At 47.9% G+C, this 144,179-nt stretch overlaps 4 protein-coding genes, 1 long non-coding RNA gene, 1 other non-coding gene and 7 pseudogenes across 6 annotated transcripts; 6 read left to right on the plus strand and 7 right to left on the minus strand.

The window, feature by feature from the left end:
- On the plus strand, nucleotides 14,098–15,024 carry ORNANAV1R-PS3489 (vomeronasal 1 receptor ornAnaV1R-ps3489 pseudogene; annotated as a pseudogene).
- On the plus strand, nucleotides 14,098–15,024 carry ORNANAV1R3155 (vomeronasal 1 receptor ornAnaV1R3155). The gene is given in 1 exon segment (NM_001253547.1): nucleotides 14,098–15,024. A coding segment is annotated over 1 exon segment (927 nt).
- ORNANAV1R-PS3751 (vomeronasal 1 receptor ornAnaV1R-ps3751 pseudogene) lies at nucleotides 30,387–31,270 on the minus strand (annotated as a pseudogene).
- On the minus strand, nucleotides 31,174–31,246 carry TRNAM-CAU. The gene has a single exon. It is a non-coding gene; the product is annotated as a tRNA-Met (tRNA).
- Nucleotides 31,824–32,066, minus strand: ORNANAV1R-PS3831 (vomeronasal 1 receptor ornAnaV1R-ps3831 pseudogene; annotated as a pseudogene).
- LOC103164652 lies at nucleotides 36,072–45,518 on the plus strand. The gene is made up of 3 exons (XR_003756635.2): nucleotides 36,072–36,459; nucleotides 42,015–42,246; nucleotides 43,802–45,518. It is a non-coding gene; the product is annotated as an uncharacterized LOC103164652 (long non-coding RNA).
- A 486-nt stretch (nucleotides 45,519–46,004) lies between these two features.
- LOC100078028 lies at nucleotides 46,005–51,534 on the plus strand (annotated as a pseudogene).
- A 9,943-nt stretch (nucleotides 51,535–61,477) lies between these two features.
- Nucleotides 61,478–71,260, minus strand: LOC114808882 (putative olfactory receptor 14L1). Its single transcript, XM_029057140.1, has 3 exons — nucleotides 71,165–71,260; nucleotides 62,446–62,741; nucleotides 61,478–62,033 (listed from the first exon to the last, which is right to left on the minus strand). The coding sequence occupies exons 1-3, from the start codon at nucleotides 71,258–71,260 to the stop codon at nucleotides 61,478–61,480; spliced, it is 948 nt and encodes a 315-aa protein (XP_028912973.1).
- ORNANAV1R3056 (vomeronasal 1 receptor ornAnaV1R3056) lies at nucleotides 76,919–77,836 on the plus strand. The gene is given in 1 exon segment (NM_001253448.1): nucleotides 76,919–77,836. A coding segment is annotated over 1 exon segment (918 nt).
- On the plus strand, nucleotides 76,919–77,836 carry ORNANAV1R-PS3413 (vomeronasal 1 receptor ornAnaV1R-ps3413 pseudogene; annotated as a pseudogene).
- Nucleotides 83,927–102,488, minus strand: LOC100084406 (annotated as a pseudogene).
- On the minus strand, nucleotides 128,350–129,276 carry ORNANAV1R-PS3639 (vomeronasal 1 receptor ornAnaV1R-ps3639 pseudogene; annotated as a pseudogene).
- Nucleotides 128,350–129,276, minus strand: ORNANAV1R3163 (vomeronasal 1 receptor ornAnaV1R3163). The gene is given in 1 exon segment (NM_001253555.1): nucleotides 128,350–129,276. A coding segment is annotated over 1 exon segment (927 nt).

Below are 144,179 nucleotides of genomic sequence, written 5' to 3' on the forward strand. Positions count from 1 at the left end.
GGGATATTATGAGAGCCTGTACCAATAAGATAGCCGTTTGAATGGAGAGGATAGGGCGGATCTTGGCGATATTATAAAGGTGAGACCAGCAGGCCTTGGTGACGGATTGGATGTGTGGGGTGAATGAGAGAGCTGAATCAGAAGAAATGGGTTCTAATCCTGCCTCCACTTCTCTCCTGTGCAACCTTGGGCAAATCACTTCACATTGTTGTTCCTGTTTCCTCATCTATAAAATGGGAATTCAATACCTGTTCTACCTCCCTTTTAGACTGTTAGTTCCACATGGAAGGAGGACTGAATCTGGCCTGTTTTTCTTGAGAAGCAGGTTGGCCTAGTGAAAAGAGCACGAGCCTGGGACTCAGAGGATCTGGGTTCTAATCTGTCTCCAGTATTTGTCTGTTGTGTCACATTGGGCAAATCACTTCACTTCACTGTACCTATTATCTCATCCGCCAAATGGGAATTCAATACCTGTCCTCCCTCTCCTTCAGAGTGTGAGCTCCTTGAGGAACAGAGACTGAATCCAGCCTGTTTATCATAACTTGATATGCATAACTTGATATGAGAAGCAGAGTGGCTCAGTGGAAAGAGCACGGGCTTTGGAGTCAGAGGTCATGAGTTCGAATCCCAGCTCTGCCACTTGTCAGCTGTGTGACTGTGGGCAAGTCACTTAACTTCTCTGTGCCTCAGTTACCTCATCTGTAAAATGGGGATTAAGACTGTGAGCCCCACGTGGGACAACCTGATTCCCCTGTGTCTACCCCAGCGCTTAGAACAGTGCTCTGCACATAGTAAGCGCTTAACAAATACCAACATTATTAACTTGAGAAGCAGCGAGGCCTAGTGAATAGACCATGGGCTTGGGAGGCAGAGAACCTGGTTCTAATCCCAGCTCTGCCATGTGTCTGCCACGTGAAGGACTTCAACATCCATGTGAATGTTTCTGACAACTTTCCTGCTCCCCGCTTCCTCACACTCCTCAACTCCACCTACTTCCTGCTCCACCCCACTTCACTCACTCACCAACATGGGCACACATTCGATCTCCCCATCCCTCATCACAGTACAGTTTCTGCCTTCACCAACTCTGAGTTGGAGTCTAGAGGACTGTGCTTAGGGTTCACAGTGACCGCAACTGCGACTGGCAGCAGGTAGTTTTTTCAAAGGAGTGGGGGTATTTACTGAATGCTTAGTGTGGGCTATTCATTCATTCGTTCATTCAATCATATTTATTGAGTGCTTACTGTGTGCTAGAGCACTGTACTAAGCACTTGGAAGAGTACAATAAAACAGGTTTGATAGATACACTCCCTGCCCATAAGGAACTTACAGTCTTGAAAGAAAAAATGGGAAAAAGACTTCAGTAACCATTAACCCTTTTATCCACAGTAGAAAATTCATCCTACATCAAATAGAAACTCCTTACCATCGACTTTAAAGCACTCAATCGGCTCGCCCCCTCTTACCTTCCCCCACTGATCTCCTACTACAGTGCAGCCCGCACATTTTGCTCCTCTAGCGCCAGCTTGCTCACTGTGCCCCGATCTCTTCTATCTCACCGCCGACCCCTTTCCCACCTCCTCCTTCTGGTCTGGAACTCCCTCCTCTCCTGTCAGTGCCAGACCACTAATCTCCCCATTTTCAAAGCCATATTAAGATCCAAGGTGGCAGCTATTATTAGGGAAGGAATTCAGCGTGGACCAGGAGTAGGAGAGTACCTGACAGAGATGTTTAGGGCACAGAATGCACCCATCCTTTGAACTGGTATAACTTTCAGAGATCATCTCTTTCCTTCCCTTACCTCTGGACATGAATGAACTGTGCCAGGCAAGTCTGGCGGACAGTACAGTGGATGCCCCTCGTCCACCTGTCCCCCAGACCCAGCCCTCCACTGTCAGTAAGGCCCCAGAGTTCAGAGAACAGCTATTATAGTGCTCTGCACAGAGTAAGCACTCAATAAATATGGTTAGTGAATGAATGAATGAATGAATGAATGAATGAATGAATAAGTGCCTATAAATACGATTGATTGATCGATTGACTGACTCAGCTGCTCACTGTGTTGCAGCGCTATGAAGACACGAGTAGTTTCTCTGCTTCTCCTCACTCTCTATTCCCATCCAGTGGTGTCGGCTTCCTGCAGGTGAAAAGGTAATCACGGCCCCAGAGAGAGAATTGAGTTTATGAAATCCTTCCCTATTAAAAGCTGACACCTTGGATAACTTCTCCTAAGATCATACTCTGCTGCCTGGATCGTTTTTCTACAAAAACGTTCAGACCATGTTTCCCTACTCCTCAAGAAACTCCAATGGTTGTCCATCCACTTCCACATCAAACAAAAACTTCTCACCATTGGCTTTAGAGCACTCGATCACCTTGCCCCCTCCTACTTCACCTCACTACTCTCCTGCTGCAGCCCAGCCTGTACACTTCGCTCCTCTAATGCTAATCTTTTCACTGTGCCTCGACCTTATCTATCTCACCTCCGACCCCTCACCCAGGTCCTCCCTCTGGCCTGGAACACTCTCCCTCTTCAAATCTGACAGACAATGACTCTCCCTCCCTTCAAAACCTTACTGAAGGCACATCTCCTCCAAGAGGTCTTCCCTGACTAATTTCCCCCTTCCTCTTCTCCCACTCCCTTCTGCATCTCCCTGACTTGCTCCCTTTATTCATCCCCCCTCCCAGCCCCATAGCACTTATGGACATATCTGTAATTTATTTATTTGTATTGATGTCTGTCTCCCCCTCTAGACTGTGATCTCATTGTGGGCAGGGAATATGTCTGTTCACTGTTGTATTCTCCCAAGCACTTAGTACAGTGCTCTGCACACAGTAAGTGCTCGATAAATATGATTGAATGAACAAATTAATGGCCTGGACTGTATTAGGTTCCAGGAGCAGTCTGGTGAGTGACGTTTTCTTTCTGACTACGAGTCCGGCTAAGGAGGGGAGAAAGAAGAGAGGAAGCCTCCTCCAGGAGCTGGGGGAGACGAGGTTCTGGGCTGAGGGAATCTGGTGCTTTACATATTCAAAACCTAGGAAGCAAGGGAGGGAGTAATTTTTCCTAGGTCTCTGGAAGCAGCTGTTTTAACCCAGGGTGCTGATCTGATCTGTTTGTCTGTCCTTTTTGGGGAATAATCAAGGAAGCATCATAAAGTAGGGGAAAGAGTCCAGGCCTGGGAGTGAGAGGACCTGGGCTCGAATCCTGGCTGTGCCATTTGTCTGCTGTATGACCTCAGACAAGTTAATTCATTTCTCTGTGCCTCGGTGTCAACTGTCGCCAGGATGGGTTCGTTTGGAATCGGTGCTGTGAATGAGAGACGCCAGGGATGAAAGCTTGAGTTTTGTATAAAATTTATTCTGTCGGGTGAATTTAATTATTTGGTTATTTAGAAGCAATAAATTGACCTTCCCTTTCAGGAGGAATTATGGTGTTAGAGCTTTCCTATTGGGAGGAATATACTTGTATATTAGTCCCGTGTGGCAGAACACCCGGGCCCACCCAGGTGGAACCCACTTATGATTTACCTGTATGTGCTGAGGCGGCTAGCTCCCACCATGTGCGCTCCCACTCAGGAGGAATCCACTTATGCATTAAATCCACTATGCGTTAAACCCACTTATACGTTACTCACTTATGCATTACCCACTTATGCATTACCCACTTATGGCAAGGCGGCTAGCTCCCACCATGTTCACCTCCTACACGGGAGGCACTCACTTAGGCATCAAATCCACTTAAATTTTACATACCCATGGTGAAGCATCTGGCTTCCAACCCCACGAGTGTTCAGCAGGATGGGACACTCACTCATCCCACGGCTCCTCACTTGGTGCAGGCAGAGTGGCCTTCTCAGGCTCTGGACAGAGGCAACCTGCAACCAGCTGCTGCCAGTCTCGTTCCTCTGCGCAGAGGGTTAGAGGCGGCAGGTTTTTATCACCTGTGCTCTTAGGCCATTCCAGCTTCCAGCCTCAGTTTAGCCAATCTCTGACCTCCTCCCCCTCCATTCCTAATTTGATTGGAATGGGGGCGAGGGGCACCTTCTGTATTCCCAGCTTGGGCTGGCAATCTGGCAGTTTTGGTTGTGGGGGCGGTATCCCACCCTCACTTCCGAGTCCGTCTGCTGGCTCAGGAGGTCACGAGATAGCATTTGACCTTGAGATGGTCGCTACCCCAGGGTCACCTTGAGACACACCTAAGACTGTGAGTCCCATGTGGGACAGGGACAGTATACAACCTGATTATCTTGAGTCTATTCCAGTGCTTAGCACAGTGAGCTCTTAACAAATATCACAATCATTATTATTAGTAACCAATATCATAAAACATGGAGCACTGTGGAGGGGCAGAAGGTCTCAGATTGGAAATCAGTCAGACAGGCCATATTTATTTAGCACTTATTGTGGGCAGATGCATAACCTGCCCATAAAGAGCTTGCAGTCTAGGGGGGAATAGAGACATTAATATAAACAAGGCATTAAAATAAAGAAGATAAGACACTGAGAAGATAGAAGAGAGGTGCACAGGAAGATGGATATATTCTGACTGGAGCAGCTTCTGGTTAGAAAAGTGAATCCCACCACCTCATGGGGTGATGGGGTGACCCCCCACCCCACCCCCCAACAGCTGTACAAACTGAACTCCCAACTTGGTTCAGCCTCAGGACTCTGACATGACTTGAGAGCTTCCTATCAGTGGTATGAAGAGCATTATTGGATAATGTCAGAATATGGGGTCTGAAAAACTGCTGGTTTGGACAGGAGGTCAGGAGCAAAAACATGGTCAGCCAGATAGAGGAGGAAATTGGAGGCCGATGACCGTGGCAAATGCCAGGAATCCACCCCATTGTCCCCCACTCCAGGATTATCCAACATAAGAAATCTGCCTGCTCTGTGACCTTAGGCAAGTCACTTAACTTCTCTGGGCCTCAGTTACCTCATCTATAAAATGGAGATTAAGATTGTGAGCACCTTGTGGGACAGTGACCATGTCCAACCCGATTGCCTTGTATCTACCCCAGCGCTTAGAACAATTCCTGGCACATAGTAAGCGCTTAACCAATACCACAATTATTATTATTATTATCACAATTATCCCAATTAATCCCTGAACCCCAAATGGGTGACAGTGGAGAGTTTAGGATGGCAGGGCCCATCTGTCCCTCCATGAAGAGTGGACTCTGATAGCTGCAACCACTGACTGGCTGTGGGGATGGATTGACGGCCCAGTCACCAGCAAAAGGCCAATGGGAAGATTCACCCGGGTGTGACTATGTGGGAGGAAATATATAAATGATCCAAGCAATAAAAGTCCAGATTCACAGGCGTCATGTGCTCAGATCCCAGATAATAATAATAATGTTGGTATTTGTTAAGCGCTTACTATGTGCAGAGCACTGTTCTAAGCACTGGGGTAGATACAGGGTAATCGGGTTGTCCCACGTGAGGCTCACAGTCTTCATCCCCATTTTACAGATGAGGTAACTGAGGCACAGAGAAGTTAAGTGATTTGCCCACTGTCACACAGCTGACAAGTGGCAGAGCCAGGATTCGAACCCATGACCTCTGACTCCCAAGCCCGTGCTCTTTCCACTGAGCCACGCTGCTTCCCGTAGCAGTAGCCATTCTGAAAGGTATCTTTGACCTGGGGATTAATAATCATAATCATAATAATGGTATTTAATGGTATTTGTTAAGTGCTTACTATGTGCCAGGAACTGTACCAAGCGCTCAGGGGAGGGAGGAAATACAAGCTAATCGGGTTGGACACAGTCCCTTTCCCACATCGGGCTCACAATCTCATTCCCGATTCCACAGATGAGGTAACTGAGGCCCAGAGAAGTGAAGTGACTTGCCCAAGATCAGACAGCAGACAGGTGGTAGAGAACCCAGGACCTTCTGACTCCCAGGTCCATGCTCTATCCACTAGGTCATTAGTGCTCTAGGAAAAAGTATGTGTGTGTATGTGAGAGAGAGAGAGAGAGATGATAAAAAAACCCAGTCATTTAAAATAGAGAGGATAAAGAAATGCTGTCAAAAAGTACATCTTCTGGGAGAAAGTCCTCTTAGGGAAAAACAATGGGATGGCATTCCTGACACTGAATCCAAGTACTTTCATTCCACCTCAGCAACTAGCTCGATTCTGTACCTTAAATAGGTATTTTAATTCCTGGCTGTCTCAGTTCTCCCCCTACAAAACTGTTTCCCTGTTCTGTAGAAAAAAAAAATGTTCAATGAACGGGACAGAATAATGACACTCCGGAAAAGAATCTTTGGACCTGTGATCTATCCTCCAAGGACGGAGTGGGACTAAAGGTGCTTGGATAGGAATCAGTCAATCAATCGTATTTATTGAGTGCTTATTGTGTACAGAACACTGTACTAAGCGCTTGGGAGAATACACTATCACAAATGTAGAAGAAAAACTTCCCAAAGAGTATATCAGAGACGAGTTTATTACTACTAGTGCTTCTTCCAGCACTAGTAGGGAAAGGCAGTTGAGCGGCAGAAAGGCCACTGCTAATGGACGCCAGCTGGGTTCTGAGTAAACCCGTGCTTCTTTGTAGACAGTACAGCATCTAATTTCATCAAAGTACAATACAGGATAAATACATGAGGATGGGCAGTAACACCCTTAGGGGCAGTAACACCCTTGCTCTCAAGGTGTTTAAACTCATTCAACCCTACTAAAGGAGTAGCTTCATCTTGTTTTCAGCTACTCCTTTCATAAGATCTAGAGAACAAACTGAAGATGGTGGGTGAACTGGATTGCCTTGGTAACCTGAGTCAGGGCTACAGCTAAAACGGTTCAGACAGAAGGGGACAAATGGACCCCCTCCAATTTGGCTTCCGTCCCCTCCACTCTACCGAGACTGCTCTCTCAAAGGTCACCCTTGACCCCCTTTTTGCCAAATCCAGTGGCTTCTACTCTATCCTAATTCTCCTGGACCTCTCACCTGCCTTTGACACTGTCGACCATCCACTGCTCCTCTACACCATATCTCACCTTGGCTTCATGGACTCCATCCTCTCCTGGTTCTCCTCTTATCTTTCTGGCCATTCATTCTCGGTCTCCTATTCGGGTTCCTCCTCCCCCTCCCATCCTCAAACTGTAGGGGTTCCTCAAGGGTCAGTTCTTGGCCCTCTTCTGTTCTCCATCTACACTAACTCTCTTGGTGAACTCATTCGCTCCCACAACTTCAACTATCATCTCTATGCAGATGACTCCCAAATCTACATCTCTGCCCCTGCTCTCTCCTCCTCTCTTCAGACTCGTATCTCCTCCTGCCTCCAGGACATCTCCACCTGGATGTCAGCCCACCACCTCAAACTCAAAATGTCCAAAACTGAGCTCCTTATCTTCCCTCCCAAATCTTGTCCTCTTCCTGACTTCCCTGTCCCTGTGAACGGCACGACCATCCTTCCCGTCTCTCAAGCCCACAACCTTGATATCATCCTTGACTCAGCTCTCTCATTCACCCCACACATCCAATCCATCACCAAGGCCTGCCGGTCTCACCTTTACAATATTGCCAAGATCCACCCTTTCCTCTCCATCCAAATGGCTATCTTACTGGTACATCTCTCATAATATCCTGGCTGGATTATTGTGTCAGCCTTCTCTCTGATTTCCCTCTTCCTGTCTCTCCCCGCTCCAGTCTATTCTTCATTCCGCTACCTGGATCATCTTCCTGCAGAAATGCTCTGGGCATGTCACTCCCCTCCTTAAAAACCTCCAGTGTTGCCTATCAACCTCCGCACGAAACAAAAACTTCTCACTCTGGGCTTCAAGGCTCTCCATCACCTTGCCCCTTCCTACCTCTCCTCCTTTCTCTCTTTCTACTGCCCTCCCCACATGCTCCACTCCTCTGGCGCCCAGCTCCTCACTGTCCCCCGTTCACGCCTATCCCGCATCGACCTCTGGCCATGTTCTCCCGCTGTCCTGGAATGCCCTCCCTCCTCACCTCCGCCAAACTAACTCTCTTCCCCTCTTCAAAGCCTTACTGAGAGCTCACCTCCTTCAAGAGGCCTTCCCAGACTGAACTTCTCCTTTTCCCTCTGCTCCCTCTGCTCCCTCTCTGCTCCCCCTATGCCCTCTGCTCCCTCCCCCTTCTCCCCTTCACGTCCCCTCAGATAACCCCCCTTTCCCTCTGCTCCTCCCCTTCTCCCTTCCTCTCCCCTCAGCACTGTGCTCATTTGTATATATTTTTTATTACCCTATTCATTTTGTTAATGAGGTGTACATCCCCTTGATTCTATTTATCGTGATTAAGTTTTCTTGTTTTTGTCCATCTGTCTCCCCCAGTTAGACTGTGAGCTCGTCATTGGGCAGGGATTGTCTCTATCTGTTGCTGAATTGTACTTTCTAAGCACTTAGTACAGTGCTCTGCACATAGTAAGTGCTCAATAAATACTATTGAATGAATGAATGAATGCAGGACCTTGACCATTATGTTTCCACACAATAAACAGACACATTCCCTGCCCACAGTGAGCTTACAGTATAGAGGGAGAGACAGACATAAATAGAAATAAATAGATTAGAGATATGTACATAAGCATTGTGGGGCTGGGAGGGGGGATGAATAAAGAGAGCAAGTCAGTGCGACGCAGAAGGGAGTGGTAGAAAAGGAGAACTTAGTCAGGAAAGGCCTCTTGGAGGAATGAGCTGCCTGTGACATTCATTCAATAGTATTTTGGAATGTACAATTCAGCAACAGATAGAGACAATCCCTGCCCATTGACAGGCTTACAGTCTAATTGGGGGAGACAGACAGACAAAAACAAGACAACTTAATCAAGATATGATTTTCATGCTATTCCTCTCTGGAGACTGGTGGCCTGTTTTCTGTGCAGATCTGTGTGTGTGTCTGCTTCTTATGGGCAGTTTTCAAAGCAAATTTCACTTCCAAAATGTAGCCTCTTTATCCTTACTGAGAGACTTAAAAACTAGTATTTGTTAAGCACTTAGTATGTCACAGGCACAGTGCTACGTGCTGGGGTAGATACAAGCAAATCAGGTTGGGCACAGTCCATGTCCCACGTGGAGCTCACAGTCTTAATTCTCATTTTACAGATGAGGCAAGTAGGGCACAGAGAAGTTAAGTGACTTGCCCAGGGTCACGCAGAAAAATGGCAGCAATGTCTCTTACATTTTAAAGCTCCAGGCCCAATGCCTTCGACTCCATCCCTTTGTATCTTATAAAAACATTTGCATTTACTCTTCTTCTCTCTGTGATCATCATCTTTCATTCATTCATTGATTCAATAGTATTTATTGAGCGCTTACTATGTGCAGAGCATTGTACTAAGCACTTGGAATGTACAAATCGGCAACAGATATAGTCCCTGCCCATTGATGGGCTTACAGTCTAATCAGGGAGACAGACAGACAAAAACAGCAATAAATCTTCAACCTCCTCAGTTTTCTGTCAAGTGGGTGCTAAATCAATCAATCAATCAGTGGTATTTATTGAACGCTTGCTGTGTGCAGAGAACTGTACTAAAGCACTTGGGATTATATACCTGTTCTCCCTCCTACTTAGACTGTGAGGCCCCTATGGGTCAGGGACTATGCCTGATTTGAGTGTATTGTATCTATCCAATTACTTACTGTAGTGTTTGGCACATTGTAGGTACTTAACAAATGCCCTGTCCTCTAACCTGAATGGAGCCCACTGCACCTCTAGACTGTAAACTCCCTGTGGGCAGGGAATGGGTCTGCTGACTCAGTTATATCATAATAATAATGATGATAATAATGATGGTATTTGTTAAGTGCTTACTCTGTGCCAAGCACTGTTCTAAGCACTAGGGGGGATACAGGGTAATCAGGTTGTCCCACGTGGGGCTCACAGTTGTAATCCCCATTTGACAGATGAGATAACTATGGCACAGAGAAGTGAAGTGACTTGCTCAAAGACACACAGCAGACAAGTGGCAGAGTCGGGATTAGAACCCATGACCTCTGACTCCCAAGCCCGTGCTTTTTCCATTGAGCCATTGTACTCTCCCAACCACCTAGTACAATGCTCTGCACACAGCAAGTGCTTGATAAATGCCAGTCATTGATTGATTGATAAATTGCTTTTTACCCCTTTATAGACTGTAAACTCATCTCTAGACTGTAAACTGGTTGTGGGCAGGGAACATATCTCCCAACTCATGTTATACTCTTCCAAGCACTGAGTACAGTGCTTTGCACAAAGAAAGCACTCAATAGATATGATTGACTGACTGATTGATAATAATAATAATGTTGGTATTTGTTAAGTGCTTACTATGTGCAGAGCACTGTTCTAAGCACTGGGGTAGATAGAGGGTAATCAGGTTGTCCCACATGAGGCTCACAGACTTAATCCCAGTTTTACAGATGCGAGAACTGAGACACAGAAGTTAAGTGACTTGCCCACCGTCACACAGCTGACAAGTGGCAGAGTCAGAATTCGAATCCATGACCTCTGACTCCCAAGCCCATGCTCTTTCCATTGAGCCACGCTGCTTCTCATTGAGAAATTGCTCTCTACCCTTTGCTAGATTACAAGCTCCTCTCTGTATATTTGTTGTGGGCAGGCAACATATCTACCAACTCTGTTATATTGTAACCTTCCATGTGTTTAGTGCAGTGCTTTCACGTAGTAAGTGCTCGATCGATCCTATTGATTGATTGATTCCTTCCAGCATGGAAGACTCGTGTGACCACACTGCCACAGTCTTTGTGGGCCACATTTTCTTGTCTCTCTGACATCTGACCCAAGAGCTCCCACACACCACTAAAGAAGTGGTACTGACCTAGAGACACTAAGAACTGCGGTATCTATTAAGCACTTACTATGTGCCAAGCACTGTACTAAGTGAAGAGAATCAGTATGGCATAGTGGATAGAGCACGGTCCTGGGAGTCAGAAGTCACTTCACTTCTTTGGGCCTCAGTTGTCTCATCTGTAAAATGGGGATTGAGACTGTGAGTCCCATGAGGGACAGGGACTGGGTCTGACTTGATTTGCTTGTATCCACCCTAGCGCTTAGTACAGTGCCTGGCACACAGTAAGCGCTTAACAAATACCACAATTATTATTATTATTATTACAAAATAATCAATTTGGAAAAAAGCACCTCTCCCACATGGGGCTCCTAATCTAAGTAGGAGGGATGACATTTTACAGCTGAGGAAAATGAGGCACAAAGAAAGGATGTTACTTGCCCAAGGTCACATAGCAGGCAAGTGACGGAGCTGGAATTAGAACACAATTCCTCCGACTCCCAGGTTTGTGCTCTTTCCGCTAAGCCAGGCTGCTCCCTCGGATGGATCAATTACCAGCAGATAATTCTAGGGAGATCCGTGGACTCATCTTGTCCCAGTTTTGAGGACTTCGGGGAGGCAGTTCCAGATATTTCCAGCCGAAGTGTCAGAGTGGATTAAAATTCAGAAGACTTTTTCATACACACGCTAATCACCCCCTGAGGAAGGGAAGAGACAGCAGAAGTGAAGGATATAAATGCTGCCTCAGCCTTGTTCTACCAGACCTTGACTTGCGACTTCTCAGTCACTATGAAGGATGGAGGCAGGTGAGTGAGATAAAACCATCTCTCTGTCCATGCGTTTTCAGGGCTTTCAATCAGAACAATCAATCATTCAATCAATTAATTATATTTATTGATCTCTTACTGTGCGTAGAAAGCTGTACTAAGTGCTTGAAAGAGTACAGTATAACCTTTTTGTGCTCTCAATTAGCTTAAAGCCTAGTGCGGGAGAGGTAGACATGAAAATAAATAAACTGAGGATATGTACATAAGTGCTGTGGGGCTGAGGAAGGGGTGAATAAAAGGTGCAAATCCTAGGGCAACAGGAATGCAGAAGGGAATGGGAGAAGAGGAAATGAGGGTTTAGTAGGAGAAGTCCTCTTGGAGGAGATGGGATTTTTAGAAGGCTTTGAAGGTGAAGAGAGTGATGGTCTGTCATATGTAATAATGATAATAATAATGATGATATTTATTAAGCACTTACTATGTGCCAAACCCTGCTCTAAGTGCTGGGTTAGATACAAGGTAATCAAATTGTCCCACATGAGGCTCACAGTCTTAATCCCCATTTTACAAATGAGGTAAGTGAGACACAGAGAAGTTAAGTGACTTGCCCGAAGTCACAAAACTGATAAGTGGCAATGTGGGATTAGAACCCACGACCTCTGACTCCCAAGCCTGTGCTCTTTCCACTAAGGCACACTGCTTTTCTCAAATGAAGAAATATATATATATATATATATACTTCATATATTTATGAAGAGGTATAATGTTCAAGGACAGAGACAGGATGCGGGCAAGTGGTCGAAGCAGAGATTGACAAGATCAAGTTGCGGTGAGTTGGATGGCATTAAAGGAGTAAAGTGCGTGGGCTGGGTCGTAGTAGGAGAGTAGCGAGGTGAGGTAGAAGGGTACAAGATGATGTTGTACTTTAAAGCTGATGGCGAGGAGTTTCTGTTTGATGCAGAGGTAGACGGACAACTGGGGCTTTTTAGTATAAACTCTTATTTACGGTATCTGTTAAGTGCTTACAATGTGCCAAGAAACTGTGTCCAAGCTGATTGGGTTGGGAAGCAGCAGGCCCCAGTGCATAGAGAACAGACCTAGGACTGAAAAGGATATGGGTTCTAATCCCAGCTCCACCACTTGTCTGCCTTGTGACCTTGGGCAAGTTGCTTAATTTCTCTGTACCTCACTTACATCATCTCTAAAGGGGGATTAAAACTGTGAGCCCCAGGTGGGACAGGAACCGTGTCCAACCTGATTAGCTTACATCTACCCCACCACTTAGAACAGTCCTTAAAACAAAGTAAGTGCTTAACAGATAGCATTATTATTATAATGATTATTATATCTACCCCAGCACTTAGTACAGTGCCTGGCACATAGTAAGCGCTTATTTTAGTAAGCAATTGTGACAGTTGGCAGATATGTTCCCTGCCCATAATGAGCTTTATGCCTAAAGTCCTCCCTTTCCCCTTTCTGCAGCCATGTCTCCTGGGGTCACGGGGCTGCTGTGAAAACAGCCTGGGAAAAGCCCATTTCTGCTCCCACTCAGTCCTCCTTGGCAACACCACAGCCAGAGCAATGACCCACCCTCTTCCAGCGGCCGGGGTCCCCAAGACCCGCTCTCCGAACCAGAAGCTGTAACCAGCAGCTGTAAACCTGTTGTGGACAATGACTTTGTCAGTATATTGCTGTATTGTACTCTCCCAAACACTTAGTACTGAGCTCTGCATGTAGTACGATCTCAGTAAATATGACTGAATGACTGACTGACTGACTGACTGAATGAATGAATGAATGAATGAAGTGTCAAGTGCTGTTCCAAGCGCTGGGGTAGTTACAAGCTTATCAGATTGGAGACAGTTCCTATCCCACATGGGGCTCACTGTCTTAGTCCCCATTTTACAGATGAGGGAACTGAGGCACTGAGAAGTGAATTAATTTGCCCAAGGTCACACAACAGACATGTGGCAGAGGCAGGATTAGAACTCAGGTACCTCTGTCTCCCAGGTCTGTGCTCTTTCCACTAGCCCACACTGTTTTTCCTGTGAGATTGTAAGCCACACTGTTTTTCCAGTGAGATTGTAAGTTCCTGGTGGGAAGGGATCTTGTTACCGTTTCTGTTTAGCTCTTCCAAACAGTTAGTACAGAGCCTGCTCATACTACACATTTGATAAATACTATTGATAGATTAACTACAGTTTGGAGTATAAATGCCAAGTAAAATGCGGTGCCTGTAATAGTTCAAAGAACTCTCTTTCTCTCTCCCCCTCTAAAGAGTGTTCTGCAGGAGGCCACAGACTCTAAGTTCCTGTGTTGTACTGTTCTCTCCCAAGTGTTTAGTTCAGTGCTCTGCTCACAGCAGGTGCTCAATACATCGCAATGATTGATTGATGTCTTTCTTCCCACCTCTAGACTGTAAGCTTGCTGTGGGCAGGGAACGGGTCTACCACCTCTGCTGTATTGTACTCTTCCAAGTGCTCAGTACAGTGCTCTGTCCATAGTAAGAGCTCAATAAATAGCATTGATTGAGACCTTCTTTGAAATTCGAGGACAGTTCAAGACAATGAACACCACTGAGCTCACTTTTGGGATCGTGTTTCTGTTCCAGATGGGCACTGGCCTCTCAGGGAATATTTTCCTTCTCCTGTTCTATGCCCGTATGGCCTTCGCCAGCCCCAAGCTGAGCCCGTCTGACTTGGGCCTTGCCCACCTGGCCTTGGCTAATACCATCATCCTTCTCACCTTTGGAATCCCAGAGACTATGTCTGCTTGGGGGTGGAGAAATTTCCTTGACAATGCTGGGTGCAAATTCATCATGTATCTGTTTCGAGTGGCCCGCAGCCTTGCCATCTGCAGCACCTGCCTCCTCAGCATGTTCCAGGCCATCACCATCAGCCCCGGGACCCCCCGGTGGGCCTGGATCAAAGCCAGGTTACCCAGGTGCGTCGTCCCCTCCTGCCTCCTCTCCTGGGGCCACAGTCTGCTCGTAGACTCTGATGTCCTGGTGAACATGACAGGCCCCCAGAACAGAAGTGTTCAACTCATGCTAGATTTCAAATATTGCTCAAAAATCAGCGCCAGTGCAGAAATCATCCTGCTCATCACGTTTGTGCGTTCCTTCCGTGACGTGTTCTTTGTGGTTCTCATGAGCGCGGCCAGCGGCTACATGGTATTTGTCCTGCACAGACACCATCAGCAGGTCTGACACCTCCACACGCCCGGACGGTCCCCCAGGGTGATGCCTGAGGTCAGGGCAGCCAAAAGGGTTGTTGCCCTGGCGACACTGTACATCCTCCTCTATGGGCGGCAGACCATCATGTTCAGTGTTTTGCTAAACATGAGAGAGAAGTCCTTTCTGTTGGTGACCAGCCACATGGTATTAGGATTCACGTTCTCTGCTGTGAGTCCACTCCTGATGATTCACAGTGACAGGAGAATAAGGAGATTCTGGAAAAAGGAATCTCCTGATGCCAGAGTAAGCCATTCTTAGTTTCTGAAGAAGTCACCGGGGCCCTGTCTCCATTCGCACTGAAATCAGGTGGTCAGACGTTCCTGACATGGGTGGCCCCCAAAATACACAACAGCCTAGTGGAAGTAGCCCGGGTTTGGGAGTGGGCCTGGGACCTGGGTTCTAATCCTGACTCTGGCACTTCCTGCTGTGTTATTTTGGGCAAGTCACTTAACTTCCCTGTGTCTCAGTTACCTCATCTGCAAAAGGGGGATAACGACTGTGAGTCCCATTTGGGACATGAACTGTGTCCAACTTGATTACCTTGTACCTAGTCCAGCACTTAGAACAGTGACTGGTATAGTAAGTGCTTAACTAATACCATAAAAAGAACCTAGCAGAAATAGGCCGGGTCTGGGAGTCATAAAACCTGGGTTCTAATGCTAGCTGCTGTTTGATCTTGGGCAGATCACATCACTTTTCTGTACCTCGTTTACCTCATCTGTGAAATGGATATTAAGACTGTGAGCCCCATGTGGGTCAGGGACTATGTCCGACCTAATTATCTTGTGCTTATCCCAGTGCTTAGTGCTTGGGCCCATAGTAAGTGCTTAACAAATATTAAAAAAAAAAAAAGTTGGGGATTTGATTCTGATCCACATTCTCACAACCTAAGGTGGGACCAATTCTTATCCCGTCTCTGCCACTTGTCTGCTGTGTGACCTTAGGCAAGTCACTTAATTTCTCAATGCCCCAGTTGCCTCATCTGTAAAATGGGGATTAAGACTGGTAGCCCTGTGAGGGACAGGTACTATTTCCACCCTGATTTAGCTTGTATCTACCCCAGTGTTTCCTGCCCACAGTCAGCTTACAGTCTAGTGGGAGAGGCAGACATTAATATAAATGAGTAAATCATGGATGAGGATTTAAGTGCACTGGGGCTGAGGGTGGGTTGAATGCCCAATGCCTGAAGGTAAAAGATCCAAATGCACAGAAGGGAAAGGGAGTCAGGGAAAAGAGGGCTTAACCGGACTGTAAACTTGACACGGGCAGGGAATGTACCTCCTAACTGGATTGTATTGTACTCTCCAAAACTCTTAATCCAGTGCTGTGGACACAGTAAATGCTCAGTAAATACCACTGGTTCATCGACTGATTGATTAATGTCTGTTTCCCCCCTTAGACTGTAAACATATTGTAGGCAGGGAATGTGTCTACCAGAGCTGTTATTTTGTACTCTCCCACACATTTAGTCCAGTGCTCCGCACACAGTAAGTGCTCAGTTAATGCCAGTGATTGATGTCCACCCCACCCTCAGCACTTATGTACACATTCTTATACCCTGCCACTTCCCCATCTGTAATTTGTTTTAATGTATGTCTACCCCTCTAGAGTGTGAACATCTTGTGTATGTATCTACCGACTCTGTTGTATAGTACTCTCCCTCATACAGTGCTCTGCACACATTAAGCACTCAATAAATACCACAGACTATCTCCCGTGTCGCACTTCCCCCCGCCCGGTTCATATCATCCAGGACCTTCCTGAATTGGGGAAGCCTCAGTGACAGGTAGTAAAGCCAAACCACACCTCTGATCACCAAGCTGACCATGAAAAGTTTTTTACTTAGTTTTATCAACATGCAAGGGAGGGACACATACACGTACTCACTCACTCCACTACACCAAGGGTCCAATACAGAGTCTGCTGGTCAAAGGAGCCTGTTCTACTATTGGTTCCTCTTTCTGCTTCCAAGTGCTGCTGCCTTCTACTGCTTTCGAGCGCTGTTCTCCAGCTGTTTCAGTGCTTGTTTCTCTTTTCTGCACGCCTTTTGCGTGCCTCTGTGCTGCTTCTTGCGAGCCTTCCTTGTTGTTGTTCTTGGAATCCCAAACAGTCACTTATAAGGCAGCTTGTTATGGACCCACCACATCTGCAGTAGGGTTTTCATTACAGGAAAATGAAACTTTCATAATGAATAGAAAAAAGAAATGGTATCTGTTACCAGTGCTTCGAAACATCCAGAAGTGTTGGGGTGCTTTGTAACTAGTGAATTCTCATTATTGTACATTAGATGATTTTTCTGGAAAATTCACGTTTAGACTGTGAGTCTCAAGTGGGACAGTGGATTGGGTTCAACCTAATTAACTTGTATCTATCCCAGATCTTAGAAGAGTGCTTGACACATAGTAAGTGCTTAACAAATATGAAAATAATGATGATAATAATGAGCTCATACATGTTCTTAGTCTCCTTTCTGGTTTATATTTGACTTCAATATTTGAATGTTCAGGTTTATATATTTGAATGCCCATTTAATCTTCAAGCAGAAAAATGAAGACCCTCACCACTCCTGTCATTTTTTAACCCCTGCCAAAAGAAAAAAAGGTCAATTTATTCTAGATAAATTTGGGCTTCCTCAAAGATGAAACTGAGCTGCCACATACTACTTCAGATGCCATAACACTGTATGAGCAGACCCGTGAAAGATGAAATAGTAATTCAGTTGATAATGCATAAAGTTTAGAAATAAAATAAAGCTAATGAATTTTACAAGGGGCAGGGGACTCCTCTGTCTCTTCCCCTGGCAGACAGATCTCTCCCAGGCCAGGACGACAGCCAGGCAAGCACCTGCCCCAAGGATCACAGCACCACGTGGAGGCTGCAGCGGCGGCCAGAAGAGCGTCCCTGTGAGCCCAGCGTGGCACTTCCCATGACGCTCTAGGAAGCCAGAGCCTCCTCTGTCTCGGTCGAGTCCCCATTCCACTCCTCTGGCCCCGTCCTTCATCCTCCTCCAGGGGGCCTAGAATGTCCTCGGAAGTGCAGCCCTGGTTGGTTGGACGGGGCTGAGGAGCGGACTGGGGCAGGGCCGGGCTGCGGGTTCATGGCCGTAGTCTGCTCTTCCTGGGGAGAGCATAAGTCCTCGATCACAGGGATGAGCGCTTACTGTGTGTGGGGCACTGTACTACATGCTGGGAAGATAACAATTCAACAAATACTACCACCACTGGAATTATTATCAATCAATCCATTAATTGTATTTACAGAATGATTATTGTGCAGAGAACTGGACTAAGCACTTGGGAGAGTATAATACAAGAAATACCACTCCTACTATTACCACCTTTTCTACTCCCACCTCACCTACTCTCAGTCAATTGATGGAATTTATTGAGCACCTACTGTACACAGAGCACTGTACTAAACCCTTGGGAGAGTACACTCCGACAGAGTTGGTAGACATTTTCCCTGCCCACAACAAGCTTAGAGTCTAGAGGGGGAGACAACCAGTATGAATAACCCTGAATGATTCTTACCACCCCCCCCACAGAAAGCAATCAATCAGTGTTACTTATTGAGTGTTAACTATGTGCAGAACACTTTTCTAAGCACTTGGAAGAGTATAATACACGCGAATTAGTGCCTGGCACAAAGGAAGCGCTTAACAAATACCATAAAAAAAAAACCCAAAAACTTCACAGAGCTGGCTCACGATCTTTCGGTTTATTTCTCCTAAAATCCGAAGGTGCTTTGGGCCAATATTGGAGTAGGGGGTGAGAGGTCTGCACAACTTAGTCAGAGACTAGAGTCTGGCCAGTAGACCTCAGCGTCTTGCTGGGTTCACCGAAGTCCGTGAGCATCTGTGAACCCGGTGACACAGTGTTCACCCTGACCCTACCTGGCCGAGCTCAGCAGCCCAGTGGTTCCTTCAGGAGGGGAGAGGACCTCTGGGGCAGGAGGGTGGGCATTTGTATGACCTAAACCGAAGGGAGCCAATTGGCATCACCATGGAGGGAAGGGAAGGGTGGTGAGCAGTGTAGGAATGTATTTATGGAGGGAAATCGATTATATATTCTTGGTCAAGATGATGCTTGCACCACTCAGCTGGCCCCACTGAATAGCCATCAGCTTCCTTGACTACCTGGTAGGTTCTTCCAACAGGTTTAACAGCCTCTATTTCTCTGCTCCTCTTTGGGATCCTTCCGTTTCCTTGGTCCCCATTGGTAAGTGGCCCTGCCCTCTTGGTAAAGGTCTCTGGGCAGGGCAGGGACTGAGTGGAGCTAGAAACACTTCTTCCCAGGCTGCCCATGCCGCCCTGCCAACCATCAGCTTCTGCTCCCCTCTTCTGGCCGGAGTCAGGTAGGATAGACCAGCCAGCTCTTTCTGGGAATGGGTGAGAATGAAGGATGTCTGTCTGACCATGAAGGGATGTGAATTTGTTTCAGTGGAGGGCAGCCTGCTTGGTGGAGGATCGGGGGAACCTTTTATCTCCAATTAGAGCAGAGAACTGTGGTCCTTGCCCCCTCATTCAGAGCCTTGACCCTGCCTCCTCTTACCTCTTTTTCCTACTTCCTGCCCCCATCCACGGCAGTATGATTGCACTTCTTTTCTCCCATCGTGGCCTGGGTCTTCTTCCTGAAACTGATGTGCTTCACTTCAGAAAATCATCCTTGACAGGAGGGACATGGGTGTGTTCTCTTCCCCCACACCTTTGTCTCTGGCTTCTGAAAGGAGGCTCTGTTCTCTCGACCATGGCTTCAGGGAGACACACTGTCATGATGTGTCACTATCATATATCACTATATGAAGGGCAATGATATATATATATATATAATACATATGATTATGGTATTTGTTAAGTGCTTACTATATGTAGTGATACATATGATTAGTGATATTGGTATACATATATGTATGTATACATATATATATATATATATATATATATATATATATATATATACATACATATATATATATGTACATCTCTTCATATATATATAAATATATGTAATGGTTTTTGTAGTCAAGTAAGACACCAATGACAGGGGTAGATCTAAGTTCAACAGGTTGGACACAAGGGGCTCAGATTCTTAATCCTCATTTGACAGATGAGGTAACTGAAGCACAGAGAAGTGAAGTGGTTTGCCCAGATCACACAGAAGATAAGTGGTGGAGCAGGGATTAGAACCCAGGACATCTGAGAAGCAGATGAGAAGATGAGATGCTGCCAAAAAGCAGCATGGTGTAGTGGATAGCGCATAGGCGTGAGAATCAGAAGGTCATGACTTCAAATCTTAGCTCTGCCACTTGTCTCCTGTGGGACCTTGGGCAAGTCACTTCACTTGTCTGTACCCAGTTACCTCATCTGTAAAATGGGGATTGAGGTGGTGAGCTCCACGTGGGTCTGGGACTGTATCCAACCCGCTGTGCTTGTATCCACCCCAGTGCTTAGTACAGTGCCTGGCACATAGTAAGCACTTAAGAAATGTCATTGTTATTATTATTATTTTCTGACTCTCAGGCCTGTGATCTACCCATTAGGTCACCTGTTTCTCTATGGAGTCATGGGACCTATCAGCCTTGTTGCCAAGGGAAAGAATTTCAGAGCATCCTCTGGGCTTAAACTGGTCAGAAACGCATCTTCTCTCTATGCACCTCAACCTGCTTGCAACCTCAACCCACTTCCTGCTCCTAACTTTGCAGACCCAGAATTCCCAGAAAGGATGAGACAGGGAATGAAAAACATCTGAGCTGGGTGGACATAGGTGCATATCCTGAGGGCAGTGATTCTTCTAGGCCTGGGAGGTTGCTCTGCTCAGGGGAAGGAGCTGGAGCTGAGGGAGGGAGGGAGAGTAGCAGTCAGAAACCAGGGCTGCCCACGTGGCCAGTAACATTGGGGATCCCCGCTGTCAGAGCCAGGGATTATTGCATCAGCACTCAGCAAACTTTTAATTATGCCTTCTAGTAGTTGAACCTTGACCTCTCTCCTCTACCAATCAGGAGCCAAGGAATCCTACAACACTGAATTAACAGTATAGTCAAAAAAAACCCTAGAAACTGTAGCCCTGAGGCCAGTCACTGGAAATGGAAAGTAGCTCCCTGAGCAGATATCATCACCAGTGCCAATTCTCAGATGGATCCTTGCCAAGCTGTGAGAGACAGAAGCAATGTGGTCTAGTGGAAAGTGCAGGGTCCTGGGAGTCAGGAGGACCCCGGTTCTGATTCCAACTCTGTCACTTATCGGCTCTATGATGTTGGGCAGGTCACTTAATTTCTCTGTTCCTCAGTTACTGTGGTGAATGAGAGTGACTGCATTTTGTATTTATTAATTGACCCCGGGAGCAACAAGGCAAAAAGTGACTCCAGCTTGTATTATTTGACTCTGGGAGTAACAACGCCTAAGGACTATTTAGAAGAGAATCTGTATTATCTCTCTTAGGAGTTTTGAGAAGAGGAACTGAAATGTCTTGCTGAGAGTTTAAGGAGGGGCTAAATTGCTCTGCTGGGCAGGGAAAGAACTGCTGAGTCATGCCTGCAGGAGGAATAAGTGGAGGGGGGGGCGGGTTCGTCTTCCTCTCTGGCTTACCTGCTAACAAGGAGGACAGCAGGCAATCCTGAGCAGACCCCTTGCTGCAATCCCCCAAGAACAATAGATAAAAGGGGAAAGAATTGGCCCTTTTTGGCCTGGTTTGCCCAGTTTGCCTGCTTGGCCCTGTTTGTCTGGTTTGCCTGAAGTGGAACCACCTAAGCCGTGCACTGAGACACCTATGGCTGCGTGGAGAATGGTTTTTATGGTTTCTGTGAGTGCTTACTATGTGCCATGTACTGCATTACCCCTTAGGGTAGATAAAAACTAATCAGGTTGGACACAGTCCATGTCCCAAATTGATTTCATAATTTTCATCCCCATTTTGCAGATGAGGTTAACCGAGGCAAAGAGAAGTGAAGTTACTTCCCCAACTTCACAAAGCAGAAAAGTGGCAGAGATGTGTTTACAACCCAGGTCCTCCTGACTCCCAGGCCCAGGGTCTGACCACTAGGCCAGGGTAGAGGTGGGGGGGGGTGCGACAATTGGAAGCTCCAGCCTCCTCTATGTCCTAATGTCTCCTTGGGGTTGAACTCTGCCCTGTTCACAGACTTAGCAATTGGAGAAGCTTCCCTCATTCCCTGTAAATCAATCAATCAATGCTATTAATTGAGCATCTACGGTGTGTGGAGCACTGTACTAAATGCTACGGAGAATACAATACGGCAGAATTGATAGACAGGTTCCAATCATTTGAAAGCAGATTCTCCATCCTTGTGAAACTCCTGGTTGCCCTTCTCTGCCATCCTTCACACCTGTATTGTGAACCTCCATCACCCAGGGAGTGGAAATTTATGCCTTATTCCAGTTGCGGTGGGAAATCCCATTTATTCCTTTCAGAAATGGAGCAATGTATGAAGTGCCCCCAAGATGTATTTCCTAATCCTTAAAGAGATCAGTGTATCCCAAGAGTGGTGCTCTTCCTTTACTATGACGAGTCTTTGGGAATGGTTCTGGTGTCCTTAGCCCTCTGTTTCTCTCTCCTCACCACTCTGGATTTGGGGGTATTTATCCACCACCGGGGCACCCCCATAGTGGAAGCTAACATTTACACCCTCCTCACGGCCCTTCTGCTCTGCTTCCTGTCCTCATTCATTCATTCATTCATTCAATAGTATTTACTGAGTGCTTACTATGTGCAGAGCACTATACTAAGTGCTTGGAATGTACAATTCAGCAACAGATAGAGACAATTCCTGCCCATTGATGGGCTTACAGTCTAATCAAGGGAGACAGACAGACAAACACTAGACAACTTAATCACAATAAATAAAATCAAGGGGATGTACACCTCATTAACAAAATTAATAGGGTAATAAAAATATATACAAATGAGCACAGTGCTGAGGGGAGGGGAAGGGAGAGGGGGAGGAGCAGAGGGAAAGGGGGGAAAGGGTGCTTAGCTGAGGGGAGATGAAGGGGGGGTAGAAAGGGAGCAGAAGGAGCAGAGGGAAAAGGGTAAGCTCAGTCTGGGAAGGCCTCTTGGAGAAGGTGAGCTCTCAGTAGAGCTTTGAAGAGGGGAAGAGAGTTAGCGTGGCAGATGTGAGGAGGGAGGGCATTCCAGGACAGCGGGAGGACGTGGGCCAGGGGTCGACGACAGGAAAGATGTGAATGGGGGAATGTGAGGAGGTGGGCGGTACAGAAGTGAAGCGTGTGGGGTGGGCAGTAGAAAGAGAGAAGGGAGGAGAGGTAGGAGGGGGTAAGGTGATGGAGGGCCTTGAAGCCCAGAGTGAGAAGTTTTTGTTTCGTGTGGAGGTTGATAGGCAACACTGGAGGATTTTAAGGAGGGGAGTGACATGCCCAGAACATTTCTGCAGGAAGATGATCCAGGCAGCAGAATGAAGAATAGACTGGAGTGGGGAGAGACAGGAGGAAGGGAAATCAGAGAGAAGGCTGACACAATAATCCAGCCTGGATATTATGAGAGATGTACCAGTAAGATAGCCATTTGGATGGAGAGGAAAGGGCGGATCTTGGCAATATTGTAAAGGTGAGACCGGCAGGCAATGGTGACAGACTGGATGTGTGGGGTGAATGAAAGAGCTGAGTCAAGGATGACACCAAGGTTGTGGGCTTGAGAGATGGGAAGGATGGTCGTGCCGTCCACAGGGACAGGGAAGTCAGGAAGAGGACAAGGTTTGGGAGGGAAGATAAGGAACTCAGTTTTGGAAGTTTTGAGTGTCAGGTGGTGGGCAAACATCCAGGTGGAGATGTCCTGGAGGTAGGAGGAGATACGAGCCTGAAGGGAGGGGGAGAGAGCAGGGACGGAGATGTAGATTTGGGTGTTATCTGCATAGAGATGATAGTTTTGAAGCTGTGGGAGCGAATGAGTTCACCAAGGGAGTGAGTGTAGATGGAGAACAGAAGAGCACCAAGAACTGACCCTTGAGGAACCCCTACAGTTAGAGGATGGGAGGGGGAGGAGGAGCCCGCGAAGGAGACCAAGAATGAATGGCCAGAAAGATAAGAGGAGTACCAGGAGAGGACCTTGACCTTCATTGGTTGCCCCAGCCTGGCCACATGCCCCCTACGACAGATGACCTTTGGAGTTGTCTTCTCTGTGGTCATTTCTTCTTTGTTGGTCAAGACGGTCAGCATGGTCCTGGCTTTCAGGCCACCGGGCCAGGGAGCAGAATGAGGACATCGCTGGGGCCCAGGACGCCTTCCTCCATCATCTGCATCTGCTCCCTTGTCTGTCTGGTTGGGGACCTCCAAAGGACAAGGTAATCATCATCCAGTGCAACGAGGTCTCCACCACTGCCTTCTACTGCGTCCTGGGCTATATGGGGCTCCTGGCCCTGGTCAGCCTCATGGTGGCCTTCCAGTCCTGGAAGCTGCGGGGCAGCTTCAGCAAGGCCAAGTTCATCACATTCAGCATGTTGGTGTTCTGCAGCGTCTAGGTCTCCTTCCTGTTCACCTATCTGAGCACCAGAGCCAAGGCCACAGTGTCGTGGAGGTCTTCTCCATCCTGGCTTCTGGCACCGGGCTCCTTAGCTGTATCTTCGGGCCCAAGGGCTATGTGATTCTGCTGAGGCTGGACAGGAACAGCAGAGGGTGGCTCCTGATGTGGCAGGGAAATCCTTAAATGGGGCAGCATCAGGCGAAACCCCCGAGGCCGTTCCCGGGGAGGTGGACCCTCAAAGACATGAGTTCGAATACAGCCATGCCCCACTGACATGTGACTACATGGGTGTCCCCTAGAGGGAAATGTTTCATTTGAGGTGATTTCCCACTTTGGCTCCTAAATCCTCCATGTTCCTTCCTTCCCTTCAGCCCCCGACCTCCAATCCACGGTCGGTCCCAATGGCCTGAGCTCTGTTGAGCGGAAAGTCAGTCTCTGTCCCCAGGAGGGTAGCTTCTCTAACAGGCAGAGGCACCAGAGAGAGAGACAGAAAGGCAGATCCCTCCAGGTCCACCCTGGGTCTCCAGGACAGCCCTAGTTGGGTGGAATGGGGCACATCAGTCCTGAATTAGTCCCCTCTCTGGGCCTCTCCCTTCCAGACCTTCTCTCTTCCCAATTTCCTCATTCAACCAATCAGTCTACCACATTGATTGAGCACTTACGGTGTGCAGAGCACTTTACTAAGATGCTGAAGGAGTATGATATAACGATATAATGGACACATTCCCTGCCCACAACGAGCTTATAGTCTAGAGGGGGAGGCAGAACCCGTTATTAGGCAGGGATTGTCTCTATCTGTTGCCAAATTGTACATTCCAAGCGCTTAGTACAGTACTCTGCACATAGTAAGGGCTCAATAAATACTATTGAATGAATGAATTTAAATAAATCATGACTATGGACATAAGTGCTGTATGTATCTCTTCTTTGTACCCTCTCCACCCACTACTGCAGCCTGCAGTCCACTCCTCTCTGCTTCTTTCCTCGGTTCCCCACTTCCCTCAGGCCCTGTCCTGATCCATTAATGAATCAGTCATAAAGACTGAGCACTTGCTATGTTCAGAGCACTGTACTAAGTGCTTGGAAGTGGAGCTTCCTGTCCCAGTCTTCCCTTTCTCACAACTCCCAGCCAGAACTCAGAGGTCTTAAGGCAGAGTTCCATCAATGTAGGCAGTGGACTTTGGACTCAGAACCCTGGGGAAGGAGCTAGGGACCTAATTTCCCCCTCACTTCCCACTGTGGGAGCCCACGCCATGAAGAGCAGTGTGACCTAATCAGAAGCAGTGTGTTTCCAGTGGAAATTGCATGGGCCTGGGAGCCACAAGACCTGGGCTCTAATCCTGGCTCCACTCTTGCCCATAATGTGAACTTGGGCAAGCCACTTCACTTCTCTGGGTCTCAGTTTCCTCATCTGTATTATGGGGATTAAGACTGTGAGCCCTAGGTGGGACAGGTTCCATTGATGATCTTGTATGAACTTCAGCCCTTAGAACAGTTTCTGAGACAGAGTAAGCACCTAAGAGATACCAAAACAAAATAAAGAGAGCCAGGGACCGGAGAGGCATGGTTCCCTCTGCCCCATGGGTGCCCCCTGGCCTCAGTCTTCCCGCCCTTCCCAACCCTGGCCACCAGGACCAGACTACATATCTGCTGCCTCCATCCCTGGCTGCCTATTCTGCAGTTTCTGTGCCTGTGTGGAGCCCAGGTTTGTTGTGGTCCTGGTCCCCAGGCCGTGTGCCTCTGAGACTCCCGATCTACCACCCGACTACCTTCCCTAGGTGAGCAAAGTCTGCCCCAAACCCCCCCAACCAGGAACAGGGAAAATAGGAGGGTAGAAGGGCAGAGGGGAACAATACCATAGCTCTCCAGAGCTTAAAAAAAGTCAGAAAGTAAGTCACATCATTTATTAGCTTTTAGTTTGGTGGGGAAATCAGGGAGTGATTGTCCTTGGAGTGTGGGGAAGTGGAGGTTCCCTGTTAAAGAAATTGAAACTCAAGGTCCTCTAGACACTAAACTCGTTCTGGCCAGGAAATGTGTCTACTGACTCTGTGGACTGTACTCTCCCAAGCATTGAATACAGTGTTCTGCACAAAGTAAGTGCTCAATGAATATGATGGATTGAGTTTAGTCAAAGAAAAACTTGGCACTGAAGCAGAGAGAGGACAATTATTATTACATTATTTCTCAAGTGCTTACTTTGGCTCAAGAACTGTTTTAAGCACTGGGGAAGATGCAGGTTCATCAGGTCCAATACAGTCCTTTATCACAGTCTACGTAGGAGGGAAAACAGGCTGTGAATCCCCATTTTACAGATGAAGAAACTGAGGCACAAAGAAGTGAAGTGACTTGCCCAAGGTCACAAGGCAGGCACCTGGAATAGATGGGATCAGAACCCAGGTCCTCCAAGTCCCAGGCTCCTGATTTTTCAACTAGATTATCCTGCTCCTCAGATCAGATCAGATTCAGTGGCATTTAATGAGTGTTGACCATGTCCAGAGCACTGAACTAAGCACTTGGGAAAGTGTAATACAGTAATTTTGGGCAATCTGGGTCAAAGATCACATCTACTTTCTCTACCGTATTGTATTTTTCCAAGCTGTGAAGGATTTTAGCCATTAATGTCCTAAATTGAGAGGATGTATCAATCAGTAGTATTTATTGAGCACTTACCATGTACAGAATACTGTACTGACCTCTGGGGAAAGTACAATACAACAGAATTAGCAGATACATTCTCTCCCCGTAAAGGGGTTATAGTCCAGAGGCAGAGATAGACATTAATGTGAATAAATGTCTAATGCCTAATTTAAAGATATGTTCATAAATGCTATGGGTAGGAGGGGTGGGGTGCATATCAAATGCTCGAAGTGTCAGATTGGCAAAACACACCTATAACAAGCATGTTTAAGCAGATAATGTCCAGGGGTCAGAAGATCTGTTGGAGTATAGAACCGGTCTATATACCAACAACAACAGCGTCTAAGCCATCAGTGGTCAGGGATCAAACAACTTGTCAGAGTGCAGATCTGGCCTATACTCCAATGATAAAGGTGTCTAAGCTGATAATGTTCAGGAATCAGAGGACATATCAGAGTGTAGGACTGGTTTCTATACTGATAACGAGAGTATCTAAGCTGATAATGTCCGGGGATCAGCAGAGGTACTGGGGTGGAGGACTGGTCTCTTCATAAACCCTTAATCTAATCCCTGTTCTGCCACTTTTCTGCGGTGTGACCTTGGGTGGGTTACTTCACTGCTCTGTGCCTCAGTTACCTCATCTGTAAAATGGGAATTCAGTACTTGCTGTTCCTCCCCTCATAGACTGGGAGGCCCATGTGGGATATGGACCCTGTCCAACCTGATTAGTTTGTCTGCTTGATAAAGTGCCTGATGCGTAGTAAGTGTTTAACAGATACCTTTAAAAAAAAAAATCACTGTGATAAATCTCAGACAGAAAGGGAGCAGTGAGAATGGGATTGGAACTGAAAACTTGAATTCATAGATAAGGCATTCAATTCATTGAGGAGAACAATGAGTTCAGGAAGTAGGAACTTTCTCAACCTGGTCTCAGGGAGCTGGTACTAGAGGCCCAAATAGAGAGAGTGGTGTGGCCTGGTGGCTACAGCATGGGCCTGGCAGTCAGAGGATTTAGGGTCTAATCCAGGCTCTGCCACACCTGTTGTGTGACTTTGGGCAAGTCACTTCAATGTTCTGTGCCTCAGTCTGTAAAATGGAGATTCAGTGCCTTTTCTCCCTCTTAGTTAGAATGTGATCCCCAAGTAGGATGGGGACTTGTCTGACCCAATTAACTTTTTCTGCTTGAGGATTAAATGCACATTCAAATATATAAACCAGAAAGCAGGCTAAGCACATGTGTGGGTCCATTAGTGAGTCATGGGTAAATGGAAAAGGTACCAATCATTAAATATCCACTAGGGAGCATGAACGTTATAACCCACTCCAAACACTTCTGCACGTCTTGAGGCACCGGTAACAAATGCTACTTTCTTCCTTTCTTTATTCATTTTTTTAAAGCTTCATTTTCTTGTAATGAAAATCCTACTCTGGAGTTAGTTTAATGTTTTCAGCTTACTGAAATTCCTAATTATGTGTTAGTGGGAGAAGCCTAAATCTAGATGATCCAGGAAGTGCATTCTACAAAGCTACTTCCCACTCTGGTCAGTGAGCGGACGGACTTCGAGTTCACCAGTTGTCAGCAAGGCATTATGGGATGGAGGTGACAGGCCTCCCTTCTGCCAGATGAAATCTTTAGGCTCCAGGGGAGGGATCTCAGGTTGGTCCCCACTGATAAGAATGAGTAGAAAAAGGATGGATCATTAAATCAATAGTATTGATTGAACACCAACTGTGTGAAGAACTCTATACTAAGCACTTGGAGTCCAAAACAGCAGAATCGGTGGACATCTTCCCTGCCCAAAAGGTATTGACAGTCTAGAGGTGATTGCTGAGGAAGTTAGTCTCCATTGCCCCTGTGTGACCCTATCAGTCAATCAATAGTATTTATTGAGCACTTACTGTGTGTAAAGATACTAATGATATTCAGGTTCCTACTGGAGGCAGAAATGAGGTCGAGAGCGAGTAGGATGCCTATTCTTGCAGTAATCGCTGTCTTGGAACTTCATTTCCTGTAAGCCAGAAGCCTGTATTTCCCAGAAACATCTGAAAATAAGAACCGATCATCAAGCCAAATGGAACCACCTTGCCTGACTCTCTCTGTGGGCCTTCTGGGACACATGTAGAGAGTCTTTCTGAATGTCTTGTCCTGTGTGGTAATAATAATGACAATGATAACAATAGTAATAATATTTGTTAAGCACTTACAATGTTCCAAGCACTGCACTAAGCATTAGACAAGAGACAATCAAGTCCCACATGGGACTCAAAGTCTAAGTAGGAGGTAGAGCAGGTATTGACTCCCCATTTGCAGATGAAAAAACAGTGGCACAGAGAAGTTAAGTGACATGCCCAAGGTTACACAACAGACAAGTGGAGGAACTGGGATTAATCAGCCAGTCAATCATATTTATTGAGCGCTTACTGTGTGCAAAACACTGAACCAAGAACTTGAGAGAGTACAATATAATAGACATTCCCTGCCCACAAGGAGCTCACAGTTCAGAGGGGGAGACAGACATTAATATGCATACATAAATTACAGATAAGTACAGATAAGTGCTTTGGGGCTGGAAGGGGCAATAAATAAAGGAATCAAGTCAGGTCTATGCAGAAGGGAGTGGGAGAAAAGGAAAGGAGGGCTTAGTCAGGGAAGGCCTTTGGAGGAGATTTGACTTCAGTAAGGCTTTGAAGCCGGGAGAGCAATTGTCAGAAATGAGGAGGGAGGGTGTGACTCCTGGCCCTAAGCTCTTTTCACTAGGCCATGCTACTTCTAGTTCTCCCTCCACCTTAGACTCTGAGCCCCAGAGACAGGATGTGGGTGAGGGGTCGGCTCGGCCATGAGACAGATGAGACCGGGTCACATTGAGAAGGTTAGCATTAGTGGAGCTAAGTGTGTGGGCTGAGTTGTAGTTGGTAGAGTAGTGAGGTGAGGTAGGAAGTGGCAAGGTGATTGAGTGCTTTAAAACCAATGGTGAGGAGTTTCTGTTTGATGCAGAGGTCGCTGGGCAAACCCTGGAGGTTCTTGAGGAGAAGGAAAACATGGCCTGAAGTTTTTGTAGAAAAATTACCCAGACAGCAGAGTGAAATATGGACTGGAGTTGGGAGAGACAGGAAGCTGGGAGGTCAGTAAGGAGGCTCATATAGTAATCAATGCAGGATAGGATAAATTATTGGATTAAAGAAGTAGCAGATTAGATGGAGAGGAAAGGGCAGAATTTAGCAATGTTGTGAAGGTCGAACCGACAGGATTAGAACCCAAGTCCTGACTCCCAGGCACATGCTCTTTCCACTAGGGCACACTGTTTCTTGTGCTAATATGTTTTGGAGTGCACAAGTTCAGAACTTTTGGGGAAACCAAGTAAACTGTTTATGTTCAAAACAATTTCTTGGCTTTATCGAAGCCTGGACCCGAGTAAGTACTTGGGTCTTTTTAGCTTTCCATTTTTCTCTCTTCATGCATTACACTAAACTTCTGTGCCTAAATTTTAAGTGCTGATTGAAATTTTGTTTCCCAATTGAAATAATCAGGAAAAGATTCACTGCTGAGAAGTTGAATCCCAATGTGGTGTGGTTGTTCACCAGAAGAGGAGAATTCTCATTCATGTTCATAATAACACTGAGCATGATCTCCTGCTGCCCGTAGAGGAGAATGTGGAGGGTGACCAGAGTAACGACCCTCTTGGCTGCCCTCACCTCAGGCATCGTCCTGTGGGACCGTCCGGGCGTGTGGAGGTGTCGGACCTGCCTGTGGTGTCTGTGAAGGATGAACACCATGTAGCTGCTGGCTGCGTGCATGAGTCCCACAAAGATGAGGTCACGCAAGGAGAACATGACAGTGAAGAGCAGGGTTATTTCCTCATTGTCACTAACTTTAGTGCAATATTTGAGGTCCAATATAATGCGAACATAACTGCTGTTTTGAGGGAATGTTATCGCTCATCAGAGTATTCCCTCAGTATATTGAGGACCTAGGACAGGAGGCAGGAGTGGACAACGCACCTGAGTAACCTGGCTTTGATCCAGGCCCACCTGGGGGTCCTGGGGCTGATGGTGCTGGACTGGAACATGCTCAGGAGGGAGGTGCTGCAGATAGTGAGGCCCCGGACCAACCGGGTTCGAACTCAGGACCTGCAGATTATGGGAACATAATAAATACTGCCAGTCAGAGATTGAATTTTTGAGACTGAAAAATTATGTTCAGGGGGCACGGAATGAAAAGACACTAAAGACATTGAGTTTCTGAGGCTGAAAAATGATGTTCAGCGGGCACAGAATGAAAAGATCCTGCCCCCTCTGAGGTTCAAACTCAGGACCTTCAGATTATGAGACTGACGTGCTGCCTACTGCACGAAGGAGGCTGCTGAAATTAAATAATACCTTGGGCCTTCCCATCCCCCTGTCGACCTCTGGCCCACGTCCTACCGCTGTCCTGGAATGCCCTGCCTCCTCACCTCCACCAAACTAACTCTCCTCCCCTCTTCAAAGCCCTACTGAGAGCTCATCTCCTCCAAGAGGTCTTCCCAGACTGAGTTACCCCTTTTCCCTCTGCTCCCTCTGCTCTCCCTGAGCTCCCCCTTCGCCCTCTGCTCCTCCCCCTTCCCCCTTCACCTCCCCTCAGCTAAGTCCCCTTTCCCTCTGCTCCTCCCCTTCACCCTTCCCCTCTCCTCAGCACTGTGCTTTGTATATATTTTTTATTACCCTATTTATTTTGTTAATGTACCTCCCCTTGATTCTATTTATCATGATTATGATGTCCTGTTCTTGTTTCGTTCTGTTTTGCTCTGTCGTCTGTCTCCCCCGATTAGACTGTGAGCCCATCACTGGGCAGAGATTGTCTCTATCTGTTGCTGAATTGTACATTCCAAGTGCTTAGTACAGTGTTCTGCACATAGTAAGCACTCAATAAATATTATTGAATGAATGAATGAATGAATGAATGAATGAATGAATGAACATGAGGATTTTGCATCCAACATCATCCAGGAATTTTCTCAGGCCCCAAGATGACAGGGTCTCTGTGATCCCAAAGGTGAGGAGGATGATAGTGTTGGCTAAAACCAGCGGGGAAAGGACTATAGTGAATGGGCTCAGTTTGTGAGTGGTAGAGACCACGTGGGTATAAAATAGGAGGAGAAATACATTTATCAAGACATCAATGCTGATCTGGGTCAGAATCATGAACCCAAAGGAAAGTCAGATACCATTCATTACCTTGAAATGGGAATTAGAATCAGAAAAGACTTCCTCCTGAGGAGCATCCTGGGAAGGAAGAAGAGAGAGAGAGAGAGACAGAGCAAAAGGAGAAAGAAATAGGAGGTGGGAGCACACTTTGCAATTTTCAATTATTAAGCTCTTATAATCATAATGATTATGGTATTTGTTATGCTCTTAACTATGTGCCAGGTACTCTTGCATCACTTCCGGAAAACTTTTTTTTTAATGGCATTTGTTAAACGCTTACTGTGTGTCAAACACTGGCCTAAACCAATGAGTTTGCCATGAAAGTTAATGAAGAAAATGATTTTGTTAACAAGTTAGGGTCCAGAGTCTAGTGAACCCATCAGTCAATCGGAGATATTTATTCATTTATTTATTTCAATGGTATTTGTTGTGTTTATTAAATTCTAAGCCCTGGAGTAGAATCAAATCAATGAGGTAAGGTAAAGCCCCCATCCCACATGGGGCTCAAAGTATAAGTTGGAGGGAGAACTAGAAGCAGCATGGCCTAGTGAAAAGAGCTTGGGGCCAGGAGTCAGAGGACCTGGGTTCTAATTCTGGAGCCACCATTTATCTGCTGTGTGACCTCGGGCAAGTCATTTCACTTCTCTGATCCTGTTACCTCATCTGTAAAGTGGGGATTATTATTATTAGTAATAATAATTATTACGGTACTTGTTCAATAGTACTTTAATAGTATTTATTTATTGAACGCTTAGCTTACTGTGTGCCAAGCACTGTTCTACGCACTGGGGTGGATAAAAGCAAATCTGGTTGGACACAGTCTCTATCCCATGTGGGCTCACAGTCTCAATCCCCATTTTACAAATGAGGTAACTGAGGCACAGAGAAATTAAGTGATTTGCCCAAGGTCACACAGCAGAGCCGGAATTAGAACCCATGACCTTCTGACTCCCAGGCCCTTGCTCTATCCACTACATCATGCTGCTTCTCTGTGAGCCCCATGTGGGATAGGGACTGTGTCCAATATTATTAGCTGCTTTTATCCCAGCTCTTAGTACAGTGTCTGGCATATAGAAAGCACTTAACAAATGCCACAGTCATTATTGTTATCATTATTAGTCCAGGGTCTCTCAATTCCCAGGGGCAAGTTCTTTCCCCCAGACTGACAGCAGGCTTTTACTGAAACCACCCTAAGCACTTAATAGATACCTTAAAAAAAAAGGTAACGAGTACTTAGTGGGTGCAGCACACTGTGTTAAACACTTGGGAGAATACAATAGGCTGCAAGACAATAGCATGTAAGAACAATAGATTATAAACTCCTTGTGGGCAGGAAATGTGTCTATTAATTCTGTCATATTCCCCCAAATACTTAGTACACTCCTCTGCACATAGTAAGCACTCCATAAAAGCTATTGATTGATTGATTGATTTACAGTTTAGAAAACTCAGATGGAAAATGATGCAGTCTGCTCTGAAGGACAGAGGAAGAGGGAGATGGATGATGGAGAATGGTTCTGAGTTCCAATTAAAGTCAGAAATTCCCTCTGAGCAGAGTAACTCTGAACCCTGGAATCCAATCTATGGATAGATGGCTCAATCCTACTTACCCATCTCTGACATTCCAGGCGTTGATAAGGGAGCTTATCGGCAGCCACTCTTGGGGAAAACAAGGCTGAGGTAGCCTTTCTCAGTGGCCTCCCTCCTTTCTCCCCTCCCTCACGTGGTGATTAAGATGTGTGTAGCTGAGTGGATCACTTAACATTTATTGCCTCTGACACTACCTGGGAAATCTCTGGCTCCCTTCTCTGATCTCCAAATCCTGGGACTAGAATGAGCCTAGGAGTCTCCCCTCTGAGATAGCCCTGGAGAGATCTACCCATGTTAATGTCAAGTCAATGCCATGTTAATGCAGGTTTAAGGGGGATTCCAATTTCATTCCAATACCTAGTTCTGTCAGGAGGCAAGCCTGTGCCTTTAATGCATGTTTGACACACACACTCTCTCTCTCGCTCTCTCTTATGGCGTTTGTTAAGTGCTTACTAGATGCCAGGTACTATACTAAATGCTGGGTTACATGCAAGCTAATCCAATTGGACACAGTCCCTGTCCCACATGGGCCTCACAGTCTTAATCCCCATTATACAGATGAGGGAACTGACGTACAGAGAATGATAATAATAATAATAATGATAATAGTAATGTTGGCATTTGTTTAGGGCTTACTACGTGCCGAGCACTGTTCTAAGCGCTGGGGTAGTACAGTACATTGAGATGCAGCGTGGCTCAGTGGAAAGAGCACGAGCTTTGGAGTCAGGGCTCATGAGTTCGAATCCCAGCTCTGCCACTTGTTGGCTGTGTGACTGTGGGCAAGTCACTTCACTTCTCTGTGCCTCAGTTCCCTCAACTGTAAAATGGGGATGAAGACTGTGAGCCCCACGTGGGACAACCTGATTCCCCTATGTCTACCCCAGCGCTTAGAACAGTGCTCAGCACATAGTAAGCGCTTAACAAATACCAACATTATTATTATTATTATTACAGGGTAACCAGGTTGTCCCACGTGAGGCTCACAGTTAATCCCCATTTTACAGATGAGGTAACTGAGGCACAGAGAAGTTAAGTGACTTGCCCAATGTCACACAACAGAAAGAGGTTGAGCTGGGGTTAGAATCACTAAGCTACACTGAGCTTTAGGCAATGAACATCCTTCTTGTAGTTTGTATATTAAGCCACATTCCATGTCCAGTCCAAGTCACCTCTTGAGGGTAGAGCTATGGACAAGTCTTCCCTTTTGTGGCTTCTATGTTGGGCCATTTTACATGTCCAGTTGAGGTCACCTCTTGAGCATGGAGCTATAGCCTACAGTCCTTGCTTTATGTGTCTAGTAGGAAGTCACTTCTTGATGATGGAGCTATGAGAGACCTTTGTCCTATTTCCTCTACTGCATTTGGTCTCACTCTCACAACAACCCCTAAATATGCTTTTGTTAGCTATTTATTTCTACCTCCAGACATACTTTTACAGTTTCCCATCCTAATCAATTTGGGCATGGGGGTCCTTGAACCTGAAGACTCAGCAACCTTGCCATCCATCTTTTTCTGTGGGAGTATCCAGTCTTCGCCAGTCACTCCCATGTGACCGATCCTAAGGGGTTGGACCCAGCATTCATTCATTCATTCAATTGTATTTATTGAGTGCTTACTGTGTGCAGAGCACTGTACTAAGTGCTTGGAAAGTATAATTCAGCAACAGAGACAATCCCTACCGAACAACGGGCTCCATTCCCTGGGCTAGAAGGGCCCGTGACCTTATGGAGAAGAAGTTATGTGGCCATTTTAGAGGCATTTCCCTGCTATCATTCTCCTCAGGGTGGCCTTCATGGCTCCATTTCTCAGGCTACAGATGAGGGAGTTTAGGGTGGGGGGCACCAGGGTGTAGTACATGGACACCATCCTGTCCAGGGTCGAGGGGGAATCAGAGACAGGCTTGAGATGAGCAAGGCACCATTCACTATAAATGAAGTCACAATGGTGAAGTGGGGCAGGCAGGTGGAGAAGGCTTTGGCCCTGCCCTCAGTGGATTGCATCCTCAGCATGCCCAGAAGATAATAGTGTTGGTATTTGTTAAGCGCTTACTATGTGCCGAGCACTGTTCTAAGCGCTGGGGTAGATACAGGGTAATCAGTTTGTCCCACGTGAGGCTCACAGAAGATGTGAACATAAGGCACGAGGAGGCTTACAAAGCATCTCAGAATAAAAGTGACATTCACCACCAGAATACAGACCTCTGCCCGGGCCTCTCCCGGGAACATGAGTTTGAGCAACTGAGGGACATCACAGAAGAACTGGTGGATGACATGTGGACCGCAGAAGTGGGAGGAGAAGGTGGCGGCCATGTGCACCAGTGTGTAGAGGCCAACAATGAGCCAGGATGCGGCTGCCATCTTCCCACAGGCCATCGGTCTGTGATGATGTCATAGAGCAGGGGGCGGCAGATGGTCATGTAGTTGTCATAGGACATCGCCGTGAGGAAGGCCAGGTCCGCAGTACCAAATATCATGAAGGAAAACACTTGGGAAGTGCAGCCCAGACAAGAGATGGATTGAAGATTGCTCAAGGCATTGAGGATAGATTTGGGGACACTGACAGAGATGAGGCAGAGGTTGAGGACAGACAGGGGCCTGAGGAAGAAATAGAGGAAGAGGTACCAGGTAGAGGCAATGATGAGATCACTCAAGACCTCTTCTGAAGGATTCAAAGATAATAATACCAAGGTAGTTATCCAAGTTTTCCAAAAATTACACAGCCAAACCAGATATTCTTCCTGGCACCATGGACACCACAGTCTCCAATGTGTTGGTGGGAAGACTCTAACAATTGGCCCTCAGGTAACAAATCCTACACAAGATCTAAAATGGGATAGGAGGAAGGGCAGATTGGGAGTTCCCTGTTTGAATGACTAAATCAAAAAGTAGAATGCTTAGTACAGTGCTCTGCACATAGTAAGTGTTCAATAAATACCATTGAATGAATGAATGAATGGTCAGAATAATGATAGTAGTAATAGTATTAGTAGTAATAGTGTAAACTCATCCTTTAGGTGGTAAAAATCCTCTAGACTGTAAGCTCGTTGTGGGCAGGGCATATGTCAATTGTCTCCTACTCTCCCAAGCTCTTAGTACGTGCTCAGCACACAGTAAGCACTCAGTAAATATTGAATAGTAGTGGTATTAGTAATGGTAGTCGCAATAGCAGTAGTAGTAGTAATAATATTTAAGTGCTTACTATGTGCCAAGCACTGTTCTAAGCACTAAGGTAGATACAAGATATTCAGGTTGCCCTGTCCCACATAGGGCTCATAGTCTTAATCCCCATTTTACAGATCAGGTAACTGAGATACAGAGAAGTGGAGGGACTTGCCCATGGTCACACAGCGGACAAGTGGTGGAGACGGGCTTAGAATCCACATCTTCTGACTCCCAAACCCGTGCTGTCGCCACTAAGCCACGTTGCTTCCAGTGGTAGTAGTGTTTATTAAGTGCATTCCGTGCAGAAAATAATAATAATAATGATGGCATTTGTTAAGCGCTTACTATGTGCAAAGCACTGTTCTAAGCGCTGGGCACTGTTCTAAGCACTGGAAACTATGTTAGCACTGGGTAAGCAGGTGGGATATACAATCTTAAAATTAAAAAAATTTAAAAGTCTACAGCTTGTAGGCTTCATTCCTCCGAAGCTCACCCTCTAACTGCACCTCCTTCTCAGTGCTCCTGTTTCCTCTTTCTCCTGCCTCGAACTCCCTCCCCACACAAATCTGCTCGGAGCTTTCCTTAAATCCTCCTCTTTAATGCCATCGGTTAAGCATTTACCATGTGTCAAACAGCGTTCTAAGTGCTGGGGGAGTTAAAAGTTAATTATTTGTATTAGGTTCTCTGATGAACAGGCTTGTGCTCTCTCCACTAGGCCACGCTTTCCTGTCCCCGACACTGCAGATTCTCAAGAAAGCACAAGAGCTTTTGGCAAAGGGACAAGCAGCCTGAGGACACTTTGTTATTTTGTTTTTGAAGAAGTGTCTGGCTCCTTTTAGAGACCTGGTTCCACTGAGATCCCAGTGTCCTACGCTCCTTCTGGATTCTCTACACATCATTCAATCAGTGGTATTTACAGAGAGCTAAATCTGTGGATAGCACTGTACTAAGCATGTGGGAGAGTCCAATACAATAGACTAGGTAGAAAAGTTCCCTGCCCACAATCAGTCCATGGTGTTTATTGAGTACTTACTGTGTGCAGAGCACCATATTAAGCATTGGGGAGAGTAGCGTGGCTCAGTGGAGAGAAGCACCATGACTCAGTGGAAAGAGCTCGGGCTTGAGAGTCAGAGGTCATGGGTTCTAATCCTAGCTCCGCCACTTGTCAGCTAGGTGACTTTGGGCAAGTCACTTAACTTCTCTGTGCCTCAGTTACTTCATCTGGAAAATGGGGATTAAGACTGTGAACCCCACGTGGGACAACCTGATTACCTTGTATCCTCCCCCCCCAGCGCTTAGAACAGTGCTTGGCACATAGTAAGTGCTTAATAAATGCCATCATTATTATTATTGTTATTATTATTATTATTACAATATAACAGAGTTAGTATGCCCATTCCCTGCCCGTGATCGATCCATAGTATTTATCAAACCTTACTGCATGAAGAGCACTACCTTAAACACCTAGAAAAATCCAGTACAACAGTTGATAGACATGTTCCCTGCCCATTATCAATCAGTGGTATTAATTGAATGCTTATTGTGTGCTGAGCACAATACTAAGCACTTGGGTGAGAACTGTACAACAGAGTTGGTAGACACATTTCCTCCCCACAAGGAGCTTACGGTCTAGAGGAATTAGTCCATCAATGGTATTTATCGAAAGTTTACTCGGTGCAAAGCACTGTACTAAGTGCTCAGGAGAGTACACTGTAACAGAGTTTTCCTTTCCTGCTCTCTTCTCCTCCTTGCCCTTACAGAGATCTGGCTCACTCCTGAAGACACAGTCTCTTCTGCTGCTGTCTCCAGCAGAGGCCTCTCCTCCCACTCCCCCAGACTCACCGGAAAGGGAGGAGGCGTTGGCTTCCTTCTCTCACCCCGATGCCGCTTCCGCACTATCCCTCCTCCTCCTTCCCTCTCCTTCCCCTCCTCTGAAGCCCATATCATTCACCCCTACCACCCCCTCCAGATTCTTGTAGCCGTCATCTACCGCCCTCCTGGTCCCACCTCCGTCTTCTTCAACCACCCTGACCCCTTCTCACCTTCTCTCTGCTCACTGTGATCCTCGGACACTTCAACATCCACATGGTTGTGGCCGGTGACTTCCCTGCCGCCCACCTGCTATCGCTCCTCGACTCTGCCAAGCTCCTGCTCCACGACACCTCGCCCACTCACCAACTTGGTCACACCCTCGATCTCGTCATCTCCTACCACTGCACTATCTCTCCCCACACCAACTCTGAAATCCCTCTCTCGGACCATAACATTCTCACCTGCCTCCTCTCTCACATTCTCTCCCCCTGCAAATTTGTATTATTCCCCCACAGAGACCTCTGCTCTCTTGATCCCATCCATCTCTCCAAAAGCATCTCTCCCCACCTTGCCTCCCTATCCTCTCTTCCCACTCTCGATGATCAGGTTACTGCTCTCAACTCCACCCTCTCTACTCATCTCAACTCACTCGCTCCCCCTTTCCTTCTGCCGCTCTTGCTCCACTAACCCACAGCCCTGGGTCTCCGCCTCTTGTCTGCCTCCTTCGCTCTTATGCTTGAGCTCCTGAGCGCTGCTGGTCAAGGTCCAAGCACCAAGCCAACCGTATCCATTTCAAATTTATCCTTTCCTGCCTTAACTCCACCCTCTCCTCCGCCAGGCAAAACTACTTTTCTTCCCTCATTGACGCCCATGCCCATCTCTCCTGCTAATTGTTCCGGACTTTTAATTCTCTCCTCAGGCCCCCTGTTCCTCCCCCTCCCCCATCTCTCACCCCCACGATCTGGCCACCTATTTCATCATGAAAATTAACACAATCAGGTCTGAGCTTCCCAAAGTCACCCTTCCCCCTTCTGCCTCCCCTCTGCCCAACCCTCTCCCTTATTTTCCCATCCTTCCCTGCAGTATCCTGAGAGGAGATCTCCCTCCTTGCAAGTGCCACCCCCTCCACCTGTGCCTCGGACCCCATTCCCGCTCTCCTTATAAAAACCATCGCCCCTTCCCACCTCCACTCCATAACTTCTATTTTTAACCGCTCACTCTCCAATGGCTTCTTCTCCTCTGCCTTCAAACGTGCCCATGTCTCCTGTCTTCCCCATCCTAAAAAACCCCTCTCTTGACCCCACTTCCCCTTCCGGTTATCGTTCTATCTCCCTACTACCTACCCTTCCTTTCCAAACTCCTAGAACGAGTCATCTACACTCGTGGCCTAGAATTCCTAAACTCCAACTCTCTCTTGGACCCTCTCCAATCTGGTTTCCATCCCCTCCACTCTACCGAGACTGCTCTCTCAAGAGTCACCCATGACCTCCTTCTTGCCAAATCCAATGGCTCCTACTCCATTCTAATCCTCCTCGACCTCTCAGCTGTCTTTGACACTGTAGACCATCCCCTTCTCCTCCATACCTTATCTCACTTTGGCTTCATGGACTCTGTCCTCTTCTGGTTCTCCTCTTATCTTTCCGGCCATTCATTCTCGGTCTCCTTTGCAGGCTACTCCTCCCCCTCCCATCCTCTAACTGTAGGGGTTTCTCAAGGGTCAGTTCTTGGCCCTCTTCTGTTCTCCATCTACACTCACTCCCTTGGTGAGCTCATTCGCTCCCACGGCTTCAACTATCAGCTCTATGCAGATGACACCCAAATCTACATCTCCGCCCCTGCTCTCTCCCCCTCCCTTCAGGCTCGTATCTCCTCCTGCCTCCAGGACGTCTCCACCTGGATGTCTGCCCGCCACCTAAAACTCAACATGTCCCAAACTGAGCTCCTTATCTTCCCTCCCAAGCCCTGTCCCCTTCCTGACTTCCCTGTCACTGTGGATGGTACGACCATCCTTCCTGTCTCTCAAGTCCACAATCTTGGTGTCTTCCTTGACTCAGCTCTCTCATTCACCCCACACATCCAATCTGTCACCAATGCCTGCTTGTCTCACCTTTACAATATCGCCAGGATCCGTCCTTTCCTCTCCATCCAAACGGCTATCTTACTGGTACAGCTCTCATAATATCCCGGCTGGATTATTGTGTCAGCCTTCTCTCTGATCTCCCTTCCTCCTTTCTCTCCCCACTCCAGTCTATTCTTCATTCTGCTGCCCGGATCATCTTCCTGCAGAAACGCTCTGGGCATGTCATTCCCCTCCTTAAAATCCTCCAGTGGTTGCCTATCAACCTCCGCATGAAACAAAAACTGACTCTAGGCTTCAAGGCTCTCCATCATCTTGCCCCCTCCTACCTCACCTCCCTTTTCTCTTTCTACTGCCCATCCCGAAAGCTCTGTTCCTCTACTGCTCACCTTCTCACTGCCCCCCATTCACGCCTATCCCACCGTAGACCCCTGGGCCATGTCCCACTGTCCTGGAATATCCTCCCTCCTCACGTCTGCCAAACTAACTCTCTTCCCCTCTTCAAAGCCCTACTGAGAGCTCACCTCCTCCAAGAGGCTTTCCCAGACTGAGCTTCCCCTTTTCCCTCTGCTCCCTCTGCTCCCTCTCTGCCCCCCCTTCACCTTCCCTCAGCTAAGGCCCCTTTCCGTCTGCTCCTCCCCCCTCCTTTCCCCTCCCCTCAGCACTGTGCTCATTTGTATATATTTTTATTACCCTATTTATTTTGTTAATGAGGTGTACATCCCCTTGATTCTATTTATTGCAACTAAGTTGTCTTGTTTCTGTCTGTTTCCCACGATTAGACTGTATGCCCGTCAATGGGCAGGGATTGTCTCTATCTGTTGCCGAATTGTACATTCCAAGTGCTTAGTACAGTGCTCTGCACATATTAAGCGCTCAATAAATACTATTGAATGAATGAATGAGACTCGTTTCCAACACTTGTTTGTTCAGTTCCATGAGTACGCAGGTGCAGCAAACAAGGCTGTTATTTCTCAGCAATTGTGATCAAACCCTCTCTGGGAACGAGGTGGGGGCCAGGAAAGAGAGGAAGAAGAGGAGCCTCAGGTCACCTATGGCACTGAAAACAAAGACCATCAGGTGGAATCAGTAACTCTTGCACTGGGCAAAAATACCCCTACAGATATCTCCTCTGGCCCGCTCCCACTACCGTCCTAGAGTGAGGACCGTCTCCAGCCAGGTGCTGCGCCACTATGTGGAATGAATCCTCAGGGGACTCTAAAACGCTGAACAGCTCTCTCATCTCAACCTGTCAGCCTCTGGATCAGCCTATCCCTCGAGTGAGTAGTTTTCTCTTTGTGTTTAGGGTTATGGCCATGAGGCTTAGTCTTCTGTGGACCATCCTATTCTCCCAGCTCCACGGTGTCCAATGCAGGATGGTCAACCATCCCTGCACCTTGGAAAGAAATCATTCCAGTGGCTACTACCAGGACAGAGAGGTGGTGATCGGAGGACTCCTCTCTGGATGTGATTCTGAGTCACCTTGGTTCCCTTGAGAACTTCACACAACAGCCACTCTTCTTTCTCGAGCCCACAGAGTAAGTGTTTGTATTTCCCGGGATGTAGGATGGGTGGGAGCAGAAGGGGAGGTGGCACCATTGGGTGGGGGAGAAAGGAAGGGCAGCAGGCACGAGTGCTGGGACACGAATGGCATTGATGTCTACGGGGAAAGGCCAAGGGACAGACCATGGATACAGCTGTTCAGGGAACTCCAATCAATCAGTGGTGTTTATTGAGGCCTTACTGTGTGGCAGAGCACTTAAATGAGCATTTGGAAGAGTACCATATAATCAAAGTGGTGGACACTTTCCCTGCCCTAAGCAGTTAGTCCTAAGTGCCTAGTTTAGACCTCTGCACATGGTAAGCCCTCAATTGATTGATTACTACATGTAAATGATGGGAGAATACAATATATCAGAATTTGGAAAAACATTCTGTGCCCACAGTGTGGCTCAGTGGAAAGAGCACGGGCTTTGGAGTCAGAGGTCATGAGTTCGAATCCCAGCTCTGCCACTTGTCAGCTGTGTGACTGTGGGCAAGTCACTTAACTTCTCTGTGCCTCAGTTACCTCATCTGTAAAATGGGGATTAAGACTGTGAGCCCCACGTGGGACAACCTGATTCCCCTGTGTCTACCCCAGTGCTTACAACAGTGCTCAGCACATAGTAAGCGCTTTACAAATACCAACATTATTATTATAGTCCAGAGGATTCAACGAGTCCAGAGAATGTGTTGAAGTCAGAAGGAGATTTCGGGAATTCATAGTTCTGAAATCTTCTTCTGACTTCAACACATTCTCTGGACTCGTTGAATCCTCTGGACTATAATAATAACTATGAATTCCCTCCTTTGCTTTCTCTGCTCCTCTAGACTGTAACCTAGTTGCTTGCAGGGAACCTGTCTACCAACTCTGTTGTATTGTACTCTTCCAGGCACTTAGTGCAAGGCTCTGCACAGTGAGTCCTCAATGACTACCACTGATTGATTGATCCATGAGTCAGTATCTATTGCTGTATGTATTCTGTCGATCTTCCTCCTGCTTCTTTCCCTGCCTGCATTTCCTCCCAAGGTCACTTTTTGCATGAAGCAGACACGAGACCACACCCATAACCTCTTCCATCCAGATTGGTATATATTGCCCTCTCCCAAGTGCTTAGTACAGTGCTCTGCCACAGAGAGTGCTCAATCAAAATCTCTGATTGATTGACTCACCCAACTAGCAGTCTCCTTGTGGCTTTCCCTGAGAGAGAGACACAGGGAAGGTTTGAACTCACTTCCCACTTCACCTATAGTACCAGGGGGCTTTCTCCTTCCCATCCCTGTCCCACTGCTGCTCGACGGTTCAACACCCTTTTTGTTTTTCCACTGGTATTAGTTAAGCGCTTCCTAGGTGCCAGGCACTGTACAAACCCCACGGGTAGATACGAACTTATCTGGTGGGACATAGTCCTTGTCCCACAAGGGGTTCACAGTCTCCATCCCCATTTCACAGATGAGATAACTGAAGCCCAGAGGTCTTCCAACCACAAGGCTTGAGCTCTTTCTGCTATACCCCAACACTTCAGTGCCGCCTCTTGTCCTTCCCATTTACAGATACTTCACCAAACACTATCAGGATCTCATGGCCCTGGTGTTTGCTCTGGAGGAGATCAACAAGGACCCCATCCTGTTACCCAGTATTTCTCTGGGCTTCCACCTCTTTAATGTCCACTTCCTGGGGCCGATGGCGGCCAAGACCTCCATGGCTCTGCTCCTGGGGAGATTCGGGTTGGTTCCCAACTACAGCTGTGAGCCGGAGCAGTGGGACAAACTGCTGGCTGTCATAGGAGGGATGTCATCAACAGTCTCCACAACAGGCTCTTGGCTTCTGGGACTCCATAAGCTCCCCCAGGTGAGGAATCCTGATGACAAGGGGCAGATAAGACTTAGTTTGCTGTTATTCTCACTGTTGTTGTTTGATTTCATTTGTTAAGCACTTTCCATGTTCCAGCCACTGCACTAAGCAATATCCCATGTACATTCCAAGGCCAGAAAATTCCCTTAAGGAGTTAAAGTCAATGAAATGGATTGGCATCTTTGCCCAGAACGGTGTAGGCCGACTCCCTGTAGACTGTAAGCCCCTTGTGAGCAGGATCCTGTCTCCCAGTTCTGTTGTACTCCCCCAAGAGTGTTGTACAGGGCTCTACACCTTGTAAGTGTTCAGTAAATACAATGGATTGATAGATCGATTTGGGAACATGGAACGATGATGTCTGTCTGTATGTCCATTCCAGAATCCCCTGTTCCCTGGCTCTGTCTCTTCCGTAGATCCCCTATGGCTTAGAGGACCCCGCTCTCAGAGAAAAGGCCCGGTTCTCATCTCTCTATCAGATCTCTGCAAGTTCCTCAGATCTGCCCTCAGGGATGATCCGTCTCATGAAACATTTTCACTGGGTCTGGATTGGCCTCCTGGTCACCAATGACATTCTAGGGGAGGCGTTTGCTATGGTCCTAACAGGGGAGATGGCCAAGAATGGCATCTGTGTGGCTTATGTTAAAAGAGTCGACAAATTATTTACTGACAGTACTCTCCAGACTGTGTGACCACAGACAAATTAATACATGGTCAGCGAATGTGGTCGCTGTCTATGGGGATACATTCTCTATACTGACAATTGTATATTGCATGGACCAAAGTCCCATTCTCAGAAAAGTCTGGGTCACCACATCAGATTAGGATTTGATAACCAATGCCCTTATCATAAATAACACCTTTTTCCAAGGCTCCTTGTCATTTTCAGTCCACAGGAAGGCGATTCCAGGTTTCAGGGATTTTGAACAGACCCTGAACCCTAGGAAATATCCACAGGATGTGTTTCTATGGTCTATCTGACTGTGGGCCTTCGATTGTCTGTATACACTTAGACCTGATGCCCTGGGACTGTGTGAGGAAAACAGTACATTGGAGAATAGGTCCTTGGACCTCTGGGACATGAACCTATCTCCCCAGAGTTACAATGTGCACAGTGCTGTGTATGCCATAGCTCACGCCCTCCACCAAGAGATCTGAGCTGGGAAGGACATGGAGACATCGGGAGATGGACCAAGTTGGGTCCCTCATCCATGGCAGGTAATTCCTCCCTCCATCCACTAGGCCACGCTGCTTTTTTGGTGACTTCAGTCACTGATGTCTCCCTCTCCATCCAGCTCTACTTGTCCCTGAGGAACACTGGGATCCACACCAGTGTCAGTGAGCCCGTCCATTTGGATGACCACAGTTGGGCGACCAGTAGGATTGACATCCTGAAATATCAGATTTTACAGAACGGCAGCAAAGTCTATGTCAAAGTGGGAGAGTTCATGCCCCTGGCCCCAGCTGGCCAAGATTTCATCCTCAGTGAGGAGAGGATAATGTGGAATGGGCAATTTTCTCAGGTAAAGAAGGTGGGGTAGCAGAAAGAGGAGGAGGAAGAGGAGAACAAAGAAGAGGAGAAGGAGGGTGGGATGTTCTGCATCTTCTGACAAATGGCTTTTGGATTCGTCTTCTCTGTGGCCATTTCTGCCATGTTGGCTGAGACGGTCAGTGTGGTCCTGGCCTTCAGGGCCACCAGGCTGGGGGGCAGAATGAGGCCATGGCCGGGGCCCAGGACACCTTCCTCTATTGTCTGTGTCTGCTCCCTCATCTAAGGGGGCATCTGTAACATTGGGCTGGGTACCTCCCCTCATTCCCTGATGTGGACGTGACATCCGAGGCTGGGGTCATCGTCGTCCAGTGCAATGAGAGCTCTGCCATCACTTTCTACTGTGTCCTGGGATCATGGGGCTCCTGTCCCCGGTCAGCCTCACGGTGGCCTTCCTGGCCAGGAAACTGATGGACAGCTTCAATAAGGCCAATTCATGCTTCTGTCAGTCAGTCAATTGTAGTTACTGAGTACTTACTGTGTGCAGAGGACTGTACTAAACCACTGGGAAAGTACAATATAAAAATATAACAGGCCATTCCTGCCCCACAGTGTCCATATCCGTAACTTATTTTAATGTCTGTCTCCCCCTCTGGCCTGGAAGCTCCTTGTGGACAGTGAACGGGTCTTTCAACTCTGTCATATTGTACTCTGCCAAGTGTTTAGTACAGTGCTCTGCACACAGTAAGCGCTCAGTAAATACCACTGATTGATTGGTTGATTGAGAAGGTGTCATTGGATGAGATCCCAGATTGTCATCTTGGACCAGAAGCCGGTAGGGCTGTAGAAATGGATGAAATGAAATGATGAGATTCCTTCCCCTTTGACGATCTGAACTATGAGATTTTACAGAACAGCAGCAAAGTCTATGTCAAAGTGGGAGAGTTCATGCCCCTGGCCCCAGCTGCCAAGATTTCATCATCAGTGAGGAGAGGATAACGTGGAATGGGCGATTTTCTCAGGTAAAGAAGGGGGAGTAACAGGAGAAGGAGGAGGAAGAGGAGGAGGAGGAGGAGGAGAACAAGGAGGAAGAAGGGGCAGATGATCTGCATCTTCTGGCAAACGGCCTTTGGATTAATTTTCTCTGAGGCCATTTCTGCCATGTTAGCTGAGATGGTGTGTAGTCCTGGTCTTCAGGGCCACCGGGCCGGGGGGCAGAATGAGGCAGTAGCTGGGGCCCAGGACACCTTCCTCCATTGTCTATGTCTGCTCCCTCATCTGAGTGGGCATCTGTAAAGTCGGACTGGGGACCTCCCCCTGATTCCCTGATGTGGGCGTGGCATCCGAGGCTGGGGTCATCATCATCCATTGCAACGAGGGCTTTGCCATCACCTTCTACTCTGTCCTGGGGTCATGGGGCTCCTGGCCCCAGTCAGCCTCTCGGTGGCCTTCCTGGCCAGGAAACTGATAGCTTCATTTGAGGCCAATTTACGCTTATGTCCACCCTAATCTCAGTCCCTTAGCCCTTCTGTCAATCAGTCAGTCCACTGTATTTACTGAGTACTTACTGTGTGCAGAGCACTATACTAAACCTTTGGGATGGTACAGTAGAACAATATAACAGGCACATTCCTGGCCTACAACGTCCATGTCTGTAATTTGTTTTAATGTCTGTCTCCCCTTCTGGCCTGGAAGCTCCTTGTGGACAGTGAATGGGTCTTCCAACTCTGCCAAGTGTTTAGTACAGCGTTCTGGACACAGTAAGCGCTCAGTAAACACCACTGATTGATTGGTTGATTGAGAAGGTGTCATTGGATGAGATCCCAGATTGTCATCTAGGATCAGAAGCCGGTAGGGCTGTAGAAATGGATGAAATGAAATGATGAGATTCCTTCCCCTTTGGCTTTAAAGCCTTCAGTCAGCTTGCCCTCTCCTATCTCACCTCACTAATATCCTCCTCCAGTCCTACCTGGACACACTGCTGCTTTAACATCAGCTTATGCACTGTACCTCGGCCTCGTCAATCTCTCAGACTACCCCTACCCCCACGCAGTCTCTCTAGCCTGGAACTCGCTCCCATTCCATATATGCCAGATCACCACTCTCCCTACACTTAAAGCCTTAATGAAGTCATGAAGCCTTCCCTGATTAAGTGCTCTTTTCCCTAGCACTGTCTTCCTTCTGTGTCATCTATGCAATTGAATCTGTGCCTTTTAGACATTTGATATTTGTCTTACAGCACTTTTGGACATACCCATGCTTTATATATCAAAATTCATTTTTTATATTATTACCTGTCTCTCCCTCTAGACTGTAAGCTCGTTGTGTGCAGGGGACATGTCCACCAATTCTGTTGTACTTTACACTCCCAAGCACCTATTTCAGTGTTCTGCATTCAGTAAGTGCTCAATACATGCTTTTGATGGTTTGATTGATTGAATGATTGATTATTCTCTTAAGTGCTCAATGCAGCATTCTGCACATGGCAACTGCTCAATAGATCCCATTGATAATGAAGACTGTTCTTATTGAACAGTCTGATTGAACTCACTGTCTCCTGCCTTCTGCAGAAAAACATTGCCCTAGGATTTCTATATCATTTCCTATCCTTCCACTATGCCCTTGAGTCCCAGGGAGGAAAGCTTCAATGCACTGCCCTTTTCCCTCTTCCCCTCCTGGCACAGATCCCCCACTCTATGTGTAGTGAGACCTGCCGGCCAGGATTCAGGAAAACAGCTCAGGAAGGGAAAGCTACCTGTTGCTATGACTGCGTATCCTGTGCTAAGGGAGAGATCAGCAATCAGACCGGTATGTGTTCACCGAGAATCACGCTTCCCAGTCAAATAGCTGTGGGCCAGGCACAGCATTCTGGGAGAGCTTTCTGAGAGCAAGAAATAATAATGATAATAACAATGATGACTGTGATGTTTGATAAGCATTTCCTAGATGCCTAGAGAAGTGACATGGCCTAGTAGATAGATCCCTGGCCTGGGCATCAGAAAGTCCTGGGTTCTAATCCCCGCTCTGCTACTTGAGTGTTGTGTGACCATGGATAAGGCACTTCACTTGTCTGTGGTTCGTTGCCTTTGTCTGCAAAATGGGGATTCAATACCTATTGTCCTTCCTACTTAGGCTGTGAGCCCCATTTGGGACTTGATGATATTGTAGCTACTCCAGCACTTAGTGGAGTACTTGGCAAATAGGGCTTAACAAATACCACAATCATTATTATCTGAGCTTCAGTCTCTGACAGAGGTCAAATATGTTTGAAAGGTTTTTTTTAGGATTTTTGTTGAGTGTTTAGTATGTGTGAGGCACTGTGCTAAGCAGCAGGTTGATATAAGCTAATAGGTCTAGAGACAGCCCATATATTAATAATGATGACTATGGTATTTGTTAATTGTTTACTCTGTGCCAGGAACTGTTCTAAGCTCTGGGGTGGATACAAGCAAATTGGATGGACACAGTCCCTGTCCCACTTGAGGCTCATGGTCTCAATTCCCATTTACAGATGAAGTAACTGAGGTGAAGAGATTTCAAGTCAGTTGTCCAAGGTTATAAAGCAGACATGTGGCAGAGCCAGGATTAGAACTCATGACCTTCTGACTCCCAGGTCCATGCTCTATCCAATAGGTCATGCGGCACCAAATGGGGCTCACAGTCTTCATCCCCAGTTTACAGATGAAATAGCGGAGGCAAAGAGAAGTGAAGTGACTTGCCCAAATTCACCCCAGCAGGCAAGTGATGGAGCTGAGATTAGAACCCAACTCTTTCTGACTCCCAGGCCCCAGCTCCGTCCACTAGACCATGCTGGAGGTGGGGGGCATGGGAAAGTTGGAACCCCCAGCCTGTTCTGTGCCCTATTGTCTCCTCAGGGTTGGATTCTGTGTCTGGTCCACAGCCTTTGCAATTTGGGAGGCTTCCCTCATTCCTCTGTCATCAATCAATCAATCAGTAGAATTAAGTAAGCACCTACCATGTGCAGCAGAGTTGGTAGATATGTTCCCGACCCACAATCAATCAATCAAGGGTATTCAGTGAGCGCTTACTGTGTGCAGAGCACTGAATTGAGTGCTTGGAAGAGTATGATATAATAGTTGGTAGGTACATTCCCTGCCCTCAAGGGGCTTAAAGTCTGGAACAGGAGACAGGCATTCAAATAAATTATGGTTATGGAGAGAAGGACTGTGGAGCTGAATGGGGTGGAGGTACAAATTGTACAAATCCAAGTGCAAAAGTGACTGGGCAGACTGACCCAATCTTATCATTCCAGTCAATCAACTGTATTTACTGGGTGTTGACTGTGTGCAGAGCACTGGACTAAGGCCTTGGGAGAGTACCATACAACAAAGTTGGTAGACACACTCCAGTCCTTTGAAAGCAGTTTCTCCATCCATCTGAGTCTCCCGGTTGCTCTTCTCTGCATTCCTCTGCACCGGTATTTTGAACATCCCTCTCCCAGGGATCAGAGCTTCATGCCTCATCCCAGGTAAGGTGGGAAATCCCATTTATTCATTTCATATATGGATCAGTGCATAAGGTGCCCCAAAGATGAATTTCCAAATCGTCAAAGAGATCAGTGTATCCCGAAAGCTGTGGTCTTCGTTTCCTAGAAGGAACGTTTGGGAATGGTTCTGGTGTCCTTAACCCTCTGTTTCTCTTTCCTCACCACCCTGATTTTGGGGGTCTTTATCAATCATCAGGACCCCCCATAGTGAAAGCTAACAATCGCAGCCTCAGTTATGCTCTCCTCACAGCCCTCCTGCTCTGCTACCTGTCCTCGTTGAGCTTTGTCGGCCGCCCCGGCCTGGCTACCTGCCTCCTGCAACAGATGGCCTTTAGAGTCACCTTCTCTGTTGCCATTTCCACCGTATTGGCCAGGACGGTCACCGTGATCCTGGCCTTCAGGGACACTGGGCCAGGGAGGAGAATGAGGATGTGGCTGGGGCCCAGGACACCTTCCTCCATCGTCTGTGTCTGCTCCCTCATCCAAGTGGGCATCTGCACAGTCTGGCTGGGAACCTCCCCTTCAGCATGGCTCAGTGGAAAGAGCACGGGCTTTGGAGTCAGGGCTCATGAGTTCGAATCCCAGCTCTACCACTTGTCGGCTGTGTGTCTGTGGGCAAGTCACTTAACTTCTCTGTGCCTCAGTTCCCTCATCTGTAAAATGGGGATTAAGACTGTGAGCCCCACGTGGGACAACCTGATTCCCCTATGTCTACCACAGCGCTTAGAACAGTGCTCTGCACATAGTAAGCACTTAACAAATACCAACATTATTATTATCATTATTATTATTCCCCGATGAGGAAGTGACGTCCGAGGCCGGGGTCATCATTGTCCAGTGCAATGAGGACTCTGTCAATGCCTTCTACTGCGTCCTGGGCTACATGGGACTCTTGGCCTCATGGTGGCCTTCCTGGCCAGGAAGTTGCCAGACAGCTTCAACAAGGCCAAGTTCATCACATTCAGCATGCTGGTGTTCTGCAGTGTCTGGGTCTCCTTCCTGCCCACTTACCTGAGTACCAAAGACAAGGCCATGGTGGCCGTGGAGGTCTTCTCCATCCTGGCCTCTGGCTCTGGGCTCCTCAGCTGCATCTTTGGGTCCAAGGTCTATGTAATCCTGATGAGGCCGGACAGGAATACCAGAGGTCGGCTCCTGGGGTGGCAGGGGAATCCTTAAACCGGGCATGATCAGGCGAGATCACGAAGCCGGGCTTGGGGAGGTGGGCCTTAAAACGTGAGGGTTCAAATGCAGCACCTCTCCAAGAGGCCGAGGGCAGCGTCTCCCGCAGGCAGAGGGGGAAAGAGGCAGATCCCTACAGGTCCAGAGTGGGTGTCTAGGAGAGTCCTAGTTGAGTGGGATGGGGTTCATCAATCCTAAATCAGTTCCCACTCTGGGCCTATGATCTTGTCCCTTCCAGCTCTGTCCTCTTCCCACCTCCCTCATCCAATCAATCAGTCAATCAATAGTATTTATTGAGCACTTTTGGTGCGCTGAGCACTGTACTAAGCACCTGGGAGAGTATCATATAAAAATATAAAAGGCACATTCCCTGCCCCCAGTGAGTCTACAGTCTTGTGGGGGACCAATAAATAACCAAAAAATTACAGCTTCGAAATTCCACTCCCACTCTCTTTCACTAATTCATTTGGCCTTCCATTAGCCATAGCTTGTAAACATCACTTCCCCAATTTCGAATCTCATCTTTCTCTCTTTCACCAAAGGAATGCACTAGATTAAATTATTAGAACAATCATTCACTGGTATTTATTGAATGCTTACTCCATGCAGACCACTGTACTAAGTGGTTGGGAAAGGACAATATAACAGAGTTGGTAGATGCTCCCTGCTCACAGGGAGTTTCAGCACACAGAGGGACCTAGAAACTAAAACCAATTACAGATAGAAAATGTAGTAGAGTATAAGGATATGTACGTAATTGTTTTGGGACTGGAATGACTATCAAAGTGAGTAGATTTTTTCATAGATTGGTATGTTATAAATTAGGATTTGTTCCAGAACCCATGGAAAAAGAATACAAAATTCCATTTTGGGCCATGTTCTCTGATAATAAAGGACATTGAATTATAGCTTAATATTTGTTAAAGTAGCTCACAATATGAGAAGTTCCATTACTGAGACACAGCACGGCCTCGTGGAAAGGGCATGAGCCTGGGAGTCAGAGGTCCTGGGTTCTAATCCTAATTCTGCCACTTGTCTGCTGTGTGACCTTGGGCAATAATTATTATTATTATTATTGTTTGTAAAGTGCTTACTTTGTGCCAGGTACTGTTCTAAGCTCTGGGTTGAATACAAACAAATCAGATTGGACATAGTCCCTGTCCCACATGAGGCTCACATCAACCTCAATCACCATTTTATAGATGAGATAACTGAGGGCCAGAAAAATGAAGTGACTTGCCTAAGGTCATACAGCAGACAAGTGGGGGAGCCGGGTTTAGTACCTATGATCATCTGACTCCCAGGTCTGTGCTTTAGCTGCTATGCCATGCTGCTTCTCACTTCACTTCTCAGAGCCTCAGTTTCCTCATTTATGAAATGGAGATTTTGACTGTGAGCCCATGTGGGAGATGGATTGTGTACAACCTGATTAGTTTGTGTGTACCCCACTGCTTAGTACAGTGCCTGGCACATAGTAAGTGTTCAGGAAAATCATTAAAAAAAGAACGAGAGGAAATGGAGGGTTGGGAAGGTTGAGGGAGGAAGGCTCATAGGAAAACTCTGACCGGTAGACCAGTGAGAATAGATTCCTCCATTAATATAATGATAATGATATTAGCTAAGACCTTACTATGTGCCAAGCTCTTTACTAAGCACTGGGATAGATAGGAGATCATCAGATTGGACATAGTCTAAGTAGGAGGGAGGACAGGTATTGTATCCTTATTTTGCAGATGAGGGAACTGAGGCATAGAGATGTGAAGTGAGTTGCCCAAGGGCACAAAGCAGACAAGTAGCAGAGGCAGAATTAGATCTCCCAGGCTCAGGCTCTTCACCGGGCCATGCTGCTTCACCCAAGGAGATCCCTCCATACTCCTATTACCCCAGAAAGAGAGAGGATCATTTTGTCCATGGAAATGAAGATGCCAGAGTAAATCTTCCCCAGCAAGGCCTTCATGTGGGGGAGAGAGAGGAAGAGGCACAGACAGTGAGAGACAGAGGGAAAAGGGTGGGGGAGATGGAGGGAATTAGACTAAGAGACAGGGGAAGGCAAGGGGGGTGAAGGAGACAAGCCTGAGGGAGAGGGACAGGAAGACCAAGATATGAGGAAACAGAGATTCATTCAATAGTATTTATTGAGCTCTTACTATGTGCAGAGCACTGTACTAAGCGCTTGGAATGTACAAGTCGGCAACAGATTCAGTCCCTGCCCTTTGACGGGCTTACAGTCTAATCAGGGGAGACAGGCAGACAAGAACAATGGAAATAAATAGAATCAAGGGGAAGAACATCTCATAAAAACAATGGCAAATAAATAGAATCAGGGTGATGAACATCTCATTAAAACAAAATAAGCAAATAAATAGGGTGATAAAGATATATACAGTCAAGGGGACAAGTACAGTGCTGAGGGGCTGGGATGGGAGAGGGGGAGGAGGAGAAGGAAAAGGGGGGAGAAGAGGGTTTTGCTGCGGAGAGGTGAAGGGGGGGGGTAGAGGGAGCAGAGGGAAAAAGGGGGGAGCTCAGTCTGGGAAGGCCTCTTGGAGGAGGTGAGTTTTAAGTAGGGATTTGAAGAGGGGAAGAGAATTAGACTGAGGTGAGGAGGAAGGGCATTCCAGGACCGCGGGAGGACGTGGCCCAGGGGTGGACGGCGGGATAGGCGAGACTGAGGGATCGTGAGGAGGTGGGCGGCAGAGGAGTGGAGCATGTGGGGTGGGCAGTAGAAAGAGAGGAGGGAGGAGAGGTAGGAAGGGGCAAGGTGATGGAGAGCCTTGAAGCATAGAGTGAGGAGTTTTTGTTTGGAGCAGAGGTTGATAGGCAACCACTGGAGGTATTTAAGAATGGGAGTGACATGCCCAGATCGCTTCTGCAGGAAGATGAACCGGGCAGCGGAGTGAAGAATAGACTGGAGTGGGGTGAGAGAGGCGGAAGGGAGATCAGAGAGAAGGCTGACACAGTAGTCTAGCCGGGATATAACAAGAGCCCGTAGCAGTAAGGTAGCCATTTGGGTGGAGAGGAAAGTGCGGATCTTGGCGATATTGTAAAGGTGAGACTGGCAGGTCTCGGTAACGGATCGGATGTGTGGGGTGAACGAGAGAGACGAGTCAAAGATGACACCGAGGTGGCGGGCCCGAGAGATGGGAAGGATGGTCGTACCATCCACGGTGATAGGGAAGTCTGGGAGAGGACCGGGCTTGGGAGGGAAGATGAGGAGCTCAGTCTTGCTCATGTTGAGTTTTAGGTGGCAGGCCAATATCCAGGGGGAGACATCCTGGAGGCAGGAGGAGATGCGATCCTGAAGGGAGGGGGAGAGGACGGGCGGAGATGTAGATCTGCATGTCATCTGCGTAGAGATGGTAGTCAAAGCCGTGAGAGCGAATGAGTTCACCAAGGGAGTGAGTGTAAATGGAGAACAGAAGAGGGCCAAGAACTGACCCTTGAGGAACTCCAACAGTTAAAGGATGGGAGGGGGAAGAGGCGCCAGCAAAGGAGACCGAGAATGACCGGCCAGAGAGATAAGAGGAGAACCAGGAGAGGACGGAGTCCGTGAAGCCAAGGTGAGATAAGGTGTGGAGGAGGAGGGGATGATCGACAATGTCAAAGGCAGCTGAGAGGTCAAGGAGGATTAGAATGGAGTAGGAGCCATTGGATTTGGCAAGAAGGAGGTCATGGGTGACCTTAGAGAGAGCAGTCTCGGTAGAGTGGAGGGGACAGAAGCCAGATTGGAGGGGGTCTAGGAGAGAATGGGAGTTAAGGAATTCTAAGCAGCGAGTTTAGATGACTCGTTCTAGGATTTTGGAAAGGAAGGGTAGTAGGGAGATAAGGCAATAACTGGAAGGGGAAGTGGGGTCGAGAGCGGGTTTTTTTAGGATGGGGAAACGTGGGCATGTTTGAAGGTAGAGGGGAAGGAGCCATTGGAGATTGAGTGGTTAAAAACAGAAATTAAGGAAGGGAGGTGGGCAGGGGAGACGGTTTTTATAAGGTGAGTGGGAATGGGGTCCGAGGTGCAGGTGGAGGGGGTGGCACTTGCAAGGAGGGAGGAGATCTCCTCTGAGGATACTGCAGGGAAGGATGGGAAAGTAGGGGAGAGGGTTGGTGGGGGGAGGGGAGAGAGAGAGGGGTGACTTTGGGGAGCTCAGACCTGATTGTGTTGATTTTTGTGATGAAGTAGGTGGCCAGATCATTGGGGGTGAGAGATGGGGGAGGGGGAGGAACAGGGGGCCTAAGGAGAGAATTAAAGGTCCGGAACAATCGGCGGGGGTGATGGGCATGGGTGTCGATGAGGGAGGAGAAGAAGTTTTGCCTGGCGGAGGAGAGGGCAGAGTTAAGGCAGGAAAGGATAAATTTGAAATGTGTGAGGTCGGCTTGGTGCTTGGACTTTTGCCATCAGCGCTCGGCAGCTCGAGCATAGGAGCGTAGGAGGCGGACAGGGCTGTGGGTTAGTGGAGCGAGAGCGGCGGAGGGAAAGGGGGGCGAGAGAGTCGAGATGAGTAGAGAGGGTGGAGTTGAGAGCGGAGACCTGATCGTCGAGAGTGGGAAGAGAGGACAGGGCAGCAAGGTGAGGAGAGATGCTATTGGAAAGACGGATGGGATCGAGAGAGCGGAGGTCTCTGTGGGGCAGTAGCGAAGATTTGAAGGGGGAGGGAGTGTGAGAGATGAGGCAGGTGAGAAGGTTATGGTCAGAGAGAGGGATTTCAGAGTCGGTGAGGGAGGAGATAGTGCAGCGGTAGGAGATGACGAGATCGAGGGTGTGACCGAGTCGGTGAGTGGGCGCGGTATGGTGGAGGAGGAGGTCGGCAGAGTCGAGGAGGGATAGCAGGCGGGCGGCAGAGGAGTCGTCGGGTACTTCCGTATGGATGTTGAAGTCTCCGAGGATCAGAGTGGGCAGAGAAAAGGAGAGAAGGAAGGTGAGAAAGGGGTCAAGGTGGTCGAAGAAGTCAGAGGTGGGACCGGGAGGGCGGTAGATGACAGCGACAAGTAACTGGAGGGGGTGGTAGAGGCGAATGATATGGGCTTCGAAGGAGGGGAAGGAGAGGGAGGGGGGAGGAGGGATAGTGCGGAAGCGGCAACGGGGCGAGAGGGGGAAGCCGACGCCTCCTCCCTTACCGGTGAGTCTGGGGGAGTGGGAGAAGGAGAGGCCTCCGCCGGAGAGAGCGGCGGCGGAGACCGTGTCTTCGGGAGAGAGCCACGTTTCCGAAAGGGCGAGGAGGAGGAGAGAGCGGGAGAGGAACAGGTCATGGACGAAAGGTAGCTTTCCTGTATTAGAGCGGGGGTTCCAGAGGCCACACTTGAAAGTAGCTGTGGGTGCAAGGCGGGGAGGGGGGGAAGGGCGGGGAGAGGGGAGGGTTTGGATGGGAAGGAGGTGGCGGGGCCCTGGACGGGGAGAGGGGGGTGAGGGGTAGCGGTGGGACAAGAGGACTGGGATGGGGCGTGGGTGGGGAAGGTTATGGTCAGAGAGAGGGATTTCAGAGTGGGTGAGGGAGGAGGTAGTGCAGCGGTAGGAGATGACGAGATCGAGGGTGTGACCCAGTCGGTGAGTGGGCGAGGTATGGTGGAGCAGGAGGTCGGCAGAGTCGAGGAGGGATAGCAGGCGGGCGGCAGAGGAGTCATCGGGTACGTCCATGTGGATGTTGAAGTCTCCGAGGATCAGAGTGGGCAGAGAGAAGGAGAGAAGGAAGGTGAGGAAGGGGTCTAGGTGGGTGAAGAAGTCGGAGGTGGGACCGGGAGGGCGGTAGATGACAGCGACAAGTGTCTGGAGGGGGTGGTAGAGGCGAATGATATGGGCTTCGAAGGAGGGGAAGGACAGGGAAGGGGGAGGAGGGATAGTGCGGAAGCGGCAACGGGGTGAGAGGAGGAAGCCGACGCCTCCTCCCTTTCCGGTGAAACTGGGGGAGTGGGAGAAGGAGAGGCCTCCGCTGGAGAGTGAACCAGGTTTCCGTAAGGGCGAGGAGGAGGAGAGAGCGGGCAAGTTAAAGGTCATGGATGAAAGGTAGTTTACCTGTAATGGAGAGGGGGTTACAGAGGCCACACTTGAAAGTAGCTGTGGGTGCAAGGGGGGGAGAGGGGGAGAGCGGGGGGTGGGGAGGGTTTGGATGGGAAGGAGGTGGCGGGGCCCTGGGCGGGGAGAGGGGGAGGAGGGGTGGCGGTGGGACAAGAGGACTGGGATGGGGCGTGGGTGGGGAAGAGGGAAGGGGGGAGGGGGTGAGGAGGGTGTTTGGTGGGGGGGAGAGTAGGGGGAGGGGTAAGAGGGCTGGCGCTGGTAAAGCGGGGTTCTAGGGCGGGGGAGAGGAGGGGGGGAGGAGGCAGAGGAGAGAGCGGGAAAGAGCTGGGCAAGAAAGGGGAAGGGGAAGGGGAGGATAGGAAGGGGCGGGGTGGGGGGGTGGAGGGACAAGGTGAGGCCAGAGAGGTGGGTGGCAGCACTGACAACAATAAAATAAACAATAACAAACGAAATCGGTAATATAGCAACATGATACAGTATGATACAATACAATAGTGTCAATACGTGGGCGATGACCAGGGTTGGGGGTCGACTTGATTAAGGGTCGACCTGATCAAACTCAAAGTCAAGCGGCTAGCGGCCGGGAGAGTCCCGGAGCTCATGACCAAATGTCTCTGAGGCGGCGGCGGGGGCCCTGAGGTTGTCCGGGGGAGGTGGGGGGGGGGGGGCCGTGGTTGTGGCCGTAGGCGGCGGCTAAGGTAAGATAACATGGTGAGAACAAGGACATCATCGCCCGGGGCGGGAGCGGGGAAGATGAATCACCTCACGGGGGAAGAGGGAGTGAGGGCTTCCCAAAATGGTCGCTTCGGGCGGAGTGGGGGGGTGGGGGGCGGTTGGGGAGCACAGTGTCCCCGGGCCTGAGCAGGGGAGCAAAATGTCCCCAGGCCCAAGCAGGGGAGCGCAATGTCCCCGGGCCGAGCAGGGGAGCACATTGTCCCCAGGGCCGAGCAGGGGGGCAGAATGGGGGCTGGTGTCTGGGGGTCTGTGGGGGCGGGGAGGGGCGGAGGGGAAGATCCTTAGTGTCGGAGTCCTTGAGCGGGGGTGCGGAGGTCCAGGTTGGGAAAGGATGAGGCGGGCGCGGGTCCGGGCGGTCCGAGGCTCAGCTCCCCGGGGGAGGCGGTGGCGGCGCGGATGAGTCGGCGAGCGGCAGGCAAAGGGGGTCTTGTCGGGAATCGGGGCCGGGCGGGCCAAGGCTGCGCCTCACCCACGTGGTGATGGCTCCAAGGGTCCAGGCGGTGACAAGGCTCAGCTTCCCGGGAGAGGGAGGCGGTCCCGGCATGGATGAGTCGGCGGTCGGCGGCCAAAAGGCTGCTAAAGAGCTAGCCGAGAAATGGGGGCCGGGCGGTCCAAGGAACCGTTGCAAGGGAGGAGAGCTCCCGAGTCCATGTGGTGGCCGATTCAGTTGGGAACAGGGGGACCGGCGGTCTAGAACTCACCCCCAGGGGAGCAGAGATCCCGAGCCCACGTGGTGATGGTTCCAAGGGTCTGGGCGGTGACAAGGCTCAGCTTTCCGGGAGAGAGAGATGGACCATAAGCTCTCTGTGAGCAGGAAACGTGTCTACCAACTCTGTTGCATTGCGTTCTCCCAAGTGCTTAGTACAGTAATCTGCACACAGTAAGCACTCAGTAAATACTATTGAATGAATAAATACCATTGATGATCCTTTTCTCCAACCTAAGCAAAATCACAAGGAAAGGATAGATGGTCAAAAGACCCTAGCCAAATGCACTTGGATCTGAAACCTATAACAACTTGGTAGTCACCGCACCTCCAGGTCCACAGCACTTATATGTACTAATCAATCAATCATTCAATTGTATTTATTGAATGCTTACTCTATACAGAGCACTGTACTAAGTGCTGGGATAGATCCAAGATAATCAGCTTGGGCACACACTATGTCCCACATGGGGCTCATGTCTTAATTTCCATTTTACAGATGAAGTAACTGAGGACCACAGAAGTTTAGTGACATGCCTAGGTTTGCACAGCAGACAAGTGGCAGAGGCAGGATTAGAATCCATGTCCTCCGACTCCCACCCTGTGGTCTTTCCATCAGGCCATGCCATTGCCATTTCTGGCTGTTTGTATTTATATATGTATACATATATATATATGCATGCATGTAAGCCCATGGAAGATTATTTCGATTATGTTGCAACCTGCTCCCCTCACCCACATTTGCAGATCAATGAGACACCCCCGATTAATAAGAAAACAGCTATTGAAAGCAGAACTACATTGCATTCTAGGTGAGCATTTCCCTTCCCAGGATCTTCTACAGGGCCACCTTCATATCACTGTTCCTCAGGGTGTAGAATGGTGCACAACATGGACACCAGCAGGTATTGAATTGAGGGCGAGTCGGACAGTGGTTTCAGGATAATCGAAGGAACCGGTGGAGAGGAAGAAGGTCATGAAGATGAGGTGGGGCAGACAGGTGGAGTAGGCTTTGGACTGGCTCTCTGAGGACCGCATGATAAGAGACGATCATGGAAATGAAACGGACGAGGGCAAGACGAGTAATGAGAGCCCAAATGCCCATCTCCGCCATGGTCCAATCAGACCCAGTCAGAAGAAGGAAAGAGTCAAAGGTTTGGGGTGAGAATATTGGAGGTGTGTAGAGCAGCAATGGAATAGGACTGATTCCACAATGATGGATCAGTCTACTGACCAAGGGGTCAGTCAGGTGGACTAATTGTTATTCATTCCAGTGAATCTTGAAAGTGATTACAGCTTCATTCATTCATTCATTCATTCATTCATTCATTCATTCATTCATTCATTCAATCATATTTATTAAGCACTGACTGTGTGCAGAGTACTGTACTAAGCACTTGGAAAGTACAATTTGGCAACAGATAGAGCCCCACAATGGGCTCACAGTCTAGAAGCGGGGTAGACAAAGCAAGTAAGCATAAAAATGAAAAAATAATATTATAGATATATACACATCATTAATAAAATAAATAGAATAATAAATATACACAAGTACTATGGGCGGGGAAGGGGTAGAGCAGAGGGAGGGAGTAGGGTCAATGGGGAGGGGAGGAGGAGGAGCAGAGAAAAAGGGCAGCTCAGTCTGGGAAGGCCTCCTGGAGGAGCTGAGCTTTCAGTAGGGCTTTGAATGGGGAAAATGAACTAGTTTGGCAGATGTGAGGAGGGAGGGCATTCCAGGCCAGAGGTAGGATGTGGGCCAGGGGTCGATGGTGAGACAGGCCAGAACGAGGCCCAGTGAGGGGGTTAGGGGCAGAGGAGCAGAGTGTGCAGGCTGGGCTGTTTAAAGGGAGTGGGGAGGTGAGGTTGTAGGGGGCCAGGTGATGGAGAGCTTTGAAGCCAATAGTGAGGAGTTTTTGTTTGATACGGAGGTTGATAGGCAACGACTGGAGATTTTTGAGAAGTGGGGGTGACATGCCCTGAGCATTTCTGTAGAAAGATAATCCAGGCAGCAGAGTGAAGACTGAAGTGGGGAGAGACAGGAGGATGGGAGATGAGAAAGATTTTAGTGAGGGCCTTGCTTCATGAAGATTAATGATTTGTCTTGGCTACAGAACGTGAAGCTGGGGTGGAAGAGCAGGCTGAAAGGGGGAAAAATCTCACCCGGGCTGCAGTTGAGAGACCCAGAGAGCTTTCTTGTGTCTGATCATTTTGAGGTTTTTAGTCACTTCTTAGAGAAGCAGCATGGTCTAGTGTAAAAAACCTGGGCCTGGGAGTCAGAGGATCTGGATTCTAATCCTCACTCCCCCACTTGTCTGCTGTGTGATCTTGGGCAAGTCACTTCACTTCTCTGTGCCTCAGTTCTCTAATCTGCAAAATGGAGATTCAATCCCTGTTCTCCCTCCTATTAAGACTGTGAGCCCCATGCAAGACCTGATTATCTTGTATCTGCCCCCAGTGTTTAATATAGTACTTTACGCAAAGAAGAATTTAACAAATCCACAATTATTTGTAATAGCAAAAGACAATCCACAGGAGGGAGGATAGGTATTGAATCTCCATTTTACAGATCAGGTAACTGAGGCAAAGAGAAGTTAAGTGACTTACTCATGGTTACACAGCAGAAAGAGGCAAAGTCAGGAATAGAACCCACATCCTCTGATTCCCAGGCCCATGCTCTTTCCACTATGCCATGCTGCTTCTTGGAAGACTCCAATACAACAGAGTTGTTAGACACGTTCCATGCCCACAGTGAGTTTACAGTCTAAAGGACTAATGGATGAGCAAACATTTCTCCCTTGTTGGACCCTGTCCCATATAACATCCTTCCCAGACTGGCCTTCAGCTCTCTGTTCCTGAGGCTGTAGATGATGGGGTTCATGGCTGGAGGCACTATGGAATAGAACATGGACAGAAACAGATCCATCCCTGAAGGACCATTTGACTTCAGATTTAGAAAGGCAAAGGCCCCTGTGGAGAGGAAAAGAGTGACGACGACCAGCTGGGGCAGACAGGTGGAGAAGGCTTTAGACCGGCCCTCCACCGATGGCATCGTCAGCACAACGGAGAAGATATGGACGTAAGAGACGATGGTGGAAATGAAGCAGAGCAGGGAGAGGCCTGTAGTAAATGTTGTGACTTCAGCTTCTCTGAGGATCACACTGGAGTTAGCGTGGCCCAGGAGGTGGGGAGCGTCACAAAAGAAATGTTGGATCACGTTGGATCCACAGAAGGGCTTGGAGAAGGTGGCAGCCATGTGCGTGAGGCCGGAGAGGCCCCCGCTGAGCCAGGAGGCGGCCGCCATCTTCCCACGAGCCCGTCTGTTCATGACGACCTCATAGCGCAAGAGGTGGCAGATGGCGGCGTAGTGGTCGTGGGACATCACAGTGAGCCAGATTATTTCAGTGGATGCCAAAGATATGAAGAATAAAACTTGTAAAACACACCCCAGGAAAGAGATAATAATAATAATAATGATAATAATAATAATAATGTTGGTATTTGTTAAGCACTTACTATGTGCAGAGCACTGTTCTAAGCATTGGGATAGATGCAGGATAATCAGGTTGTCCCACGTGAGGCTCACAGTTAATCCCCATTTTACAGATAAGGTAACTGAGGCACAGAGAAGTGAAGTGACTTGCCCACAGTCACACAGCTAAGAAGTGGCAGAGCCGGGATTCGAACCCATGACCTCTGACTCCCAAGCCCGGGCTCTTTCCATGGAGCCACATGGATCTGTTGTTGGTCAGGGAGTTGATGACAGACTTGGGGATGGTGACGCAGATGAAACAGAGGTCGATGAGGGCCAGGTAGCTGACAAAGAAATACATGGGTGTGTGGAGGTGCAGGTCGAGGGCGGTGACGGTGACGATGAGGAGATTCCCTGTCAGGGCCGCCAGGGAGACCAGGAGGAACAGAGCAGCATGGACCAGCTGCAGTTTCCAGATCCCCGAGAACCCCAGCAGGAGGAATTCCATTACCGTAGAGATGTTGGACATTCCTTCTACAGAGAAGCTGTGGGCACCCTGGGGAATAAGAGCTTTGAAAATGAGAGTGAAAAGGCAATACTTTTCCAAAACAATTCTGGAGTTACTGGAAGGCTGAAGAAAATAAGAAGAATGCTTATTCCCTCACAGAGAACACTTCAATTGTCCTAACAATAATAATAATAATAATTGCAGTATTTGTAAGTGCTTACTGTGTGCCAAGCACTTGACTAAGTGCTGGGGTAGATACAAGATAATCAGGTTTCACACAGGGCTCACAGTCCAAGTAGGAAGGAGAACAGGTTTTTAATCCCCATTTTGTAGATGAGGGAACTGAGGCTCAGAGAAGTTAAATGACTTGGCAAAGGTCACTCAGCAGACAAGTGGTGGAGCCAGGAACAGAAACCAATCCCCTGAATCGCAGGCCCAGGCTCTTTCCACTAGACCACACTGCCTCCCTCTTGTCCTGTTTCCTCTAGACTGGAAGCTTCTTGTGGGCAGGGAGCATGTCTACCAACTCTGCTGTTTTGTCCTTTCCCAAGCACTTATCACAGGGCTCTGCCTACAGTAAGTGCTCAGTAAATACCATTGATTGACTGTACATCTAATCATCGATTTTTATTGCCCTAGTTCTAAATATGTTTATGTCTCTCTTGTCAATTGTCTTGTCTTATGTTGTCGAGTCGTCTCCAACCCATAGCGACACCATGGACACATCTTCCCCAGAATGCCCCACCTCCATCTGCAATGATTCTGGTAGTATATCCATAGAGTTTTCTCAGGAAGTGTTTTATCATTGTCTATTTCCATGTAGTAAACTTGAGTGCCTGCCCTCCACTCTCTCCCATGCTGCTGCTGCCCAACACGGGTGAGTTTTGACTTGTAGCAGATTTTCTTCCACTTGCTAGCCACTGCCCAAGCTAGGAATGGAGTGGGTAGGCCTCTGTTTCACTCTTCCTCCTGTAGTCGAGACCGGTAATAATAATAATAATGATGTTGGCATTTGTTAAGCGCTTATTATGTGCAGAGCACTGTTCTAAGTGCTGGGGGAGATACAGGGTAATCAGGTCGTCCCACGTGAGGCTCACAGTTAACCCCCATTTTACAGATGAGGTAACTGAGGCGCAGAGAAGTTAAGTGACTTGCCCACAGTCACACAGCTGACAAGTGGCAGAGCCGGGAGTCGAACTCATGATCTCTGACTCCGAAGCCCTGGCTCTTTCCCCTGAGCCATGCTGCTTCTCTCCCCTGAGCCACGCTGCTTCTCTAGAAGCAGTAGAGTACTAGAAACTCTCCAGATGTAACCCTGAGAAGGGATTAAGAGTTTAAGATTTTTATGGGCAGATAACATGTTCATTCATTCATTCAATGGTATTTATTGAGCACATACTATGCGCAGACCACTATACTAAGCGCTTGAGGGAATACAATATAACAGAGTTGGGAGATACATTCCCTGCCCACAATGAATTTACAGTCCATATGCATGCAATGTAAAGAACAATCTTTTCGCTTTTCTTTTGCTGTGAAACGGCAAACAAATGTGAACGGGAACCTCAAAGACTACCCAGAATAGGTCCGATGAGTAGAGATAAATAATTGTAGTATTTGTTAAATACTTACTATTCGTCAAGCACTGTTTTAAGCTCTGGGGAAGATACAAGATACTCAAATCAGACCCAGTCCCTGTTCCACATGGCATCTCACAGACTAAGTAGGATGGAGAACAGGAATTGAATCCCCACTTTTGCAGATGAGGGAACTGAGGCACAGAGACTTGAAGTGAAGTGACTTGCCCGAGGTCACACAGCAGCCATATGGATTAGAACCCGAGCCCTCTGACCCCCTGGCCTGTGCTCTTTCCATTAAGCCACGCTGCTCGTCTAAACTCCTGAAGTTCCTAGGAAACTCATGGAGAGTCTTGTAACACAAAGGGTCCTCCCTGGAACAAACAGTTCTGAGGATGTTAGGGTCCTGCACAAGGAAAGCGATAAGCATTGAACATCGACTTTTGCCTCTCCCAGAGGGACCCAGTAATTGCACATTCACTTTTATTCTCTTCTTGCAACTAAAGAGGGTGAAGCAACTTCATCCAACCTGATTCCTTTGTCATTTGAGCCAGGCAAACACCTAGTTCAGTGATGAGAAGCAGTATGGCCTAAAGGGTCCTGGGAACCAGAGAACCTGGATTCTAATCCCAGCACCACCAGTTGTCTACTGTGTGACAAGTCATTTAACTTCTCTGTATCTCAGTTCCCTCATCTGCAAAATGGATGTTTAATACTTGTTCTCCCACCTACTTAGGCTGTGAGCACTATGTAGAAAGGGAATGTGTCCCACCTGATTAACTTGTATTTACCTCAGGATTTAGCACAGTGCTTAACACACAGTGAGTTCCTAATACTATTTAAAAAAATTCTAAGTCAGAACATCAGCCTTGAAGATCTTTCAACATAGCAAGTCTCCCTTCCTATGAGAACAAAGAAGAGTACCAGCAACTAACCTTCCGCCCTATAGAATTTCTCAGTAATAATTATAATAATAATGATGGCATTTGTTAAGTGCTTACTATGTTCTAAGTGCTGGGTACATAATAATGATAAAAATTAGGGTATCTGTTAAGTGCTTACTATGTGTCAAGTATTTAGATACAAGTTAATAGGTCAAACACAGTCCCTGTCCCGCATGGGCTCATAGTCTAAGTAGGAGGGAGGACAGGCACGGAATCTCCATTTTATAGATGAGGTAACTGAGACACAGAGAAGTTTAATGACTTGTCTGAGGTCACACAGCAGATAAGTAGTGGAGCCTGGATGAGAACCCAGGTCCTCTGACTCCCAAGCCTGGACTTTCCATTAGGCCATGCTTCTTCCACTATCCTTAAGTATAAGATAGAAGCAAGGAGGTCCGTTCGTACATTCATTCATTCATTCATTCATTCATTCAATTGCATTTATTGAGCACTTACTGAGCACTTAGAGAAGCAGCGTGGCTTAGTGGAAAGAGCCTGGGTTTGGGAGTCAGAGGACTTGGGTTCTAATCCTGGATCTGCCACTCGTCTGCTGGGTGACCTTGGGCCTCAGTTACCTCATCTGTAAAATGGGGATTAAGACTGTGAGCCCCACATGGGACAACCTGATTACCTTGTATATACCCTAGCACTTAGAACAGTGTTTGGCACATAGTAAGTGCTCAACTAATACCATAATTATTATTATTATTATTGTTATTACTGTGAGCAGAGCACTGTACTAAGTGCTTGGGAAAGTACAATGCAACAATAAACAGTGACATTCCATGCCCATAGTGAGCTCACAGTCTAGAGTGGGGGAGACAGACATCAATACAAATAAATAAAATTACAGATATGTACATAAGTGCTTTGGGGCTGGGTGGGGGAGAAGAACAAATGACTAAATATAGTTACAGATATGTACATAAATGCTTTGGGACTGGGAGGGTGGAAGAGTGAAGGGGCCAAATCAGGGCAACGCTGAAGGGAGTGGAAGATGAGGAAAAGTGGGGCTTAGTCTGGAAAGCCTCTTGGAGAATATGTGCCTTCAGTAAAGCTTTGGAGCGGGGGCTGGGGGTGGGGTGGTTATCAGATTTGAGGAGGGAGGGCATTCCAGGCCAGAGGTAGAATGTGAGCTAGGAGGCAGTAGCCAAGCAGGTGAGATGGAGGCCCAGTGAGAAGGTTAGCACTAGAGGAGCAAAGTGTGCGGGCTGGGTTGTAGGAGAGAAGTGAGATGAGGTAGGAGGGGGTGAGGTGATGGAGTGCTTTAAAGCCAATGGAGAGGAGTTTTGGTTTGATGCGGAAGTGGATGGGCTACCCCTGGAGCTTTCTGAGGAGCAGGATGACATGTCCTGAACATATTTATAGAAAAATGATCCGGGCAGCCGAGTGAAGTATGGCCTGGAGTGGGGAAAGACAGGAGGCTGGGAGGTCAGCAAGGAGGCTGATGCAGTAATCCAGGCAGGATAGGATTCTACATTCCTATTGCTCCCAAAAGCCTCTAGTTTGGGAAGCAGCGTGGCTTAGTGGAAAGAGCCTGGGCTTCGGAGTCAGAGGTCATGGGTTCGACTCCCGGCTCTGCCACTTGTCAGCTGTGTGACTGTGGGCAAGTCACAACTTCTCTGTGCCTCAGTTACCTCATCTGTAAAATGGGGATTAACTGTGAGCCTCACGTGGGACGACCTGATTACCCTGTATCTCCCCCAGCGCTTAGAACAGTGCTTGGCACATAGTAAGCGCTTAACAAATACCAACATTATTATTATTATTGCTACATCGGGTGGAGGCGAGGTGGCTTAGTGGAAAGACCACTGGCCTGGAAGTCGGAGGACCTGTGTTCTAATCCCAGCTCCCCCACTGATCTGCTCGATGACCTAGAGCAAGTCACTTCACTTCTCTTTGTCTCAGTTACCTCATCTGTGAAATGGGGATTAAGCCTGTGAGACCACGAGGGACATGGACTGTGTCCAAAGCAATTAGCTTGTATCCATCACAGCCTGCCACAGTACAGTACAGTGCCTGCCACAAAGGGCTTATTTCACAGAGTAAGCTATCAATGAAGACCACTGATTGATTAACAAAATGCTAAAAAAAATAAAATCCAGAGATATCAATCTGGGCTGGATGAGCAATTGTCTGACCAAGTGATGGCACTTCTTATGGAGTCATGTCTCCCTACGCCTTTAATCTTCAATCTAAAAGACTCTCTGGACCACTTTGTAACCAAACAAATAATCAGGAAATTTCTCATTTTGCTCCCCACCTGTCTGCTCCCCCTACTCTTCCCCCCACCAAACCCCCTCTTCACCCCCTCCCACCTTCTCTCTTCCCCACCCATGCCCCATCCCAGTCCTCTTGTCCCACCGCCACCCCTCATCCCCCTCTCCTCGTCCAGGGCCCCGCCACCTCCTTCCCATCCAAACCCTCCCCTCCCCCCGCCCTTCCCCCCCTCCTCCCCTTGCACCCACAGCTACTTTCAAGTGTGGCCTCTGGAACCCCCGCTCTATTACAGGCAAGCTACCTTTCATCCATGACCTTTTCTTCTCCCGCTCTCTCCTCCTCCTCGCCCTTTCGGAAACGTGGCTCTCTCCCGAAGACACGGTCTCCGCCGCCGCTCTCTCCGGCGGAGGCCTCTCCTTCTCCCACTCCCCCAGACTCACCGGTAAGGGAGGAGGCGTCGGCTTCCTCCTCTCGCCCCGATGCCGCTTCCGCACTATCCCTCCTCCCCCCTCCCTCTCCTTCCCCTCCTTCGAAGCCCATATCATTCGCCTCTACCACCCACTCCAGTTACTTGTCGCCATCATCTACCGCCCTCCCGGTCCCACCTCCGACTTCTTCAACCACCTTGACCCCTTTCTCACCTTCCTCCTCTCCTTCTCTCTGCCCACTCTGATCCTTGGAGACTTCAACATCCATACGGATGTACCCGACGACTCCTCTGCCGCCCGCCTGCTATCCCTCCTCGACTCTGCCGACCTCCTCCTCCACCATACCGCGCCCACTCACCGACTCGGTCACACCCTCGATCTCGTCATCTCCTACCGCTGCACTATCTCCTCACTCACCAACTCTGAAATCCCTCTCTCTGACCATAACCTTCTCACCTGCCTCATCTCTCACACTCCCTCCCCCTGCAAATCTTCGCTACTGCCCCACAGAGACCTCCGCTCTCTCGATCCCATCCGTCTTTCCAATAGCATCTCTCCTCACCTTGCCGCCCTGTCCTCTCTTCCCACTCTCGACGATCAGGTCTCTGCTCTCAACTCCACCCTCTCTACTCATCTCGACTCTCTCGCCCCCCTTTCCCTCCGCCGCTCTCGCTCCACTAACCCACAGCCCTGGATCACCTCCTCCGTCCGCCTCCTACGCTCCTATGCTCGAGCTGCTGAGCGCTGCTGGCGAAAGTCCAAGCACCAAGCCGACCTCACACACTTCAAATTTATCCTTTCCTGCCTTAACTCTGCCCTCTCCTCCGCCAGGCAAAGCTTCTTCTCCTCCCTCATCGACACCCATGCCCGTCACCCCCGCCGATTGTTCCGGACCTTTAACTCTCTCCTTAGGCCCCCTGTTCCTCCCCCTCCCCCATCTCTCACCCCTAATGATCTGGCCACCTATTTCCTCACGAAAATCAACACGATCAGGTCTGAGCTCCCCAAAGTCACCCCTCCGCCTCTCCCCTCCCCCCCAACAACCCCCTCCCCTACTTTCCCATCCTTCCCTGCAGTATCCTCAGAGGAGATCTCCTCCCTCCTCGCAAGTGCCACCCCCTCCACCTGCGCCTCGGACCCCATTCCCTCTCACCTTCTTAAAACCATCGCCCCTGCCCTCCTCCCTTCCTTAACTTCTATTTTTAACCACTCAATCTCCAAGGGCTCCTTCCCCTCTGCCTTCAAACATGCCCACGTCTCCCCCATCCTAAAAAAACCCGCTCTTGACCCCACTTCCCCCTCCAGTTATCGTCCTATCTCCCTACTACCCTTCCTTTCCAAAATCTTAGAACGAGTCGTCTACAATCGATGCCTAGAATTCCTTAACTCCCATTCTCTCCTAGACCCCCTCCAATCTGGCTTCCGTCCCCTCCACTCTACCGAGACTGCTCTCTCTAAGGTCACCCATGACCTCCTTCTTGCCAAATCCAATGGCTCCTACTCCATTCTGATCCTCCTTGACCTCTCTGCTGCCTTTGACACTGTCGACCATCCCCTCCTCCTCCATACCTTATCTCACCTTGGCTTCACGGACTCTGTCCTCTCCTGGTTCTCCTCTTACCTCTCTGGCCGATCATTCTCGGTCTCCTACACTGGAGCCTCCTCCCCCTCCCATCCTTTAACTGTTGGAGTTCCTCAAGGGTCAGTTCTTGGCCCTCTTCTGTTCTCCATTTACACTCACTCCCTCGGTGAACTCATCCGCTCTCACGGCTTCGACTACCATCTCTACGCAGATGACACGCAGATCTACATCTCCGCCCCTGTCCTCTCCCCCTCCCTTCAGGCTTGCATCTCCTCCTGCCTCCGGGACGTCTCCACCTGGATGTCGGCCCGCCACCTAAAACTCAACATGAGCAAGACTGAGCTCCTCATCTTCCCTCCCAAGCCCGGTCCGCTCCCAAACTTCTCCGTCACCGTGGATGGCACGACCATCCTTCCCGTCCCGCAGGCCCGCAATCTTGGTGTCATCCTTGACTCGTCCCTCTCGTTCACCCCACACATCCTATCCGTTACCAAGACCTGCCGGTTTCACCTCTACAATATCGCCAAGATCCGCCCTTTCCTCTCCACCCAAATGGCTACCTTACTATTATGGGCTCTCGTTATATCCCGGCTAGACTACTGTGTCAGCCTTCTCTCTGACCTCCCTTCCTCCTCTCTCGCCCCGCTCCGGTCTATTCTTCACTCTGCTGCCCGGCTCATCTTCCTGCAGAAACGATCTGGGCATGTCACTCCCCTTCTTAAACAACTCCAGTGGTTGCCTATCGACCTCCGCTCCAAACAAAAACTCCTCACTCTAGGCTTCAAGGCTCTCCATCACCTTGCCCCTTCTTACCTATCCTCCCTTCTCTCTTTCTACCGCCCACCCCGCACGCTCCGCTCCTCTGCCGCCCACCTCCTCGCCGTCCCTCGGTCTCGCCTATCCCGCCGTCGACCCCTGGGTCACGTCCTCCCGCGGTCCTGGAACGCCCTCCCTCCTCACCTCCGCCAAACTGATTCTCTTTCCCTCTTCAAAACCTTACTTAAAAATCACCTCCTCCAAGAGGCCTTCCCAGACTGAGCTCCTCTTCCCCCTCTACTCCCTCTGCCATCCCCCCTTTACCTCTCCGCAGCTAAAGCCTCATTTTCCCCTTTTCCCTCTGCTCCTCCACCTCTCCCTTCCCATCCCCACAGCACTGTACTTGTCCGCTCAACTGTATATATTTTCGTTACCCTATTTATTTTGTTAATGAATTGTACATCGCCTTGATTCTATTTAGTTGCCATTGTTTTTACGAGATGTTCTTCCCCTTGACGCTGTTTAGTGCCATTGTTCTCGTCTGTCCGTCTCCCCCGATTAGACTGTAAGCCCGTCAAACGGCAGGGACTGTCTCTATCTGTTGCCGACTTGTTCATCCCAAGCGCTTAGTACAGTGCTCCGCACATAGTAAGCGCTCAATAAATACTATTGAATGAATGAATCAAGCCCCAACTGGAAACAGGAAGTGGTGATGTTACCTGACAGGACATGCTGATGCCTACTGTTCTAAGAAAGCAGTAGCAGTGGTGAATTGGAATCTTTTTATAACCCCCTTATACTTTCATGGATACCAAGTTCTTCAACTCACACGTTCCTTCCTCTCATTTTGCCCCAGTTGATCCCATCAGCACCATCAGGATAATGGGAGAAGAGGCTGGAAAACACAGTTGATTTGAAGCCATCAGTGCAGGGAGGATGAAAATCAATGGGAATGGAGGCCAACCTTCTCCAATCTCTTGCTAAAATAGAAACACTTCGAAGACCTGGATGACTGGACCAGGTTACAGGTGAACCTGATTGTTTTGTCTTTGAAGATCATCGTGGGTGAAGACTTCAGTGGCTGAGGATCAGACCTCTTACCTGGTGTTTCTGGAGACTTTAATCCCAGGGTTCCAAGAAAGTAGCCCTAGGGATTTGCTTGGGTTTTCAGAGTCTAATTAATCCCACTGGAAAAGACAGTGAGATTGGCCTTTCTGGGAACCTGGGTTCAGAGAAGGATAGAGATAAGAGATAGAAAAAGGAAAGATGGAGATGAGGAGAGATAAAAGGTGTCATGAGCTCAGAACCCAGAATCGATCAATCGGTCAACCAGGGGTATTTATTGGGTGCTTAGTATGTGTGGAGAACAGTACTAAGTGCTTGGGAGAGTATGGGAAGCAGCATGGCGTGGCGGATAGAGACCGGGCCTGGGAGTTAGAAGGTCATGGGTTCTAATCCCAACTTCGCCACCTGTCTGCTGTGTGGCCTTGGGAGAGTCACTTCAATTCTCTGTGCCTCAGTGACCTCATTTGTGAAATGGGGATTAAGACCGTGAGCCCTAAGCAGGACAGGGGCTGTGTCCAACCTCATTTGCTTGTATCCTCTCCAGCGCTTAGTAAAATGCCTGACATACAGTAAGTGCTTAACAAATTCCATAATTATAAATTGCTATCATTATTATTATTACAGTGTCACAGAATCTGCAGGTATGTTCTCTGCCTTTAAAAGGCTTACAATCCAGAGGTGGGAGACAGACATTAATATAAATAAATAATTTCAGATATATCATTTAAAGATATGTAAATAAGTGCTGTGGGGTTGAGGGTGGGGCAAATATCAAATGCCCAAAGGTAACATTTCCAATTTCGTAGGGGATGCAGAAGGGAGAGGGAGTTGAGGAAAAGAGGGCTTAATTGAGGAAGGCCTCTGAAAAGCCGATAGGTTCATTTAAGCAGCAAAGCATAGCCGGGGGACAAGAAGGTAAGATAGTAAATAGCTTATCTAGCATTTTCTCAGCCCTTTGATTCCCTCCCATCCTCCCTGATAAGCTGGAAATTTGGGGGTCTCTCGGTCTACTATTGAGTGAATAGCTCATCTCCTCCAGGAGGCCTTCCCAGACTAAGCCCCCCTTCTCCTCTGCTCCTCCTCCCCTCCCCATAGTCCCACTCGCTCCCTGTGCTCCAACCCCTTCATGCCCCACAGCACTTGTATGTATATATGTACATATTATTCTATTTATTTCATTAATGATGTGTATATAGGTATAATTCTATTTATTTATATTGATGTTATTGATGCCTGTTTACCTGTTTTGAAGTCTGTCTCCCTCCTTCTAGACTGTGAGCCCTTTGTTGGGCAGGGATTGTCTCTACTTGTTGATGAATTGTACTTTCCAAGTGCTCAGTACAGTGCTCTCATACAGTAAGCACTCAATAAATACGATTGAATGAATGAATGAACGAAGTGGGTGCCCATCTGGACTGAGGACCTCTACCAGTAGCAAACTGGCATCGATCTGAGAGTAATAATAACGATAATAATGGTTTTGGTTAAGCGTTTACTGTGTGTCAAGCACTGTACTAAGTGCTGGGGTAGATACAAACTAGTCAGGTCCCACATGGGGCTCATGGGTTTTAGTAATAATAATAATGATGATAATTTTAACAATAATAATAGTGTTTTAAACACTTACTATGTGTCAAACACTATACTACGCACTGGGGTAGATACAAGATAATCAGGTCCCCCATGGGGGGCACAGCTGAAGTACAAGGAGGAGGCCTAACTCGGGCAAGGGTAGTGGAGATCGATCGATAGTCCTGCCCCATAAATTGGTCCTGGAGGTTGATTAGCTAATTAATTGATTAATTGTGGTATTTGTTGAGCGGTTACAATGTGACAAGTACTGTTTAAGCACTGAGGTAGATACAAGGTAACCAAAGCTTAGTGGTTAGAGCCCGGGAATCAGAAGGACCTGGTTTCTAATCAGGCTCCACCCCTTGTCTGCTGTGTGACCTTCAGCAAGTAATTTTTCTGGGATTCAGTTCCCTCATTTGTAAAATGGGGATTAAGACTGTGAGCCCTATGGGGGACAGGGACTGTGTCCATCCTGATTAGTTTGTATCTACCCCAGCATTTAGTACAGTTCCTGGCACATAGTAAGTACTTAACAAATACCACTGAAAACAAACAGTCCAACCCCTTCACTTCCCCTCCAAAGGGACCCCAGCCAGTGGCGAACCACAACATTTGTATTCCGTAGGCAGGGGTCAGAGGTGTGTTTCTATCAGTCAGCTTCTGAGCCTTGCACTAAGAATGATAATAATAATTATGGTATTTGTTAAGTGCTTACTATGTTCCAAGCACCACCGTCACCCACCCCTCCTTTTGGACATATGCGAAGGGACTGATATTTGTCTGTGAAATGGTAGTATCAACAGCCGGTCAATCCAAGTTTAGTCAGTCAAAAATCAACTCCCCAGGTCAAGCTAGATATTGTATTGTTTCTAGCTGCTAATAGCCTCTTAAACAGCTTTATTTTTTTATTCAACTCATTCCCAAAGTCTGCAGGGTTAGGCTGTGTCCCATCTCTTCTGGGACGTGCCTGATAAGTCAATTAACCTCGTTGCATTGTGCAGAAAGCTCTGGGATCATAAAGTCTCAGATCGAGGGTCAACAGGGAGAGGAATCATCATTGGAGATGTCCCCGGCAGGGTGTCAGAGCAGATAATGCTCAGTGCCAAACTCATTGAACCCCACACACTAATCAGCTCCGGAGGGAAAGTGGTGATGAGGAAAACTGTTTGATAAATGCTTGCTTCCTCCTTGTTCCACCAGAGTCGGAGTGTCAGAGAGCTGGCCCCTTCATCCGTGGAGGAAATGGAGGCAGGTGAGTAGAATGGAGTCATCTTTCTGTCTAGTGACAACAGGGTTACAGTGTCAGAAGGTTGGAAGGGGATGTTTCCCCCTGAAACTGAAAGTGTTTGCTGGGCCTGGGGTGTGTTTGGGAATAGATGGACATAGGAAGGATGGAAGTTACCCGGGGACTTGTGTCTCCATACCACGGTTGGCTTGGAGGGGTTAAGAGGGATGAGGATGGGGGATGAAATAGGAGGGTTTAGGTCAGGCACATGAATGCCCCAGCTCCCTGTTCTAATGAATTTCTGGGTAACCCTCTATTAGTAAGAGCATAAGACTGGGAGTCAGGAGACCTGAGTTTTCCACTCAGTTCCAATACTTGCATGCTGGGTGACCTTGACCTTAACTTCTCTGTGCCTCACTTTCCTCATTTGTAAAATGAGGATTAAATACATGTTTTTCCTCCCCCTTAGACTGTGAGCCTCATGTAGACTTGGTCTGATCTGATGATCTTGAATCTACCCCAGAAGAGTGTTTGGTACCTAAGTTGTTAGCCAACACCATGATTATGATTATTATTATCAGTGAGACAGTTGACTGAGGGAGTGATTTATATATTCTCCTCCCAAATCACCTCCATTTCCACGCTAACTCCTCTCTCCACTTAATTCATCCATTCATTCAGTCCTATTTATTGAGCACTTACTGTGTGCAGAACACTGTACTGAGCACTTGGGAGAGTAAGCTATAACAATCAATAGACACATTCCCTGCCCACAGTGAATTTACAGTCTGGGGGCGAGAGGAGACAGACATTGATATAAATACATTACAGATATGTACAAAACTACTGTCTTTTATTAGCTCTTCCTCTTCCACCTCAATCCTCCAGATAGGATATATTCATCCAGGCTCCCCCGATGATTGATGTAAGAATATTCCTTGGCTACATCTTTTTTTATGGTATTTATTAGGCACTTTCTATGTGGCAGCTGCTCTACTGGTTCAACATAGGATTATCAGGTTGGACCCATTAATGTTCCACATGGGGCTCAAAGTCCAAGAGGGAAGGAGAACAGGTATTGGATCCCCATTTTACAGATGAGGTAACTGAGGCATAGAGAAGTGAAATGAGTTGCCCAAAGTCCCACAGCAGACAGGTGGTGGAGCTGGGATAAGAATCTAGAGCCTCTTACTTCCAGGCTGTTGATCTATCCATTAGGCCGCGCTGCTTCTTTTTACACTAGTCACGGTCCACTCTCACAAAGGCACCCATTAAAGAGTGAGGATCTCCCACCATCTCCGGGAAATGACCCCTCAGACTGTGGATTCTTGGGCCTGAAGAATCAGTGTCATTGTCATTAATGGTCCCGTGATTAGCTTTGAAAGACTAAGAGAAACATCATTGCCTAGTAGATAGAGCATGGGCCTGGGAGTTCAAAGGACCTGGATTCTAATCCTGGCTCTGCCACTTGTCTGCTGTGTGACTTTGGACAAGTCACTTCACTTCTCTAGGCCACAGTTCCCTCATCTATAAAATGGGGATTAAGACTTTGAGCCCCATGTGGGACAGGGACAGTGTCCAACATGATTATCTTGTATCTCCCCCAGCACTTCCCCCAGCAGGGAAGCAGCGTGGCTCAGTGGAAAGAGCATGGGCTTTGGAGTCAGAGGTCATGAGTTCAAATCCCAGCTCTGCCACCTGTCAGCTGTGTGACTGTGGGCAAGTCACTTAACTTCTCTGTGCCTCAGTTACCTCATCTGTAAAATGGGGATTAAGACTGTGAGCCCCACGTGGGACAACCTGATTCCCCTGTGTCTACCCCAGCGCTTAGAACAGTGCTCTGCACATAGTAAGCGCTTAACAAATACCAACATTTATTTTTTTTTAAATTTCACTCAGTACACTACCTGGCACATTCATTCATTCATTCATTCATTCATTCATTCATTCGTATTTATTGAGTGCTTACTGTGTGCAAAGCACTGTACTACGTGCTTGGAAAGTAAAATTTGGCAACAGAGACAATCCCTCCCCACTTAACAAATACCATTAAAAAGAAGGCACAAGGCGCAGACTATATTGTTCGGATCATCTCATCAGAGATGCTGAGCATCAAACACGTTCGGAAAAGGTCCAAAACTGAATCGAAGTCTGTATGAAGCAAGTTGGCTTTTCATTGGATTTTAATTTTGGTAGAAGACGATCTACTCATTACAAATCTTCTAAGGAAAAGCCTAGTTCAGCTGATGACCCAGCCTGGTAGCACACCAAAATTAAATTTGGGAATATGGACATTATTGGCCTTTAACCCACCCAAGTTGTGCTGAGCCCTGAAGCCTTTGTCAATCAATCATTCGATTAAGTAATTGGAATTCTTGAGGGCTTTCTCTGTGCAGAGCAGTGTATGAAGCTTTAGGAAAAGGAAAGTATAGTTAGTAGACAGGATTCTTGCCCTCACGTATCTTACAATCTAGCTGGGGGGACAGACACTAGAGGTTAACAATAATTTACATTTCAGCAGCAGCAGTCAGCAGGTCCCAGAAGGAAACCATCCAAACACAGAGCTACCTTCATCACTGAGCCCCAACTAGTGTTTTCCATCCTTTCTTGGCAAAATTGGGGAAAAATGATGGAATTATGTCAGGAGCATTAAGAAACAAAGAGTATGTGCATATCTCTTCTTTTTTTGACGACGGGACAAATTTAAGGGGTGCATGTATGTATTTACATCTCTGTGACACTATAGGGCACCCTCTCTCATTGTCTCTCTCTGTCTCATTCACACTCTAAGTCACTCTTTCTCCCATAATTGCCTTGCAGGAGGTCCTCTCTAATTCTGCCTGAGAATTGGGGTGAATGGACATCACCTTTGGGATTGCGATTCTGATACAGGTCATCACTGGGATATCAGCGAATGGATTCCTCTTCCTGTTTTATACCCACAAGTTCTATGCCAGCCACCAGCTGAGCTCCTCTGACTTCATCCTTGCTCACCTGGCCTTAGCCAACATCATAGTTTTTCTCACTGGGGGAGTCCTAAACGCTCTGGAAATTTGGAGCCTGGGAAATTTCCTAGATGACGTCGGATGCAAGATGGTCATGTACTTCTATCGAGTGGCCCGCGGCCTGTCCATCTGCAACACCTGCCTCCTGAGCGTCTACCAGGCCATCACCATCAGCCCCGGGACCCCCCGGTGGGCTAGGCTTAAGGCAAAATTATCCAAATTTGTGCTCTCCTCCTGCCTCCTCTTCTGGATCTTCAATCTCCTCTTAGGTTTTGGTGCACCGATGTTTGTGGCAGGTCCCCGGAATGGCTCCAGGGATCGAATCACGTTGGATTTTAAATATTGCACAGAGGTCCCTGTCAGTGAGGCAACCAACCTGATAAATGCAGTTGTGCTCTGTGCCTGGGATCTGTTGTTCGTGGGGCTCATGAGCGCAGCCAGTGGCTACATGGTGTTTGTCCTGCACAGACACCACCGGCAGATCCAGCACCTTCACGCGCCCGGACGTCCCCCTGAGGCGATGCCTGAGATCAGGGCAGCCAAGAGGGTCATTGTCCTGGTAGTGTTCTATGTCCTGCTGTATGGACGACAGACCATCATGTTCAGTGTTTTGCTAAACAGAAAAGAAAATTCTGCATGGCTGGTGAATAGCCATGTGGCTTTTTCGATTACCTTCTCAGCCGTGAGTCCATTCCTGATGATTTCCAGCGACCGGAGAATAAGGACACTTTGGAAAAGGGAATCTCCTCTTTCCAATGAGGATCCCTAGAGAAGCTAAATGCTTTCCCTTTGGGTCTTGGGGAAGATTAGAGGGAGGCAGTTGGTCAGAATCACCTCTCTCTGAGACCCAGTGCCCCCCAGTGAAACAGCCAACAGATGGCACATCCGGCTCCCTGAGCCTTTCTATCACCTCCACTTATGGGCCAGACTCAATGGGAAATGGCAAGACCGCATCACGGACAATGAATTTCTGGAACGCAGTCGCCTAGCCTCATACTATGGTCATCTTACCGCAGCTCCAATGAAGGGGAGACCTGAAGAGATCATTTGAGAGTCAGCAGGAGATATAAAAAGATGCTTTCTGGAGAGCTGAAATTGGAAAATCAGAAGCAAGAAGGGCAGAGGAAGCAATAGAGAAGCAGCGTTGCTCAGTGGAAAGAGCCCGGTCTTGGGAGACAGAGGTCATGAGTTCGAATTCCACTCTGCCACTTGTCAGCTGTGTGGCTGTGGGCAAGTCACTTCACTTCTCTCTGCCTCAGTTACCTCATCTGTAAAATGGGGATTAGGACTGTGAGCCTCACGTGGGACAACCTGATTACCCTGTATCTACCCCAGTGCTTAGAACAGTGCTCTGCACATAGTAAGTGCTTAACAAATACCAACATTATTATTTCAAGGCCACAGTAAGGTAAAGGATGAGAGGCAGCATGGCCTACTGGATAAAGCCTGGTCCTGGGAATCAGAATGGCCTGGGTTCTAATCCTGGCTCTGTTGTTTCTCTGCTGGGTGAACTTGAACAAGCCACCTAACTTCTTTGGACCTCAGTTGCCTCATCTATAAGACTGTGAGCCATGAGACATGGACTGAATCTTAGTACAGTGCCTGGCACACAGTAAGCACTTTTCAAATACCATAAAAAAATGGTAAAGCCTCAGACAAGTCTACATCCCAGCTCAAAACTGGAAGTCACTTATTGCAGAAAGACCAACATAGCACATTGAAGTCAAGAAAGGAATGGCCCTTTTCAAGCTGAAGCTCCATAAAGAGTGAGAGACAATGCAGATATTAAGTGGAACAAAACAAGGGAAGCAGCATGATCTAGTGGATAGAGCACTGGCTTGGGCATTAGAAGGACCTGGGTTCTAGTCCCAGCTCTGCCACTTTTCAGCTGTGTGACCTCAGACATGTCACGTACTTTCTCTGGGCCTTAGTTTCCTCATCTTGAAAATGAGAATTAAATCCTACTTCCTCCTCCTCAGAATGTGAGACCCATATGGGACAGGGACTATGTTCCACCTGATTAGATTGCTTCTACCTTAGTACAGTGCTTGACATATAGTAAGCATTTAATAAGTATCATTAAAAAAAATAGGGGTCAGCCTCCTTGTGTGCATGGTGCCACCAAAACTGTCAGTCTTGTATGCATTCATAGGTGAATTTAACTCTCAATGGTTTCTTCTTCTTCGTTTTCTTCTCCTTCTCCTCCTTCTCCTCCTTCTTCAACTTCCTCCTTCTTCTTCTATTCTTCCTCCTCTTTCTTCTTCTATTCTTCCTCCTTTTTCTTCTTCTATTCTTTCTTCTTCTTCTTCTTTTCTTCCTGCTTCTTCTGTCCCAGCACCCTGGCAACAGGACTGTCTCGCTGAACCCTGGGGGCTTCACTAATCAGTCAATTAATCGTAATTATTGAATGCTTACTGTGTGCAGAGGACTGTATTAAGCGCTTGGGAGAGTACAATGTAACAATGAACAGACACATTCCTTACCCCCAATGAGCTTACAGTCTAGAGGAGGAGACAGACATAAATATACATTAATTACAGATCTGGACATAAGTGCTATAGCGCTGGGAAGGGTGATGAATAAAGGGAGCAAATCGGGATGACACAGAAGGGAATGGGAGAAGAGGAAAGGAGGATTTAGTCAGGGAAGGCCTCTTGGAGGAGATGTGCCTTCAGTAATAATAATAATAATAATAATAATGTTGGTATTTGTTAAGTGCCTACTATCTGCAGAGCACTGTTCTAAACGCTGGGGTAGACACAGGGGAATCAGGTTGTCCCACGTGGGGCTCACAGTCTTAATCCCCATTTTACAGATGAGGTAACTGAGGCACAGAAAAGTTAAGTCACTTGCCCACAGCCACACAGCTGACAAGTGGCAGAGCTGGGATTTGAACCCATGACCTCTGACTCCAAAGCCCATGCTCTTTCCACTGAGCCATGCTCCTTCTCCCAAGTCTTTGAATGGTGGGGAGACTAATTGTCTGTCGGATATGAGGAAGGAGGGTGTTCTGCTCTCCTGGAGTACAACCATCATGTAATAGAAGCAGTGAATTACAGGTTCAATTTTGACATACGCTAGCAGGGACCCTCAAGATGAACCAACTTTGACCATAAAAAGCGGAGGCTCTGACAGATAAGAAAAGCTTCATCGGGGGGAGTTAAGGAAGACCCCGATACTTCACCACCATCCTCTGGGTGCAAAAGTGATTGGCTTTTGTTTCATTTGAACCTATCTACTACCTAAAGGCCTCAGTGAGTCTCCACCCCCACCCCACCTTGGGATTTGGTGAAAAAGTTTCAGGGAGGCAATGTGGCCTAATGGACAGAGCATTGGAATAAGAGGCAAGACTCAGGGTTGAGTACCACTGGCCTACTGTGTGATTTGACCAAGTCATTTAACTTCCCTGGGCCTTGGGCTCCTCATCTGTGAAATGGAGATAAGATAAATTATCATCTTCATCATCATCAGTGGAATTTATTGAATGCATACTAAGCATTTGGGAGAGTACAATACAACAAAGTTGGCAAACGTTCCCTGCCCACAGCGAGCTTACCGTCTAGAAGGAGACACAGAAATTAATGTAAATAAACAATTTATAGATATATACCCAAGTGGTGTGGGGCCAAGCATGGGGTGAACACCAAATGCCTAAAGGTTACTGATCCAAATGCATAGATAATGCAAAAGGGAGAGGGTGTTGGAGAAAAGAGGGCTCACTCAGGGAAGGCCTCTTGGAGGATGATGTGACTTTAGTAAGACTTTGAAGGTGGAGCGAATGGTGGTCTGGCACATATGGGGGATGGGGGGATGTCCAGGCCAGAGGGGGGATATTGGAAAGAGGTCAGCAAAGAGATTAGATGAGATCAGGGCACGATGAGTAAGCTGCTGCTAGAGAAATGGAGTGTGTGGGCTGGGTTATAGTAGTAGATCAGGGAGATGAGGTAGGAAGGTGTCAGCTGATGGAGCACTTTTAAGCTGATGGTAAGGATTTTCTATTCGATGCGGAAGTACGTGGACAACTACTGAAAGTTCTTGAAGAGTGGGGAGACATTGACTGAAAGTTTTTTTTAGAAACATGATCCATGCAGCAGAGTGAAGTATGGACTGGATATGGCAGAGACAAGAGGCCCGGAGCTCGGGGGGGTGGGGGGGCGGAGGAGGGGGGCTGCTGCAGTAGTCGAGGCTGGGTAGGATAAGTGCTTGGATCAGTGTAGTAACAATTTGGATGGAGAAGAAAGGGAGGATTTTAGCAATACTCTGAAGGTAGAACTGACAGAATTTGGTGACAGATTGAATATGTAGGTTGTATGAGAGGGATGAATGGAGGCCAATGCCCAAGTTGCAGGAGTGAGATCGGGAGGATTTTCTTCACTGACGGAAAAGATGGGGAGGAAGAGAGGATTTGTGTGGAAAGATGAGGAGTTCTCCTCCAAGAGGTCTTCCCTGATTAAAGCCTCATTTCCTCTCAGCCCACTCCCTTCTACATCACCCTTGTACTTGGATTTGCACCCTTTATTCATTCCACCTTCAGCCCCACAGCACGCATCTCTATATCTATAATTTATTTATATTAAAGTCTGCCTCCCCCTCTAGACTTTAAGCTCATTGTGGGCAGGAGACATGTCTGCCAACTCTAATATACCGTACTCTCCCAAGCACTTACACACAGTGCTCTGAACACACCAAGCACTAAAGAAATGCAACTGATTGATGGATCTTCAGCCATAAAAAAAGTGAGATACTACTCTTGACCTGTACATTTTGGACTTTGTCTGAATCTTGATATGAGATTAGCCTGGCACTCTGAGACTCAAAAAGATACACTGGACATCCTGATTTGATTCTTTTTTTTACTTTTTAAAGTTTGTTAAGCGCTGATTATGTGCCAGGCACTGTACTAAGGTAGATACTTGGTTGTGAAGTTGGATGAGGCTCGCAGTCTTAATTCCCACTTTACAGATGAGGGAACTGAGGCACAGATAAGTGAACTGATCTTGGGATCTCGCAGCAGACATTGGAAGGAGCCAGCCTCAGCCCCATGTTCTATCACTAGACCAAGCTGCTTCTCAACCAGATTTCTTGCTGGCTTATACTCTACAGTAAGTGCTCAATATATATGATAGATAGATCGACTGATTGGTTGCAGTTGCCTCCTAGCATTCACAAGAGATGGAGCACTGTCTGAAGCTTTGTTTCACCATGTCCATAAAACTTTCCTCTGCCCTCCTTGTTTTTAGTGTCCCAATTTCAGCACCTGCTTGGGAAATCTCCCATTGTTTATGTCCAGTCTACCTTTTGACTTTGTCTCTCCCATCTTTTCCCATCTTGAAAACCTACCAGTGAAACTAATTTATTCAAGTGGACCAGAAGTTTGACATACACACCCCAACCCCTGCCCTCTTCATTCAGTCCAGTGATTAACTCTGCACATTCTACGCCATTACTGAAAAGAAGCATAGCATAGCATGGCATACTGGAGAGACACCTGGGATGTGAGTTCTAATTATGGCTCTGCTGTGTGACTTTGGGCAAGTTACTTCACTTCTCTGTGCCTCAGTTCCCTCATCTATAAAATGGGCACTAAAGAGAGAAGGGAGGAGAGGTAGGAGGGGGTAAGGTGATGTAGAGCCTTGACACCCAGAGTGAGAAGTTTTTGTTTCGTGTGGAGGTTGATAGGCAACCACTGGAGGTTTATGAGGAGGGGAGTGACATGCCCAGAGCGTTTTTGTAGGAAGATGATCCGGGCAGTGGAATGAAGAATAGACTGGAATGGGGAGAGACAGAAGGATGGGAGATCAGAGACGAGGCTGACACAATAATCCAGTCGGGATATTATGTGAGCTTGTACCAGCATGGTAGCAGTTTGGATGGAGAGGAAAGGGCAGATCTTAGCAATATTGTGAAGGTGAGACGGGCAGGTGTTGGTGATGGATTGGATGTGTGGGGTGAATGAGAAAGCAGAGTCAAGGATGACACCAAGGTTGCAGCCTGTGAGATGGGAAGGATGGTAATGCCGTCCACAGTGAAGGGAAGTCAGGGGGAGTACAGGGTTTGGGAGGGAAGATAAGGAGCTTAGTCTTGGACATGTTGAGTCCACTCCCCACGTATGGCCCTAGAGCCTTTGAGCCCTGGCCGGGAGGTGTGGGAAAGGGAAGACTAAGACAGGATGCTCATTGTGAGCAGAAAGTGTGTCTACCAACTCTGTTACATTGTACTCTCCCAGGTGGTTATTTCCGGGCTCTGCACATAGTAAGCGCTCAATAAGTAAGATGGATTGATTGATCTCAAAAAGTAAGATGGATTGATTGATTGATCAGGGCAGGGCCTGAAGTTGGTGGGAAACTGAGGGAAGAAGTGGAGAAGAGTGAGCTACAGACTGGCATAGTAAGTTTTGGGGTGAAAAGGAGAAGGTAAGGGAGGTGGGAAAAGGGCAGACCTGAGAGGAATGGGATCAGAGGCCCAGAGTGAGGATAGATTCAGATTGATGATCCCCATCCCACTCAATTAAGGATTTCCCAGAGACCCAGGGCAGACCTGAAGGGATCAGCCTTTTTCTCCCTCTGCCTGAGGGAAGGGCTGCCCTCGGCCTCCTCCTGGGGAGGGAGACTGGCTCTCTGCTCGATCAAGTTCAGGCCCTCGGAACTGATGAAAGACAGGTGGTCGGAGGCTGAGAGGAAGGAAGGATCATGGTGAGATCGGGAGCCGTTGCTGGAAATAACCTCATGCAAAAAAGTGCCCTTTGGAGGAATGCCCGTCAAGTCATGTGTCAGTAGGGAGAGGTTACATTCGAACCCTCACCTTTGAATGGCCACTTCCCCAAGCCCGGCCCTGGTGGTCTTGCCTCACTTTGCCCCATTTAATGATTCCCCTGTCTCCCCAGTAGCTGCCCTTTGGTATTTCTGTCCGGCCTCAGCAGGATCACATAGATCTTGGGGCCAAAGATGCAGCCGAGAAGCCTGACGCTAGAGAACAGGATGGAGAAGACCTCCATGGCCACCATGGCCTTGCCCTTTGTGCTCAGATAGGTGGGGAGGAAGGAGACCCAGACACTGCAGAACACCAGCATGCGGAATGTGATGAACTTGGCCTCACTGAAGCTGTCTGGCAGCTTCCAGGCCAGGAAAGCCACTGTGAGGCTGACCAGGGCCAAGAGCCCCATGTAGCCCAGGGTGCAGTAGAAGGCAGTGGTGGAACCCTCATTGCACTGGACAATGATGACCCCTGCTTAAGATGCCACATCCACATCAGGGAATGGAGGGGCGGTCCCCAGCCAGACATTGCAGATGCCCACTTGGATGAGGGAGCAGATGCAGACAATGGAGGAAGGTGCCCTGGGCCCCTGCCACGTTCTCATTCTGCTCCCTGGCCCGGTGCCCCTGAAGGCCAGGACCACAGTGACTGTCTTGGCCAACACAGCAGAAATGGCCACAGTGAAGACAACTCCAAAGCCTGTCTGTTGCAGGATGCAGGTGGACGGGCTGGGATGGCTGACGAAGGTCAAGGAGGACAGGAAGCAGAGCAGGAGGGCCGTGAGGAGGGTGTAACTGACACTGCTGTTGTTAGCCTTCACTATGGGGGTATTCCGATGATGGATAAAGACCCCCAGAACCAGAGAGATGAAGAGAGATAAACAGATGGCTAAGGACACCAGAACCATTCTCAAACGTTCCTCGTAAAAAAAGGAAGACCACAGCTTTTGGGATACACTGATCTCTCTGAGGATTTGGAAATTCATCTTGGGGGCACTTGATGCACTGATCTGTATCTGAAAGGAATAAATGGAATTTTACACCTCATTTGGGTCAAGTCTTGAAATTCCAGTCCCTGGATGAGGGAAGTTCATGATACAGGTGCAAAAGAATGCAAAGAAGAGCAACCAGGAAAATCAGATAAATGGAGAAGCTGCTTTCAAGGGATTGGAACATGTCTACCAACTCTGCTGTATGGTACTCTAACAAACACTTAGTACAGTGCTCTACACTTCTACACAGGAAGTGCTCCAATAAATACAATTGATTGATCGATCAATGCCTGTCTCCACCTCTAGATTGGAAGCTCACTGTGGGCAAAGAAGCGTGATGCTCGGCAGTCACCTACTAGTCTGACTGCTGATCTCTCCCTCGGCACAGGGCACGCAGTCATAGCAGCAGGAGGCTTTTCCTTCCCAAGCTGTTTTCCTGAATCCCGGCCGGCAGGTCTTGCTACACACGGAGTGGGGGGTCTGCGAGAAGAGGGGAAGAGAGAATTGGGCAGGGTATCAAGGCTTTCCTCTCTGGGAATCAGGGCCATAGGGGAAGACAAGAAATGATATAGAAATCCCAGGGCAACATTTTACTCCCTTCAGAGAGGCAGGAGACAGTGAGTTCAATCAGAGTTCAGAACAGTTTTCATCATCAATGGTATTTACTGGGAGTTTACTGTATGCAGAGCACTGTATTAAGCAATTGGGAGAGTAATCAATCAATCAGTGGTATTCATCGAGCACTTACTGTGTGCAGAGCTATGTATTAAGCGTGCAGGAGAGTACAGTACAATGGAGTTGGTAGACACGTTCCCTTCTAGACTAAACCCAGTGTGGGCAGGGATTTTCTCTCTTTATTGCTGAACTGTACCTTCCAAGCACTTAGTACATTCCTCTGCACACAGTAAGCACTCAATAAATGATTGAATGAATGAATGAATTCCCGGCCCAAAATGGGCTTACAGTCTAAAGGGAGAGACAGGCATTAATGTTAAGAAATAATTCATAATATATGATGTATAGCAATGTACATAAGTGCTGTGGGGAGAATATCAAAAGCCCAGAGGACACAGATTCAAGTACATAGATGATGCAGAAGGAAGTGGGTGCTGGGGAATAGAGGGCTTAATCAGGGAAGGCCTCTCGGGGGAGATGTGACCTTAATAAGACTTTGAAGGTGGTGAGAGTGGTGGCCTGGTATATATCGAGCAGAGGGAGTTCCAGGCCAGCGTGGGGATGTGGGATAGGTATCATCGGTGAGATAGACCAGATTGAGACGCAGTGAGTTAGCTGACGCTAGAGGAGTGAAATGTCTGGGCTGAGCTGAAGTAGGAGATCACTGAGGTGAGGGAGGAGGGAGGGAGTTGATTGAGTGCTTTAAAGTCAATGAGAAGGAGTTTCATCATTTCATTTCATCCATTTGTACAGCCCGACTGACTTCTGGTCCAAAATGACAATCTGGGATCTCATCCAATAATACCTCCTCAATCGATCAATTAATCAAAGGTGTTTATTGAGCGTTTACTGTGTACAGAACACTGCACTAAGCACTTGGTAGAGTACAATGAAACAGTAGGTAGACATGTTCCCTGCCCACTAAGAGCCTCCAGACCAGAGAGGAGACATACATTTAAATGAATTATGGATATGGACAGGAGGACTGTGGTACTAAGGGCATGGTGGACACCAGTACAGATTGGCTTTGTTGAAGCTGTTCGGCAGGTTCCTGGCCAAGAAAACCACCTTAAGGGTGACCAGGGCCAGAAGTCCCACGTAGCCCAGGATGCAGTAGAAAGCAGTGGCAGAGACCTCATTGCACTGGACAATGGTAACCCTGGCCTTGAATTCCCTATCCACTTGGGAAACAGGGTGGGGGTTCCCAGCCAGATCATGCAGATGCTCCCTTGGACAAGGGAGCAGACCAAGGCGATGAAAGGAGGAAGGTGCCCTGAGATCCAACCACGGCTGCATTCTGCTCCCTGGCCCAGTCGTCCCGAAGGCCAGGACCATGGTGACAGTCTCTGCCAACATGGCAGAAATGACCACAAAGAAGAATCTGGAGATCGTTTGTCACAGAATACAGTTCTTCCCTCCCTCCTCCTCCTTCTCCTCTCCCTCCTCCTCCTGCCCCCCATTCTTCTTTACCTGAGAAAATTGCTGGTCCCACATTATCCTCTCCTCACTAATGGTGAAATCCTGTCCAGCTGGGGCCAAGGGCATGAGTTCTCTCACTTTTATGTAGACTTTGGTGCCATTCTGTAAAATTTGATAGTTCAGGATGTCAAACCTACTGGCCACCCAGCTGAGGTCATCCAAATGGACCTGCTCACATGCACCATTGTGGATTCAAGCATTCTTCAGGGACGAGTGGAGCTGGAGGGAGAGGGAGACACCAGTGACTGAAGTCACTGAAGAAGCAGCGAGACCTAGTGGATAAAGAGAGGAGAATTACCTGCCATGGACGAGGGACCCGACTTGGTCCATCTCCCAGTGTCTCCATGTCCTTCGCTGCCCACATCTCTTGGTGGAGGGCACGAGCTATGGCATACACAGCGCTGTACAGGCTGTAACTCTGGGGAGATGGATTCATGTCCCAGAAGCCCAAGGGCCTGCTCTCCAACGTACCATTTTCATCACACAGTCCCAAGGAATCAAGTCTTTCCGGGTCTTCTACGAGTGGACAATCAAAGGTCCACCACTAGAATGATGGCAGAAACACATCCTGTAGATATTTCTGAGGGTTCAGGGTCCGTTCAAAATCCCAGAAACCCAGAATCTCCTTCCTATGGACTGAAAATGACAGGGAGCCTTGGACATAGGTGTTATTTCTGATATAGGAATTTGTTGTAAAATCTCAATCAGATGTGGTGACCCAAATCTTACCAAGAGCAGGGAGGTTATGCAGATTAAAAACAAATGACAGCAAAGAGTATGTATCTCCATAGGCAGCGATCAAATTTGCTGACGATGTAATAATTTGTTTGAAGTAAGAGTCAAACCTGTAAATATTTTCGGTGAAGTATTCATGGATTTTTTCAATATAAGCCACACAGATGCCGTTCTTGGCCATCTTCTCTGTTAGGACCGTAGCGAACATCTCACCGCGAATATCACTAGTGACCAGGAGGGCAACCCAGACCCAGTGAAAATGTTTCATGAGACGGATCATCCCCGAGGGCAGATATGGGGAACTCACAGAGATCTGATAGAGAGATGGGAACCGGGCCTTATCTCTGAGAGTGGGGTCCTCTGGGCCGTAGCAGATCTACATGGGAGACAGAGCCGGGGAAGAGGGGACTATGGAGAGGACAGACAGACAGACATCATCATTCTGTGTTCCCAAATCGATCAATCAATCCATCGTACTTACTGAGCACTTGCTAGGTTTAGGGCCCTGTGTTGAGCACTTGGGAGGGTACAGTATAACAGAGTTGGTAGACAGTCTCCCTGTCCACAAGGAACTTAGAGTCGAGAGCAGTTCTGCCTTTCCTCTTCTGGTCAAAGACACAAGTCCATTTCATTGGCTTTGGCTCCCTCAACATCTCATCTGGAATTTCCCATCCAGTGTGGGGAATAAAAGAAATGCATCCTTGGTGGGATGCATTGTATTAGGTACTTGGAAAGAGGAGCAGCAAGGCCTAGTGGAACGAGCACGTGCCTAGGAGTCAGAGGACCTTGGATCTGGCTTCCGTCCCCTCCACTCTACCGAGACTGCTCTCTCTAAGGTCACCCATGACCTCCTTCTTGCCAAATCCAATGGCTCCTACTCCATTCTAATCTTCCTTGACCTCTCTGCTGCCTTTGACACTGTCGACCATCCCCTCCTCCTCCATACCTTATCTCACCTAGGCTTCACGGACTCTGTCCTCTCCTGGTTCTCCTCTTACCTCTCTGGCCGGTCATTCTCGGTCTCCTTCGCTGGAGCCTCCTCCCCCTCCCATCCTTTAACTGTTGGAGTTCCTCAAGGGTCAGTTCTCGGCCCTCTTCTGTTCTCCATTTACACTCACTCCCTCGGTGAACTCATCCGCTCTCACAGCTTTGACTACCAACTCTACGCAGATGACACGCAGATCTACATCTCCGCCCCTGTCCTCTCCCCCTCCCTTCAGGCTCGCATCTCCTCCTGCCTCCAGGACATCTCCACCTGGATGTCGGCCCGCCACCTAAAACTCAACATGAGCAAGACTGAGCTCCTCATCTTCCCTCCCAAACCCGGTCCTCTCCCAGACTTCTCTATCACCGTGGATGGCACGACCATCCTTCCCGTCTCTCGGGCCCGCAATCTCGGGGTCATCCTTGACTCGTCTCTCTCGTTCACCCCACACATCCTATCCGTTACCAAGACCTGCCGGTTTCACCTATACAATATCGCCAAGATCCGCCCTTTCCTCTCCACCCTCCTCTCTCGCCCTGCTCCAGTCTATTCTTCACTCCACTGCCCGGCTCATCTTCCTGCAGAAACGATCTGGGCATGTCACTCCCCTTCTTAAACAAGGGACACAACTGGCGACATCCCTCCTATGACAGCCAGCAATTTGTCCCCCCCAATCCTGTTCACAGCTGTAGTTGGGGATCATTCCAGCTCTTCCTGAGAGCAGAGCCATGGAAATCTCAGCCGTGATCATCTCCAGTGGATGTTGAAGAAGTAGAAGCCCAGAGAAATATTGGGTAACAGACTGGGGTCCTTGTTGATCTCTTCCACAGCAAACACCAGGGCTAGGAGATGCTGGTAGTGTTTGGTGAAGTATCTGTAATGGGAAGGACGGGAGGTGGCACAGAAACACTGGGGTGTAGTGGAAAGAGCTCAGGCCCGGGAGTCAGAAGGACCTGGGTTCTAATCCCATCACCTCCACTTGCCTGCTGCGTGACCCTGGATGAGTCACTTCATTTCTCTGTACCTCAGTTCCCTCAGCTGTGAAATGGGGATTAAGACTGTGAGCCCCATGTGGGATCGGAACTATGTCCAACCTGCATCTACCCCAGTGCTTAGTACAGAGCCTGGCTTATAGTAAGCACTTCACAAATAGCATTGAAAAACCAAAGGGTATTGAATTGTTGAGAAGCTGTGGCACAGGAGCAAAGAGGGGAAAGCCTCCAGTCATTGTGTGGAAGGTGGGAAGTGAGTCAAAACTTTCCCTGTATCTCCAGTAGGGAAAGCTGCAATGAGACCGTGAACTGATCTAGCACGGATCCAGAATTGATTGAGCATTCATTGGGGCAGAGCACTGTCCTAAGGACTTGAGAAAGGACAATACAACAGACCTGATGGAAGAGGATGTGAAAACAAAAGAGTGACCTTGGGAGGAAATGCATTCAGGGAAAGCAGCAGGAGGAAGATCTACAGAATACACAACAGCAGTAGATACTGACCCTTGGATCAGTCTCAGTCAGTGATACTCACTGAGTATCTACTGTGTGCAGAGCACTGTACTGTCCTCTAGGTTGCAGTTTAGAGGGGCAGAGAAAGTAAAGGAGGGAACTCTTCATTTAGAAATCTTCTGACCACAGGAAATTCTCTGGACTCCTTGAGTCCTCTAGTTGTCCTTGTGGGCAGGGAATGTATTCATTCAATAGTATTTATTGAGCGCTTACTATGTGCAGAGCACTGTACTAAGCGCTTGGGATGAACAAGTCGGCAACAGATAGAGACAGTCCCTGCTGTTTGACGGGCTTGCAGTCTAATCGGGGGAGATGGACAGACAAGAACAATGGTAATAAATAGAGTCAAGGGGAAGAACATCTCGTAAAAACAATGGCAACTAAATAGAATCAAGGCGATGTACAGTTCATTAACAAAATAAATAGGGTAACGAAAATATATACAGTTGAGCAGACGAGTACAGTGCTGTGGGGAGGGGAAAGGAGAGGTGGAGGAGCAGAGGGAAAAGGGGAAAAAGAGGGTTTAGCTGCGGAGAGGTAAAGGGGGGGTGGCAGAGGGAGTAGAGGGAGAAGAGGAGCTCAGTCTGGGAAGGCCTCTTGGAGGAGGTGAGTTTTAAGTAGGGTTTTGAAGAGGGGAAGAGAATCAGTTTGGCGGAGGTGAGGAGGGAGGGCGTTCCAGGACCGCGGGAGGACGTGGCCCAGGGATCAACGGCGGGATAGGCTAGACCGAGGGACGGTGAGGAGGTGGGCGGCAGAGGGGTGGAGCGTGCGGGGTGGGTGGTAGAAAGAGAGAAGGGAGGAGAGGTAGGAAGGGGCAAGGTGATGTAGAGCCTTGAAGCCTAGAGTGAGGAGTTTTTGTTTGGAGCAGAGGTTGATAGGCAACCACTGGAGTTGTTTAAGAAGGGGAGTGACATGCCCAGATCGTTTCTGCAGGAAGATGAGCCGGGCAGCGGAGTGAAGAATAGACTGGAGCAGGGCGAGAGAGGAGGAAGGGAGGTCAGAGAGCAGGCTGACACAGTAGTCTAGCCGGGATATAACGAGAGCCTGTAGCAGTAAGGTAGCCGTTTGGGTGGAGGGGAAAGGGTGGATCTTGGCGATATTGTATAGGTGAAACCGGCAGGTCTCGGTAACGGATAGGATGTGTGGGGTGAACGAGAGAGACGAGTCAAGGATGACACCGAGATTGCGGGCCTGAGAGACGGGAAGGATGGTCATGCCATCCACGGTGATAGAGAAGTCTGGGAGAGGACCGGGTTTGGGAGGGAAGATGAGGAGCTCAGTCTCGCTCATGTTGAGTTTTAGGTGGCGGGCCGACATCCAGGTGGACACGTCCTGGAGGCAGGAGGAGATGCGAGCCTGAAGAGAGGGGGAGAGGACAGGGGTGGAGATGTAGATCTGCGTGTCATCTGCGTAGAGTTGGTAGTCAAAGCTGTGAGAGCGAATGAGTTCACTGAGGGAGTGAGTGTAAATGGAGAACAGAAGAGGGCCAAGAACTGACCCTTGAGGAACTCCAACAGTTAAAGGATGGGAGGGGGAGGAGGCTCCAGTGAAGGAGACCGAGAATGACCGGCCAGAGAGGTAAGAGGAGAACCAGGAGAGGACAGAGTCCGTGAAGCCAAGGTGAGATAAGGTATGGAGGAGGAGGGGATGGTCGACAGTGTCAAAGGCAGCAGAGAGGTCAAGGAGGATTAGAATGGAGTAGGAGCCATTGGATTTGGCAAGAAGGAGGTCATGGGTGACCTTAGAGAGAGCAGTCTCAGTAGAGTGGAGGGGACGGAAGCCAGATTGGAGGGGGTCCAGGAGAGAATGGGAGTTAAGGAATTCTAAGCATCGATTGTAGACGACTCGTTCTAGGATTTTGGAAAGGAAGGGTAGTAGGGAGATAGGGCGATAACTGGAGGGGGAAGTGGGGTCAAGAGCGGGTTTTTTTAAGATGGGGGAGACGTGGGCGTGTTTGAAGGCAGCGGGGAAGGAGCCATTGGAGATTGAGTGGTTAAAAATAGAAGTTAAGGAAGGTAGGAGGGCAGGGGCGATGGTTTTAATAAGGTGAGAGGGAATGGGGTCCGAGGCCCAGGTGGAGGGGTTGGCGCTTGCGAGGAGGGAGGAGATCTCCTCTGAGGATACTGCAGGGAAGGATGGGAAAGTAGGGGAGACGGTCGGTGGGGGGGAGGGGAGAGGCGGAGGGGTGACCTTGGGGAGCTCAGACCTGATCGTGTTGATTTTCGTGAGGAAATAGGTGGCCAGATCATTGGGGGTGAGAGATGGGGGAGGGGGAGGAACAGGGGGCCTAAGCAGAGAGTTAAAGGTCCGGAACAGTCGGCGGGGGTGACGGGCATGGGTGTCGATGAGGGAGGAGAAGAAGCTTTGCCTGGTGGAGGAGAGGGCAGAGTTAAGGCAGGAAATGATAAATTTGAAGTGTGTGAGGTCGGCTTGGTGCTTGGACTTTCGCCAGCAGCGCTCAGCAGCTCGAGCATAGGAGCGTAGGAGGCGGACAGAGGAGGTGATCCAGGGCTGTGGGTTAGTGGAGCGAGAGCAGCGGAGGGAAAGGGGGGCGAGAGAGTCGAGATGAGTAGAGAGGGTGGAGTTGAGAGCGGAGACCTGATCGTCGAGAGTGGGAAGAGAGGACAGGGCGGCAAGGTGAGGAGAGATGCTATTGGAAAGACGGATGGGATCGAGAGAGCGGAGGTCTCTGTGGGGCAGTAGCGAAGATTTGCAGGGGGAGGGAGTGTGAGAGATGAGGCAGGTGAGAAGGTTATGGTCAGAAAGAGGGATTTCAGAGTTGGTGAGGGAGGAGATAGTGCAGCGGTAGGAGATGACGAGATCGAGGGTGTGACCGAGTGGGTGAGTGGGCGCGGTATGGTGGAGGAGGAGGTCGGCAGAGTCGAGGAGGGATAGCAGGCGGGCGGCAGAGGAGTCGTCGGGTACATCCATATGGATGTTGAAGTCTCCGAGGATCAGAGTGGGCAGAGAGAAGGAGAGAAGGAAGGTGAGAAAGGGGTCAAGGTGGTCGAAGAAGTCAGAGGTGGGACCGGGAGGGCGGTAGATGACAGCGACAAGTAACTGGAGGGGGTGGTAGAGGCGAATGATATGGGCTTCGAAGGAGGGGAAGGAGAGGGAGGGGGGAGGAGGGATAGTGCGGAAGCGGCAACGGGGCGAGAGGGGGAAGCCGACGCCTCCTCCCTTACCGGTGAGTCTGGGGGAGTGGGAGAAGGAGAGGCCTCCGCTGGAGAGAGCGGCGGCGGAGACCGTGTCTTTGGGAGAGAGCCACGTTTCCGAAAGGGCGAGGAGGAGGAGAGAGCGGGAGAGGAACAGGTCATGGACGAAAGGTAGCTTTCCTGTATTAGAGCGGGGGTTCCAGAGGCCACACTTGAAAGTAGCTGTGGGTGCAAGGGGGGGGGGAAGGGCGGGGAGAGGGGAGGGTTTGGATGGGAAGGAGGTGGCGGGGCCCTGGACGGGGAGAGGGGGTTGAGGGGTAGCGGTGGGACAAGAGGACTGGGATGGGGCATGGGTGGGGAAGAGAGAAGGGGGGAGGGGTTGAGGAGGGGGTTTGGTGGGGGGAAGAGTAGGGGGAGGGGGAAGAGGGTTAGCGCTGGTAAAGTGGGGTTCTAGGGTGGGGGAGGGGAGGGGGGGAGGAGACAGAGGAGAGAGCGGGAAAGAGCTGAGCGAGAGAGGGGAAGGGGAAGGGGAGGATAGGAAGGGGCGGGAGGGGGGAGGGGGGGAGGAGGGACATGGCGAGTCCAGAGCGGTGGGTGGCAGCACTGACAACAATAAACAGTAATAAACGAAATCGGTAATATAGCAACATGATACAGTATGATACAATACAGTAGTGCTAATATAGCAACATGATAGAGTATGATACAATATAGTCGTGTTAATAAAAGGGCGATGACCAGGGTCGGGGGTAGGCTCAATTAAGGGGCGACCTGATCAAACTCAAAGTCTGACGACAATAAACAATAACAAGCGAAATCGCTAATATAGCAACATGGTACAGTAAGACACACTACAATAGTGTTAATAAGTAGGCGATGACCAGGGTTGGGGGACGAGCCGACCCTATCCGATCAGACTCAAAGTCAAGCGGCCAGCGGCCGAGGGAGTCCCAGAGCTCATGACCAAATGTCCCTGTGGCGGCGGGGGGGCCCCGAGGTTGTCCGGGGTGGGTGGCGGCCGTAGGCGGCGGCTAAGGTAAGGTAACATGGTGAGAACAATGACGTCGTCGCCCGGGGCGGGGGCGGGGGAGATGAATCACCTCAAGCGGGAAGAGGGAGTGAGGCCTTCAGAAAAATGGCCGCCTCAGGCAGAGTGGAGGCTTCCCAAAATGGCCACCTCGGCCGGAGTGGGGGAGCGCCCACCTCTGTGATATTGTACTTACAGAAGCACTTAGTACAGTACTTAGTACATGGTAATCATTCAGTGGTATTTATTGAGTACTTACTTGAGTACTTGAGGGCTTAATACTAAGTGCTTTGGGCAGGGATCATGTCTTCCAACTGTGTTATATTGTACTCTCCCAAGAATTTCATGCATTGCTCTGTATACAGTAGCTCCTTGTGCAAGGGAAAATGTTTACCAACACTGTTGTGTTTTTTTCAAGTGCTTAGTACAGTGCTCTGCTCACAGTAGCGCTCAATAAATACCATTGATTGATTAATTTGAGCTTCCTGAACAGCTGCATTTGTGATCTCCCCCTTCATCTTTGCCCATAGACATCAATACCACGGCCTAGTATTCATTCATTCGACCGCATTTATTGAGCGCTTATTATGTACAAAGCACTGAACTGAGCACTTAGGAGAGTATGATATAACAATAAGCAGACACATTCCCTGCCCACAACGATTATCACAGTCTAGTCGGGGAAACAGACATTAATATAAATAAATGAATAGCTAGCACTAGTTCCTTTCTCCCCCATCCAATGATGCTACATCCCAGGAAACACAAACACTTACTCTGTGGGCTCAGGAAAGAAAAGCGGCTGTTCCATGAAGTTATTGAGGAAACCTAAATGACTCTGAATCAAATTGAGAAAGAGGAGTCCTCCGATCACCACATCTCCATCCTGGTAGTAACAGCTAGAATGATTTCTCTCCAAGGTGCAGGGATGGTTGACCATTCTGCACTGAGTGCCACGGAGCTGGGAGAATAGGGTGGTCCACAGAAGACCTAGCCTCATGGCCACAGCCCCCCCCCCCAAAAAAAAAGAAAACTACTCACTGGAGATGACAGTCCAGAAGTTGACAGGTTGAGATGAGAGAGCTGTTCAGGGTTTCAGACTCCCCTGAGGATTCATTCCACACACTGGTGCAGTGCCTGGATGGAGACAGTCCTCACTCCAGGACAGCAGAGGGAGCAGACAAGTGGGGATATTTGTAGGGCTGCTTTTGCCTGATGCAAGAGCTACTGGTCCCACCTGATGATCTTTGTTTTCGGTGGTGTAAGTGACCTAAGACTCTTCCTCCTCTCTTTCTTGCCCCCGCGTCATTCCCAGAGAGGGTTTGATCACAATCGCTGAGAAATAACAGCCTTGTTTGCTGCACCTGGGTACTCCTGATAACTTGACAAAGAAGTGTTGGAAACGTGTCTCCCAACTCTGTTGTATTGTACTCTCCTGAGCACTTAGTGTAGTAATGCCATTGATTCTTCTATCATTCGTTCATCCAATTGTATTTGAGTGTTTACTGAGTGCAGAGCACTGTACTAAGAACTTGGGAGAGTACAATATCACAATAAATGGACACTTTCCCTGCCCAAAATGAGCTTACCATCTAGACGGGGGAGACAGACATGACTACAAATAAATGAAATTACAGATATGTACATAAGTGCTGTGGGGCTGGGAGGGGGCAAAAACAGAGAGAACAAGTCAGAGCAAGGCAGAAGGGACTAAGAGATTAGGAAAGGTGGGGCTTGGTCTGGGAAAGCCTCTTGAAGATGTGCCTTTAATAAGGCTTTGAAGTAGGTAGAGTAATTTTGTCAGATTTGAGGAGGGAGGGTGTTCCTGGCCAGAGGCAGGATATGGGCTAGGGATGCTCAGCGAGACAGGTGAAATCGAGGCACAGTGAGGTTTGCACAAGAGGAGCCAAAGTGTACGTTGGCTGGGTTGTAGAAGGAGAAAAGCGAGGTGAAGTAGGAGGGGGCAAGGTGGTGGAGTGCTTTAAAGCCAATGGTGAGGAGTTTTTATTTGATATGCAGGTATTTGGGCAACCAATGGAGATTTTGGAGGAGATGTGATCTGTCCTGGTTGATTTTATAGAAAAATGATCTGGGCACCAGAGTAAAGTGTGGACTGGATGGGGAGAGGCAGGAGGCTGGGATGTCAGCAAGGAGGCTGATGCAGTAATCCAGGTGGGATAGGGTGATTGCATTAACATAGTAGCAGTTTGGATGGAAAGGAAGGAGAGGATTTTAGCGATGTTGTGAAGGTAGGACCGAGAGTATTTGGTGATGGATTAAGTATGTGGGTTGCATGAGAGGAGTCAAGGATAACCCCAAGGTTTCGGGCTTGTGAGACAGGAAGGGTGGTGGTGCTACCTACAGTGATGGGAAAGTCACGGGGAGGACAGGGTTTTGGTGGAAAGATAAGGAGCTCAGTTTGGGGCATGTTAAGTTTGAGGTGATGGGAGGACATCCAAGTACAGATGTCTTGAAGGCAGGAGGAGATCTTCTGGTTGATTGATTAGCTCTGGTGTTTGGGCATACCACTTCACTCCTCTTGGCCTCAGTTTCCTCATCTGTAAAATGGGGATAAAACATTGGCTCTTCTTCTTTTTCCTCTTTTTCCTCAGATTGGGAGCTCAAATGCTATCTCATGACCACCCAAGCCAGTTAGGCAGAACTCAGAAGTGTGGGTGGAATACAGCCCCCATGACCAAAACCGCTAGATTGACAGCCCAGGACGGGAATACAATAATAATAATGTTGGTATTTGTTAAGCGCTTACTATGTGCACAGCACTGTTCTAAGCGCTGGGGGGATACAAGGTGATCAGGCTGTCCCTCATGGGGCTCACAGTCTTCATCCCCATTTTACAGATGGGGTAACTGAGGCCCAGAGAAGTGAAGTGACTTGCCCACAGTCACACAGCTGACAAGTGGCAGAGCTGGGATTCGAACTCATGACCTCTGACTCCAAAGCCCGTGCTCTTTCCACTGAGCCATGCTGCTTCTCTACAGAAGATGTCTGTCACCCATCGCCGGGGACAGGTTCTTTTGGAATTGGCGCGGTGAGAGAGAGAGAGGCTGGGGATAGAAAACCTGAGTTTTGTATAGAATTTATTCCGCGGGGCGAATTGAATTAGTTAATTATTTAGACGTGACAATCGGCCTTCCCTTTCGGGAGAAATATGGTGTTAAGGCTTCCCCTTTGGGAGGAATATGGTGTTAGAGCTTCCCTAATGGGAGGAATACACTGGTATGTTACTCGCGTGTGGGGGGACACCAGGGCCCACCCAGGCAGAGCTTGCTTATGGTTTACTCACAACGTGGGGAGGTGGCTAATTCCCACCATGTGGACACCCACTCAGGAGGAACCCACTTAGGCATTAAACCCACTTACACGTTAAAACCCACTTATACATTAGACCCACTTGTATGTTAAAACCCACTTATGTGTTAAGTTCACGTATGCGCTACTTGCACGTTGCTCTCATCACGTGCGCACCCACTCGGGAGGAATCCACTTAGACTTTCATTCTACTTATGTGCTGAACCCACTTTTGCATGAGACTTAATTATGTGTTACACTCACGTATGCGTCAAACTCACTTGTGCGTTACACTCACTTATACGCTACCCACTTATGCACTAAACTCACATATGCGTTATTCTCACCTATACATTACCCACTTATGCACTAAACTCACATATGCGTTACACCCACTTATATGTTACCCACTTATGCACCGAACCCACTTATGCGTTACACTCACCTGTCCTGTGACCCATGTCTCTGTGCGTTGGTGGCAGAATGGACATCTGGCGCTCTGTGCAGGGAAAGACACGTGGGTGGCTGTTGCTACCGCTGTGATCCTCCAAGAGACCAGAGCACCAGAGGTGACAGGTATTTATTACCTGTGATGTGGGTGGTCCCAACTTCCATCCTGTTCAATCTCCGCCCCTTCTGTTCCCTTCCCTTCCATACTTTATTGGGTCGGCACGGAGATGAGGGGCACCTATCTTCCCGCCCCGCCCCTTCTGGCCAGAGAGGTTACGTCATCAGTGGCATTTTGACCTTGGGGTAGCCGGTGCCCAGGTCCACCTTGGCACAGTGTCCCTCAACCCCATGCCAATCAAATTAGGTATGGAAGAGCGGGGAGGGCGGAGATTGAATAAACTGAGGCCCGAAGCTGGAATGGCCTAGGAGCACAGGTGATAAATGCCTGTGGCCTCTGACCTTCTGTGCAGCGGATCGAAACTCGCAGTAGCCGGCTGCGGGTCACCTCTGCCCAGAGCTTGGGATGTCCGCTTTGCCTGCACCAAGTGAGGAACCGTGGGATAGGTGAATGACCCATCCCGCTGAATGCTCATGGGGCTGGAAACTGGATGGAGATGGTAAGGAGTTTCTGTTTGATGCAGAGGTGGATGGGCAACTACTGGAGGTTCTTGAGGAATGGGGAAACATGGCCAGAGCATTTACATAGGAAAAAAATGTTCCAGGCAGCAGAGTGAAGTATAGGCTGGAGTGGGAAGAGACAGGAGGCAGGGAGGTCAGCAAGGAGGCTGATGCAGTAATGATAATAATAATAATTGTGTATTTGTTAAGTTTTTACTAAGTGCCAGTCACTGTGCTAAACTCTGGGGTAGATACAACCAGATTAGGTTGGACACAGTCCCTGTCCCACATAGGGCTCGCAGTCTTAATCCCCATTTTACAGATGAGGTAACTAAGGTAGAGAGAAGTTAATTGACTTACCCAAGGCCATACAGCAGACAAGTGGTGGAGTCAGGATTGGAACCCAGGACCTTCTGACTCCCAGGCTCGTGATCTATCCACTATGCTATGCTGCAGTGCAGTAAACAAGACAGACTAGGATAAACGATTAGATAAGATTAGCATGTTAGCAAATTAGATGGATAGGAAAGGGTAGAGTTTAGCCATCACGAAGGTGGAGCCAACAGGATTTAGTGATGGATTGAATATGTGGGTTGAATGGGAGAGAGGAATCAAGGAAGCTGATACACTAATCAAGGTAGGTAAGGAAAAGTGCTTGGATTAGCATATTAAGGCACAGCATCCCCATTTTACAGATGAGGTAACGGAGGCACAGAGAAGTAAAGCAACTCACCCAAGGTCACACCATAGACAAGTGGCAAATCAGGGATTAGAACCCAGGTCCTCTGACTCCTAGACCCTGGCTCTTTCCGCTAAGCCCCGCTGCTTCTTGCTGTCACAGCTTGGCAAGGGTTCAACTGAGAATTAGGACCGGTAATGATGTTTGTTCATTATTGTTGAACAATTGTTCGGAGCTACAATTTCTAGTTTACCTCGACAACAACATTAATTCTGGACCTTTCGCTGCTCCTCCTGATTGGTGGAGGAGAGAGGTCTGGTCTGGGGTCAGCCACTGGGGGCCATAATTAAAAGTCAGCCAAGTCCTGATGCAAGAATCCCTGGCTTTTGCAAAGGGGGTCCCCCCTGGTACTGGCCATGTGGGTGCTCCTGATTTCTGACCACTCCTCTCCCTCCTTCCCTCAGCCCACGATCATTCCTCTGAGCAGAGCTAACTCCCATTCCTAGAAGATTCGTTGCCCTCAGGATATGCACCTGCATCCACCTGGCTAAAACGTTTTTCATTCCCTGTCTCATCCCTTCTGGGATTTCTGGGTCAGCAAAGTTAGGAGCAGGGCATTGGTTGGGGTTTTGGGGGTGGGGTGTGGAGGGAGAAGAGGTATCTCTGGCAAGTTCAGGTCCAGAGGAATGCTCTGAAATTCTTTCCCTTGGCAACAAATCTCATTGGTCCCATGATTCCATAGAGAAGCATTGTGGCCTAATGGATAGAGCACGAACCTGAGAGTCAGAGGACCTGGGTTCTAATCCCAGCTCTACCACCTGTCTGCTGTGTGATTTTGGGCAAATTGCTTCACTTCTCTGTGCCTCAGTTACCTCATCTGTCAAGACTGTGAGCCCCATGTGGAACATGGACAGTGTCCAATCTGATGAGCCTAGTACCGATCCCAGCGCTTAGTACATTGTCTGGCATATAGTAAACACTTCACAAATATCATGAAATAAGTCTGCTGTCAGTGGTGTCTTATTGGACTCTGAAGGACAATGACATATATATATGTCACTAATTATATATACATCTCTTCATGTATATATGCATATATATCATTGCCCTTCATATAGTGATGTCTACTGGTGACATATAGTGACAGCGAAATATATATGTATATATTATAGATAGATATTATCCATCTAAATATGTATACAGATAGGTAGACATGACTTGTGATGTTAATACCTTTAAAGCACTCAATCACCTTGCCCCCTCCTACCTCATCTCTCCTCTCTCCTATTACAGCCCAGCCCTCACACTTAGCTCCTCTAATGCTAACTTCACTGTGCCTCAATCTCGCCTATCTTGCAGCCAACCTCTTGCCCACATCCTGCCTCAGGCCTGGAACACCTTCCCTCCTCATATATGACAGATGATTACTCTCCCCCTGCCCCCGTTTAAAGCATTACTGACAACACATCTCTTCTGAGAGGCCTTCCCTGCCTAAGCCCTCTTTTCCTTCTCTCTTCCTTCCTCCTAACTCCTTTCTGTGTCACCCTGATTTGCCCCCTGATTTGCCACCTTCCCAGCCCCACAGCGCTTGTCTCTCCTTATTGTTGAATTGTACTTTCCAAGCATTTAGTACAGTTCTCTGCACACAGTAAGCACTCAGTAAATACAAATGAATGAATAAATGAATAATACAGTGCTCTGCACATGGTAATTGCTCAATCATTATGCTTGATTGATCAAGGCAGGGCCTGACAGGTGTGGGGAACCCAGGAAACAAGCAGGGAAGTGGGCTGTAAGATATAGTAGCTGGTGGGGGTTATGCAAAGTAGAGGGACATACAGTACTCACTAATGTAGCCACAATTCATTTATTTAAATTAATATCTGTCTCTCCCTCTAGATTATAAACTCACTGTGGGCAGGGAATGTGTCCATTAGATAGTTACATCATATTCTCCAGGGAGCTTAGTACAGTGTTCTGCACACTGTTAGTGCTTAATAAATAGGATTGAATGATTGATTGATTGGATGAGGGAGATGGGAAGAGGGCCAAGCTGGAAGGGACAAGATCAGAGGCCCAGAGTGGGGACTGACTCAGGATTGATAATCCTCATCCCACTCGACTAGGGCTCTCCCAGAGACCCAAACTGGACCTGCAGGGATCTGCTTCTTTCTCCTTCCGCCTGCAGGAGGCGCTGCCCTCGGCCTCCTCCTGGAGCTGGAGATTGGCACTCTGCTCAAATGAGCTCAGCCCTTGTGACGGATCAGGGATGGGAGGTCGGAGGCTGAGGGAAAGAAAGGAACGTGGAGGATTGGGGAGGCAAGGCAGGAAATCACCTCAGTTGAAATGGTGCCCTTTAGGGGGCTCCCATGGAATTGCGTGTCGGTGGGGAGGGGCTGCAATCGAACCCTCGCTTTTGAGTGCCCACCTCCAGGAGTCCAACCCCGGGGGTCTCGCCTCATTGTGTCTGGTTTAAGGATTCCCCTGTCGGCCCAGGAGCCTTCCTCTGGTGTTCCTGTCCGGCCTCTGCAGGATCACCTAGACCTTGGGCCCAAAGATGCAGCCGAGGAGCCCAGAGCCGGAGGCCAGGATGGAGAAGACCTCCACGGCCAACACGGCCTTGCCCTTAGTGCTCAGATAGGTGGGCAGGAAGGACACCCAGATGCTGCAGAACACCAGCATACTGAACGTGATGAACTTAGCGTGTTGAAGTTGTCTGGCGCTTAGAGGGCAGGGAACATGTCTAACTACTCTTTTTTACTGTACTCTACCAAATGCTTAGTATAGTGTTCTGTTCAGCATTCTTTCCTTCAATCATATTTATTGAGTGCTTACTGTGTGCAGAGCACTGTACTAAGCGCTTGGAAAGTATAATTCAGCAACAAATAGAGACAATCCCTACTTAACAACGGGCTCACAATCTAGCGGCTTCTGGGCCAGAAAGGCCCCAGAGAGGCTGAGTGGGGCCAGGAGCCCCATGTGGCCCAGGATGCAGTAGAAGGCAGTGGCAGAGCCCTCGTTGCACTGAATAATGACATTGCCCTCTGACACCATCTCCATGGTGGGGAATGGCGGGGCGGTCCCCAGCCAGACCGTGCATATGCCAAGTAGGGCAAGGTAGCAGATGCAGATAATGGGGGAAGGTGTCCTGAGCCCTGAGCCCCACCCATGTCCCCATTCTGCTCCCTGGCCCAGTGGCCCTGAAGGCCAGGACCACAGTGTTGGTCTCAGCCTGCACCACTTAAATGGTAACAGAGAAGACAAATCCAAAGACCATTTGTCACACAATGCAGGTCATCTTACCCTCCTCCTCCTCTTTCTGTTGCTCCTCCTTCTTCATCACCTGAGAAAATAGCCCATCCCACGTTATCCTCTCCTTGCTGATGGTAAAATCCTAGCCAGCTGGGGCCAGGGGCATGAACGCTCCCACTTTGTTGCTTTGTAAAATCTGATAGTTCAGGGTGTCAAACCTCCTGGTCACCCAGCTGTGATCATCCAAATGGACCTGTTCACCTGCACCGGTGTGGACCCCAGTGTTCTTCATTGATGAATGAAGCTAGAAGGAGAAGGGGACACCAGTGACTGGTCACCGAAGAAGTGTGACCTTGAGAATAGAGGGAGGGGAGAATTACCTGCAACGGACAAGGGACCCGACTTGGTCCATCTCCCGACATCCCTTTGTCCTTTGCAGCCCAGATCTCTTGGTAGAGGGCATGAACTATGGCATAACACAGCTGGGAGTCAGGATTCCTGGGTTGACATTCCTGCCTCCAACACTTTGCCTGCTGTGTAATCTTAGGTAACCTATTTAGCTTCTCTATGCCTCAGTTTCCTCATCTATAAAAAAAATGATATAGTTTCCTCATCTATAAAAACTCAATCAAATATATTTATTGAGTGCTTAATGTGGACAGAGCACTGTACTATGTGCTTGGGAAAGTACAATATAACAGAGCTGGTATATATGTTCCCTGTCCACAGCCATCTTACAGTCTAGATGGGCAGGCAAACATTAAAATTAATTATGGAAATGTATGTAAGTGCTGTGGGGATAAGGGAGGGGTGAATAAAGGGTGCAAATCCAAGTGCCAGGCTGATGCAGAAGGGAGTAGGAGAAGAGGAAATGAGGGCTTAGTTAGGGAAGGCCTCTTGGAAGAGCTGTAATTTTAATAAGGCTTTGAAGGTGGGGAAAGTGATCATCTGTCAGATATGAAGTGAGAGGGTGCTCCAGGTCAAAGGTAGGATGTGGGCGAGAATTTGGAAGTGAGATAGACGAGATCGAGGTACAGTGAGTAAGTTGGCATTAGGGAAGTGGAATAAGTGGGCTGGGATGTAGTAGGAAAGCAGTGAGGTAAGGGTGGAGGGGGGACGTGGATTGAATGCTTTAAAGTCAATGGTGAGGACTTTCTCTTTGACGTGAAGGTGGATTGGCAACCACTGGAGGTTCTTGTAGAGGTTCTTGGATGGACAACCACTGGAGGAAACATGGACTAAACGTTTTTGTAGAAAAATTATCTGGGCAGCCGAGTGATATATGGACTGGAGTGGGGAGAGACAGGAGGCTGAAAGGTCATCAATGAGGCTGATGTAGTAATCCCGGTGGGATAGGATGAGTGATTGTACTAACTGGGAAGCAGTTTGGATGGAGAGGAAAGGGTGCATTTTAGCGATGTCGTGAAGGTGGGACTGATGGGATTTGGTGATGGACTGAATATGTGAGTCGAATGAGAGAGGAGTCAAGGATAACACCATGGTTACAGGCTTGTGAGACAGGAAAGATGGTGGTGTCATCTACAGTGATGGGAAAGTGTTCTTTTTATGGCATTTATTAAGTGCTTACTATGTACCAGACACTGTAGTGGGGTACAGTGCCGGGGTAGATACAAGCTAATCAGGTTGATCACAGTACCTATCTCACATGAGGCTCATAGCTTTAATCCCCATTTTACAGATGAGGGAACTGAGGCCTGGAAAAGCGAAGCCCACGGTCACACAGCAGAAAAGTGGCGGAGCTGGCATTCTGACTCCATTTATTCATTCAATTATATTTATTGACCGCTTACTTTGTGCTAGAACACTGGACTGAGCACTTGGGAGAGTACAATGTAGCAATCTAACAGACACATTCCCTGCCCACAGTGAGTTTACAGTCTAGAGGGGGAGTCAGACACTAATATATATAAATAAATTACAGATATGTATATAAGTTCTGTGGGATGTGGGACTGAGGAAATTCCAGCATGACCAGTAACCCCATGTCTACCCCTTGCCCCCCCACACCTACACCCACAAACACACACTCCTCCTTTACTTGGGAAAGCACTGTATGGTGAGGGTTCAGTCAGTGGTATTTGATGAGCGCTTACCGTGTGCAGAGCACTGTACTAAGTACTTGGGACAGTACAAAAATTATTTATCCTTTAATGGTATTTACTGAGTGCTTATTGTGTGCAGAGCACTGTACTAAGCACTTAGGAGAGTTCAGTACAGTAAAGTTGGTAGACATATTCCCAGCCTACAATGAACTCAACGTCTAGGGGAGGGGACAGACATTGATATAAGTAAATTGTGGATATAGACATTAGTGTTGCGGGGTGAATATCAAGGTTTTAAGGTACAGATCCAAGGGCATAGGATAGATGATGCAGAAGGGCGAGGGAGTAGGGAAAAAGAAGGCTTAGTCAGGGAAAACCTCTTGGAGGAGATGTGATTTGAATAAGGCTTGAAGTTGGGGAGATGTAAGGCCTGGTAGATATTCTCCCCCTTGAAATCATAAGCTCCTGTGGACGGGGAACATGTCTATCAACTCTGTTATAGTGTACTCTCCCAAGCGCTTAGAACAGTGTTCTGTATGTAGAAAGCACTAAATAAATACCATTAACTGATGAAGGAGGCGGAAGATCCAGGCCAGAGGGAAGTCGTGGGCAAGAAGTCAGTGGCTAGATATATGAGAACGAGGTACAGTGAGTTGGTAGGCATTATAGGAGCACAGTGTGTGGACTGGGTTACATTAGGAGAGCAGTGAGGTAAGGGAGGAGGGGCCAAGGTGATCGAGTTCTTCAGAGCTTATGGCAAAGAGTTTCTGTCTGATGCAAAGGAGGATGGGTAACCACTGGAGGTTTTTGAGGGATGGGAGGACATGGACTGAATGATTTTCCAGAAAAATGATCCCAGCCCCTTCTCCACCACAATCTCAGGTCAACTGAAAGCCAAATGGCTGGAGGTTTTAGGAATTGGCACTGAGACAGATTGTCTCAACTGCAGGCTGTTCGGCTGGGTCGATCTGGGGAATGTGCGGAGGGTGGGCTGGAGAGCGTGGGTGGCCAATCTTCCCAGGATCTGGGATGTGGAAAAAAGAGACAGAGGCAGTGGGGAGACAGAGATGGTTTCCCACCTACTCTACTGGGAAAAGATCCCAGTTCTCCCTTTGTTGTGTTCAGAGTCCCAATAATCAGCTTGTGCCCCATACATTCCCTTCTGATCTCACCAAACAGAGCTCCAGTTATGCAGTGCCACTAATTGAGCACTTACTGTGTGCAGAGCAGTGTGATAAGTGTTAGAATAATCAATGGTAGTTACTGAATGCTTACTGTGTGCAGAGCTCCATAGTAAGTACTAGGAATCAATCAATGGTATTTATTGAGCAATAACTATTCAAAGCACTGTACTAAGTGCTTGGAATCAATTAATAGTAGTTACTGAGCACTTACTGTGTGCAGAACATTATGCTAAGCACTTGGAATCAATCAATTGGAATCCAGCAGCCTGGCTGCCTAGTGGATAAAGCACGGGCCTGGGAGTCAAAAGGACTTGGAATCTGGTCCTAGCTCTGCCACTCTTCTGCTGTGTGACCTCTGGCAAGTCACTTCACTTCTCTGGGCCTCAGTAACCTCATCTGTAAAACTGGGATAAAAGAGTGTGAGCACAGTCCCTGTCCCATGTGGAGCTCACAGTCTCAATCCTCATTTTACAGATGAGGCACAGAGAAGTGAAGTTACTTTCCCAAGATAACACAGCAGACAAGTGTGGGAGCCAGGATTAGAAGCCATGACTCCCAGACCCGTGCTCTATCCACTACATCATTCTGCAGCTATATAATTTAATTGAATTAAATGTTATTTAAGGCAAAAAAGTGAAGTATCCTCTGACACTGAGATGGCCATGCTCAGCCCAACCCATGCAGACGATACCCAGGAACTCGAATAACTGGACTCCAGTTGCCAGGGGCCACGACTGGACAAGAGCTTCCTTAAGCTGGGCTTCAGAGAGGGAGGAAGGGGAGAATTACCTTCCATGGATGAGGAATCCAAATTGGTTCACCTCCCAAATTCTCCATGTCCTTTGCTACCCAGATCTCGTGGTGGAGGGCATGAGCTATGGCATACACAGCGCTATACACACAGTAACTCTGGGCAGACAAGTTCATGTCCCAAAGGTCCAAGGGCCTGCTCTCCAACAAATTGTTTAAATCACACATTCTCAGGGAATCAAGTCTCTCAGGATCTGGACAATTAAAGGCCCACCACCAGAAAGACTATAGAAATGTGTCCTGTGGATATTTCTGAGGGTTCAGGGTCTGATCAAAATTCCTGAAACCCAGAATCTCCTTCCTATGGCCCGAAAATGACAAGGAGCCTTGGAAAAAGGTGTTATTTCTGATAATGGAATTAGTTGTAAAATCCCAATCCCAACCTTATAGAGACCCAGCAGCCAGGAACCGGTCATGGACACTGCTGATGACATCCCTCCTATGACAACCAACAGTTGGTCCTGCCGATCCGGCTCAGAGCTGTAGTTGGGAACTTTCCCATACATATCTCCCCGAGAGCAGAGTCTTGGAACTCTCAATTGTTGTCGTTCTTTGGAAGTGGACATTGAAGAGGCGGAAGCCCAGAGAAATATTGGGTAACAGGCTGGGGTCTTTGTTGATCTCCTCCACAGCAAACACCAGGGCCATTAGATGCTGGTAGTGTTTGGTGAAATATCTGTAATGGGAAGGACGGGAGATGACACTGAAAGGTCTGGGTGTAGCAGAAAGAGTACGGAATGAGAGGACCTAGATTCTGATCCTGTCACCACCACTTGCCTGCCGTGTGACCCTGGGTGAGTCACTTCACTTCTCTAGGCCTCAGTTATCTCATGGGTGAAATAGGGATGAAGACAGTAAGCCCTATGTGGGACAGAGACTGTCTCCAACCTGATTAGCTTGTGCTTTTCTCAGTGACCTGGCACCCAGGCAGTGCTTAACAAAGACCACTGGAAAAAGCAAAGTGTGTTGAATTGTCATACGGTAGGGGCACAGGGGACATGGGTACAGAGGAGAAAAACCTAGACATCAATAATAATGATAATAATAATAATGATATTTCTTGAGCACTTGATATGCACCAGATTCTTGGTTGGATACACTATGAGGGAAGTGGGAAATGAGTCAAACTTTCCCCGAATGTCTGGTAGGGAAAGCTGCAAGGAGACTGCAAACTAATCTATGTGGGTTAGTCAATCAGGCAAAGATTTTGACTGAGCACTTTCTGTGGGCCGAATACTGTACTAAGTGCTTGGGAGAGGACAATATGGCAGTCCTGATGGAAGAGGCCACGGGTCAGTCTGGGGTCTGCTTGATGCCAAAAGTGACCCTGGAAGAAAATGTAGTCAGGGAAAGCAACAGGAGAAGATCTACAGAATGCATAATGACAATAATAATGATAATTAATAATTGTGGTGTTTATTAAGCACTTTCTATGTGCCAGGCACGGTACTAAGTGCAGGGGTGGATGCAAGTAAACTGGGTTGGACACAGTCCCTGTCCCACATGGTGCTCACAGTCTCAATCTCCATTAGAGAAGCAGTGTGACTTAGTGGATAGAGTAAGGGCCTGGTAGTCAGAAGGTTACGGGTTATAATTCTGCCTCTGCCACATATTTGTTGTGTGACCATGGGCAAGTCACTTAATTTCTCTGAGCCTCAGTTACCTCATTTGTAAAATGGGGATTAAGAGTGTGAGCCCCATGTGGGACAGGGACTGTGTCCAACCTGATTAAATTGTGTCCACCCCAGTGCTTAGAACAGTGCTTGCCACATAGTAGGCGCTTAACAAGTAGTAGCATACTTATTATTATTTACAGATGAGGTAACTGTGGCCAGGAGAAGTGAAGTGACTTGCCCAAGGTCACAAAGCAGACAAGTGGTGAAGCCAGGAGGCAGGGAGGTCAGCAAGGAGGTTGGTATAGTAACAAGGCAGAATAGGATAAGAGTTTGGATTAATATATTTAGGTATGGATTCCCCATTATACAGATGAGGTAATCGAGGCTCAGAGAAGTGAAGTGACTCTCCCAAGCCTTCACAGCAGACTAGTGGCCGAGCAGGGATTAGAATCTAGGTCCTCTGACTCCCACGCCCATTCTCTTTCTGCTAGGCCAAGCTGATCCTGGCTATCACAACTCAGCAAAGGTTCACTTGAGAATTGGCATCGGCAATGATGTCCACTCAGGGAGATAGATTCCTTTTCCAACAACTGGCCTTGGGGCTACAGTTTCTAGTTTTCTTTGACAGTGGCGTTAATCCTGTGCCGTGGGAGTTTGCAGCTCCTGATTGATAAAGGAGAGATGTCAGGGTTCAGTTACTAGAATGCATAATTAAAAGTTGGCTGAGTCTTGATGTAAGAATCCCTGGCTCTTACATCAGGGGTCACCCTTGTTACTGGCCTTGTGAGGACCCCTGGTTTCTAACTGCTCCTCTCCATCCCTCCCTCAGCCCCCACTCCTTCCCCTGAGTAGAGCAAGCTCCCAGTCCTAGAAAAAATCACTGCCCTCAGGATATGCCCCTGCATCCATCTGGCTAAGAAGTATTCCCTTCCCTGTCTCATCCCTTCTTGGAATTCTGGCTCAGCAAAATTAGGAGCGGGGAGTTGGTTGGAGTTGTGGGGGTTTGGGTGCATGGGGAGAAGATGCATCTCTGACAAGTTCAAGCCCAGAGGAATGCTCCAAAGTTTTTCCCTTGGAAACAAGCCTGATTGATCCCGTGACTGGATAAAGGAACAGCGAGGCCTAGTGGAGAGAGCACAGGCCTGAGAGTCGGAGGTCCTGGGTTCTAATCCCTGATCCATCACTTGTCTTAAGTGTGACCTGGGCAAACCACCTCACTTCTCTGTGCCTCAGTTACCTCATCTTTAAAATGAGGATCAAGAATGTGAGTCCCTTGTGGGACATGGACTATGTCCAACCTGATGAGCTTGGTTCTACCCCAGTGCTTAGTACAGTGCCTGACATTCATTCTATTGTATTTATTGAGCGCTTACTGTGTGCAGAGCACTATATTATAGTAAGCCCTTAACAAACACCTTAAAAAAAAACACCCTCAGTGGTGTCTTATTTGAATATGAAAGCCATGAGAGATATACATGTACATATATATCAATATCATTAATCGTATATATCACTATGTATAACATTCCCCTTCGTATAGTGATATATGATAGCAACATATAGTGACGGTGATATATATAGATATATATAGGTAGATGGATAGATGATAGATATAGATAGATAGATAGATAGATAGATAGATAGATAGATAGACATAATTAGTGATGCTAACAAAGCAGAAAGAAAAGAGACCCAATAGCACGATACAAAATCTGGCATGAAATCAATTAGATGACACAGACAAACTTGTCAAAAACGGGTCTGACTAGTCCTAGGCCGGGTAAGCCTCCTTCTCATACCACACAGGACTAGTCAGTCAATCTCTGGGGGGCTTACTATGTGCGAGGAAGGAAGTAAAGACTCCTGCCCAGTTCTGAACCAGTGACTGTTTCCAGGAGAAAGGTGAGGGAGGTCCACAGTGTTAATGGCTGTCAGTGGTCAAGGAGGACTAGGATGGAGTGCAGCCTGCTTGATTAAGTGAGGAGAAAGTCACTTATGACTTGGGAGAGAACAGTTTCGTTCAGTGCAGGGACAGGGCCGACACCAGATTGTGGAGAGTTGAGGAGGGAGATGGAGGAAAGGAAGTGTAGGCAGCAAGATTAAATAACTGTTTAGACAGAAATTATAAGAGGGAGATGAGGTGGTTGCTGAAGGATTCAGGGGGTTTAGAGGGTTTTTTTAGGCTAGGAGACAAGCAGGTGTTTATGAAAGCATTAGGTACCACTGATTATTTGCAGGCAAGAAATGTGTCTACCAGCTCTGTTGTATTGGACTATCTCAAGTGCTCAGTACAGTGCAATGCACACAATAAGCCCTCATTAAATACCATTGACTGAGTGATGTGTAGACACTGGGATCAAACACAAACCCACAAAGTGTCCTCAGGCTATGTGTCCCTTGGCCAAAAATCCCTTGTGTTCTCTGGATCATCTCCAGGGTCAGGGACTGAGCAGTCTGGCCTAGTGGAAAGGGAATGATCCCGCGAGACCTCCCTTCTCTCCTTCTACAGCCTAGCCCACAGACTCTGCTCCTCTGGTGCTCACTTTCTCACTGTGCCTCATTCTTGCCTGTCCCGCCGAAGACCCCTAGCCCATGTCCTAACTCTGGCCTGGAACTCCCTCCCACCTCAAATCTGCTGAACAATCACACTTCCCCCCTCAAAGCCCTACTGAAAGCTCACCTCCTCCAGGAGGCCTTCCCAGACTAAGCCCCCCTTTTCCTCAGTTCCCCCTCCCCGGCCACCTCACCCTGACTCACTTCCTTTGCTCTACTCCCCCACCATAGCACTTGTGTATATATGTACATATCTTTAATTCTATTTATATTAATGCCTGTTTTACTTGTTCTGATGTGAACATATATATATATATATATAATTCTTCTGTAATTCTATTTATATTGATGCTATAGATGCCTGTTTACTTGTTTTGATGTCTGTCTCCCCCCTTCTAGACTGAGCCCAATGTGGGCAGGAATTGTCTCTGTTGCTGAATTGTACTTTCCAGGCGCTTGGTACAATGTTCTGCATACGGTAAGTGCTCAATAAATACTATTGAATTAATGAATGAGACAGAGAACCTAAGAATAATAATTGTGACATTTGTTGAGCACTTACTACGTGCCAGACAGTGTATTAAATCCTGGGGTAGACACAAGATCATTAGGTTGGACACAATCCCTGTCCCACGTGGGTTTCACAGTGTAAGAATGGAGAACAGGTATCGAATCCCCATTATAGAGCTCAGGCCTGGAGCTCAGAAGATCAGGGGTTCGAATCCTACTCCACCACTTTCCTGCTGTATGATCTTGGGCAAGTCACTTCTGTGGACCTCAGTCACCTCCTCTGTAAAATGGGGATTGAGACTGTGAGCTCCCCAGGGAACAGGCACTGTGTCCAACCCCTTCAATTGTAACCACCGCAGTAGTAAATTGCCTGATACACATTAAATGCTCAACAAATATGACAATTATTATTACTATCATTATTCACTAGGCTACTCCACTTCTTTATTATTCTGATCATTATTATCCTTGTTATTATTATTATTATTATATTGGTTCAGTCCTTACTATGTGTCAAGCACTGTTCTAAGAATGGGGTACATACAAGTTCATCAAGTCAGACACAGCCTCTGTCCCACACAGGGATCACAGTCTAAGTAGGACGGAGAACAGACTTTGAATCTTCATTTTACAGATGAATAAACTGTGGCACCTAGAAGTGAAGTGACTTGCCCAAGAACACACAGCAGACAAGTGGTGGAGAACCCATTTCCTCTGATTCTCAGGTCCATGCTTTATCCATTAGACCATGTGCTTCGGCTGCTCCTTGCTGTGTTTTTTGCCACACTGGAATGCTAGAGTGCTGGGTGTTTTTTAATTTTTCCAAACACATCAATGATCTCATCTCCTCCTGATGTCCCTGTGAGGTAGGTAGATAAAGAGGGTGTTCTCCCCATTTTACAGGTGAGGAAACTGAGGCCCTGGGAAATTTTGTGTCTTGTCTGAGGATACACAGAAGGCCAGTGGCAGAGTTGAAATTAAATCCCTTGTCACCTGATACCTGGCCCTAGGCTTTTTGCAGTAGCGCAGGCTGCATCTTCAGTGAGGTCTACCTTACACAAGGAATTTTAAAAGCATTATATTAGGTAGACTGAAACATTTTGGTATACTGGACAAACATTTAGTTCCGTGATCTGCCCACTGTAAGCACTCAATGAACAGCACAGATGATGACTTTTTCTATGGTATTTGTTAAGCACTTGCTATATGCCTAGCACTGTACTAAGTGTTTTTTAAATTGAATTTGTTAGTGCTTACTATGTGTCAGGCACTGTATTAAATGTTTTTTATTGAATTTGTTAGTGTTGTGTCATAATAATAATAATGATGATGATGGCATTTGTTAAGCGCTTACTATTTGCCAAGCACTGTTGTAAGTGCTGGGGGGGGATACAAGGTAATCAGGTTGTCCCAAGTGGTGACCGCAGTCTTTATCCCCATTTTACAGATGAGGTAACTGAGGCACAGAGAATGATGATAATAATAATAATAATAATGGCATTTGTTAAGTGCTTACTATGTGCAAAGCACTGTTCTAAGCGCTGGGGAGATACAAGGTGATCAGATTGTCCCACGTGGTGATCACAGTCTTTATCCCCATTTTACAGATGAGGTAACTGAGGCCCAGAGAAGTGAAGTGACTTACCCAAAGTCACACAGCTGACAAGTGGCAGAGCCAGGATTAGAACCCATGAACTTTGACTCCCAAGCCTGTGCTCTTTCCACTGAACCATTCTGCTTCTGCCAGGCGCTGTACTCAGTGTTTTTTATGGAATTTGTTCATTCATTCATTCATTCATTCATTCATTCAATTGTGTTTATTCAGCGCTTCCTGTTAGTGCTTACTATGTGCCAGGTATTGTGCTGAGGGTTTTTTATGAAATTTCTTAGTGCTTACTATGTGCCAGGCACTGTACTGAGGGTTTTTTAAATAAAATTTTAGTGCCTTACCATGTACCAGGCACTATACCAACTTTTTTTAATGGAATTTGCTAGTGCTTACTATGTGCCAGGCACTGTACCAAGTACAGGGGTAGATACAAGCCAATCAGGTTTGACACATTCTCTGTTCCACATGGGGCTCACAGCTTTAATCCCCACTTTACAGATTAAGGAACTGAGGAGAAGGGAAGTGACTTCTTGTGGAAAGAGCACAGGCTTGGGAGTCAGATGATGTGGGTTTTAATCCCAGCTCTGCCACTTGTCTGCTGTGTGACCATAGGCAAGCCACTTCACTGTGCCTCAGTTACCTCATCTGTAAAATGGGGATTAAGACTGTGAGCCCCACGTGGGACAACCTGATTACCTGGTATCTACCCCAGCTCATAGAGCAGTGCTTGGCAGGCAGTAAGCGCTTATTAAATACCTTAATTATTATGATTATTGTTGTCACCCATCACTCAGAGAAGGTTCGTTCAGGAATTGGCGTGGAGAGAGAGAGACTTGGGATAGAAAGTCTGAGTTTTATACAAAATGTATTCCATGAGGCAAATCGAATCATTTGATTATTTGAACATGGCAAAAAGAACCTCTCCTTTGGGAGGAATGTGATTATTTGCACACAGTAAGCGCTCAGTAAATATGATTGAATGAATGAATTATTTAATGATACTAGAGCTTTCCTATCACGAGGAATATACTTATGTGTTACGCGTGGCAAAACACCCAGGTCCCACCCAGGAGGAATTCACTTATGCTTTGTTCACATGTGGTGAGATGGCTAGCTCCCACCCATGAACACTTCCCACTTGGGAGGAATCCATTTATACGTTACCCACCCATGGCCAAGCGCCCAGTTTCCAGCCCCACGAGCATTCAGCGGACACTCACCCATCCCACGGCTCCTCACTTGGTGCAGGCAGAGCAGGCATCCCCCGCTCTGGGCAGAGATGACATGCAGCTGGCTGCTGAGAGTCTCTATTCGCTGCACAGAAGGTCAGAGGCTGCAGGCATTTATTACCTGTGCTCTTAGGCCATTCTAGCTTCCGGCCTCAGTTTACCCAATCTCCACCCTCCCCACTCCTCCATACCTAATTTGATTGTCATAGAGGTGAGGGACACCTTCTGTATTCTTGGCCTGGGCTGTCAATCTAGCAGTTCTGGTTTTGGGGGTGGTATTCCACCCGCACTTCCGAGTTCCACCTTGCTGGCTCGGGCAGTCACAAGATAGCATTTGACCTTGAGATGGTGGCTACCCCGAGTTCACCTTGGAACACTTGTCCAAGGTCACACAGCAGACAAGTGGTGGACCCAGGAATAGAACTTGGGTCCTTCTGACTCCCAGGTCCGTGCTCTCTCCACTAGGTACTGCTGCTTACTAGATGAGGTGACTGAGACACAGTCAAGTGACTTGCTCAAGATCACACAGCAGACATGTGACAGAGGTGAAATTAGAACCCAGGTTCTTCTGCCTCCCAGGCTCGGGCTCTTTCCACTAGGCAACACTTTCTGATTTTCAGATATATGATTCCCAGATATATGATTCGCAGGATATCACAGGTCTGCTCCCAGCCCCAATCCCAAGCAATCTCTCTATCCCCACAGGATTCCCTGCAGTAATCTTTCCTACTTGCCTGCTTCCTGGCTTTCAGCCCCACAGCTGTGCGAGCACATTGCGATCAGTCCCAGCAGGAAGGGTATTCCGATCAGGAGCTCATCTGCCACTACAGCAGCTATTATTGACCCGTCCATCTTAGCCGTGACCTTCTCCAGTCCCTGCCCCTGCCCCAGGTGGGAGTTGACTGGGCAGTGTATTGAGTGCATAGAGCCCGGGCCCTGGAGTCAGAGGACCTAGCTTCTAATCCCAGCTCTGCCACTGGTCTGCTGTGTGAACTTGGATGAGTCACTACACTTCTCTTTACCTCACTTACCTCACCTGCAAAATGGGGATAAAGACTGTGAGCCCCATGAGGGACATGGACTGTGTCTAACCTGATTGTCTTGGTACTGTTCTGTGCAAACTGTAAGTGCTCAATAAATACCATTGATTAGAGTTTAGCTTGGAAAGTACAGAAAGGAACGCTGGGGGCTCTGGCTGCTTAGTACAGTACCTGGCACATAGTAAGCACTTAACAAATACCATTTAAAAAAAGAACTTGGAGGGGGCGCTGGGGTTGGAGTCCTGGAAACAGTAAATTTCAGCTAAAGATGGGACATCAGGACTTCTCTGCTGCCCCTGGTCCCTCGCAGGTGGGATATGGAGGAAATTCCACTGGGACCAGTAGCCCTGTGGACCCCACAATGAACACACACACACACATACACACACAGCTCCTTTCCTTGGGAAACCACTGTACAGTGAGGGATCAATCAGTGATATTTATTGAGCACTAATTGTGTGTAGAACACTGTACTTAGCAATTAGGAGAATTCAGTACTCTATATACGTCCCCTGTCTACATGGAGCTCACAGTCTGGAGTGGGGGATGGAGATTAATATAAATAAATAATGGATATAGTCATAATTATTACTGCGGGGTGAATATCAAGTACTTTGGGTACAGATCCAAGTGCATAGATGATGCAGAAGGGTGAGGGAGTAAGGGAAATGAGGGCTTAATCGGAGGAGGACTCCTGAAGGAGATGTGATTTGTGGAAAGTACTGTACAGGCCATTTGGCGGAAACATAGCACTTAGCTGAAGTAACACTATTTTGAGGAACAGGCAAGAGAACTTTTAAAATGTCAATGTGAAAATGTTCCCTCTGGTTTAGAGAATCCTTTGTAGTTGCTGAATTTTACTGCTGACCATTGAGAGTATGTCAAATAACCTTATCTGCCAATCTTATGCTTATGCCAGTGATTGAAATGTGCATATAGGGGAGAAGGGAGGTGGGGAGCTATTGTTTGGGTATAAATGTAAACTAAAAAGTGCCTTTAGGGTCTTACACTAATCACCTCCTGAGGTGTGGTGTTTGACCATTCTGCAGAATAAAATTTGGAGACCTGCAGAATAATGTATGCTTCTCATTGACCATGCTGAGCAACGAACAGGCATAATTTTAGATTTAGATTTGAATAAAGCTTTGAAGGAGGGGAGATTGGTGATCTGGCAGATAGTCTCCCCCTTGAGATAGTACCCTCCTCTGGGCAGGGAACATGTCTAGCAATTTTTTCAGCACTTACTATGTGTCGACCCCTGTTCTAAGCCTGGGGTAAATACCAGTTAATTGGGTTAGACAACAGTCCCTGTCCCACATGGGGCTCACACACTCTAAGAGAGAGAACAGAGAATGAATCTCAATTTTATAGATGAGGAAACTGAGGCACAGAGCATTGAATTGACTTGCCCAAAGTCACGCAACAGATGTCGCAGAGCCTGGATTAGAACCTAGATCCTCTGACTGCAGGCACATGCTCTAACCACCAGACCACATTACTCTTTATATTTGGGCCTACAGTACCAGCTCCCTGAGACTGGGTTGAGAAAGTTCCTACTTCCTGAACTCCTTACTCTCCTCAACTTTCCTCAACACACCTTGTCTATGAATCCATGTTTTCAGTTCAAATCCCATTCTGACTGCTCCCTTTGAGAGTATTGCATTCACAATGATTTTTTTAAACGGAATCTGTTAAGCACTTACTATGTGTCAGGATCTTCATCAAGCTCTGAGGCAGATACAAGCCAATCAGGTTGGACAAGGTCCCTATCCCACATGGAGCTCACAACCTAAGAGGGGAGGAAAAGCAGGTGCTGAATGCCCATTATACAGATGAATTAACTGAGGCACAGAGCAGTGAAGTAACTCACCCGAGGTCACACTGCAGAAAAGTGGCAGAACAGGAATCAGATTAGGGACTGATGTCGAGACCAGTCCTACACTCCAATATGTCCACTGATCCCTGGACATTATCATCTCTGTACATTATCAATTTAGACACTCTCCTTATTGGAGTAGAGGCCAGTCCTACACTCTGATAATCCTCTGATTCCCGAACTTTATCAGTTAGAAGCAGCATAGCTTAGTGGAAAGAGCATGGGCTTGGGAGTCAGAGGTCATGGGTTCTAATCCTGACTCTGCCACTTGTCAGCTAGCTGTGTGACCTTGGGCAAGTCATTTAACTTCTCGGTGCCTCAGTTACCTCATCTGTAAAATGGGGTGAAGACTGTGAGCCCCACGTGGGACAACCTGATTATCTTGTATCTACCCCAGCGCTTAGAACGGTACTTGGCATATAATAAGTGCTTAACAAATACCAACATTATCATTATAATTATTATTATTATTGTTATCAGTTTAGACTCTCATTGGTGTAGAGTCCAGACCTGCACTCTGACAAGTCATTTGATCCCTGACCATTGATGGCTTAGACGCTCTTGTTCTTGGAATATAGACCAGTTCTACACTCCGACCGGTCCTCTGATCCCCGGCTTAGATGCGCTTGCTATTGGTGTATAGACCGATCTTACACTTTGAGCCTCTGATACACATCTTGCCATCCTACCCCACAGCATTTATGTGCATGTCTTTAAATGAGGCATTAGAAATTTATTCACATCAGTGTCTATCTCCCCCTCTGGATTGTGATGGGGAGGTAATGTATCTGCAAATTGCTTTGTATTGTACTTTCTCAAGAAGTTAGAACAGCCTTCTGCACATGGTAAACACTCATTACCAGTACCATTTACGGATACACCCTCTGAGCCCAGGACATTCTTGGCTTAAATCCTTCAAGGATGAATGTACTAAGTGTTTGGGGGAACACAATAGAGTAGGTAGACATGATCATTGCCCAAAAGGAGCTTGCAGGCAGGCATGAGAAAAAAATTACTGTATTACGCTTTCCCAAATGCTTAGTTCAGTGCTGTGGACATGGTCAGCACTGTTTAAATACCAATGAATCTGATCTGATCAGATCTGATCAGATCTGATCGCCCTGAGGTGCAGTGTGGCCTAGTTCAAAGAGCAGGAGCCTGGGACTCAGAGGACCTGGGTTCTAATCCCAGCTTTGCCAGGTGCCTGCTGTGTTACCTTAGGCAAGTCACTTCACTGCTCTGAGAGAGTTTTCTCATCTGTAAAATGGGGATTCCATGTCTGTTGTCTCTTTAAGTTTCTCTTTGTCTAAAATCAATCAATAGTATTTATTGAGTGGTTACTGTGTGCAGAACACCGTACTCAGCGTTCAGGAGAGCACAGTCTAATGGAGTCGGTAGGCATGTTCCCTCCCCACGGTGATCTTAGAGTCTAGAAATAACTTTAGCTTAGATATCTTTGACAGGGAACCTCTGCTTCCCCATACTCCCAGGACAACCATTCCCTGATTTTCCTGCAAAAATAAAGATAATAAATGACATGACTTATTTTCTTAATCTTTTTAATGTCCAGAGAGCCAAGGTATGGCTGTTTTGTTGCCCTCCATCCTACTCTCCTCCTATTCTCCCCATGTCGTAAGGGGGTTCAGGGTGGACTTTCCTCACCTGGGGAAAATAGTCGAGTGGTGGACCGAGGGTCTTGGGGTCACACTTCATTCATTTATTAATTCAATCATATTTATTGAGTGCTTACTGGGTGCAGAGCACTGTACTAAGCACTTGGAAAGTACAATTCAGCCACAGATAGAGACAATCCCTACCCAACAATGGGCTCACAGTCTAGAAGGGGGAGACAGACAGCAAAAGAAATGGACAGGCATCACTACCATCAAAACAGATAAATAGAACCATAGATAAATGCACATCATTAATAAAATCAATACAGCAATAAATATGTACAAATATATAGAAGTGCTACGGGGAGGGGATGGCAGTAGAGCAGAGGGAGGGAGTAGGGGCAATGGGGAGGGGAGGAGGAGCAGAGGGAAAGGAAGGGCTTAGTCTGGAAAGGCCTCCTGGAGGAAGTGAGCTCTCAGTAGGGCTTTGAAGAGGGGAAGAGAGTTAGTTTAGCTTGCACACTCCACTCCTCTGCCTCTAACCTCCTCACTGTGCCTCATTCTCTCCTGTTTTGCTGTCAATCCCTGGCCCACGTCCTACCTCTGGTCTGGAATGCCCTCCCTCCTCACATCCACCAAAGTAGCTCTGTGTAGTTACTGTTGGACGTGAGTGAACTTTCAGCAAAGTATTGGTCGACTCTTTTAACACAAGCCACACAGATGCCATTCTTGGCCATCTCCTCTATTAGAACTGTAAGCAAACGTCTTCCCTCTAACATTATTGGTGACCAGGAGGCCAATCCAGACCCAGTGAAAATGTTTCATGATATGGATCATCCCCAAGGGCAGATCTGGGGAAATCTCAGAGATCTGATAGAGAGACAGGAATCAGGCCTTATCTCTGAGAGTGGGGTCCGCTGGGCCATATAGCAGCTTTACACGGGAGACAGAGCTGGGGGGAAGAGGGAACTCTGGAGTGGACATATCAGCAGGCAGACATCATCACTCTGTGATCCCAAATCAATCAATAAATTCATGGGATTTACCGATCGCTTACTAGGTGTAGAGCCCTGTACTACGCTCTTGGAGGAGTACAACAGAGCTGAGAGGCAGGCTTCCTGCCCACAAAGAGCAGGGGGGTCAGGGAGTCTGTCTACACCATTCTGGGCCAAGACACCAGTCCAGTTCATTGACTTTAACTCCTTTCAAGCATGCCCTCTCAGAGAATATTCCATGGGCTGTCAGAAAGTTGATACTAGTAGAGCTCTGCTTCCTTTGTTGTGATGCACTGTATTAGGTACTTGGAAAGTATAGAATATCACTGAGGAGTTGAGGAGCAGTGTGGCCTAGTGGAAGGAGCACGGGACTAGGAGTCAGAGAACCTGGCTTCTAATCCCAGCTCTGCTGCTTGTCTGCTCAGAGATCTTCTGCAAGTCGCTTCTCTTCCTTATTTGTAAAATGGGACTCCAGTATTTGTTCTCCCTCCTTTCTTGACTGGCAGCCTGATGAAGGATAGGGAGTGCATCTGACCTGATCATCTTGTATCTTCACCAGCGCTTGACACATAGTAAGCACTTAAGAAGTACTATAGTTATTAAGAAAGTGACACATTTCCTGCTCTTACACTCTAACAGGGAAAGTGAACTGAAGAAGACATTTACAACTCAGGTGGTCCAAATAAATAATTCAGTGCATCTTTATCCCTGAGTTCTAGTAGCATGGCCTCTTGGATAGATCCCGGGCCTGGGAGTCAGGGGGTCATGGGTTCTAATCCTGGCTCCACTGCTTGTCTGCTGTGGAATCTTGGGCAAGTAACTAAACTTTTCCATGCTTCAGATACTGCATCTGCAAAATAGGGGCAAAGATTGTGAACCCTGTGTGGGAAAGGGACTGGGTCCAACATCACTATCTTGTATCTACCCCATCACTTAGAACAGTGGCTGGAAGTGAAGTAAGCACTAAACTACAATACCATACCATAATTATTAATTATTAAATGCATTCAGAAGTACTAGAATTGGATAGATGGATGATAAAACTCAGGGGCCTGGCAAACCAACCTGGAAAAGGCTTGTTGGACAAGTTGGGATTTTAGGAGGGATTTGAATTTGAGAAGAGCTGTAGTCAGATGTGGGGAAGGAGGAGTTCCCAGCTGAGGGGAACAGCATGGTCTAGTGGAGACCACATGGGCCTGGGTGTCAGAGGCCCTGGGTTCTGATCCCAGCTCTCTTGCTTGTCTACTGCAAGACATCGGGCAAGTCACTTCACTTCTCTGTACCTCAGTTTCTTCATCTGAAAAATGGTGATTAAGACAGTGGGACATGAAGTGTGTCCAAACTGATTAATTTTTATCTTGGGCACTGTGTGCATACTTTGTATCTTGGAGAGTACAATACAGCTGGTAGACAGGCTCCCTGCCCACAGGCAGCTGACAGTCTACAGGGGGTCTGCCTTTTTCCTTCCAGTCAAAGACGCAAGTCCATTTCATTGCCTTTGGCTCCTTTGAAGTATTTTCCTGCCTAGATAGGTCCATGGGACAGTGCTTGTTACACAATTTGGCACATAGTAGGGGTTTAACGAGCACCCTAAAATGACAAAAGCAACAACAACAACGACCACAACCTAACACTGGTCTGTCCCTAGCCATTGGGAATCCTTACCTGGGGGAGCTTTTGGAGTTCCAGCAGCCAGAAGCTGGTCATGAACATTGCTGACGACATTCCTCCTATGACAGCCAGCAGTTTGTCCCTCCGCTTCGAGTCACAGCTGTAGTTGGGGATCAGCCCAGATCTCCCTGAGAGCAGAGTCATGGAACTCTCAATCATTACCATCCCCTGGAAGTGGACTTTGAAGAGGCCCAGAGAAATAATGGGTAACAGGCTGGGGTCCTTGTTGATCTTCTCCACAGCAAACACCAGGGCCATGAGATGCTGGTTGTGTTTGGTGAAGTACTTGTAATGGGGAGACAGCGCTGAAGTGTCGGGGTGTAGTGGAAGGAACTCAGGCCTGGTGCTCAGAGGACCTGGGTTCCAATCCCCTCCACCCACCCCACCCCCCGACCACTTTGTGACCCTGGGTGAATCATTTCACTTCTCTGGGTCTCAGTTACCCCAGTTACCTCATTGGTGAAATGAGGATGAAGACAGTGAGCTCCATGTGGAAAAGGGACTGTGTCCAACCTGATTAGCTTGTACAGTGCCTGGCACCCAGGAAGCACTTAACAGATGCCAATGAAAAGAAATTGTGTGTTGAATTGTCTCACAGCAGTGGGACAAGGGCACCAAGGAGAAAAGCCCCAGGCTCTATGATGGAAGTGGAAAGTGAGCCCAAGCCTTCCCCGTATCTCTGGTAGGGAAAGCTGCAAGGAGACCACAGACTAACCTATGTGGGGAGCAATCGAAAAGAGATTTTGACTGAGTATTTTCTATGCTCAGAGCACTGTACTAAGTGCTTGGGAGAGGGTACTACAGCAGTCATGATGGAAGAGGTCATGGGTGCAGACTGGTGCCTACTTGATGCAAAAAGTGACCTTCGGAGGAAATGCTGTCAGGGAAAGCACAACGGGGGAAGATCTACATAACGGTATAATTGCAGTAACAATGACAATTAATACGGATGGTATTTTTTAAGCGCTTACTATGTGCCAGGTACTGTACTAGGTGTAGGGGTAGAAATGAGAAAAGCAGGTCGGATACAGTTCCTGTTCCACCTGGGGCTCACAGTCTCAATCTCCATTTTACAGATGAGGTGACTGAGGCCAGGAGAAGGGAAGTGACTTGCCCATGGTCACACAGCAGACAAGTGGTGGAGTCAGGATTAGAACCCTGATTAGAATTAGGGAAGCAGCGTGGCTCACTGGAAAGAGCACAGGCTTTGGAGTCAGATGTCATGGGTTCGAACCCCGGCTCTACCACTTGTCAGCTGTGTGACTTTGGGCAAGTCACTTCACTTCTCGGTGCCTCAGTTACCTCATCTGTAAAATGGGGACTAAGACTGTGAGCCCCACGTGGGACAATCTGATTCCCCTGTGTCTACCCCAGCGCTTAGAACAGTGCTCGGCACATAGTAAGCGCTTAACAAATACCAACATTATTATTATTATTAACCCATGACCTTCTGAATTCCAGGCCTGTGCTCTCTGCACTATGCTATGCTGCTTCTCTAATAGATGCTGACTCCCGGATCAATGATTAAGTGGTGTTCATGGAGCAGTTACTGCGCGCAGAGCGCTGTACTAAGCACTTGGGAGAGTACAATATAACAGAATAGGTAGACACGTTCGCTGCCCACAGTGAGATTGCAGTCTAGAGGAGCAGAGAAAGTAGAGGAAGGATTTGAAAGCTTTGAAATCTCTTTCTGACTTCAACAAATTACCTGGACATTCTGAGTCCTCTAGACCACAAGCTCCTTGGGAGCAGCTAATGGATCTCCAAACTGTTATATTGTCCAACCCCAGCACGTAGTAATCAATCAATCAATCCATGGTATTTTTTGAGCATTTAGTGTGTGCAGAGCACTGAACGAAGCATTTAGCCCTAAGTGTTTATGGGGAGGTTTTGTTCCTGCTACCTTTGTTAGATTTTACTCTGCCAAACGCTTAGTACAGTTGTCTGTCAAACGGTAAGTGCTCAATAATCACTGATTGAATGATTTGTGTTTCATTCATTCATTCATTCAATCGTATTTATTGAGCGCTTACTATGTGTAGAGCACTCTACTAAGCTCTTGGAATGTACAATTCGGCAACAGATAGAGACATTCCCTGCCCAACAACGGGCTCTCAGTCTAAAAGGGGGAGACAGACAGCAAAACCAAACAAAAAAAGTATTCAGGCATTAATATCACCAAAATAGATCAATAGAATCGTAGATATATACACATCATTAATAAAATAGAGTAATAAATTGTATATACAAATATTACACAAGTGCTGTGGAGAGGGGAAGGGGGTAGAGCAGAGGGAGGAGTAAGGGGAACGGGGAGGGGAGGAGGGGCAGAGGGAAAGGGAGGGTTCAGTCTAGGAAGGCCTCCTGCAGGAGGTGAGCTCTCAGTAGGGCTTTGAAGAGGGGGAGAGAGTTAATTTGGCAGATGTGAGGAGGGAGGGCATTCCAGGTCAGAGATAGGATGTGGGCCAGGGATTGACAAGGGGACAGGCAAGAACGAGGCACAGTGAGGAAGTAAGCTGCAGAGGAACGGAGCCTACAGGGTGAGCTGTAGAAGAAAAAAGCGAGGTGCGATAAGAGGGGGCAAAGTGATGGAGAGCTTTGAAGCCAAGAGTGAGGAATTTTTGTTTCATGCGAAGGTTCATAGGCAACCACTAGAGGTTTTTGAGGAGGGGAGTGGCATTCCCAGACTGTTTCTGTAGAAAGATAATCCGGGCAGCAGAATGAAGCATAGACTGAAGCGGGGAGAGACAGGAGGATGGGAGATCAGAGAGGAGGCTGATGCAATAATCCAGTTGGGATATTATGAAATATATCCCAGCATGATAGCCATTTGGATGGAGAGGAAAGGGTGGATCTTGGCGATGTTGTGAAAGTGAGACAGGCAGGTATTGGTGATGGATTGGATGTGTGGGGTGAATGAGAGAGCTGAGTCAAGGACGACACCAGGGTTGCGGGCTGTGAGATGGGAAGGATGGTCTTGCCATCCACAGTGACAGAGAAGTCAGAGAGAGGAAAGGGTTTGGAAGGGAAGATAAGGAGCTCAGTTTTAGACATGTTGAGTTTTAGGTGGCAGGCAGACATCCAGGTGGAGAGATCCTGGAGGCAGGAGGAGATACGAGCTTGGAGGGAGGAGGAGAGAACAGGGGAGGAAATGTAGATTTGGGTGTCATCTGCATAGAGATGATAGTTGAAGCCCTGGGAGTGAATGAGTTCACCAAGGGAGTGAGTATAGATGGAGAACAGAAGAGGGCCAAGAACTGACCCTTGAGGAACCCCTACAGTTAGTGAATGGGAGGGGGAGGAGGAGCCTGGAAGGAGACCAAGAATGAACAACCAGAAAGACAAGAGGAGAACCAGGAGAGGACGGAGTCCGTGAAGCCAGGGTGAGATAGAGTGTGGAGGAGAAGGGGATGGTCGACAGTGTCAAAGGCAGCTAAGAGGTTGAAGAGGATTAGGATAGAGTAGGAACCATTGGATTTGGTAAGAAGGAGGTCATGGGTGACCTTTGAGAGAACAGTTTCGGTGGAGTGGAGGGGAAAGAAGCCAGATTGGAGGGGGTCCAGGAGAGAGTTGGAGTTGAGGAATTCAAGGCAGCAAGTGTAGACAACTCGTTCTAGGAGTTTGGAAAAGAAGGGGATGATAACCAGAAGGGAAAGTAGTGTTGAGAGAGGATTTTTTTAGGATGGGGCAGACATGGGCATGTTTGAAGGCAGAGGGGAAGAAGCCATTGGAGAGTGAGTGGTTAAAGATAGACGTTAAGGAGGCGAGGAGAGAAGGGGCGATAGATTTTATAAGGTGAGCGGGAATGGGGCCCGAAGCACAGTTGGAGGGGGTGGCACTTGCAACAGGGGAGGAGATCTCCTCTGAGGATAATGCAGGGAAGGATGGGAAAATAGGGGAGAGCGTTGGGAGCGGGAGGGGATGGAGAAGGGGGAGGGGTGTGTCCACATTCACCTCCTTCAGAAAGCAGACTATTCAGATTTCCTTGATTACTCTGCCTGGAAGAGTCCTGACTCTGCTGTCCTGAGAGAGGCAGTCTAAGATCTCTCCTCTGAGCTTGGTTTCTATTTCCTAGCTAAGGTAAATGAAGGGTGACGGGGAAAGACAGGGTGGAGGGGAAAAGGGAGAGTGGGGGAGTTGAGGGAGGGAGTGGGAGAAGGGAAGAGTAGGAGGAAAGTCTTGTCACCTTGATTACTGCATCAGCCTCTTTGCTGACCTCCCTGCCTACTGTCTCTCCCCACTTAGTCCACACTTCTCTCTGCTGCCTGGATCATTTTTCTACAAAACCATTCAGTCGATGTTTCCCCACTCCTCAGGAACCTTCAGTCATCACCCATCCACCTCAGCATCAAACAGAAACTCCTCACTATTGGCTTTAAAGCACTCAATCATCTTGCTCCTTTCTATGTTACCTTGCTGCTTCCTTTCTACAACCCAGCCTGCACATTTCGCTCCTCTAATTCCAACCTCCTCACTGTACCTCGATCTCATCTATCTCACCTCCAACCTTTTGCCCAGGCTCTACCTTTGGCCTGGAACTCCTGTACTCTTCACATCCAACAGACAATGATTCTGCCCCCCCACCGCCCTTTCAAGGCCTCATTGAAGATACATTTCCTCCAAGAGGCTTTCCCAGTCTAAGCCCTCACTTCTTTTCCCTTTTCATTTTGTATCTACCTTGAACCTAGATATACTCCATTTATTCAACCCCTCCCTGAACCCCACAGCACTTATGGATGTATCCGGAATTTATTTATGTCTATTAATTTCTGTCTCCTCCTCTAGCCTGTAAACTCGCTGTAGAAACAGAACATGGCTAACAACTCTGTTGTGCTGTATTCTTCATTCATTCATTCATTCATTCATTCATTCATTCAATAGTATTCATTCTGTTGTATTCATTGAGTGCTTACTCTGTGCAGAGCACTGTACTAAGTGCTTGGGAGAGTACAATACAACAAAAAATAGACACATTCCTGCCCACAATGAGCAGAGTGGGCAGTGGGGTGGGGTGGGGGGAGCACTTGTGTGTTTAGTACAGGGCTACACACCCAGTAATCATTCAATTATTATGATTGACTGGTTGGGAGGTGGAGTAAGAGGGAGACCGCCCCACTCCCATGCTGGGGATTTCAGGAAGGAGAGCCATCTGTCACTGAGTTCTGTGTATTCTCCTCCAAACTGTGAGTTTGTTGCCCTGAGTTTCCCATCACTGTAGATGGCACCACCATCCTTCTCATCTCAAAAGCCCGTAACCTTGACATTATCTTTGACTCCACTCTCATTCAACCCACTTTTTCAATCCGTCACCAAATCTTGTCGGTCCCAACGTTGCTAAAATCCATCCTTTCCTATCTGTCCAATCTGCTACCATGTTAATACGCTCATCTAATTCCACCTAGATTACTGCATCAGCCTCCTGGATGACCTCCCAACCTCCTGTTTCTCCCCACACTAGTCCATACTTCACTCTGCTGCCTGGATCATCTTTTTACTAAAACGTCCCTTCTCCGCCCCCTCAAAAATCTCCAGTGGTTGCCTATCCAACTCCATATCAAACAAATCTCCTCACTATTACCTTTAAAGCTCTCCATCACCTTGTCCTGTCTTACCTCACCTCACTTCTTTCCTTTTACAACCCAGCTCGCACACTTCGCTCCTCTAGTGCTAACCTTCTCACAGTGTCTCGATCTCGCCTGTCTCACCGGTGACCCCTGGCCTACGTCCTACCCCTGGCCTGGAATGCCCTCCCTCCTCAAATCCAACTGACAATTACTCTCCCCAACTTCAAAGCCTTATTAAAGGCACATCTCTTCCAAGAGGCCTTCCCCGACTAAGCCTCACTTTTCCTCATCTTCCACTCCCTTCTGCGTCACCCTGACTTGCTCCCTTTGCCCTTCCCCCATCTCAGCCCCATAGCACCTATGTATACATCTGTAATTTTATTCATTTGTATTGATGTCTGTCTGTCCCATCTAGACTGTGAGCTTGCTGTGGGCAGGGAATGCCACTGTTTATATTTGTATTGTACTTTCCCAAGCACTTAGTACAGTGTCCTGCACATGGAAAATGCTTAATAAATATGATTGAATAAATGAACAAATGAAAGGGAACATGTCTGTGATATTGTTGTGCAGTCCTCTCCCATGTGCTTAGTGTGGTGTTCTGCACTCAGTAAGTGCTCAGTACATATGATTGATCGATTAATTTGAAAAAGTGACAGGGCTAACTCAATCAATCTGTCAGTCTTCCTTGCAGACGGAGAAGAAGTCTACCAACTCTGTTGTATTGTAATGTTGGTATTCGTTAAGCGCTTACTATGTGCCGAGCACTGTTCTAAGCGCTGGGATAGACATAGGGGAATCAGGTTGTCCCAGGTGGGGCTCACAGTCTTAATCCCCATTTTACAGATGAGGGAACTGAGGCACAGAGAAGTTAAGTGACTTGCCCACAGTCACACAGCCAACAAGTGGCAGAGCTGGGATTCGAACTCATGAGCCCTGACTCCAAAGCCCGTGCTCTTTCCACTGAGCCACGCTGTACTCTACCACATGCTTAGTACACTGCTCTGCCCACAGTCTATACTCCACAAATCCCATTGATTGACTGAAAGAAGCCTGAACAATAATTGTAATGATTGCGGTATTTGTTAATTTCCCCTCTACACTGTAAGGGATCAATAAATAGAAAACTGATTGATCTAGCACTGATCTATGTGCTGGGGTAATCAGGTCAGACATGGTCCCCGTCCCACCTAGGGCTCACAATCCAAGTAGGAGGGAGAAGAGGGATTGCACCCCCATTTTACAGATGAGGAAACTGAGGCACAGAAAATTTAAGCCTCTTCTATAGGGAGGGGATAATTCTTCTTCATGTAATGGAGTCTTTTGAGGAATAGGGTCATTTTTTCCCTAAAAAAGAACCCAGGAATTTGGTGATCTGGTGGTGACAGTTGAGCAACACAAAGGGGCTGAGGGTCGGGTAACCACTGACCATAAAGTGGGAAATCACCAAGAGGAATGGATCATTTCTACGGGTTGTCCCGAGGAAGAGAGAGATGACAAAGTCTCCGGAGTAAAAAGCCACAAAGCAGCTCACTAGGAGCAGGATGGTTTGGGTGGCCCGCGTCTCCGGCGAGGTCCTGGGGGTCAGGCGGTGGCCATGGAGATGGCGGACCCGCCAGCAGTGGCGGAGGAGGAGGAGGACCATGTAGCCGCTGGAGCTTCCCATGAGCCCCAGGGAGAGGACATCGCGGACTGTCATGAGGGTCAGGAACAGCCCCTGCAGCAGAGTGTTGATGGACGTGCTGATCCGGGACACCATGCAGTAGTTGCCGTGGAACCTCTTCTCTCTGCTGGTTACATTGGGGGATGAAACCATCCTCAAGAGGAGGTTGGCTTCCACCAGCAGGTTGATGAGCCAGATGATGATGCAGGCCGGGAAGACATGCTTGGCCAACTGGGCTTTGAGCCAGGCCCAAGAGGGGTGGCCGGGACTGACGGTGACGGCCTGGATCACGCTCAGGAGGCTGGTGGTGCCCATGGAGACGCCACGCATAGCACGATAGACAAATGCAAACATCTTACACCCGACGTCGGTCTGGAGCTGCCACAGACCGAGGACTGACACTGTCTCCGTGACCACCCTGGTGAGGAGCATCATGTTGTTGACCAGGGCCAGGTGGGCGACAATAAAGTCTGTGGGCTTAGGCTCATGGATCAGGGGGAGCAGGAAGATGTGGACCATGAGGAGGAGGAAGTTTCTGACCAGTCCCACTGCAGTCTGGGAGAGGAAGCAGATGCCCTGGATGAAGTTGCTGGTGACCATTTCAGAAGAGCCGGGGTGAAGAGTGGCGGGAAAATTACAACAGGGTATGAGGGGAAGCAGAAGTTGAAGAAGAGACTGGACACTGGTTCCGCTGGATTTTCAGCTCATTGTTGGCAGGGAACAGGTCTACTAGCTCTGTTGGATCCAACTCTCCTCAGCATTTAGTGTAATGCTCTGCACACTTTAAACACTGGATAAACACCATTGATTGTTTTTTATGGTATTTAAGCATGTACAATGTGTCAGGTACTGTACTGATTTTTTAAATTTATTTTTTAATGGTATTTGTCAAGTGCTTACTATGTCCCAGCCATGATACTAACTGCTGCAGTAGATACAAGCTAATCAGGTTGGACACAGTCCCTATCCCACATAATGATAATAATTATGGTATTTGTTAAGTGCTTACTATGTGCCAGGCACTGTACTAAGCACGAGGGTGGATACAAGCAAATCGGGTGGGATATAGTCCCTGTCCCACATGGGGCTCACAGCTTTAATCCCCATTTTACATTTGTGGGAACGGAGGCTTGGAGAAGTGAAGTGACTTGTCGAAGATCACGCAGCAGACAAGTGGTGGAGCCGGAATTAGAACTCAGGTTCTGCTGACTCCCAGGCCCATGCTTTCTCCAGTAGGTCATGCTGCTTCCCAGATGATGAGGTAACTGAGGCACAGTCAAGTGACTTGCCCAAGGTCACACAGCAGACAAGTGGCAGAGCTGGGATTAGAACCCAGGTCCTGCTGACTCCCAGGCCCGGGCTCTTTCCACTAGACCACGCTGTCTCTGATTTTCAGATGTATGTTTCCCAAAGGTACCAAAGAATGACATCACAGAGGTAGGCAGGTCTGCCTCCACCCCCAATCCCAAGCAATCTCTCTCCCAATAGGATTCCCTGCAGGAATCTTTCCTACTTACCTGCTTCCTGGCTCTTGGCCCCATATCCTCCCTGGCATACAGCAATCAGTCCCAGCTGGATGGTAATTCCAATCAGGAATTTGCCAGAAACTGCAGAAGCTGCTGACCCCTCCATCTTAACTGTGCCCTTTCCCCGTCCCTGCCCCTGCCCCTCCCCCAGGTGGGATTGGACTGGGCAGTGTGTGGAGAAATAGTGTAGCCTAGTGGATAGAGCCTGGGCCCACGAGTCAGAGGACCTGGCTTCTAATCCCAGCTCTGCCACTTGTCTGCTGTGTGACCTTGGGTCAGTCACTACACTTCTCATACTTCACTTACCTCATCTGTAAAATGGGGATAAACACTGTGAATCCCATGAGGGACATGGATGGTGCCCAACCTGATTATCTTGATACAGTGTTGTGCACACAGTAAACACTCAGTAAATACCACTGATTAGAGTTTTGCTTGGTGAGTACAGATGGGAACACTGGTTGCTTAGTACAGTGCCTGGCATATAGTAAGCACTTAACAAGTACCAACTAAAAAAAACAAACAGTTGGCAGTGAGTGGGCTGGGGGCAGGGTTTCGGGCCTGGAAACCCAGTAAATTTAGGCTAAAGTGTGGTCATCAGGACTCTTCTGCTGACCCTAGTCCCTCACAGGTGGGATATGGAGGAAATTCCTCTGGGATCAGTAGCCTCATGGATCACAAGAACACTGCACCACCACCCCCCCCCCCCACCCCCCCAAAACTCCTTTCCTTGGGAAACCATTGTTCAGTGAGGGGTCAATCAATGGTTTTTACTGAGCACTTATTTTGTGCAGAGCACTGTACTAAGTACTTAGGAGAGTTCAGTACTGTAGACAAGTTTCCTGCCCATAATGAACTCACAGGCTGGAGTGAGGGACAGAGATTAATATAAATAAATGATGTATTTGGACATAAGTACTGTGGGGTGAATATCAACTACTTAGGGTACCCATCTAAGTCCATAGATGATGCAAAAGGGTGAGGGAGTAAGGGAAATGAGGGCTTAGGGAAGGACTTTTGAAGGAGTTGTGATTTGAATAAGCCTTTGAAGGAGGGGAGGTTGGTGGTCTGGCAGATAGTCTCCACATGGAGACCGTAGGCTCCTCTGCGCAGGAGACGTCTAGCAACTCTGCTATATTGTACCTTCCTAAGTGCTTAGTACAGTGTTCTGCACACAGTAAGCACTCAAATAAATATGATTGATGGATGAAAACTCTATGGATACACTACCAGAACAATTGCAAATGGAGGTGGGCCGTTCAGGGAGAGGTGTGCCCATGGTGTCACTGTGGGTCTGAGACGACTCGACAGCATAAGACAGATGAGATTCCAGATGAGCAGTGGAAATGAGTCCACCAAATGGGACCCACTCTAGGAATGAACAGCCCAGGACAGTGTTATGGTTTGTACACCATAAAATTGTTATCATTATATAATAATGGCATTTTTAGTGCTCTCTATGTGCAAGGCAATCCACTAAGCACTGGGGTAGAAACAAATTAATCAGGTGAGGCACAGTCCCTCTCCTGCACAGGGCTCACAGACTCAATCTCTATTTTACAGATGAGGAGTTGAGGCACAGCGAATTAAATGACTTGCCTAAGGTCACTCAGCAGACAAGTGGCAGAACCAGGATTAGAACTTTGGACCTTCTGACTGCCAGGCCTACACCCTGTCCACTAAGCCACAATTCCTCTTAATTATTATTATTATTATCATCATCATATTTTTTCAACACTTACTATGTGTTGAGCACTGTTCTAAGCCTAGGATAGATACAAGTTAATTGGGTCAGACACAGTCCCTGTCCCACATGGGGCTCACATTTTAACTAAGAAGGACAACAGGTATTGAATCTCCATTTCAAAGATGAGGAAACTGAGGCTCAGAGCAGTGAAATGACTTGCCCAAGGTCACACAACAGACATGGTGGAGCCTGGATTAGAACCTAGGTCCTCTTACTCCCAGGCCCATGTTCTGTCTACCAGCCAACACTGCTCTCTCCATTTGGGCCTACAGTACCAGCTCCCTGAGTCCGGGTTGAGAAAGTTCCTACTACCTGAATTCCTTGCTCTCCTCAACTTTCCTCAGCATGCCTTATCTATGAATCCATGTTTTCAGTTCCAATCCCATTCTCACTGCTCCCTTTCTGTCTGAGAGTTTTGCATTCACAGTGATTTGTTTTTTTAAACGGTATCTGTTAAGCGCTCACTACGCGTCAGGCCCTTCATCAAGTGCTGAAACAGACACAAGCTAATCAGGTTGGACTGGGTCAATATCCCACATGGGGCTCACAGTTTAAGAGAGGAGGAACAGCAGGTATTGAATGCCCATTTTACATATGAGTTAACTGAGGCACAGAGCAGTGAAGTAATTCACTCAAGGTCACACAGTAGACAAGTGGCAGAACAGGGATTAGATTAGGGATTGATGTCGAGACCAGTCCTACACCCCAGTACGTCCGCTGATCCCAGGATATTATCAACTTAGACGCTGTTGTTATCAGTGTAGAGACCAGTCCTATACTCTGATACGTCCCCAAGTTCCCAAACCCTCACTTCCCCTCTGCCCCTCCTCCCTTCCCCATTTCCCCTACTCCCTCCCTCTGCTCTACCCCTTTCCCATCCCCACAGTACTTGTGTATATTTGTATATATTATTTATTACTCTATTTTATTAATGATGTGTATTTATCTATGATTTTATCTTTTTTGATGGTACTGATGCCTGACTACTTGTTTTGTTTTGCTGTCTTCCCCTTTTAGACTGTGAATTCGTTGTTGGGCAGGGATTGTCTCTATCTGTTGCCGAACTGTACCTTCCAAATGCTTAGTACAGTGCTCTGCACACAGTAAGCACTCAGTAAATACGATTGAATAAACGAATGAATGAACTCTCCTCAGTGCTTAGTACGGTGTTCTACACATCAGTACGCACTCAGTAAATATGAATGATTGATGAAGGGGGAGGGAGATCCAGGCCAGAGACAGGTCATTAGCAAGGGATCAGTGGTTTGATATATGAGACCGAGGTAGTGTTAAGGGTTAGCATTGGGGGAGTAAAGAGTCCAGGCTGGATAGTAATGAGAAAGCAGCAAGGTAAGGTAGGAGGGGGCAAGGTGATTGAGTGCTTTGAAAGCAGATGGTAAGGAGTTTCTGTTTAAGGGGGAGGTGGATGGGCAACCACTGGAAGTTTTTTAGGGATGCGGGGACATGGACCAAATAGTTTTTCAGAAAAATGATCTCAGCCCCTACTCCACAACAATCTCAGGTCGACTGAGAGCCAACTGGTTGGAGGTTTTCAGAATCATCACTGACACAGATTGTCCCCGCTGCAGGCTGCTCGTCCAGGTCTGTCTGGGGAGTGTGTGGAGGATGGGCGGGGAGGAGTGGGCAGCCAATCTTCCCAGGATCTGGGCTGTGGGAAAACGAGATGAGGCCAGGAGGGAGGAAGAGATAGTTTCCCTCCTGCTCTATTTGGAAAAGATCCCAGTTCTCCCCATGTTGTGTTCAGAGTCCGAGTCATCAGCCTATCCCCCCAGTATTCCCTTCTGATCTCACAGAACAGGACCCAAATCACTCAGTGCTATTTATTAAGCACTTACTGTATGCAGAGCACTGTACTAAGCATTTGGGATCCATCAATGAATCAGTGACAGTTAATAATGTTGGTATTTGTTAAGTGCTTACTATGTGCAGAGCACTGTTCTAAGCGCTGGGGTAGATACCAGGTCATCAGGTTGTCCCACGTGGGGCTCACAGTCTTCATCCCCATTTTGCAGATGAGGTAACTGAGGCCCAGAGAAGTGAAGTGACTTGCCCACAGTCACACAGCTGACAAGTGGCAAGAATGCTTACTGTGTGCAGAGTACTGTACTAAGTATTTGGAATCAATCAATGGTAGTTACTGAATGCTTACTGTGTGCAGAGCACTGTGCTAAGTACTTGGAATCAATTGGAATCAAGAGTATGGGAAGCAGCGTGGCCCAGTGGATAGAGCATAGGCCTGGGAGTCAGAAGGACTTGGGTTCTAATCCCACCTCCACCACCTGACTGCTATGTGACCTTGGACAAGTCACTTCATTTTTCTGGGCTTTAGTAACCTTATCTGATAAATGGAGCCCGCTGTGGGTAGGGATTGTCTCTATTTGTTGCTGAATTGCACTTTCCAAGCTCTTAATACAGTGCTCTGTACACAGTAAGTGCTCATTAAATACAATTGAATGAAATTGAATGAATGAATGAACTATGAGCTCCATGTGGGAAATGGGACTGTGTCCCATCTGAATTAGCATGTATCTACCCCTGCACTTAGTACAGTACCTGGCACATAATAAATCCTTAGCAAGTATCATGAAAAAAATGGAAATTCTCCACCTGAGACTCTTCCCCCTGCAGTAGCCTCTGGATCACGGACAGGAAAGGGGAAACATATTGTTTATATTGTACTTTTCCAAGTGCTTAGTATGGTGCTCTGTAAACCTTCAATAGTTACCACTGACTGACTGATTGAGAGATCTGTATTCCATATTCAGGGCAGAGTTATAGTCTTCACAGGTCCAAAAAAGCATCCCCACTAGTGAGGAATATTTCTGGGGTCTCAAATATGTCCCAGCACCAAAACTACTAATTCCAGATCTCCGTTTCCTCTTTCCCCATCCAGCCTCCAATTTTGAGCCAGAATAATAATAATAATAATAATAATAATGATGTTGGTATTTGTTAAGTGCTTACTATGTGCAGAGCACTGTTCTAAGCGCTGGGGTAGACACAGGGGAATCAGGTTGTCCCACGTGGGGCTCACAGTCTTAATCCCCATTTTACAGATGAGGGAACTGAGGCACAGAGAAGTGAAGTGACTTGCCCACAGTCACACAGCTGACAAGTGGCAGAGTCAGGATTCAAACCCATGACCTCCGACTCCAAAGCCCGGGCTCTTGCCATTGAGCCACACTGCTTCTCCGTGGCAAGAAGAAACAGCTTGACCTCTAGATAGAGCCCAGGCCTGGGAGTCAGAGGACTTTGGTTCTGATCTGGGCTCTGCCACTTCTCTACTCTGTAACCTTGGCCAAGTCACTTACCTTCTCTGTGATTAGGTTAGGTCATAGGTAAAATGGGGATTAAGACTGTGAACCAACCTGATTATCTTTTATCAAATCCAATGCATATTATAGTATTTGGCACATATCTCTGTGCCTCTGTTTCCTCATCTGTAAAATGGGGATTAAATCCTACTCCCTCCTATTTACTCTGAGCCCCATGTCATAGAGGGACTGTATCCAACCAGACTATCTTGTATCTATCCCATTGCTTAATCCAGCACTTGGCATCTAGTAAGCTCTTAACAAATACCATAATAATTATTATATATGCCGTTCTTTCCCAATCACTTAGCATGGTGCTCTGCACACAGTAAGTGCTCAGTAGATATGATTAATTGATGTGCAAACACGACTAATGAAAGTGGACACTCACCAGGAAGGCTTCTACAACTGACCTTGGTCAGGCAATCAGGAACCGGGCAGGAGGCTTGCAGGTCTTCAGTTATAGGACAGGATTCCATGAGTTCATCTCCCTGAAGAACTGTGATTATCCTGTCACTGTCAGGAACCTGGCACTGCTGGAGAGAGGTGGGAGGCAAAGATAAATCACCAGTGCCCATGTGTAACAACAAGAAGCCAGGAGCAGATGGGCCCCAACTCTTTGGGCCCCTTAGATCCAGCTCTGACAGTAAGCATCGAAGACCTGGAGCACCAGGGGAGGGAGTGGCTGAGTGTTTTCTTTCCTGGGAATCAGATAAGTGTGGATAAAACAGTCTCACCCAAAACTTGGGGAAAGTCATAGAAATCTTTCAGAGTCCTCGGAAATTCCTAGATGAATGCCAAGAGATGTGTATTCCTTGAGCACTTGTCTCTGAATCCCCATTGTTTTCTTACAGTCTTGATAAGTGTGGTTTCCACTACAGCAACTAGGTGATGTTATTCATTCATTCATTAATTCATTCAATCGTATTTTTGAAAGCTTACTTTGTGCATAGCACTGTACTAAGCACTAGGTGAGAGTACAATATAACAATAAACAGACATATTCCCTGCCCACAATGAACTTACAGTTTAGAGGGGAAAACAGACATAATATAAATAAATTACAGATCTATACATAAGTGCTGTGAGGCTGGGAGCCGGTAATGAATGATGGGAGCAAGTCGGGGTGATGCAGAAGGGGAGAGGGAGAAGTGGAAAGGAAGGCTTATTCAGGGAAGGCCTCTTGGAGGAGATGTGCCTTCAGTAAGGCTTTGAAGGTGGGGGAAGAGTCATTGTCTATCAGTTATGAGAAGGGAAGACGTTCCAGGCCAGAGGCAGGACATGGACAAGATGTCAGTGGTGAGATAGATGATATCGAGGTACAGTGAGAAGTTCAGCACCAGAGGAGTGAAGTGTGTGGGCTGAGTTGTAGATGGAGAATAGTGAGGTGAGATGGGAGGGGGCAAGGTGATCAACTGCTTTGAAGTCCATGGTGAAGAGTTTTTATTGGATGTGGAGGTGGATGGGCAACCACTGGAGGTTCTTGAGGAGTAGGGAAACATGGCCTGAACTTTTTTTGGAAAATAATTTGGGCAGCAGAGTGAAGTATGGACTGGTGTGGAGAGAGACAGGAGGCAGGGAGGTCAGCAAGGAGATTGATAGAGTAATAAAAGTGGGATAGGATAAATGCTTGGGATCGACATAGTACCAGTTTGGATGGAGAGAAAAGGGCAGATTTTAGCAGTGTTGTGAAGGTGGAACCAACAGGATTTAGTGATGGATTGAATATGTGGGTTGAATGAGAGAGAGTATTCAAGGATAATGCCAAGGTTATGGACTTGTGATACAGAAAGGATGATGGTGCTATCTACAGTAATGGGAAAGTCGTAGGGGGACAGGGTTTGGGTGGGAAGATTAGAAGTTCTGTTTTAGACATATTAAGTTTGAGGTGATGGGGGAACATCCAAGTGGAGATGTCTTGAAAGCGGGAGGACATGTGAGACTTGAGAGAGGGAGAGACATCAGGGCTGGAAATTTGGGGCACAGTGCTTCACTTCTCTAGGCCTCAGTTTCCTCATCTGTTAAATGGGGATTAAATATCTGTTCTCCCTCTCCCTTAGCCTGGGAGCTCCATGTGGGACATCTGACCTGATTATCCTGTGTCCATTTCAGGACTTATCCTCCAAGGATAAAACCCAGTCTCTTGACTTCCACATACTAGTCAGACATTGTGAGGACACTGGCTGTGGCTATTCTATATGAGCAGTGGGAATGACTCCACCGAACAGGACCCACTTTAGGAATGAACTGCCCAGGATGGAGTTCTGGGTTGTACTCCATAAAATCATTTTTTATTATCACTATCATTATCATCATCGTTATTAATAATAATGATAATAATAATGGTATTTTTAGGTGCTCCCTTTGTGCAAGACACTGTACTGAGCACTGGCTTAGAAACAAGGTAATCAGGTTAGGCACAGTCCCTGTCCTGTGTAGGGCTCACAAACCCAATTCCTTTTTTGCAGATGAGATAACTGAGTCACAGAGAATTAAGTGACTTGCCCAAGGTCACACAGCAGACAAGTGGTAGAGCCAGGATTAGAGCCTAGGTCCTTATGACTCCCAGTCCTATGTTCTATCCCCTAAGCCATGCTGCTTCTTAATTATCATTATTATTATTATCATAATGATCATACTTTTCAGCACTTACTATGTGTCAAGTACTGTTCTAAATCTGGGGTAATGTTATGTCCCAATAAAGCCAATTAGGGACGGGAGTGAGGGGGGAGGAACTCGTGACAGCTTTACAGATGGAACAAACCACGATATTCAGTATTACAGTAAAGAAACTTTTATTAGCATGCACAAAACATCAGTCGTAAAGGATCCTGCTTCAATTACATCTTTGATACTATTTAAGCCCTGCAACCCAGGGGCGTTGAGGATTTCCTACTGCAGGATGATTAGTCTCTGAAGGTTTTCAGTCAGGGTATGGGCTGAGACCAGCACAAACATCCCCAGCGAAAAGGTCTCTTCCTGCCTGGACTGTCTCTGTTGTCCCTTTGAATAACCACGAGCAGCAGTGACAGGTGTGTTCCTCCAGCCTACTATGCATTTTGACAGTTACATAGAGCTACTTCCACATAATGGCCCTAATCTACCATGCTGAGAAGTATTCATTCATTCATTCAATAGTATTTATTGAGCGCTTACTATGTGCAGAGCACTGTACTAAGCGCTTGGGATGAACAAGTTGGCAACAGATAGAGACAGTCCCTGCCGTTTGACGGGCTTACAGTCTAATCGGGGGAGACGGACAGACAAGAACAATGGCAATAAATAGAGTCAAGGGGAAGAACATCTCATAAAAACAATGGCAACTAAATAGAATCAAGGTGATGTACAATTTATTAACAAAATAAATAGGGTAATGGAAATATATACAGTTGAGCAGACGAGTACAATGCTGTGGGGATGGGAAGGGAGAGGTGGAGGAGCAGAGGGAAAAGGGGAAAAAGAGGGTTTAGCTGCAGAGAGGTAAAGGGGGGGTGGCAGAGGGAGTAGAGGGAGAAGAGGAGCTCAGTCTGGGAAGGCCTCTTGGAGGAGGTGAGTTTTAAGTAGGGTTTTGAAGAGGGGAAGAGAATCAGTTTGGCGGAGGTGAGGAGGGAGGGCGTTCCAGAACCGTGGGAGGACGTGGCCCAGGGGTCGACGGCGGGTTAGGCGAGACCGAGGGACGGTGAGGAGGTGGGCGGCAGAGGAGCGGAGCGTGCGGGGTGGGTGGTAGAAAGAGAGAAGGGAGGAGAGGTAGGAAGGGGCAAGGTGATGGAGAGCCTCGAAGCCTAGAGTGAGGAGTTTTTGTTTGGAGCGGAGGTTGATAGGCAACCACTGGAGTTGTTTAAGAAGGGGAGTGACATGCCCAAATCATTTCTGCAGGAAGATGAGCCGGGCAGCGGAATGAAGAATAGACCGGAGCGGGGCGAGAGAGGAGGAAGGGAGGTCAGAGAGAAGGCTGACACAGTAGTCTAGCCGGGATATAACGAGAAGTAAACAAGCAACCTGGTTTAGTGGAAAGAGCACTGGCCTGGGAGTCAAAGGACATGGGTTCTAATACCAGCTCCTCCACATTTCTCCTGTGTGACCTTGGGCAAGTCACTTAACTTCTCTGTGCCTCAATTACCTCATCTGTAAAATGTGGATTAATATCGTGATTCCCACGTGGGACAAGCTGATTACCTTGTATCTACCCCAGTGCTTAGAACAGTGCTTGGCAAATAGCACTTACCAAATACCATAATTATCATTACAATTATTACCAATTACAGGTCCATTGTCTTCCGAATTTAGAAGACATCTCACCTGGGACCCTGTGGGTGTGTCAACATTTGGTCTTCACTTGGAGCCTATCTGTCTGGCTCACTTGCGATCACAGAAAGCGATATGCCAAAGGCCATTAAATTTAACACGGTGTTTGCACTGAGGTGCAAACTGCACTCTTCAGGTAGATACAAGTAAATTGGGTCAGACAAAGTCCCTGTCCCACATGGGGCTCACATTCTAAGAGGGAGAACAGACATTGAATCTCCATTTTACAGACGAGGAAACTGAGACACCAAGGAATGAAGTGATTTGCCCAAGTTCACGCAACAGACATGGTGGAGCCTAGATTAGAATTTAGATCCTCTAATTCCCAGACCCGTGCTCTATTTACCAGGCATTACTGCTCTCTCCCTTTGCACCTGCAGTATCAGCTCCCTGAGACCAGGTTGAGAAAGTTTTTGCTTCCCAAACTCATTGCTCTCCTCAACTTTCCTCAGCATGCCTCTTCTGTGAATCCATCTTTTCAGTTCCAATCCCGTTTTCACTGCTCCCTTTTTCTCTGAGATTTTGCATTCACAGTGATTTTTTTAAAAAGGCATCTCTAAAGTGTGGCTAAATTTCAGACACTTCATCAAGCACTGAGGCAGATACAAGCTAATTAGGTTGGACAGGGTCCATAGCCCACTTGGGAATCACAGTCTAAGAGGAGAGGAACAGCAGATATTGAATGCCGATTTTACAGATGAGGTAACTGAAGCCCAGAGCAGTGAAGTAACTCACCCAAGTTCACACCGCAGACAAGTGGCAAAACAGAGATTAGATTAGGGATTGATATAGAGACCAGTCCTTCACCCCGATACATCCTCTGATCCCCCTACAAGGGGAGAAGCAGGATTAGAATCTAGGTACAGGCAAGGTGGGGATCAGGATTAGAATCCAGGTCTTGTGGCTCCCAGACTCGTTCCCTTTCCTCTAGACCATATCACTTCTGATTAGGTCACATTTCTTCTCATTGCATGGGTTCCCATAGTGGGGAGTGAGGGGGTAGCCAGGTCTCCATCTTCTGCCCCAGGGTTCTGAGGCAGAGTCCACTGCCCACATAGATTGAACTCTCACTCTGGGCTTCCGGGCTGATTTGTTGACTGAGGAAGGTGGGAGGAGGACAAAGCTGGAAGGGACAGGATCAGAGGCCCAGAGGGGGGACTGATTCAGGATTGATGTGCCCCATCCCTCTCAACTAGGGTTCTACCAGAGACCCAAGGCGGACCTGTAGGGATTTGCCTCTTTCTCCCTCCGTCTGTGGGAGGCGCTGCCCTCGACCTCCTCCTGGCGATGGAAATTGTCACTCTACTTGATTGAATTCAGACCCTCGTGACTAACCACAGGTGGGAAGTCTGGGGCTGAAGGGAAGGAAAAAACATGGAGGATTGGGGGCTGATGAAGGAAATCACCTCAGGTGAAATGATGCCAGCTGGGAGATGCCTGTGGAGCTGTGTGTCACTGGGGAAGGGCTGCATTTGAACTCTCACGTTTGAGTGTGGCTCCAATCTAGCTTCCGTCCCCTCCACTCCACCTAAACTGCCCTCTCAAAGCTCACTCATGACCTCCTTCTTGCCAAATCCAATGGCTCCTACTCTATCCTAATCCTCCTCGACCTCTCAGCTGCCTTTGACACTGTCGACCATCCCCTTCTCCTCCACACTCTATCTCACCTTGGCTTCATGGACTTCGTCCTCTCTTGGTTCTCCTCTCATCTTTCTGGCAGTTCATTCTCGGTCTCCTTCATGGGCTCCTCCTCCCCCTCCCATCCTCTAACTGTAGGGGTTCCTCAAGGGTCAGTTCTTGGCCCTCTTCTGTTCTCCATCTGTACTCACTCCCTTGGTGAACTCATTCGCTCTCACGGCTTCAACTATCATCTCTACACAGATGACACCCAAATCTACATCTCCTCTTCCCTCCAGGCTTGTTTCTCCTCCTGCCTCCAGGGTGTCTGCGTCTCCACCTGGATATCTGCCAGCCACCTAAAACTCAACATGTCTAAAACTGAGCTCCTTATCTTCCCTCCCAAACCCTGTCCTCTTCCTGACTTCCCTGTCATTGTGGACAGCACGACCATCCTTCCCGTCTCACAAGCCCACAACCTTGGTGTCGTCCTTGATTCAGCTCTAGCTCTCTCATTCACCCCACACACCCAATCTGTCACCAACACCTGCCGGTCTCACCTTCACAATATCGTCAAGATCTGCCCTTTCCTCTCCATCCAAATAGCTATTGTGCTGGTACTAGCTCTCATAATATCGTGACTGGATTATTGTGTCAGCCTCCTCTCTGATCTCCCTTCCTCCTGTCTCTCCCCACTCCAGTCTATTCTTCATTCCGCTGCCCGGATCATTGTCCTACAGAAATGCTCTGGGCATGTCACTCCCCTCCTCAAAAACCTCCAGTGGTTGCCTATCAACCTTCACATGAAACAAAAACTCCTCACTCTTGGCTTCAAAGCTCTCCATCACCTTGCCCCCTCTTACCTCACCTCCCTTCTCTCTTTCTACTGCCCACCCCACATGCTCTGCTCCTCTGCCGCTCACCTCTTCACGGTCCCCTGTTCACGCCTATCCCGCTGTCGTCCCCAGCCCATGTCCTACCGCTGTCCTGGAATGCCCTCCCTTCTCACATCCACCAAACTAACTCTCTTCCCCTCTTCAAAGCCCTACTGAGCGCTCACCTCCTCCAAGAGGCCTTCCCAGACTGAGCCCCCCTTTCCCGCTGCTCCTCATCCCCTCCCCCCACCCTCTGCTCTTCCCCCTTCCCCTCCTCTGAGCACTGTGCTCATTTGCATATATCATTTATTACCCTATTTAATTTGCTAATGAGGTGTATATCTCCTTGATTTTATTTATCTCGATCAGGTTGTCTTCTTTTTGTTTTGTTCTGTTTTGCTTTGCTGTCTGTCTCCCCTGTTCAGACTGTGAGCCCGTCATTGGGCAGGGATTGTCTCTATCTGTTGCCGAATTGTACATTTCAAGCGCTTAGTACAGTGATCTGCACATAGTAAGCACTCAATAAATACTATTGAATGAATGAATGAGTGCTCACCTCCCTGAGTCTGACCCTCGGGTCTTGCCTGATTTTGTTTGCTTTAAGGATTCCCCTGCTGCTCCAGGAGTTGCCCTTTGGTGTTCCTGTCTGGCCTCAGCAGTATCACATAGACCTCAGGCCCAAAGATGCAGCCGAGGAGCCTGGTGCTGGAGGCCAGGTTGGAGAAGACCTCCACCGTCACCATGGCCTTGCCCCTGGTGCTCAGGTGCTGGGGCAGAAAGGAGACCCATACACTGCAGAACGCCAGCATGCTGAACGTGATGAACTTGGCCTCACTGAAGCTGTCTGGCAGCTTCCTGGCCAGGAAAGCCACCGTGAGGCTGACCAGGCCCAGGAGCCCCATGTAGCCCAGGACACAGTAGAAGACGGTGGTGGAGCCCTCATTGCAATGGATGATGGTGACCCTGGCCTCGGATGCCATGTCCACATCGGGGAATGGGGGGGGGAGGTCCCCAGCCAGACTGTGCAGATGCCCACTTGGACCAGAGAGCAGACTCAAACAATGGATGAAGGCCATGTCCTCATTCTGCTCCCCGGCTCGGTGGTCTTGAAAGCCAGGACCACAGTGACCGTCTTGGCTAACACGGCATAAATGGCCAAAGAGAAGGTGACTCCGAAGGACTTCTGTCACAAGAGGCAGGTGGCTGGGCCAGTGCGGCCGACGAAGGTCAAGGAGGACAGGAAGCAGAGGAGGAGGGTTGTGAGGAGGGTGCAACTGAGATTGTGGTTGCTAACTTTCACAATGGGGGTGTCCCGGTAGTGAATAAAGGCCCCTAAAACCAGAGCGGTGAGAAGAGAGAAAAAGAGGGCTTAGGACAGAAGAACCATTCCCAAAGGCTCCTTGTGGGAAAAGAAGATCACAGTTTTCAGGAATACACTGATCTCTTTGAGGATTAGGAAATTCATCTTTAGGGCACTTGATGCATTGATCCATATCTGAAAGGAATAAATGAAATTCCATACCTCCTTCGGGTTGAGGCGTGAAATTCTGGTCCCTGGACAGGGAAAGTCCATGATACGTGTGCAAAGGATGGAAGAGAAGAGCGACCAGAGGAATCAGGTGGATGGAGAAGCTGCTTCTGAAAGACTGAAACATGTCTAGAGACTCCACTGTATTGTACTCTCCCAAGTGCTTAGTACAGTGCCCTGCATACAGTAAGTACTCGATTGATTGATTGGAATGATGGGTTTGGTTCAGTCTGCCCAGTCACCCTTACATTTGAATTGCAGCGTGGCTTAGTGGAAAGAGCACGGGCTTGGGTGTCAGAGGATGTGGGTTCTAATTCCAGCTCCGCCACCTGTCTGCTGTGTGACCTTGGGCAAGCCACTTAACTTCTCTCTGCCTCAGTTACCTCATATGTAAAATGGAGATTAAGACTGTGAGCCTCACGTGGGACAACCTGATTGCCTTGTATCCACCCCAGCGCTTAGAACAGTGCTTGGCACATAGTAAGCGCTTAACAAATACCATAATTATTATTATTCTTCTTCTTCACCTCCACCCCACTAAGCTCCACAGTCCTTTCTATATCCATAATT

The sequence above is a fragment of the Ornithorhynchus anatinus genome, unplaced genomic scaffold (assembly GCF_004115215.2).
Source record: "Ornithorhynchus anatinus isolate Pmale09 unplaced genomic scaffold, mOrnAna1.pri.v4 scaffold_344_arrow_ctg1, whole genome shotgun sequence".
NCBI classification, from domain to species: domain Eukaryota; kingdom Metazoa; phylum Chordata; class Mammalia; order Monotremata; family Ornithorhynchidae; genus Ornithorhynchus; species Ornithorhynchus anatinus.

What these genes read in the sequence shown, in the direction of transcription:
- LOC114808882 (XM_029057140.1), bottom strand. Translation starts at nt 71,260, where the DNA reads ATGATCTTCAAAGACAAAACAATCAGGTTCACCTGTAACCTGGTCCAG. An exon ending in TTAGCAAGAGATTGGAGAAG is followed by an intron (nt 62,742 to 71,164) that starts GTTGGCCTCCAT and finishes CTTATTCCCCAG; the next exon opens with GGTGCCCACAGCTTCTCTGT. An exon ending in CTGACCAACAACAGATCCAT is followed by an intron (nt 62,034 to 62,445) that starts GTGGCTCCATGG and finishes CGTCATGAACAG; the next exon opens with ACGGGCTCGTGGGAAGATGG.